The 121,896-nt window shown below is 51.8% G+C and overlaps 1 protein-coding gene and 1 long non-coding RNA gene across 2 annotated transcripts; one reads left to right on the top strand and one right to left on the bottom strand.

The window, feature by feature from the left end:
* Positions 1 to 7,705: 7,705 nt before the first annotated feature.
* On the top strand, positions 7,706 to 118,749 carry ARHGAP35 (Rho GTPase activating protein 35). The gene is made up of 7 exons (XM_070499406.1): positions 7,706 to 8,505; positions 46,722 to 50,598; positions 62,270 to 62,414; positions 104,194 to 104,271; positions 105,869 to 106,000; positions 112,956 to 113,061; positions 113,876 to 118,749. Exons 2-7 carry the CDS (start codon positions 46,915 to 46,917, stop codon positions 114,231 to 114,233), a joined length of 4,503 nt encoding a protein of 1,500 aa, XP_070355507.1. The 5' UTR covers positions 7,706 to 8,505; positions 46,722 to 46,914; the 3' UTR covers positions 114,234 to 118,749.
* On the bottom strand, positions 84,362 to 102,913 carry LOC139042217 (uncharacterized). The gene is made up of 2 exons (XR_011498695.1): positions 93,216 to 102,913; positions 84,362 to 85,428 (listed from the first exon to the last, which is right to left on the bottom strand). It is a non-coding gene; the product is annotated as an uncharacterized lncRNA (long non-coding RNA).
* Positions 118,750 to 121,896: the final 3,147 nt, after the last annotated feature.

A 121,896-nucleotide genomic window follows, 5' to 3' on the forward strand; every position in this document is an offset into this window, starting at 1 on the left:
AACTATGTACTGGGGGGATTTAGGAAGAAAAAGCAGAAAAAAATAAAAAAAGATTGGCAACAGTTGTTAGCTCAGGTGCCAATCTTTAAAAAAAAAAAAAAGAACAAGGACATCTCTGGGTCGGCAGGTGGCGTAGTGGTTAAGTTTGCACGCTCTGCTTTGGTGGCCTGGCGTTCACATGTTTGGATGGACCTACACACCGTGCATCAAGCCATGCTGTGGTGGCATCCCACATACAAAGTAGAGGAAGGTCGACACAGATGTTAGCTCAGGGCCAATCTTCCTCACCAAAAAAAAAGAAAAAGAACAAGGACATCTTCCCCATAACCACAATCTAATGATCACATTCAGGAGATTTAACATTAAAACTACACTGTTATCTAATATAGGTCTATATTAAAAATAACTCTGATCTTCCCAAGAATATTCGTCATAGATTTTTTTTCTGTTCCAGAATCCAATCCAGGATCATAGGTTGCATTTAGTTGTCATGTTCCTTTCATTTCCTTTCTTCTGGAATGGTCCCCTGGCCTGGTCAGTATTTCAAGACATTGGCATTTTTGAACAATCTACATCAAATATTTTGCAAAATGTCCCTTAATTTGGGTTTGTGTGATGTTTTCTCATGAGCGGATCCAGGTTGAAGTTTTAGGGGCAGGAATATCTCAGAAGGGATTCTGTGTCCTTCTCGGAGCATCCCACCTGGGGCATGTGATGTGGTTTGTCTCCGCCTTGCTGATGTTAAGTCTGACCAGTTGGCTAAGGTAATCTCTGCCACAGGTTTCTTTTTAAAAGTTATATGACTTGTATGTTACCAAAAGTGTAGGCAACAAAAGAAAAAATAAATTGAACTTCATCACAATTTAAAATTTGTGCATGGGGCCAGCCCGGTGGCACAGTGGTTAAGTGCACACGTTCCGCTTTGGCGGCCCAGGGTTCGCCGGTTCGGATCCTGGGTGTGGACATGGCACTGCTTGGCAAGCCATGCTGTGGCAGCTGTCCCACATATAAAGTAGAGGAATATGGGCACGGATGTTAGCTCAGAGCCAGTCTTCCTCAGCAGAAAGAAGAAGATTGGCAGCAGATATTAGCTCAGGGCTCATCTTCCTCAAAAAAAAAAAAAAAATGTGCATCAAAGGACGCTATCAAGAAACCACCCTTGGCCGAGTGGTTGAGTTCACGTGCTCCACTTCGGCGGCCCAGGGTTTCGCCAGTTCAGATCCTGGGTGAGGACATGGCACCACTCATCAGGCCATGCTGAGGCAGCGTCCCACATCCCACAGCTAGAAGGATCCACAACTAAAAATACACAGCTGTGTACCGGGGAGCTTTGGGGAGAAAAAGGAAAAATAAAATCTTTAAAAAAAAAAACCCCAACCAAACCAAAAAAACAAACAGGAAATAACAAGTGTTGACAAGGATATGGAGAAATGTGAACCCTCGTACATCGTGGGTAGGAATATAAAATGGTGTAGCCATTTGTGGAAAATAATTTGGTGGTTCCTCAAAAAAGTTAAACATAGAATTACCATATGATCTAGCAATTTTTTTTTTTTTCCTGAGGAAGAGTCACCCTAAGCTAACATCTGATGTGGGCTCAGAGACTCAAAGAGTCAAAAGAAAGATTTCTTTTTTTTGCTTTTTTAAAGATTTTATTTTTTTTCCTTTTTCTCCCCAAAGCCCCCCAGTACATAGTTGTATATTCTTCATTGTGGGTCCTTCTAGTTGTGGCATGTGGGATGCCGCCTCAGCGTGGCCTGATGAGCAGTGCCACGTCCGTGCCCAGGATTCGAACCAACAAAACCCTGGGCCACCTGCAGTGGAGCGCATGAACTTAACCACTCAGCCACGGGGCCAACCCCAAAAGAAAGATTTCTTGGACCCTCAAGGTCTGGCAGTAGTGCTCCTTTATTCAGAGAATAGCACAGGGACCCGTGGGCAGTGAAGGGCTGCAATGTGTTGAGGGTTAGGGCTAAATTTATAAGGCACGGGTATGTGACTTATTTTTACCAAACAAAGGAAAGAGGATGTAAAAGTCATTAAAATGGTATCAGTGCAGGTGGGGTCTGGTTATTGGGTGGTCGTATAATGTTAGCTATGAATTGGGTCATATAGATCAGCGTGTAGGCCAGGACGCCTTGGGCTTCCCTCCCTGGGACAGCCCTGATCCATGTCACATCACTGCCAATCTTCTTTTTCTTTGTATGTGAGCCACCACCACAGCATGGCCACTGACAGAGGAATGGCGTAGGTCCGAGCCTGGGAACCAAACCCAGGCTGCTGAAGCAGAGGATGCCAAATTTAACTACTAGGCCACCAGGGCTGGCCCTAATCTGGCTATTTTATTTCTAGGTATATATCCCCAAAGAATTAAAAACAGGGACTCAAACAGATACTTGTACGCCAACGTTCACGGCAGCATTATTCACAATAGGCAAAAATCCAGATGTCCATCAACAAATGAATGGATAAACAGAAGGTAGCATATACACACAATAGAATATTATTCAGCCTGAAAGAGGAAGGCAGTTCTGACCCATGCTACAACGTGGATGAACCTTGAAAACGTTAGACTAAGTGAAAGAAGCCAGACACGAAAGGATAAATATTGTATGATTCCATTTATATGAGGTGCCTAGAATAGGCAATTTTTTTGGGGGGAAGATTAGCCCTGAGCTAACCTCTGCTGCCAATCCTCCCCTTTTTGTTGAGGAAGACTGGCCCTGAGCTAACATCCGTGCCCATCTTCCTCTACTTTATATGTGGGACGCCTGCCACAGCACGGCACCAAGTGGTGCCATGTCCACACCGGGATCCGAACCAGGGAACCCCGGGCCGCTGAAGCAGAATGTGCGCACTTAACCTCTGCGCAGGCAATTTATAAAGACAGGAAGTAGAAGAGAGGTTACCAGGGGCTGGGGTGTGGGAGGGAGGCAGAATGAGGAGGTATCGTATAATGAATGCAGACTTTCTGTTTGGAATAATGAAAAAGTTCTAAAAATGGATAGAGCTGATGGCTGCACAACACTATGAATGTACTTAATGCCACTGAATTGTACACCTAAAAGTGCTTAAAATGGTAAATTTTGTGTTACTTATATTTTACCACAATAAAAAATGTTACACGATTTATGTTAAAAAAAAACTTCACAACTCAGTAGTAAATATCACCAACATAACGCTTGCCATGTTCTAGGCATTTTTCTAAGCAATTCATGTATTGAAACCTTAAAACAACTCTGTGAGGTAGGTACTAATATTATCAGTCCCATTTTGTAGATGAGGAAATGGAGGTACAGAGAAGTTGAGTAACTTGCCCAAGGTCACACAGCTTGTAAATGGTGGAGCTGAGATGCTAGTCCAGGCATTCTGTCTCCAGAGTCAATGCCTCTAGACACTATATGCTACATTCACGTACATGTATAGAGAGGTCTGGCGGAAAACATGTTTCTGGAGAGGCAAGTGGGATGGCTTTGTGTTGTCCAAGGAGACTGCCTCTTCTCTGGAGTATTTTAAATTTTTGCAAGGACAAGAAATTCATGTATTACTGTGTAATCAAAAATAAAAGTAGGGGCCGGCCTGGTGGCACAGTGGTTAAGTGTGCACGTTCCACTTCGGTGGCCCAGGGTTCCCCGGTTCAGATCCCGGGTGCGGATATGGCACCGCTTGGCACGCTATGCTGTGGCAGGCGTCCCACATATAAAGTAGAGGAAGATGGGCACAGATTTTAGCTCAGGGCCAGTCTTCCTCAGCAAAAAGAGGAGGATTGGCAGCAGATGTTAGCTCAGGGCTAATCTTCCTCAAAAAAGAAAAAATAAAAAACCCAACAATGGGATACCACTACCCAGCCATTAGAATAGGCAAAATTAAAAGGACAGACAATATCAAGTGTTTGGGAAAAGGTGGAGCAGCTGAAATCCTTAAGAAGGTGATTGAAAACTGGTACATCCATTGTGGGAAACTGGTTGGGGAAGGTGAACACGACCACACCCAGGAATTTTACTCTTAGGTACACACCTACCAGAAGGAAGTACATGTTTCCCAAAAGACATGTCCTAACTTGTTCATAGCAGCACTATTCGTAATATCTAAAAAGTGGCAACTACCTTGATGCTCACTACCAGCAGAATGGATAAATACATCGTGGTTCATTCACACAGTGGAATACTAGACAGCCCTGAGAATGAAGGATCTACTTCTACACACAGTAATGTGGATGAATCTACCAATGTTGATCAAAAGAAGCCAGTTACCCTCTGGCCTGGTGGTGCAGTGGTGTAAGTTAGAATGTTCCACTTCAGTGGCATGGGGTTCATCACTTTGGATCCTGGGTGCGGACGTGGCACTGCTTGGCAAGCCATGCTGTGGCAGGTATCCCACATATACAGTAGAGGAAGATGGGCATGGATGTTAGCTCAGGGCCAATCTTCCTCAGCAAAAAAAAAAAAAAAAAAAAAAGAGGAGGATTGGCAGCAGATCTTAGCTCAGGGCTAATTTTCCTCAAAAAAAGAAAAGAAAAGAAAAGAGAAGAAGTCACTTACCGTATTCCATTTATATAAAGCATAAAAACAGGGAAAAGCAATCCATGGTCATAGAAGTCAAGATAGAGGTTCTCCTTGTGGGGGGAGGGGAGTGACTGGAAGGGGACACGGCGGGGTGTGCTTCTGAAACATAGGTCATATTCTGTTTCTTAATCTGGATGCTGGTTACAAGGATGTGTTCTCTTTGTGAATATTCATCCAGCTGTATGTTTGTGATTTGTGAACTTCTTGGTATGCATGTTATATTTCCTTTTTTTTTTTTTTTTTTTTTGCTGAGGAAGATTCGCCTTGAGCCAACATCCACGCCAATCGTCCTCTATTTTTTAGTATATGGGCCGCCAGAGCAGCATGGCCGCTAACAGAGAGATGTAGGTCTGCGCCCGGAACCGATCCCTGGCCCCCGGAAGGGAAGCGAGCTGAACTTAACCACTAGGCCACTGGGGCTGGCCCTCTATTTCCATTTTTCAAGTTTATAGAAGTTGAGAGGGTCCTCACCCATCCTTCTATCAGATGTTTAGTGCGTGCCCACTGCGTGTCAAGCCCTGGCCCGGCGCCGGGATCGTGCAGTGAATCCGAGCATCTCCGCCTCCCGTTCCTTTCTTGTGATTGGCTGCCCTTCCAGCCAATGGCGGAAGAGTTCACTGCTCTCTGACATCCCCGGCTGCACCAGCGAGCCGCAGCTTCCTCTGTTCAGTTTGTAGGGGGCGCTGTGAGCTCGCCGACTCTTTGGTCAACCGCAGCCCTGGTCCCCACCCTCTGATTCTTTCTGACACTGAGGAATGGAGAGAGAATATGCCGCAGCACCTCCACCCTCTTTGCAAAAACTCTTCTGTGGATTTTTCTGCTTGTGTATCTCTCCAATGCGGGTCCGTATTCCCAGGCCCCGCCTTGTACCTATCCCGGCCCTCCGGTTGATGTGACCTCCAGTGCCGGCCATCTGGGCCCCTAGGGCGACGCTTGAGAAATCTTGACAGCGGCCCAGGCCGGCAGTCGGCACTTCTCTAAGTCAGCTAATTGTTTACTCGGTTGTTTATTTATCCTGGAGTGGAGGCTGGCCGGGTGCGCGGGGGCGGCTGCCCCCAGGGAAGCCTGCTTCCTGTGGTTGGCTTGCTCAGCGATCATCCGCCCTCTTGCGCACTGGAAAGAATTGCAGAGCTGGGGAGGCGCTCCTTGGTAGTTCCGTTCCTGCATCTAGGGAAACTCTACCTGAGCCCCTGCTTTGTGTCTGGACCTATGCTGGGGACATCAATGATGACTAAGACAGCTCCAGCCCTGCTCTCACAGGTCTCACAGTCCGGTGGGAGAGAAAGACCTATGTCACTAGATAGGGACCACCCAGAGGGGGCTTGGATGGAGACCCAGAGGGGCTGTGGGAGCCTAAAGGGGATGCCTGATGCAGCCTGGCAGGGGCCTTCTGGAAGAGAGGATATTTGAGCTAGCATCTGAAAAGGGGGTAGGAGTTAGCCATTGGACAAGGACTGTGTCTTTTTGGCTACCATGCCCCAGTGCCAGCCATCGCTCCCGTGCTTAACATTGGATTTATTCATTTATCCATTAGCAAGTATTTATCGTGGGCCACTTGCCAAACCAAGGAACTAGTCGGAGAGAGTCTCTGCCTTCAAAGGGCTCACCCATAAAATGATGATACCGATACAGAACTTCAACCCCAATGGAATGCTGTGAAAAAGTGCTAGGTGTGCGGTTATCTGACCCCAGCTGTCTGGGTTTGAATGCCAAAGCTGCCACTTACTAGCTGTGTAACCTCTCTGTGCCTTAGTTTAGTAGAATAATAACTATAACCTTCTTATAAGGTGTTGTGAGAGTTGAGTTAATATGTTTAAAGTGCTTTAGAATGTTGTCTGGCATAAGGTGCCCACTTTTATCAAAGAATGAGGGGTCAGGCCAAATGTGGGAGGCCACGTTGAGGAAGTGACTTCGAGCTAGACTTGAAGGATAAGGCGGAGTTGACAGGCTCCAAAAGAGGGGAAGGGGGCATCTCGGTCCAGAGTAATCCCAGTCTTATCTCTTCTCCAGGTGCTGCCAGTTCAGAAACTTTCCAAGATTGGAAGGACCTAGAACACTGCATTGGAGTTATTAACGTATATTAATTTGAGGTAGGGGAATCGAGTGTCCCCTCCCCCTAGTCTTTCCAGTGTTCCCTCAAATGACCTCAAAATAGCTTACAAACCAGGGGTTGCAGTGGCAGCGTAGAGAAAATCTAGCCCACAGTGCTTAAAACAACTTAAAAAAAAAAGTCACGAACAACTGAAAATAAAATTTCATGTATTGAAAGTGATAAATTTTTTAAAAAGTCAGTGGAAACGACCCTAATCAGTAATCAGAAAAGCTTTATTTACTGGGCTGTTTTAAAACTTGAGCGCATGTAATTTTATTTCTCAACGCATAACGCAAGGCACGATTTTCAGCACTTTACAAATATAATTCATTTAATTCTCACAGCAATCCTATGAGGGAGGTAAGATTATCATTCCATTTTATAGATGAAAAGACTGAGGAAAGAAACACAGAACGCAATAGGAAGCACAGCCTTTCTTCATGCATTCCATAAATATTGACACGGCGCCCAGAATGTTCATCTTCCACGATCCGTACTTCCGGAGGGGTCCCAGAGGAACCCCTCCTCAGATCAGAGGAACTCAAGGGTTACAGCATTGCCCCCCCCATCACTACTATTTCCGCTCCAGGCATCACAACTGACATTTGATTTGCAGTCATTTGTACACTGCTGACTCGGAGGCCAGGGCTGCGCGCAGGGCCGGGCCCTGGCCCCTCTCCCGGGGATAAGAAGGTCGCCGACTGCAGAGCAAGTTGCATTACCGCGCGCGTTGCCCGCAGATTTCCTTCACGGTCAGGGAAAGAGCACGCGCTCCCCGGCCCCGCCCCTTCTTCCGGGACGACGAAATGAGCCGCTGGGATTGGGCTGCGGCGGGCCACGCCTCCTCACGTCCCCCAATCAGCTCCTCCGCTGGGTGCGCTACCTCCTCCTCAGCCCCACCCCACCGCCCCACGTTACGTCGCCCCCTCTGTCCTCCTCCGTTATCCCGGGGGCTGCGGCTCGCGCGGCAAACCCACCTCCCCTCGCCTCCCATTGGCTGGTGAGGTCCCGCGCGAGCGGGATCGCGTCCTTCGCCCCCGCCCCCAAAGCCGGGCCATGCCTCTCCCTCCCGCTTTCTGCAAGAGCTAGCGCGACGGGGGGGCGGGGGGCATTGGCTGCTTCTGGGGCGCGCAAGGGTGCGCGCGCCTCCCGCGGGCCACTCCCTCCGCCTCCCGCCAGGGGCTGCGGCGGCTGGCAGCCCTTCCAGCGCACGCGCACTCGCCCCCCGCACTCCCTCTGCCGGGTCGCGGGTCTCCTCGCGCCGCAGCCACCGCATTAGCGGCATTTTCTTGGGGCGCACGCGCACTGCGTCCTCGGCGCCCATTCTCAGCCCTAGGCCGCGGCGGCGGCGGCGGCAAGGAGCCCCTGGGGCGCGCACGCGCTCTCGCTTCTCCCCTGCCCCGCGCCGGTCATCCCCTTGCGGCGCGCGCCCAGGGGCCGTTATCCCCCTGCAACGGTCCTCGCGCCACGCACGCGCAGTAGCGAGGGGCGCGCTCGCGGGAGCGGCGGCCGCAGGAAGGAGGCGCCGCCGCCGCCGCCGCCATTGCGAAGGAGGGAGGGAGGGAGGGAGCAAGCGAGGCTGGTCCGCCCTCCCCCTGGTTCCCGCCCCTCCCCCCTTCCCCTCCCCGCCCCCCGCCCCGAGGGAGAGCCGCGGCGCGGCGGGAGGAGGAGGTGGAGGAGGCGGAGGAGGGAGCCCGCGAGGGAGGGTCCGCCCGGCCCCCCGCCGCCGCCGCCGCCGCCGCCGCCGCCTCAGCCACCGCTGGACGAGGAGCAGCAGAACATGGCGCCGGGGCCGCCGGGGCCGCTGCCGGGATCCCGGAGGCCGGCGCCGCGCTGAGCGCCCGGCTGGTGAGTGCGCGAGCCCGCGGGCCCCGGCGGCGAGGCCGGGCGCCGCCCCGCTGCGGGGTCCAGGGGGAGGCGGGGACGGCGGGGCCCGGAGCCCGCGAACAATGGAGGAGCCGGAGGGGGAGGGGCGCGAGCGGCCCCCAGCCCCCCGGGCCCCGGCCGCCCCGCCGCCTCGCGCTGCGGCCCGGCCCGCCCTCGGGCCCTGCCCCGGCCCGCTGGCCCCGCCGCTGCCCCGCGCCGACCCGTGCGGATCTCGGGGTCTGCCTTCGCCCCCCCCAGATCGGCCTCTCTCCTCCCAGTTCTGCGCCCCCCCACCCCACCCCAGGCAGCTCCGTGATGCCCCTCGCCCCTCCTGGACTCTGCAGTGATCCCGGACCCACCTCCTCGGGGACCCTTCTGCATCCCTGCGTTCTGGACCCCCACTTTGGGATTCGTGACTCTTTGCCGCGTCTCCGATTCCGCTCTCCCCACCCTTCGGGGCTGTCCCCTTCTTTGACCCATCTGCTGTGACCCCTCCTCTCGCACCCCCAGGAGCTGTCCCCTTAGGAACTGCGGTTGGTTCCCCCTCTTTGGAGATCCATCTGAGACCCTGTTGGCCTTGGCGCTGCTGCCCACAGGTCTTCTCTTTGGACCTAATTTCATCTCCCTCTTGGACCCTCGGGCCCGCTCACGGAACCTGCTGCCCCTCCCGGGATGCCCCCCGGCGCTCTGCCCCTTCCGTGCCTCACTTCTGTCCCCTTCCCCACTCTGGGACTCGGATGCATCGCGCCTGCCTCCTGCCCTTCTCAGCCCTGGCTCCCGTTTGCCATTCACACCCTTTCCTCTCTTCCAGACCTTTCTGCCCCTTGCCCACACTCGGATCTTGCTGTGCCCCCTACCCTGCTTGCTTTCCTTCTCTGCCTTCCACGAAGCAGCCTCCTCCCCCTTCTGCGACCCTGCAGCTCTCCTCCGGCCCTTCGCTTGCCTGCCTCCTCTCCCTCACCCCCCCTCTCCGCAGCCCCAGTGCTGCTGTGCAGGCCCCCGCTCTGCCCCTGGGTTCTTTCGCTTTCCTCTCTCCCCTTCTCCTCATTGGCACTCTCGAGCTCGTCCATTCATTTACTCCCCCTTTCTTTGACTCCCCTTCCCTTCTCTGCTGAAGACTTGCTTCCCGCCTCCTCTTTGCTCCCAAGTCCTCTCCTCTCCATTTTGGCCCTCCTCAGACTTGCCCTTTACTTAACTCAACCTTTGGTAAGTTTCCTCTGACCCGGCCCCCCTCCCTCCCCATTCTGCATCTCACAGGCCTCCCCAGATCCTTTTTGCACCTGCTCTCTCATTTGTTCACTTCTGCCCCTTCCTCTTTATTTCGTGTTTTCCTCCCAGCTCTGCCCCTTTTGGAGCTGTCCACTTGCCCACCTATTTTTGTGACCCACTTTCGCTTGCCTACCGCCGGCCTCTGCTGGACTGGGCCTCTTGAACTCTGGTCCTCTTGTACTTGCCTCCCACCTCTGTTGCCTTTCAGTTTTTGCTGTTCCACCTGGCCTTCTCTCCCCCCACCATTTTGATTCAGCTCTCAACCTCCACCCTCTCCTTGCTCGTATTCGTCCTTCCTTCTTTGCCATCCCTGTTCCCTCCTTTTTGAGTTCTCCTTCTTTCGATTCTGCCCAGTATTAGAAACGTCTTCTCAAACATTCCTTCCTATCACTACCCTCCCGCCCCCCCCCCCCCCCCCCCCAGTTCTTGGGTAGATTCTCCCTCCCTTTTGATTCCCCTCTCGAAGTTCTCTCTTTGATGGACTTGTTTCCTCCTGCACCTTTTCTTCCCCCTTGTGCCCTGCCAGGCTCCTTCTCTTCCCCTTGAGTTCCTGTCAGGCTTGCTTCTCCCAGCTCCGCAGCCTGGACCCTCCATTCCCCCGGAGGGCTTCCCCCCTCCAGGCAGGCCCCTCTCTGGGCTCCATCCCTCGGCTTTGGAGGGGAAGGGGCTGGCTTGGGCCCGGGGTTCTCTGGGCTCTGATGTAGACTGCAGATTGCTCCAGTGCCCTGACCCTCAGGGTTTTATCCCCAGGGATCCTGGGAGATCCGGAGAAATTGTGGGGGGGGATGGGTTGCTGCTCTCTGGAGCCTGGGAGTGTCTCCCCCTTTCCCCCCACTTCTACCAAGGTTAGTGGGGCGCGGGGGCTAGATCTCTTTCCGTTGCCCCATATTCTTCCTCGCTCCATTTTGCGCCCCAGCCCCTTCAGCTCCCTGGGCTCTGCAGCTTTGTGTCCTTCGGAAAAGGAGAGTGCAGCTGCTCACAGGTCTTTCTTCTCCTTCTCACTTTCCCTCCCGCCTCTGAGCCATTGTCAAGAGGCAGTTGTACCCTCTCCCCCCTCCACCTCCAGGCCAGCACCCCTTGGGAGCACTTAGGAGTGTGCTTTTCTGGATTTTTCGAGCTGACAAGTCGTATTTTTGTTTTACCCCTGGCTGAGGAAATGCCAGCTCTCAAGTTCCCCTCAGTCCCATCGGGAGCTTGTGGCCACGCTTGGTATTTACTGCTCTGGGGCCGCAGGAGCTGCCGTCTTGCCCTCCCTAAGGGCCTCTGGTGTGCAGGGTGACCTCTGGGGAGGGTGGGGCGGGTGGGCTTCTTTCTCGTTCACCTCTGCCCCAGGGAGGCTCCGCGTTCCTGGTCTTCAGCACAGTGAGGGCCTGGGTTTGCAAAGCTCTGCGGTTGTTTGTTGAAAGAGAGAGTGCCAAGTGTCACTCGGGTTTCTGCCCTCTGGTGTTGCAGGCGCTCCCAGCCGGGAGCTGAATGGCTCCCTCCGGGCAGATCCGTGCTGGATGGGGGGACTCACTGGTGTTCAGGAAGTCTCCGAGGGAGCCCTGCCGCACCCCAAGTCTTCCGAGCCACCTGATTTGGCAGAGTGAGAAAGGGCGCCAGGAACTGGCGGACAGGATTGGGGCTTGGGGCTTATTGCTGGGAACTGTGCCTCAGCCCCTTTCCTTGGGTTGTTTTCTTCCACGCCCTTAGGTCGGGCTCCAGGTTTGGAGGTTTATGCCGGGGAAGAGGTGCTTTTTACAGAAACGCCGGCCATCCGTCTTCCTTCCTTAACTTGGGAGAGAACCTTTTGCATGTTCTCGGTTTATTTATTTTATTTCTTAAGTAAATCAAAAGCCTGATTTCTTTTCCCCTGCGGCACTTGCGTATTAAAACGGCCGTCCAGCTGTGAAGGAGCGTTTACTGGAAGGACTTTATTTCCTAACTGAGCTCTGATCAGACTTTGTTTACTTCAGCACTTATTTAGAAATACTTCTCTGTGAACATATTTGAGAAAAAACATTCCTTGTCATCTACAGAGTTGGCCCGTTGACTCATCCAATATTAGGGCGTTTGTATAGGAGACCGGGGCGGGAGGCGGGGTTCGGTAGTGGGTCTATATGGTGCCTTTATCTTCTAACTTCTCAGGACTCTAAGTTTTCCGACAGGCAGAGTCTGGTCATTCTAATTATCTGTGGCATGTGTCTTTGCCATTATTGACTTAAAGAATTTTAGTTCATTTCTGTTGGTGTCTCTTCATTTCTGAATTTTGGCTTTGTGAATCATGATTAATTCTCTGAATTTATTTTAGAGTTTATGCTCCCCATGTCGGTATAAATAGCGTTTTGTTTTTTATTCTTAATGTGGAAGTGACAGCTAATTAAGAATAAAAACAACTGTGTGTGCAGGACAGCTTCAGTTTGTGTTCCAGAGCTGTAACGTCGCTGGCAGCCCAGAAAGTTTCTGCATGCCCACAGCCCGAGTTTACATAATAGGAAGAGAGGAGACGAAGAACAAAGAGCTGATTTTTCTTCCTAAACTGGTAACTGATGTTCCAGAGACTGTCAGATTTCTCCGCTGGTCGCGGAGGCTGCCTCCCCACTGTCGCGTTTGCTTCCATCGCGGCATTGGGTGCTACAGAGATCTGAGGTGGTAGCCTTGGCCTTCTGGAACAGTTGGTGTGCCAGTTGGGGGTGGGGTGTGGAGCGGGAGATGGCGGTGGACGAGTGTTTGCCCCTAGTAACACGTCTTGAAGGGCTCTCCCTGCCTGTGGAATCTTTGTAATACTGGCCTGCTCAAAGCTCCTCTCCCTTTTTTTTTTAACCTTTCGTTTTGGCTCTGCCCCTCCTCCCTTACCCATCTCCCCTTTTTTGTTGGAGGCCAGAGCATGTGTGTAGGACAATACAGAATCAGAAAATAGTCATTCCTTTTGATAGAGGACACATGGAAGAAGTTGTCCCCTGTGCAGACCCGTGGGCCTGGTGGTGGCTTCTGGCAGAGGACAGTCTGGGAGGAGTGAGGGTTGCACAGAGGCTGCTGTAGACTGCAGCCTCATAGGCGTTTCATCCGTCCGTATGTGGTGGGGAGACACGTCAGATCGTCACAGTTGGAGACTGAAAAGGGAGAGTGGTTGTCTGTCTCTGTGGTCTGGTCGGCCTCCCCATCTTGGGTGTGCTGTGGTGTTCTGAGAGGTGTTAGCCCTCTTGTGGGGCCTTCCTGTGATCTCCTGTGACTGTTGTCATTCACCACCTGGCAGCCTAAACGCTGTGTTCATTTACCCGGTCAGTGTGACAGTTTATTGATCATCTGGTCTAGTTGTTTAAAATTTTTCTTTCACACCTTGTGAGATAGATAAACTCAGAGGTTCTCTGCTTGAGGAGGGAAGGTGACCAGCAGAAATCCCTTGGGTTTGCAACAACCCAGTTTGAAGATCATGCCTAGTCTAGCCTCCTCATCTACAGATGGGGAAATGGAAGGCTTGCAAGGGGCATGGTGACAGGCTTCCTGTCCTAGCTGAAAGAGTACTGGAGACCTTGGCTAGGCCTTGACCTAACTAGTTGGAGCCTTGGAGAAACCTCTTCACCTCTCTGGACTTCACATTCCTAGTCTGAAGTCCAGGATGCCATCCAGCTCGGACTGCAGATTCTTGTCGCGGACCACATACCAAGGGACTGGGACTGGCTTAGCTAGCGCGCCCGCCTCAAGTCCTGTAACCCAGAGTGCTGGGCGGGGGCCCTTCCCTGGGGATGTGGTCAGATGAATTGGATTACCTTCGATGTATACTTTTTCAAATATAAGATAAACGCTGCTTTTTCAGCCACTTGCATGAAAATTAGTTTATAATTTGGGGGGAAAGGGGCATCCAGATTGTATTAACTGCATAACTAAAACCATACATTGCTTTTAAAAACAATATGGAGTTTTTCAAGCTGAGTCATTGTTGACCCAGCTCTCAAATGGCGATGGGTCTGAATAGCACTCGAATTGCTTGTATTAAGAAGTGCAAACAAATCATTCATGTTCATCTTCCCGAAAGTTTATTTCTGTTTAATTTTTGATGCAATGCTTTATCAGGCTTCATCTGTGAAGAATTCTTGAAAATAACTTTTGGCATCTGTCGGTCTGATTTTCATTTATTTGCTTCTGTGACATTAAGGAGCTCCGGTAAGTTGCTAGATTAGCAGGGACCCAGGTATTCCAGCCCTGAGGCAGCGTCACAGGGAATTTCTTTTGGTTGAAAGTAGCCAGACTTGCCTAAGTCCTTCATCTTCCTTGTACCAACCATAATGGCCATTTTTAGGTTTTAAACTCTTAGAGGGCATGCCCTCTGGTTGGCATTTACTCCTCGTACGTGTATATATACATGCATCTTAAGGGGCTTGACCAGGGCTACACAGCTGATATGTGGTAGGATGAGTCCATCCATGTCTGTCTGGTTTCAAAATCTGTGTTCATTTTATTAGGCTGCCTTGCCTCTCTGGGATATAAGATTAAGCTACTGTTCATCCCCTTGAGGAATTTATAGCCAGTTATAAACAATTAACTGTATCATACAGGGTGGGGTGAAGGAAGTAAATGTTGGATAGACTATTCTGGTTAATTTCTGGGTCCTTGGGAGACAGTCCCGTATATATATATGTGTGTGTATATTTTGTTTTTGTTTTTGTTTTGTTTTGTTTTTTGGTGAAGAAGATTGGCCTTAAGCTATCATCTGTTGACAGTCTTCTTTTTGCTTGAGGAAGGTTGTCCCTGAGCTAACATCCATGCCAGTCTTCTTCTTTGTTGTATATAGGATGCCTCCACAGCATGGCATGATGAGCCATGTGTAGGTCTGTGCCTGGGGTCCGAACCCACAAATCCCAGGCCGTCAAAGTGGAGCGTGCGAACTTAACCACTAAGCCACCAGGCCAGCCCCAGCAGTCCCATATTAAAGATTTTCATCTTCAGAGGCTGAGCACACAGTAGGTTCTGTATCACAGTATTTTGGAAAGAATCTACAGCCACAAGTACCAGCTTGTTTTTCTAGTCAGCATATTGAAAAAGTTGGGCATTTATTTCTGACCTGGCTTCAAATGCAAGTATAACAGAACTATGTGCAGATAAATTTGTCTGACAGAAAGAAGATAGAAATGTTTGGTCACGTAATGACTCCTTAAATTTATATTTTCTTTGACAAATACAAAAGTATCTGAATAGCTCCTAATTGAGAGATTTTTTTCCTAAGAAAACTCTCTAGGCAACTGGAAATGTATAAATAAAAATACACTTTGCCCCTTGACTTATTTGTGTGGAGCTCACTATAATACTTTCTTTAAAAACTGCAATTCAGAAAGTTACTAAATAACGTTGGGGTGAAAGTCTGTTGGCCAGCTACAGCTAGTAGCCTCCTGAAGTGTAGAAAAATTAAAGAATATATTGTCGCATTATATTTCTCCCATCTCCGTTTAAAAGAAAGGTCAGACCCGCGGCGTCATCTGTTGCAGCCTGCGCCACTTAGGCTAAGACAAAGGAAAATGATTACTGTTAATTGCCACTGGCAATTAAAAAGGATTCTTTGTTCAGTAACAAATTGATTGTGTACCAATGAAAGTCAGCCGTGCACTAATACGAGATGATTAGATTCTTGCCGGCTGTGTCTTCAGCTCGAGTGGCTTTCACTTCAGGGGAATGCGTTCACTGAGAATAGTGTACCTGCGTACTTGGGGACGAAAGGGTCACCGGGTCTTTACTTCTCAATATGCTTGGTGAGGTCACAGGTGGAGAGCTGGTGGATGCTGCGTCTGTGATATCTTCAGCAGCCTGAAGTCATTGAATACTTTTTTTAATGCTGCCGACCTGTAGGAAATCTCTCCTCTGATTGGTCACTCAGTTGAGGAATGCAGATAAAACCTTTGATAAATGAGGAAAAAGGGGAAAAGGCCCCTGACTGCGGTGGGCGTGGGTCTCAGCTGTTGGCATATGCCCAGTATTAGTCAGCAGCCCCACACGCTGAAAAATGGCAGCGTTAGCTGAAGTAGGCGTGATTGAATGTGTGTGGACACAAGGAATACATGTATTTTCTTGTGGAGAGATCCCCTTTGTAAATTTTATATTTTCCTTAAGAAAGTTAAGGTACAAATTGCATTTAGAAAAGTGTATAAATCTTAAGTGTACATTTCTGAATCTTCTACATGTTGTACAGATGCCTTTTTAATATGATGGGGCATAATTTCTTTTTCCACTCAGTTCCTTTTTTTTTTTTTTCCTTACTGAGGAAGATTAGCCCTGAGCTAACATCTGTTGCCAATCCTCCTCTTTTTGCTTGAGGAAGATTAGCCCTGAGTTAACATCTGTTGCCAATCCTCCTCTTTTTGCTTGAGGAAGATTAGCCCTGAGCTAACATCTGTGCCAGTCTTCCTCCACTTTCTGTGTGGGTCACCTCCACAGCATGGCTGTTGAGTGGTGTAGGTCCACACCTGGGATCCCAACCCATGAACCTGGGCCCTGAAGTGGAGCGCACCAAACTTAACCACTGTGCCACAGGGCTGGCCCCTACTCGGTTCTTTTTAATAAGTCGGAAATTATCTGAGAGTCTATGTAGGGCACCTAAGTCATGACTTTAATATACGAATGTGAATGAGTAGGACGATATTTATAACTTCACCAAGTTTGTTCAAGGTCACGTAGATGATAAAGAATGATCAGAATAAAGATACAAGAATGATAAGAATAGTGATCTCTTACAGATTACCACAAGTGTTGAAAGCATTCTTTTAATAACAGATCTTCCCTGCTGATGTTGTAATTCCAGATTTTTTGGTCTCTCTGTGCTGGGAATTAAAAGGAAATAGGTGGTGGTCACTGCTGTTGATATCATAATGGGACTGTCGGGCATGCAAACTGGTGTGAACTTTCCGGAAAGCAGTTTGGCAATGTTTTAAGAGACATACAATCCTTGGTCTACTTATAAGACTCTATAGGGACCAAGAAATAGAGATGAGCGCCACGACTGTAGTGCAAAGATGTTAACTATAGTGATGTATATAAAAAAGGAAGGAAAATATGAAAGAAAAATGCAGCTGGAAAGCGAGACATCCGTCGTAGTGGGATCCTTTGGACTCCAGTCTACCTTTGGAGGCGAGGCTGGCACCTTCCTTAGGACGATAACTGAATTAATATTAGCAGCATTAGCGGTTAATAACAGCAATGCTTACTGAGTCCCAGGAGCCTGCTCGGGGGTCCCTCATGCCCTTCTCACAGTAACCCTCTGAGGTGGGGGCTTTTCATTTCCCAGCTGGGGAACTGAGGCTTCCAGAGGGGCTCTCCCAGGGTCACAGGGCCCTAGGGCCCCGAGGCGGTCTGGTCCAGAGCCTTTACTGTGAGCCCTGCTCTCTGCCACCCTCTCTGGTGTGCTTTACGCTTTACAGAGCTGATCGTACCCCAGAGGGGGCGCACTCAGCTCTCCTTCACAGGGGTAGCTGCGGCTCGGCCCTCAGTTCGCTTCAGCCAGGCCCCAGCTGTGCGTGTTTTAAGAGAAAGGAGCAGTTAGTATATTGTCTTTTCCTTTTCTTGGTCAAAATCAGGAATGGGGGGGCCGTCCCCGCGACTGTGCGCTCCGCTTCAGCGGCCCAGGGTTTCGCCAGTTCGGATCCTGGGGGTGGACATGGCGCCGCTCATCAGGCCACGCTGAGGTGGCGTCCCACATGCCACAACTAGAAGGACCCACAACTAAAATATACAACTGTATACTGGGGGGATCTGGGGAGAAAAAAGCAGAAAAAAAAAAGATTGGCAACAGTTGTTAGCTCAGGTGCTAATCTTTAAAAAAAAAAGAAAATCAGGAATGGCCATGAAATTAGTTATATCTTCCCTTTTACAGGCCAGAAATCTTTAAGCAAGATTTAAGTAGTTTTATTTATTTAATATATTTAATTACTTTTTATTTAAATAACTTAAATAACGAAGAGCTATTAAACAGAAAAGAGAAACTAATTCTTTGTAGGTCCAGAGGGTAGAGACATAGGGAGAGAAGTTCTGTTCTTCCCTTTTCCTCCCCATTCCGCCAGCGTGTGGGTGTCCACACCGTTTCGAGCACCAGTTATACGAACCGTGCCACCTCTCGCAGAGAGCTGATACTCTGTTTAGAAAACAAAAGCAGTTTGTTCCCTTACAGGTAACAGAAGGAGCACCCTGTTTCTGTACCAGAAAGTGAAAAATTTAGAAAGCCAGTGGCCTGATTTCTTCCCTGATCTTATCTTAAAGAATTAAGTGTGACTAAACATTTCAACACAAGGATGCAGCTAGGAAGATAAACTTCGTCTTACGCTGAGAAAGAACTGGTGAAGAAAGTGGTCCAAGTTCGTTTTTTATCTTGATTGAGGAATAATTTGGAGCTCTAGAAAGTTCGTGTGTTTTTATTGTTGTCGTTTAGCAGTACCTTTGCACACACATGGTCGTGCTTGCTTTCCCAGGGAGGAGTCGGGAAGACCCGCTGCCCGCTTGCAGCGCGAGGGGCTTCAAGGCAGACGTCAGGGGGAAAGGAACTGCCGCCGGATTCTTTTCTGTTTTGTTCTGGTTCTGCCATTTACTCTTGAACCCATCACCTTTATCCCAGAACTCATCAATAGGAGTACAATACTTCTTCAGTTAAAGTTATGAATTTTTGAGAGAACCTGGAAAAAGTAAGGTCTCTGGGGCTTTTCAGTCCTTAGATTCTTAGATTCCTCAAGTGATGCAAAGAAACCTTTCTGCCGTTTCTTACCAACTTTGTCACCTTGGACAAGTCATTTTAATTTGAGTTCTCATCTGTAAAATGGCCCTAAATACCTACTCTGCCTGCCCCAAAGGCTTTCTTTCTTTCTTTTTTTTTAATTTTATTTTTATTAAATTCCTCTTTTTTAAAAAAATATTTTATTATTATTATTTTTTTCCTTTTTCTCCCCAAAGCCCCCTGGTACGTAGTTGTATATTCTAGTTGTGGGTCCTTCTGGTTGTGGCATGTGGGACCGCCTCAGCGTGGCCTGATGAGCGGTGCCGGGTCCGCGCCCAGGATTTGATCCGGCGAAACCCTGGGCCGCCGAAGCGGAGCGCACGAACTTAACCACTCGGCCACGGGCCGGCTTTCTGCGTTGTAACTGCAGATTTTTTGAGAGCTGAATGTGACGAGCGACCGTGGCGCGTCCGGGAAGGTGGCCCGCCTTTGGGTCTCCGGAGAATGGAGGAGCGGTGCGGGGCCTCAGCCCTCGAGGTGGCCCGCCTGTTAGAGCGCTGCCAGGCGCGGGCGGCCGCGGGTTTGGGTCCTCAGAGCAGCGTGGCCTGGCCGTCTGTCAGCTCGGCACTTGGCCCAGGTAGCAGTCAGCTTTAGGGTCTTTCGGGACGTGTCTCACACATGGGAACCTGCGTCACGGGCCGCATAGCAGTTGGGGTCTGTTTGGTATTGCCGAATACCGTTACTCTCTCTCATCACGACACGCGGCCTCGGTTTGGGTCCCCGTCCCGCCCCTTGCCGCCTCTGCACCCTCACAGGACATTTAGACTTTTGGTGCTGTAGGCAGCTCATCTATAACAGGGGGATAGGGTAGTGTCTACCCACAGGGTCTCTTGTGCGAATTAAAACGGAGAGTGTGTTTAAGAAGCTCAAAGTAATGCCTGGGTCACAGTGAGTGCTCCATCGGGGTCATTGCCAGTGTGACAGTGCCTGGCCTGGGCTCTTACAGACCAGTTGAAGAATATGGGGTGGGAGAGCAAATACAGACTCACCAGTTTCTAGTTTGGACGAGGACGGCATTAAAAAAAGAAAAAGCATTGTTTTATTTAAAAAATTGGATCCAATATTAGAGTAAAAGCTAGCCCTTCTCAAGGAAGTTGGCAGCCTTATGACGACGTGTACGTATGTGGGTCTAATTCTCATTTTTACATAGACTGGGGGAAACTTTGCCACAGGCCAACACTGATAATTGTGGACAGGTGTTTAGATAGACAGATTCATGTCCCAGTTCCTCTGTTTTTTCTGTCACCTTAAACAAGCTATTTGACTTCTCTGGGCTTGGTTTTCTTTGGTGTAAAACAAAGACACTACCTTACAGGGCTGTTGTGAGAAACGGAGGGGATGTATGGGAAGTGTCGGCCTATCAAGTGCTCGGTGGATGGGGATCGTTATTTTCCAGTGGGAAGGTAAGGGTTCACTGGGTGCCAGCTAAGTGGAATCCGCTGTGCTGTGTACCGCTGGGAATTCCAGGAAGGCGGGGGCCGCCCTTGGCTGCGGAAGTCTCCTTGGAGGTGTCCTTCTCTCCATCCTTTCCTCCGTCATCTACTCTCTCTCCAAGTCACTGGAGTCATTAAACAAGAGGCTGGCGGTTGCACCCCTACCTAGAAACCTCCAGTGCTTTTTGCTTGCTACAAGGCAAAGTCTAGAGGGTCGTGCCGGCCCGCGAAGTCCTTTACAGCTGGGCCCGTCCCGCCGTCCCGCCCCCTGCTTCTCCAGGACGTGCTGTGTTCTCCCCGGCCTCTGTCCTTGAGGAGGCCTGTTCCTCTGGAGAGCGCCCTCACCAGCCTTCCCTGGTTGGTGACTTCCCTACATCGTCCGCGTCCCCTCAGTGGCGCTGTTCCCAGCCCTTTCTGCCTGGGGTTGTCCTCAGCGGTGTTCCATTTGCACCTTGCTGGTGGTGTTCCGCGTATCACTCAGTTTTGTGTAGTGATATGTTTGTGTGGTTCAGCGTCCGTGATCGCGCTACGCCCCTCCTGTTTCCTTATCCCTGTCCCCCAGCCACCCCTGTCCCCTTCAGAGACATCGTCTTTTACTAGGGAGGTTTTTTTCTTCCGGGGATACTTTACGCGCATACAACAAGTAAATATGAATATGGATGACCTCCCCACCCCTCTGCATAAACAGGAGCGTGCTGTAATTACTGTTCTGCGCCTGCCTTTTCTTCACTTAGGATTTTGGGAGATTGTTCTGTGTTAGCATAAAGAAACCTTCTTCCTTCTTTTTTACAGCCTCGTGGGATTCCGTTATACAAATTGACTGTAATTAGCCGCTCTCCTGTTGATGGGCATTTAATTTGTTTCCAGTTCTTTGCTCTCGTGTTCAGTGCTGCAGGGAAAACTTGAATATATATCATTTTGCACGTGTGAGATTATACCTGTAGGAGAAATTCCTAGAAGTAGAGTAGTCTTGTACTTCTTGAAGCTAGAGTTTTGGTTTTTTGTTTTCCACTTTGCCTAGTAAAGTGCTAACTTGTCATGGGTTCCTATTGAATGCCTGAATGAAGAATAGAGTAGAAGAGCTGGGCAGACACGACAGATGTTTGAAAAAAATTGAACACTGATATCCTGGATCACAGCTAAACCCTAAGGCCTGCCCAGGTGCTGGCAGCTGTGCGCCTGTGGCTTTGGGCATTATATTAGCCCAGGGGCCATTGGTGGAAGGAGTCTATATAGCTTAGGACGGAGGGCACTTTTCAAGACCCCCCTCCTAATATGACAGTCATTGCAACATCCCTCTCCTCTGTGGGCTCACCCCTAGGGAGGCCCTTTTACTTTTGATCAACAGCCCTCAGAAATAGGTATTATCTTTGTATTCATTTTACAGACGAGGAAACTGAGGCACAGGTTAGGTAATGTAGGTGGGTTCAGAGAAGGGAAATTTGACCCCGCCCCTTGGAAAGTACGAAGTTGTTACAGAGCTCTGCCGGTCTGGCTCTGTGCATGTGCTGTCTCCTCTCTCTCTCTCTCTGGGGTTAATCGCCTGTGATTTCACATAGCGACCTTGATTATTGGGAAATGTTTCTCCTACTGACTGAAAGGTATTTGCATGAGCATAGTGCATTCTTTGGTTTGTCCCCTTGATCCCTAGTTTAGCTTACTCGTTAAAGATTTCCAGAATGATCTCGCAGTTAATTCCAGTTCCGTTTTCCCTTCCTCCTTTTTACTGAGATCCTAATTGGACTTTAGAATTTAGTTTTTTCATTTTAGGGTATTTGCATCTCAGCTTATCTTAGCAAAATACAGTCAAAGCCAGTTCATTTCTATGATGCTTCCTTGAAGTATTTTGCTTTTGGTTTTGGGGAATAGCCCTGGAAATTCTGGTATTGCGTGAGGCTGAAGGGAAGGGCCAGTGACCTGCATTGTCTGTCGTCACCCAGCCTGGAATGCTGGCTTTAATACCCATTCCAAACGCACGTCTTCCCAGAAGCCCTCCCCACATCACCTTCTCTGTTTCCAGCGTCTGAGTGAGCATCAGAGCTTTTGAGATCTGCCCCAGTGGGTGGAACTTTCTGCACCATCCTTTACAGTAGCCACCAGCCACATTTCTCTTTGAAATGTAGCTAGTGGGACTGAGAAACTGAATTTTCAATTTTATTTAATTTCAATTGAAATTTCAAGGGCCAGAGTATTAGAGAGCGCAGATGTAGACTGAGTGCTTCACGAGAGACGGGTTTCCTTTCTCCTCTTCCCCTGACTCTGGCTCAGGACCGTGCTCCTTATGTGCGTGATGGACGTTTGCTAAATAGCCTTCAGTGGCTGAAATCTGTAAGGAAAGTTAAAATATTCCTGAAATTCTACCTCCCAAGAATAACCATTGTTAACAACTGTGTTTTTAAAAATTTCTTATTTATTTTTTTATTGCAGTAACGTTGGTTTATAACATTATATAAATTTCAAGTGTACAACATTATATTTCAGTTTCGGTGTAGGTTACATCATGTTCACCACCCAACAATTGTGTTTTAATTTGTAGAAAAAATTGACAGTTTTTATTGACGTTGCAGTGATTCCTGTAAGGATTTATCCTTGATTCTAGAAATCGACGTTGATCAAGACTGTTGTAGGTTTAGGAGTTTAGGAGATGGAGGCTTAGAATGCAGCTCGTAAACATAACAGAAAGAAGTGTGGCTAGTATTGGTCAAGCGCTTTCGTAAAGATTGTTGTGACAATGGAATTCTGCCCTAGCGGTTGGAGCCCTTCCCTTAGTGCGAGTTTGGGAAAGGAGGGTGAGTCAGCCTGCGCTCCTCTTCTGTAGCCCAGATGATTTTACCACATTTCTTTTGAGGATGAGTTGAATGTTCAAGTAACTTTGGCTTGACTCCTTCTTGGGGTGGTTGGGGTATTCGAAGAGAGAGAAATTGAAGGGGATTTCTTACTTGCTGGTGAGACTCAAGAAACAGAAACGCGTCTGCTTAAATTTCTTTGCTCTTCCATAGTGGAAGCAGCACCTTAGGCCAAGTTCTTTTTGTAAATGATGTGGGGGGTGTGTGTGCACAGGCACATCTTTCCTGTGTAAAGATGTCACTGGTTTCACTTTTTGTTAAATTTCCTTGAATCCTCAGTAGTTCTGCCTCCTCTGCGTCATCTGTTTTGGTAACTTCCATTCTGCTCTGAGATGATGCGTTTCCTTCTGATCGGGCTGGTGACGTTGGGGTGGGCAGGCGTAGGTGGAGGGAGTGATGGTAAACAGTGAGACTCCGGTGCTTAGAAGTGAAGGAAGGAATTTTAAAAAGTCTCTGAATTAAGTGGAATGTGGGGTCTTGGATTGGATCCTGGAACAGAAAAGAGAATTAATGGAAAAACTGGTGAAATCCAAATAAAGCCTGTAGTTTCGTTTTTTGTACCAAAGATAATTTCTTTGCTTTGAACACGTGTACGCTGGTTCTCTTAACATTGTGGAAGTGTGTGAAGGGCACACGGGAACCCTCTAATCTCTGCAGCTCTTCTGTAAATCTAAAATTACTCCAAAATAAGTTAAAAAAGAAGAAAAAGCTGGGAAAAGCGAGAGCATTCAAGGCTGTGACTCCACCAGGGGGGGTGTGCATAAAATGGGATTTGAGGGCCCTCCAGGAGCGCCGCCTGTCTCTGTGCCCTCCCTCCCTGCACGGGTGTCCCTGCCGAGTTGGATGACTGTGCTCTCCCAGAGACCCTTGCTTCTGGGCCTTTTCACATGCTGTTCCGTGTTTATTGTCTGTTCTCCTGCCATTCCCTGCCCACAGCTGGACCAAAGCAAAAACCGCAAGAAACAAAGAACCTCTGAAAACCAAAGACAAGCTTACCTAATTCCTGTTAATTCTCCAGGGCAGGCTTCGATCTAGCTCTCAGAAGGCCTCCCCTGACCTCACTGGTCAGCCCCCTGTGGACGTTTGCCTCTTGGGTTTACCCCCGACTGGCGCTTCCTGCTCTGTTCCCATTGCCTCTTTTCTTTTCTCTTTCTCCAGCTGTACCTTAAGCTCCTTGAAGGCAAAGGCTGTGCTTTTCATCTTTTTCTCTCTAAGCACATAACCCAGGAATCTGGGACGCTCATGTTCAGGAAATGTTTCTTGGATAAATACCTCCACGGGAAGAAGCAGGATTCCTGGTCACACCTCTCGGGCCCCCTGGCCGTTTCCCGCAGGCCTTTAGGGAATGGTGGCCGCAGTTCACTGGATACCAATGTAGGTGTCATCAATGTTGCAAGTCCCCGCCAGAGAGAGAGAAATCAGGACTAGAGAGATGAGAAAGCACGTCTTTTTTTTTCCCCTTAATTTAGATTTTTTTATTTTTCCTTTTCCTCCCCAAGGCCCCCTGGAACATAGTTGTATATTCTTCGTTGTGGGTCCTTCTAGTTGTGGCATGTGCGATGCCACCTCAGTGTGGTTTGATGAGCAGTGCCATGTCCACACACAGGATTCGAACCAATGAAACACTGGGCTGCCTGCAGCGGAGCGTGTGAACTTAACCACTTGGCCACGGGGCCAGCCCCAGAAAGCACATCATTTATAGGCTTTTTCTTATATTTGAAGCTCCCAGGGGTCCAATTTAGGAAAATATTTTATTTCAGAATCTGCTAGTTATGTATCGTTATCTTTTCCTGTACTACATGAATTTATATGTCATTTCACTCTCTAAGAGATAAGGTATAACGTGTAGAGTATTTTAGATGTGTTATTTAGTAAAGCAGTCCACAGTTATGAATATGTAGATTGTGTCCAGCCCTGGTTGGAATGCAAGCTACTGTCAGATGTGGCCCCTGCCTTTGGCCTTCTTCCGTTCTCGTGGGAGCTGGAGCATCCTTCCCCCCGGTTTGTTACCCTGCCTTAAGGACCTGGAGCAGCAGGAGGAGTCGGGGCCCTGGTGGGCAGTGAGGCGCTGCCGGGGCTAAGGCCTCTGTCTTCAGTTTCCCTTCGCGTCCTCTGACGGCACCGTGGTCGCTGCTTTTGGATTGCCTCTAGTTAGAAATGCAGATTCTAAGCAAAGGTTGTGAACCCGAGGGTGTGTGGCCCCATAAGTGGTTGGGACAGGGCAGTGTCCACGATGCTGCAGTTGGGGTCGGTCTCTTTTCTGTGGAGAGAGGATCTGTAGCTTCCCTTAAATTCTCAAAGGAATCCATGACCCAAAAAAGGTTAGTCCTGCTGGGTTAGAGTCCCCTGGGACCTGTGGCCTCGGACGTCGGTCTCCCTTTCCTTCTGCACTCTAGGTCGGGCGCTGCCTTCTGTCTTGCCCCCATACTTGTGTGAGGAGTCCTAGGTGCGAGGAGCTCTGCTGTCGAACGGCTAAGGGAGGACTGTAGAAACTGCCCTTTTTGGGAAGCCTAGGATTATGGCTCTTAGCCTTCATCTGTTCTCTCATTGTTTGGTAAAAATGTCTTTATATTCGCTGAGCAGTGGTCATATAATGAGGATAATGACTAGGTCCTGGCCCTACATAGGCTTCCAGTGATGCACGACGTGACTGCTCAGAAATGGGAGCTCGTCGTCTCGTGGGAGCCGCTGTCTTGTAGCGTCATAGCTGCAGTCTTGGAGGACGCACAGGGAGAATAGGAACACGGGCGAAGGGCGACCTAGACTGTGTGTTGTACTGAAATTTCACTGTTGATTTTGCTCATTCCCTAATTGAGATGTTGCAGACCTTCGCAGGCGAGCGTCTTAACAGGTTAGGTGCTCAGGGCCCCTGCCAAGCTGGAGAGGTCTAGTCGGAATCACGACAGTGACTGAGGCCCAGACTGTGACACATGCATTCACACGGAACTCTTTTAAAAACTGTTGACACCTTTTCCCCGTCCTGTGGACGAGGTTCTCTTTGCCTTAGTCACTCAGCAGGTATTTATTGGACACCTAGAGGGTGTGTGATTCTGGACTGGACCCTTGGACTGGACTGTTTACTTACTAGGAGATGGCAGTAGCTTTTGGTCTCTCCCCGTAATCAATATGGTGACAAGGTCTCCTCTGCTGGGAGGCAGTCTGGATGGGCTTTGGAAGTCAATACGCCAGCGTTCCAGAGGCAGCTCTGCCATTTTCCAGCTGGGCAGCCTTGAGTCGGGTCCGTTGACCCCTCTGAGCTTCGGTTTCCTCGTGTGTAAACAGGGCTGTAGCTGTCACCCGCCATATAGGACTTCGGCGTTATGTGCTGCCTGTCAGCTGCTTTTCAGTGGGCCTGTCACAGCGTGGGGCCCGATAAAGGAAGCTGTATCGTTCCTAGTGGGGAAGGATTATAAAGCTTGGAGACATTCCCTCATTTTATTTATTCACTAAGGATAATTACTCTGTCACTCAGAAGAAAGAATATTCTACTTATGTGAATGAGGGAATTGGGTGCTCCTGATTAGTATTAGAAACAGTGGCTAAGTCTTTTTTTTTTTTTTGGCCTGTTTGTTCCATAATTTCTGCTGGGGCAAGTTTTAATTTGGGGTTCCTGAATTTTTGTGTAAGTTCGTTTTGCCGAGAGAGGGTCCAGATCTTCATCAGATCGTCAGAGGGATCCTGCACTGCCAAGAGATTAAGAATGGGGGGCTGATCGGAGGGGTGTGGAGCGCACGCGGCACCCTTGATCCTGAAGTTCCCATCTTAATAAGATGTTAGTAAGAGAACTTTTAAGATAATGCAGTTACAGAGTGAATACTCAAAAGCTTTTCTGTGCTTTTTTTTGGCAGAGAGGAAGTGGGGCAAGTAGGAAAGAAGGAGAGGTATCAGGAGGGAGTCAGAAACTGCCTGAAGAGTTCGGTGCCGGCTGCTTGCCCTCCTAGTCGGTTCTTTCCGCGGGTGGCCTCCGGGGTGCCCCTCAGCGCCTCCCCGTGCGCCGGAGCTGCCAGTCTGCTAGTCCTCCCGGACCACTTGCTGTCCCCTGGACACGTGTTCAGGTTTTATCTGCTCACGTTGGTCCCTCCGCCGTCCCCCATAATTTGCAGGTCCAGTTCTCTGTGCTGCAGAGCTCCTTCCTGGTGCTGCCTTTCTTGTCGTCGGCTTGGAAGTCCCTTGAGAGCACTGACTCTCATTTGTCTCTTATCCTCCATAGGCTGGTCCTTTGTATAGACTTAGGCGCTAAATAAAGGACCGTGGAGCTAGAGTGAAGAGTGATGCGTAGGAAGAAACCAGGTACCTGCGTGAGGGAGGAAAAGGGTGTAGGTTACAATTAGTGAAAACGTGAAAAATGACCGGATGCCAGTGCGAGTTTTGAGTTCTGGGCGAGAGTTTGGGGAACCCTTTCTAGCCTCAGGGACAGCCTGAGTAGGGGGAGGAACCCACCGCGAACTGGGAAGCGGGAGAGTGGGGAACACGCAGCCAGCATCATGGCCGTGGGCAGGTCGTGGCACTTCTGGACTGGGGTTCTCTTCCGCGGAACGTGGACTGGACTTGCTGAAAGTCTGGTAAAGTTGATGTTGATGCGCAGTACTGTGTACCAGGTACTCTTCTAGGTGCTGAGAATACAGTAGGGAGCCACCAGACAAGACCCTCTGCCTCTGTTCCAGTGGAATGTATTGGGTGGATGTTAGTCCCTTCACCAGCCTTAAAATTCTGTGATCCAGGGCCGGCCTGGTGGCGTAGTGGTTAAGTTGGCGTGCTCCGCTTCGGCGGCCTGGGGTTGCAGGTTCAGATCCCAGGCATGGACCTAGGACTACTCATCAAGCCACGCTGTGGCAGCATCCCACATAAAGTAGAGGAAGATCAGCATAGATGTTAGCTCAGGGCCAGTCTTCCTCACACACACACACACACACACACATTCTGTGATCTGGAGAATGCACACCAGCCTCTGCTTGGTGGTGGTGTGAGAATTAAGTGAGAAAGCATTTTGAAGATTATAAAGCGCGCTTCTCTTGTTTATTGTGAGTACCGCCCTCTCTCCACCTTTGACCTAGAACTTAAACAGATTAAAAATGTTTGAAATGTGTGCCAAGGTCACTGCCAGCATTTTTACACTAGCCAGTCCCCAGTGAGGTTTCGCACCATGCTGTAAGCAAATTAGCACAGGAAGATTGGATAGAAGCTTTTTGCACAGCAGGAGTGTGAAGTCGTGATCCCAGGGTTTAGGTAGATTCGGGGACTTAATTCTTTCCATTATAAGGGAATCCCTTAACAGGATTGGGATGTAGATTTGTAATACCATCTTCACCAACTAAAAATGTATTTGAGGAGAAAGTACATTGACTTACAAATATTTTTAAAGTGTGTCTACATTAGGTTTGTTTCTGCCTTTCTTTTGAATTCTCCCCATCTTTTTTTTTTTTTAAAGATGTCAGACTGACAGCTCTTAACTTCTTAAATACAGTTTCACATTGGTGAAGGCTGCATGTTGGGGAAAACCAAACTCCTCTACTGATTTGGGGCTTTTTTTTTTTTTTCTTTTTTGCTGAGGAAGATTTGCCCTGAGCTAATATCCACTGCCAGTCCTCCTCTTTTTTTGTTTGAGGAAGGTTAGTCCTGAGCTAACATCTGTGCCAGTCCTCCTCTATTTTCTTGTCTGTGGGACACCTCCACAGCATGGCTGGTGAGTGGTGTAGTCTGTGCCTGGGATCCGAGTATGTGAACCCAGGCCGCCGAAGCAGAGCATGCAGAACTTGAACCACTCAGCCATGGGGCTGGGCCCGATTTGGGGCTTTCTTGACCTTAAATTCAGGATGCCTTGTTCTCCACTTGCTTCCGTTTTGTGATTAGCCTGAGGATTTTCAAGCACAACTCCCTTGCCCTTCAAATTGTCCCCAGTAGCCTCAAAACAAAGAGCAAATGATGCAATTAGGATGCAATCCATTGCCTGTGGACTTCAAGGAAGATTATTTTCCACACAACTTGGAAACTCACGGGCAAAGTCAAAGCTTCCTTTTGGATCTGGAGGATTTGTCGAAAATGACCTGCTAAGGCGAGACTCCTCCCTTGAAGTTAGAGTTTTTGAGTGTGAGGTAGTGATGTGAAATTTCTAAGGTAGCTTTGACTTCTGAATAAAATGTTGCTTCGGATTCATTCTTTGCACTGGTTTTGTTTTTTTCTTTGAAACTGTAAGTGGAATTGACTGTTTACACTGTATCCTGGTGTTTTTCACTTTTGCTGAGAGGAACCACGTGGGTCTTTCCCTGCTGTCTCCTGTGTCCTCTTAGTCTGCTGTTTTGTGAGTTCTTGAGATTGAGAGCAGAGGGATGGATTTCCACCTCCCCACTGGGTTTTAGCATTGCTGCTTTAATTCCTTTAAATTTGAGACTGATTTTCTTCCCATGGTATTTAATTTTATGATCGTCCTTATGAGGGGGCCGAGCCCCTCAAGATTCATATGAACACTGTTGTCCAGTTGATAAGAAAGATGCTTTTTCTGGAAGCTTGAAAGAGTATTTCCAGAACAGTGAAGTCACATAATTACTTTTTTTGGTGATTTTTCAGGTGTACTTTCTGTGTGAGTAGAAATGAAATTTTTCAATGGGATGAAAAAAAAAAATGAGGTTAAGTCCTATAGCATTTTCTCCCTTCCATGGTTTGAGAAATGAAGAAAGTTGCAAGTTAATGTTTTCTCGCAATTAAATGCTCAGGCAACTAAAGTTATATTAATCCTTAATTGCAAATTACTGAAGTTTACAGACAACTGTTTTCCATCAAGTCTCATTTTGGAAATGGTCTTTGTGATTAAAACTATGGTAGACTTTCTGTTTCTTCCGTGAGTCTTGGGTGACATCAGTGTTCCCATTGAGGAGACAGCATAGTGAATCCTTCTGACCTGGGGGAGCCGGTGAATTTCCACGTCTCAGTTTTCTTGTTTATGGAATGAAGAGAACACCTACCCTTCCTGGGTGGAGGTAAGAAGCTGGAGGGCAAGGTTCAGAATAGTACTGTGAGCGGCCTAGGCACACAGACGTCGTTGGGGCAGTGTGTTACTAAGGTTTGCCTGTGGGTAGGTGAGAGACTGTCCCCTCTCGGTGGAGAGCGCTGCTAGAGAGAAAGTGGATTACAGCACTAGCCACTTCTGTTTTCTCGGGAAAACTCCAGCTGCACAGCTGTTTTTGCCCATTCTGTCTTTGCAGCAGTGCAGTGTGGGGTTCAGCCAGGCGCATAGGCTTCAGAGGCAGGCAGCTAGGGCCACAGGAGGCTGGATCATCTAGAACGAGTCACCTGGCCTCTCTGAGACTGTTTTCTCATCTATAAAATGGGGATTATAGTAGTACCTGCCTGTTGAGTTATTGTGAAAAATGAAATGAAATCACATATGCGTATTGTTCACTTGCTACTGTGCCTGGCTTGTGAATATTTGCTGTTATTACTTACATAAATGAGAGGTAACTAGGGGCTGGCCCCGTGGCCGAGTGGTTGAGTTCACGCGCTCCGCTTCGGTGGCCCTGGGTTTCACCGGTTTGGATCCTGGGCGCGGACCTCGCGCTGCTCATCAGGCCACGCTGAGGCGGCGTCCCACATGCCACAACCAGAGGACCTACAACTAGAATATACTGCTATGCACTTGGGGGGCTTTGCGGAGAAGAAGAGGAAAAAAAAGATTGGCAACAGACGTTAGCTCAGGTGCCAATCTTTGAAAGAGAAAAAAAGAGAGAGAGAGATAATTAAGTGGGAAAACAAGTGGTGTGCGCATGTGTCTGTAGAGCCGGCTCTAGGCCAGCGGCTGTTCCTTCCCTTACCCCACTCACTGTGCAGTGAGGAGACGGCACATGGCTGTGGCACTCCTGCTCTCATGGTCCTCCCGGTTCTCACCAGGCCCCAGGAAGGCTCAGTAGGTGTTAAATGAGGGCCGAGCCTGGAGCCATCCCTGTGAAGCACTGACCCCGTTATCAGAGAAAGATAGGGTTGTGTAATTGCTGGATGGGTTTTGTGTGTTCCATCTTGTTGAGAGTTGATTACCTATGAGGCATTCACTGAATCCCATTTTACCAGAACTCTTCATTTGCCAGTCTCTGAAAGGAGTTTATTGTGCCGAATACTTGGAAAATGCTTAAATGGGGTTGCAGGACATAGTTTCCTGGGGTAAGGAGGTTAGAGAAATGATGGACCAGCTAAAAATGTTCAAGTGTTTATCTGTTAGGCGTGTTGGCAAATGCAGTATGAAAATGACGACAGCCGATGGCCCAGTTTCCCCAGTCAGCCTGGCAGTCGGCGAGAGTCCGGCTTCTTTGGGCTCTCGCTGGGGTTTACGTCTTCCCCAAGGTTTCCATTTCATGAAAGATTTTTTGTTAATGGAAAACTGGGTCAGCAGATGATGTGATGACGGGCCATAGGTGTGGTTTGAATCGTTGTTAACCTCCGAAGTTAGCCGCTTTTATTTAGCCTTTAAAAAAAATTATGCCGTCCAACACTTCATTCCCTTATCTTGGTTGAATATAATAGCTGAAGATGAATTTAAGATAAGACTTGGCGACATCTGAGTGATCGCTGAGCAGGTGGGAAGCCACAGACTTTCAGGAGCCAGAGCTTTGATTCTGCTCGAGATGAACTCAGTTCTTCGGCCTAAGAAAGGTGATTGAACCACGTTCTGGGCAGTTTTTTGTAATGGGATTTTCAGGTGTGATCTTAACCAGAAAATAGAGGCCCTCATCAGAAGTGTAGACAGTGGCCTTTCCAGGGTCAGTGGTGGCTTCAGCGAGGACGAGGCAGAAACGCCTGCCCCGTGTGCCAGTGGCACTCCGCCGCCTGCCCTCAGGGGCTGCGTTTCAGGGCTGCAGGAGCTCCGGAACCCTTTGCCGAGTGCTGTGGTTGAGATTGGTTTTCAAGTTGCTTTTTAGAACGAGAGTGACTGTTTACTTGGCCTCCACCCCCAGTTTCTGTGAATTCTGAAGCTTTATATGAGTTATCAGTCAGACACCAGAAACCTAAGAAGGACCTCCCATGTCTGAGGTTCTGGGGAAAAAGAAGGACTCTTTCGATTCTCCCTAGTCCATAGAAACTCGGCTGTGGAGAGGTGTGATTCTTCCTTCCTTTTAGAAAAGTGTGCAGCTAAGGATATAGCTAAACTGGCATCTTAATCTTTAGAACTGCAAACTTACATTGTAATATACCTAGGGAGATGTTTTCCAGGATTTCATCGTATGGTATTTTAAAAAGAAATTGGCAGTCTTCATTCTTTTGCCATTTTATATCTCATTTTCCATCTCAGTTGATATTGCTGTTTTCATTTCCACATCATCTACTTTTGTGTGTTATTGTCCAATCAGGAAAGTGGGCACCACTCTAGATACTTCAGGCAGAGAAGTATTTAAATGCAAGGGGTTTGTTAGGGAGATGTTAGGAGGGCTGGAGGAGCAAAAGAAGGAGAGGAGGGTGTGTGTGGAGGTGTGAGAGGGAGAAGGGAGTTGTTACCCCAAGATCAGGAAGCCACCTTTGGGCTGGAGCCCGCGAGTCGGCTGACGTGAGCTGCTGACTGGCTGCTGCTGTTGGAGCCACACTGCCGCGATTCAGCAGGAGCGCAGATGCTGCGAGAGTGTGTGCGCGCGCAGCGCCCGCAGTCCTTCACGGTTGCTTGCTGCTGCTGCTGCGCACAGACCAGTAGCAGAAAAAAGTGTCGTATCGCTCTTCCTGCCAGAGTCTCCAGCCTTTGGCAGAACCAGCTGGCAAAGGAGGCTGGGAAATGTGGTTTGCAGATTTCCAGCTCTGGTGACACAGAGAAGAGTATAGGAAGTACAGGTGTGGCCAGATGAATGCGGTCATTGCTTGGGGGTGATCCGTTTGTCACACTGGGCTGGGCCGAGAAGGCATTATTTTGAGCTGGTGACGTTCAGAAGGGTGGAGAAGAACTATAATGGCATTCCAGGTGAGGGATCACCTGTGTGGGGGTGTGGAGGCGCGCGTGCACCAGGCATGTTCGGGGCACAGGTTAGCTGGGGCCGGGAGCTCTTGTTGAAGGGTGGTTGGAGGCAAACTCCGGTGGAAGTGTTGTGACAAAAACTTTTAAAATTAACACAGAGCCTTGGTACACGATGATTTGGCCTGGGAGAGACCAGTGAGGAAACGCTCACGATGATCCAAGCTTTGGAATCAAGAAAGGGCACAACCCAGGCCGTGACGGTGGCGTTGGAGAGGAACAGCCCGTCCACGGGGAGCTGGCGTAGCTGTCAGTGGGCTGGGGCAGCCATGGGGACAATGACTGTATTCGGACTTGGTTAGTTTCCCATGTAAATTGATGTATTGATTACTGTATGGGCTTTGAGGCTCTTTGTTCTCTACTCTGCTCTTACCTCTCTCCGGGATGATGCCTTGGTGAGGAAACGCATCACCATACTGCTAGGATTTCTCTCGAAGTGGCACTGAATTCACTTCGATCATAAACCGTGTAAGTAAATGTGGAACCCGCGTGACCTCTGCAGGCGCCTTGATAAGTTGAGGGGACACTTTTGTTACTTGGGGTGCTTTTTTGGCTTTTCCTGTAGACACTAATTCACTTATCACGTTTAGCAGGTAATTTGGAGCCAGGTACTATGTTTAGTGCTGAGGTTGGATGGGGAGCAGAATAGATAAGACACTAGGTCCCCATCTTCTTGGAGTTAACAATTTAACAAGAAACACATTAAAGGAGAAATATTACTGGGCCTTAGAGCCTTTGCATTGCCGCTTACTCTGTGTGGAACACTCTCCTCCCAGCTTCCCACATTATTATTATTATTTTTTAAAGATTTTATTTTTCCTTTTTCTCCCCAAAGCCCGCCCCGTACATAGTTGTATATTTTAGTTGTGGGTCCTTCTAGTTGTGGCATGTGGAACGCCGCCTCAGCGTGGCCTGATGAGCAGCGCCATGTCCGCGCCCAGGATCCGAACCAGCAAGACCCCGGGCCGCCGAAGCGGAGTGTGTGAGCTTAACCGCTCGGCCCGGGCTGGCCCAGTTTCCCCCGTGATTCACTCCCTCGCGCTTTTCGTTTTGCAGTCGCCTGTCCCTCCCTGCTGGCGTGGGAGCCCCTGGGGCGGGGCTTGTCTTTTTGCTCACTGCTGTGTCTGCAGCGCCCGGTGCCATGCCTCATGCAGCAGTGGGTGATTTACATGGTCCCAGTCATTTTCTGGTGAATGAGTGAGTGAGAATGAATGAGTGGGGTCAGCCAGGAGCTGCAGGAGGGAAGGCCACGGTGGCCAGAGTCCAGTGAGGAAACAGCAGAATGGTGGAGGTGAGCTCACAGGGGGCATGTACGGGTGCCGTTGGGAGGGCAGAGGGAAGCTCTGAGGGCTTGTACTCAGGGCTTGACAGGATCGGGTCTGTCCTTCAAGGACATAATTTGCTGCTCCACACAGTGTGGATCGTAGAGAGCGAGAGTAAGTGTGGGAAGGGACACGTGAGGCTGTGGGCGTCTGGGTAAGCTAGCTTCCCTCCAGCACACAGGGCCTCTTCCTTGGCGGTTGGATCTGTGTCTGCTCCAAGGGTAGGGATCGATCCTTATCAGTCTGATTATAATTGCGTGCACTTGGGTTATCATTAGCCCGGAGTGCCCTCCCTGTCTCGGTGAAGAACATCCTTGTCCGGTATCCTGCTGACGGCTGGCAGCTGTCAAGATAGGCTGGCTGTGAGCTGCCGGTTCCTAGTTTGTGCGTGCGCCTCCCCTCCCCGCTGCAGGGTTTAATGGCCTGCTGAGGGAGAAAGTCCAGGCTGCCCGGCTCCTCTCCAAGTGTTCCGCCACTAAAATGTCTGTATTACCTCTCAGAATCCTTCTGAATCGTTTGCTGGCATGTAAGTCGCTTTTTAAACTTTGGTTTTGCCACTTTTGCGACTGTTTGTACTAGCTCTTTCCCCTGTAGGAATTTGGGTTGCTTTGGTCCCTGGAAGAAGGCCTTTTCACTTGCCTTTGCTTTTTAAGATTGGGTGGACAGGTCGGAATGTTTCCGCCTCCTGACATGTTAGTTGGCAAAGTAGTAGAGGTGGCCCTTACTAGAGGTCACTTTGGAAGAATGTTAGTTGGCTACTTAGCATTCTTGGCGTTCTTGTGGAATGATACAGGTTTATGGCCTTTTTATTAAGTTCTTAAAATCGAATGGTCTTTAATTAGAAGCAAGCACATATAAAACTTTGTGACTCCAGACAACACTGGCCTTACTGTATGAGGTTATGGAGTGAGGTTTGCGCCTGCAGGAAGGCGGGTTTTGGAGGGGAATGGAGCAGAGGTGTGAGAAGCTGTATGGAACATTCTGGCCCCGTCCTGCCATCTGCTCACTGCTGCCTGAGCAGTGTGGAATGTGGACATACGGCTTTCACGCTCCTGGTTGCTCTTGATTGCTTTGGATTTGCTCCTGACTGGGCTTTGAGCTCTCGTGACTCAGCTGGTTGAGCTGAGCTTCCTGTTACATAGTCAGTATGGAGAACGGAGTTCGGTAGCCTGAGCTTTTTGAACTCACGTAATTACAAAATTTGACAAGCCATGATACATAGATTTTAATCGTCATCTTTGAAATGGCCCACTCTAATGTTTTAAATAAGGCAGTTGAAGGATATATGAATTCACGGACTGACAAGTTATTACAATATAACTACCCCCCCCCCAAGAAAAACCCAGAGAAACCCCACATTATTCTACTGTGTACGATTCTTCATTGGGCTGGAAGGGCTCAGGAACGTATCATCTCTTGGCCCAGGTGTGACCCAGGCCATACTTAATCAAGAAAAGGGTCGGTGCTTTTGATGGGTGTTTGTGTACAAGCAAGTTACCGTGCTGACCCCTGTGCTCTTAAGGCGCGCTGGTAGCCAGAAGGATCGTCTTGTTGTGGACAGCAAAATTGAGACCCTGACAGGCTGTCTTACACGTGGGGTTTCTGAGCAGAAAGTCGCAAGAACAGACAGATGCAGGAGTGGGTGAGTGGTCTGAGGAGGTGGGCGGGTCTGTGCAGAGGTGAAGGGGCTGGGTGGAGTCACCTCTGTTCATCACCAGATCCTCTGTTCCTTTTGCAGACTGGTCGTCACGTTAGCCACCTGATAAAAGTGTTCATTTAAGGTTCATTTAAGGTTTTAACGTAGTCGATGCTGTGGGTGGCCACAGTCAGTCTGCTGATAAAGTTTTATAATGGTGGTATATTTTTCTGTTTCATTCTCTAAAGTGAGTTAGAAATCAGCAGGAGCTATTTGTTGTACATTGATTTTAAGACTTTTCAAAAGAAAGTAGCTGCGATGTGTTCCCAGGGCCATGTGTCACCTGGGGAGTGAGGAGTGAGGTCACCAGAAGGGAACACTCAGTGGGTTTATGTTGGGATGAAACAGTGTGGGCATTCTGTGCATATGTAACTGAGAAAGGTATGTTATCACCTAGTGTGAGTATATTTTTGATCATTTGAACTCAGAGACATGGTTTTGTGAATAGCAGCCAAATACATGAGGTCAAGGTGGTTTCCTCTGGTAGATAGGACGGCTGGACCTGTTTTCCTTCTTAAGTCTGAGGGCTGAAGTAGTGATAAAAGGTGACTCAGTGATCTTCGTGAAAATTACTGGCCAAGGACTTCCAAGGAATTGTGGTTGATAAGGAGGAACTGGTTACTATTCTGGTCTGTTATCTAAGGGAAAATCATGAAGCTAGCATTTTATAGAAAATCTCACTTTTTAAATTCCTTATATGATCACAAGTGTTTTCTTAGTTATTTTTGGACTTCCCAACAGGACATGTTTGTTTTTGTTTTTTATTGAGGTCATATTGGTTTATAACATTGTGTAATTTCCAGTGTACATTATTACATATCAGCTTCGGTATAGACTGCATCATGCTCACCACTGATAGTCTCGTTTTTATCCGTCACCATGTATATTATGTGCCCTTTACCCCATTCGCCCACCCCCTCCCCCTTCCCTCTGGTTCTTCCCCACTAACCTGTTCCCTTTCCAGGGTGTGTTATTGTGCTAGTTTGAAATTTGTCTTGAAGTAGTAGGTGATCGACAGGTGCTATATAGAACATACAGCGGAAGTTCGTGAAAGTACACGTGTGAGGAGACGTGGAGGTTGCATTGGTGATAGATGGTACTGGCCGACTGTCCCTGTCCCTCTTTCTCGTCCCTTCCTGGTCATTTTGATTCTAAGGTCTCGGTCAGTCTTCTTGTCTCCACACACGCATGCGCGGCAGAGAGTGGTGCGCAGACCCAGCCCGGGTGGGAGTGGGCTGGCAGAGAGGTGTGCCCCGGCGCGGGTGTGACAGCTGCTGCTGTGGCTGGCTTCCCTGCTCCTCCGGGCTCCACGGCTCTCCCCGCTCCTGCCTTCAAGGGACTTTGATTTAGAGACACAGAGCAGTTCATCGGAAGTCCTTTTAGTTGTTAATCCCAAGAAGAATTTTAGGAATTTTCTCAGATCAGCCAGTTTTCTTCAGATTTTGCTGCTTATTTGTCTGCCCTTTCCCCTTGGCAGGCTCCCTTGACAGTGAGATGCAGGGTCCTGGGTTTCAGTCTGGGGAGGAAATGACGGCCCTGAGCACAGTCGGAAGGTGCTTCCTGTGCGCCCGCTCAGTGACAAAGGCGGCCCTGGCAGGGCCCTCCCTGGGCGGCTCCCCCAACCTCTGTGGCGGCCTTTCCCCGGGAGCACGTGCTTTCCCCGTGCTTCTTACGCGCAGGCTGCGGTGGCCTTCCAGGGAAGCGGCTCCCGAGGGCCAGCGTGCAGGTGCTTTCGGAGTCCTTGCCAGTCCTGCCCGGCCGCCTGGGGCCCTCGGAGGATGCGGGCGGCTCCCAGCGTGGCTGGGCCGAGGGCCCGCTGGGTTCCCGCCCCGGCTCTTCGTGAGCGGAGCTCTTTCCCTCTGTCTCAGTAGTCCCTCATCCGGGCTGTTTCCCGAATGAAAGGGGGGAAGATGGGGGTGGGGACAGATTGGGGGCTCTTTTTTTTTTTTTTTAATGATTTTACGTTTTCCTTTTTCTCCCCAAAGCCCCCCAGTACATAGTTGCATATTCTTCGTTGTGGGTTCTTCTAGTTGTGGCATGTGGGATGCTGCCTCAGCGTGGTCTGATGAGCAGTGCCATGTCCGCGCCCAGGATTCGAACCAACGAAACACTGGGCCGCCTGCTGCGGAGTGCACGAACTTAACCACGCGGCCACGGGGCCAGCCCCGATTGGGGGCTCTTTTTAACTCTTAGCTCTGGGCAAAATCTTGGAATTGAGACCGCCAAATGTCTGATTGTTAAATGGCTTTTCGAACTGTGAAGTTTTTTGAGCTTTTTAAAAAAACGATAGAACTTAAGAAAATTTCTTTTTCTGTGGGCTCCCACCATATAAAACAGGTCAAATTGAGTTGCTCTGTTTTAAGGCTGGAAGGTCTCATGTGCCACCTGTTCAGCCTTCCCCGTGGCCCTGAGGAACCGTCATTGCCACCTGGGCCCTCCAGGTTCCTGCCCCTCAGCATTTCCTCTTGCTCGCTGCCTCGGGGATAAGGGTCACCTGTTCGCCAGGACCCCAGCAGAGGCCTAGAGTAGAAGGGGACACGGACCGCAGTGCTTGAGAGAGGCCAGGCTCACGGCCCAGCTCGACTTGCTAGCTCTGTGAACTTGCATTTCCTCATTTCTCTGAATTGTCCCCTTTTAAACAACTATAGAGAAAAGAGTATAAAACATGTACGTATGAACAGTTGAGAAGCAAATACCTGTGTAACCAACCCATCAAGGAATAGAGGACTGTGTCCTTTTCTATCATGTCTCCTCTCCTGGCCTCAGAGTAGGAACCTGAAATGTGCCTTTCAAACACTGAGGTGATAAATATTTGAATAAGAAATAGTATTTTTCATATCAACTTTTAATAGTGCATGCATATATCATTTTTTCATTCAGAAAAATCCAGTTTTAAACATATTAACTCATATATTCATCTCTTGAAGAAGACAGAGATAAACTCCTCGATTTAAAAGATTTTCAAATATGGTTAATTGAGCCTAGAGCACAATTTTGGGGATTTCGGGCCCCTGCCCGGGTTCTGTCTTCTGTCACTGTTTCATCGCTCTCAGACCTCAGTTTGTAACTTCATTTGAAACAAGACAAGTATGTGAGTAATTGTGGAGGCCAGAAAAGGGAAGAGAGGAGTATGAGTATTGATTTTGCTCGTGTGAGTCCTAAATTAGTTCTTTAATCTATGGATACAGATTGTTCCCTACTAAAATTTGCTGGATTTAGAAGTTGGCTCTGTTTATTCTGTTTCCGTGTGACCACTGGTCTTATCTTCAGTACAGGTGCTTTAAATAAGATAAAGCCAGCCGTTCTTTTTTTAAAAGTTTGTGCATGTGGGATAGCTTTTATTACTTGCGGTAGCCTGTTTTAGAACTGGCAATTTATAGAAGAATGCAAACGAGTAGTGAGGAACAATTAGAAGTGACGGGCTGAAATCCTCCTGTCGCCTCAGATGCCATCAGGGGAATAGAATGGCAAGGCTTACTGTTGGACTTGGAAATAAGCTCACCCGTTTTTCCCAATTGACAGATATGCCTGTTTCTTCAGCACTGGTGTCTGTTTGCGAGGCACTTTTGCTTGGATGGTACCTCCACTCTTCCTCCATATTCAGAGAAATTTGATGGAGAACCCTCTTTCAAAAATAACCTCTTTTCTACTGAGAAGTTAAAAAAAATCTGAATAGATCCTAAGTGCTCAGAAGCAACTGCTTAAATCATTGTGTGGGTTTTCTTTACCCTTTCAGAAATCACTGTAAAACTGGTCTGAACCAGGAGATTGACAGGTGAGACTCGGGTGTGTTTGTGTCTCTCCTTTGGCACTGAGTATTTTTACAGCTTATCAGAAATCCTGTTTTGTCGTCGCTTTCTTTGGATAGGTAACCCAGGGAATGGGGCTGCGTCAGTGAGAAGAGTGCTCAGCCGTTGGTCTGCTTGGTCTCGAGTTGCTGTGATCCGCTGGCTTGGTCAGAAGTCCAGAGCTGCCTGGCGGAAAGCGGCTGAGGAGGAGTTTAAGGCAGTGCCTCTGCTGGAAGCGGCCCCTTCATCCATCACGGGGAATTCGATCTCATCCTGTGGATAACTCGGCTTAGAAATTTGGTTTCTGTGGGACTGGCTTGTGGAGTTCTGCCCTCCTCAATGTGCGAGAACTTGTCAGGGTGACAGATGGGCCACCTAGGATGGTGGAACAGCAGCATAGTTCTGTCTTTCCTACCCGGGAATTCAGAGGTCCCTTCACCAGGGCTTGGGGAAAAAAGGAGTCGAGAGGAACAGGAAGGGACATTTGCGAAAATTATAGATGGGACGGCACAGAATCTTTCATAACTGCTCTTTTAAAAATTAACTTGAGGCCAGGTTATTTTCAAATCAGACATCTGAGGTATCAGCCCTCACACACTGTCTTTGATGCCCCTGTTGTCCTCGCTGGGCTCTGGAGAGCGCCGCCCATGGAGTTTGCAGAGGGCATGGTGAAAGCTGAGTGCAGACGCAGAGCCGGGGTCCAAGAATAGCCTGCCTGTTGCAGGAGAGAACATGTTTCAAGACCAGATGGTTAAACACTTACCTCAGTCTTTCCAAAGATCCAGATGACCCATTTCAGAGATTTCCTGTCCCCCGAGCCTGGGGACATAGTGAGATTCCGTGATCTGAGGAACTCCTCCCTCCTACACTGAACAGGAGGAGGTGTGTGGAGCCTGTACTAGTGGGAGCAACCAGCAGGAACGTCCTGGACAAATGTTTGCTCTTTGCTTCCTTTGTAAATGCACGGTTTTCTGCCCCCTTCCCCATTTATTATTTGAATTTGCATTGGACTGATAGATAGAAATATAATTGCCACAATCAAATAGAGCTTTCTTTTGTGTAAAATGATCAACTCCTTAGTCAGTTTGGTGGCTAAGGAGTTGAAGCGGCAGTGTTATAACCAGTGAATAACGATGGTGGGATAAGAGATTCCGTTCCTCTGAGATCCTCACAGGTAAGAATGCCCTGTATTCATAGTCTGGGCCCAGCTGCCCTTCTTGTATTCCACCTCGCATGCGTGGGAATTCTGGTCCAGTCAGTCCGTCCCCACACGCAGCTGGTGCTTTTCCGTTTTGGTCTCCATTGTTCATACCCTTTCACGTCTTTGGAATGCCTGGGCCATCTCTCCAAACCCTGCCGGTCTTTTATGAACCAATTTGAATTTAATTCCGCTCTGACCCCTTCCCCAGCCTCCCCAGATCTAAATGGTCTCCTCTTCCTTTCTCTCGATCCCAGGTAATGGTCTATGCCATTTATTGTCCTGTGGCTTAGTTATTTTTTAAGTAAAAATATTGTCTCAAATAAATTAAGATTGTCATCAGCAAGGACAGAGCCCTATTTTTTCCTGTTTCATTACGTTGTCTTAGCTCTATAAATACATATTTGATTTGGTTGATGGACAGGTCAGTTCTCAGTTGTAAAGATTAGAGACTAGAGTAGTGCCAAAATGGCTAGCTCCTCTGAGAGGCTATGAAGGAAGGAGAGAGGTCCGCTGCTCTGTGGCTGGGCCATCAGGTCCCTGCCTGTCTCTCTCTCTGGCACGAGAAGCGCTGTGTTGTGCTTGCTGAGTTTGACACGCTTGTTTCCTCAGACTCTTCTCGTGCGGTAGAGATGAGCAGAATCAGGGCCGTATTGCTGCACATTCCACCAGAATCGCGCAGAGGAAGTGAGGACTCATCCTGCATCAGTCAGCTTCGTAAAGATTGCAGTTCCTCCCACAGCCAAGTGCCCCGGCGTGTCCTGTGTGCACCTGACTAAGGTTCTGTAAAGTCATCGGGATTTCACAGGTGAATGAATTGGACGGATAAGGACCTTGGACTTCACTTCCAACTTTTCTTCTCTGATTTGTGTAAAGTTTTTAAAGGAAAAACAAACACCTTGAGAACATATACTTTAACATTTATTAATATGAAAATGGAAACGTTGGATTTTTAAAGAATATTTCGTTTAAATTCAGTGGTTCAGTAGACCACAGAGAAGCGTCCTCTTCTTACTGGGGCTGTTTTATCCCATCTTTCCTGGCTCATTTAGAAAGTGAATTCCTCTAGGGAATTCTCCTGTGGGAGTCTCTCTTACAGGGAGAATGTTCCCAGTTCCCTCCCGGCCTGTGCCCGTCCTTTCCCCCTGCAGCTGTGAGTCTGATCGTGTGCCTCATGAGAGCGCGGCATTCCCACCAGCTGCTCGTGTGTGTCATAGCTTTGAAAACCCATTCAGAAACGCAAGGTGGGGAGAAGTACGCGGTATCAAGGAGGCTTAGAAAATGCTCTGTGCGTTCCGTCAGTTACCGTGCTTATTGCCATTCCTTTCCCCTACTGAGGTTAAGACAAATTATGTTAGCAAGTATTTTACTTCCTTTGCTAGCAGCTCCCTATGAAATTATTTTCTTGTTCTATGATTATATGATATAATATTATTGGTTGGGTGGTGTTCTGTATATGGTTGTTTGAAACTAAATGCATTTTCAGAATTGCTTGGCTATTCTCATAGGTAGAGATGGTAGTTTTGGTTATGATAATGGTGACATTTGTGTCTACAGGGCATTCCAGATCCCACAGTCCAGAGCCATTTCCTGCTGGGGGCGTGGCTCGAGGCTGCAGGATGGGAGGGTGAAGCTGTTGACCCTTAACTCGAGCAGTCATAGTAATGCTGGGTCACAGGGGCGTTTCTGTGTCCTGTGAAATGTGCACCATCTTGGGCACGTCACCACTTCTTGCCCTGGGTGTCCCGTGGAGCTGTTAAACAGAAAACGCCCTCCTCCTGCCTTCCAGTTGTGGCGCTCCTGTGGGGAGCTGGTGTCTTGGTAAACAGGTCACGCGAACAACTCCGGAAGCCTGGTGACAGGTTCCAAACAAGCGCTCAGGTGTTTGCGTTGTGTTTTGGTACACCATATGTTTCAGGCAGAGCATTGAAAATACTCCTGAAGGGTTTGCCTTTCTGAAGTAGTTGACTTACTCTGCACAACTAACTAAATGTTAGGTTCTGTGTTTTTCTTTTTTAATACAGGTAGCTCTGTAAAGCTCAAGGATAAAAGGAGTTGACTATTTTAAGGAATACTTTTTCCCCTCTTTTCTCTAACTTTTCTGTTTTCAAAGGAGTAGTATTGGCCAATTCTTAGAATGGAAATTCAGATTTTGCTGTGTGATTAGCTGAGTTGCCCACTCAGAGTGCTGGTTCCATCACATTTGAACTAAAGATATTGCAAAGTCTTGGACATGCCCTGTCTTCTACTTTCTGGTTCTTTGTGGCCTTCAGATCATTCAATTTAGTGACTCAGCTAGTTTTTTTTACCCACCTCTTAGAAAAGTCCAATGTGTTTGTGATCAAGCACTTAAGCTTATTTCCCTTAAAGCAAGTGTTGGAGACATTTTTAGATTTCGAACAGTCTTTGTTTACCGTGTAATTCAGTCCAATTGAGGAACTAGCAGAACTGTATTATCCAGACATCAGAGACAGACGTGTAAGCGAGCGTGCTTATTCCAGGGAGCCTGTTAGGTTTCTAGCAATGGCGGTCTCCAGGTGTCCGAGAATCAGCCCCTCCCGTGCCTGCCAGTGCTCGTCTTCCTAGCTGTTTAATTTAGTCGGTTCGAGGCATTGGCTTTGAATGTCTGTTGTTGTGTTCTTTTTTTTTTTTAAAGATTTTATTTTTTCCTTTTTCTCCCCAAAGCCCCCCGGTACCTAGTTGTATATTCTTCGTTGTGGGTCCTTCTAGTTGTGGCATGTGGGACGCCGCCTCAGCGTGGTTTGATGAGCAGTGCCATGTCCGCGCCCAGGATTCGAACCAACGAAACACTGGGCCGCCTGCAGCGGAGTGGGCAAACTTAACCACTCGGCCACCGGGCTAGTCCCCGTTGCTGTGTTCTTGAGAGTTGAGTGTTGCTTTCTCTCCTTAGCGTCCTTCAGGTGACCGAGACTCTGACGTGAGTGGACTGAATAGGATGCCACGCCGTTTACAAACCGCACTGCAGCGAGCTGTCGAATGGGGAGTACATTTGAGTTTAGTTCAGAATGGAGTGGCTGTCTTTAGTTCTTGAGGGTTAAGAGCAGGTTAGTGTTTTGGCTTCCTGCGATCTCTGTGGAGAGAGATCGTTGGACCCACTGTACAGAGAAGTGGGGTGATGGCCGGCGCAGGCAGCGGTCACTTGAAGTAGGCGTCACATTGCCAAATTGCATTTCACGATTGGTTGAGTGGTGGCCTTGAGTCCTGCCAGGCTCCGGGATGAGGATGGCTAGGGAGGGCTCTGTCCTGGGAGCACCTCGACTTCCTCACCCCTCCTCCCTGCGGCTCTGTTCAACTCTGGCCTCCTCAGGGACGGAGACACCATCGTAGACGTGTGCTACAGAGCAGCATGCAAGAGCACTTGGGTTTGGTACAGAGCTTCCCTTTGCAGGTATCTCACCTCTTACGTGTGTAAACACGCTTTAGATATTCAGAAGCATCTTATGGTTTTGCTTGGGGAGCAGTCCCCCTGTGTCCCCTGGGTAAGCTGGAGGCCGAGCTCCCTCCCTGGCCTTGAGCCCTTAGGTTGTCTGGAGTCGTTGCTGACAATCATCCCGATTTCTCTTTTGAAAATGGTCAGACAATTTTTGCATACCAGTCTTTGTTTCCGTAGAGGGTTTGGCTTTCTGGGTTATCAAAGGAAGATATGGATGTTTGGGAAAGGCCTGTGACCTTCTGAGGTTATCATAGGGGACAGCTGTGCTTCCCTCTGCGTTCTGCCCTCATCTCAGTCAGCGTAACGGGTGGTGGGCTGACTTCCTGTGGCGTTTCTTGTGAGACGGGCCACGATGACATATTAAGGTTGTGGAAATGCCGGTTCCTACCAGGCATAAGTGAAATCAGAGCAAAATTGCTCCGTTCACGTATTTTAGATTCTCCTCTTCGGGAGTATTTCAGGAGACTGTTCCTTTGGCCCCAGGCTCAGCAGTTGCGCAGTCGTGTGTACGCGCGCGCAGACGGCAGTGCCGTGTAAACAACGGTAGCCAGAAGACCATTTATGTAGAGGCAAAGACTCCATACTGTCCTTATTTCAGCTGGAAAGTTGCCGCAGACTTTGTAAGACGTCGTAACGTTTCATTGCTTCAGCGATTCAAACTTTAGGTCCTTTAAAGTGCCACTCGGCAGCCACCTTCTGTGGTTTCCCACAGCCTTCAGGAGGGAAGGAGTCCCAGCGCTGAACGTGGTTAAGCAGGGCCCTGCCTGCGTGCTGACGCCTCTTGCCCCTCTCCTCCCCGCGCGCACTTTCCTCCAGCTCGTTCCCCGGGGGCCGTGCTTTCCCTGGGGAGAGAGGGGTCTGCACGTTTCACTGTCTCCACTGCAGGTCTCACCTGAGACGGCAGTTCCTTCAGAAAGGCTTTCCTAAATCTAAAAGGCTGGGTTTGGGGACTCTTTAACGTGCTCTAAGAGTCATCCATTTATTCACCCCGTCAGGAAAGATTTGTGTGAAGCCCTGTGTCCTAGGCTTGAGGACACAGAAGAGAACCAGACAGGGTGGGCCTTACCCTCACAGACAGAGCCTGTGTTCCTGTCAGGGAAACCACTCCATATTCGCACCCTTTAAAAAAACTTTTTATTGGGAAATAATTACAAACTTACAGAAAGTCACAAAAATTAAAATAGGACAAAGGAATAGTCTGTGCACTTGACCTAGATTCACCTATTGTTAACATTGTGCCTCATTTGCATTCTTATTATTTCCCAATATGTATAATTTTTTTTCTGGACTAGTCACGTACGTTATGATCTTCCTCAAAATACTTCAGTGCGTATTTCCTAAGACTAGGGCTATTCTCTCACGTGATAGGTATCAACTTCATAAATTCACATTAACAAAATACTTTGATCTGGTATTCTGTTCATAGTCCAGTGGTGTTAATTGATGTGATAATGTCCCGTTTAGGCCCCCTCCTGCCCCCCAGCTCTGGCACAGAATTCAGTCTAGGCTCAGATAATTGCATTTAGTTATGACGTCTCTTTAGCCTCCTTTAGTCTGGAATATTTACATAGCCATTCTTTGTCTATTATGACAGTGATTTTTTTTTTAAAGTACGGAGTCCCCCAAGCCCCCTTCTTAATAGACTCGTGCTCGTTTTGTGTCTGTCTGCTGTTTCCTTGTGCTAGGTTGAGGCCCTGCGTTCTAGGCTGTCACGCTGCATAGTGCTGTTGCGTGCTCCCGGGGGCTCCCATCTGGAGGCCCGGGAGGTCTTTCTGGCCCTCCGGTGGTGATGAGTTTCATCGCCCAGGCAGAGTGTTGCCCGATTTCTCCACTGTAGAATTAGTTGGGGGGAGGGCATTCCTTCCCTTTGCAACTAATAAGCTCTATCAGGAGACACCTTGATTCCAGGCACATATCCTGCTCCTGATCAAAATTTCCCCTGCATTTAGCATCAAGTGATGCTTCTTGTCTGATCCAGTAGCATGAACTCCGGTTCTTTGGCAGTGACTTAGAATTCATGACTGTCCTTAATCATTGTGGTGCTTCAGGTGTCCCAGATCTGACCAGTGGGAGCCCCTGCAGGCTGGCTCCTGTGTCCTTGGGAGATGAGATGTCCTGTCATTTTTCCGAACACTTCCTTCCTTTCTTGCAAAACAAGATGTTCCAGGCTCATCTCGTACCATCCCTGCGCTAGTCCTGGAATCAGCCATTTTCCCAGGGAGCCCTCAAACCCTTGTTTTCGCACTTAGCACACTGCAGTGTGCTTCCTCATGTGTCTTCCTCCGTTAGATCTTGTGCCTCTGGGGGTACAGAGCTGTCGGTCTTATGCGCTCTTAGAACTTCACTCAGCATAAGGCCTTTCACATTCGATGTTGACTCTCAGTTTTTATTGAATAAGAAAATTGATTTTTGCTATAGTTCAGTGATTAAAATTGGGTTCCAAAATTATGATGCTGATGGGTTTTCTTTTTTCCCTCCCATCTAGGAAGAAATGTTGGCTATTTGGCGATGAGAAGTGGCAAAAACTGACCTCGTCCTGGTATACAGGCACTACGGGACCTCACAATTTTGCTGCATGGGCAGCCGGCCCCCACTGATAATGTCGGGAAGCCATTGGGTCCACTGGAAAACACTAATCTGATCTTGGAAGTGGCTGATAGTGGCAGGATGTGTCGACGATGATGATGGCAAGAAAGCAAGATGTCCGCATTCCCACCTACAACATCAGTGTGGTGGGATTGTCCGGGACCGAGAAGGAGAAGGGCCAGTGTGGCATTGGGAAGTCTTGTCTGTGCAACCGCTTCGTGCGCCCGAGCGCCGATGAGTTTCACTTGGACCACACCTCGGTGCTCAGCACCAGTGACTTTGGCGGGCGAGTGGTCAATAATGACCACTTTCTCTACTGGGGAGAAGTTAGCCGTTCCCTGGAGGATTGTGTGGAATGTAAGATGCACATTGTGGAGCAGACGGAGTTCATCGATGATCAGACTTTTCAACCTCATCGAAGCACGGCCCTGCAGCCCTATATCAAGAGAGCTGCTGCGACCAAGCTCGCCTCAGCGGAGAAGCTCATGTACTTCTGCACTGATCAGCTGGGGCTGGAGCAGGACTTCGAGCAGAAGCAAATGCCGGATGGAAAGCTGCTGATTGATGGTTTTCTTCTGGGTATTGACGTTAGCAGGGGCATGAATAGGAACTTTGATGATCAGCTCAAGTTTGTCTCCAATCTCTACAATCAGCTTGCAAAAACGAAAAAGCCCATAGTGGTGGTCCTGACCAAGTGTGATGAGGGTGTTGAGCGGTACATTAGAGATGCGCATACTTTTGCCTTAAGCAAGAAGAACCTCCAGGTTGTGGAGACCTCAGCAAGATCCAACGTGAACGTGGACTTGGCTTTTAGCACCTTAGTGCAACTCATTGATAAAAGTCGGGGAAAGACAAAAATCATCCCTTACTTTGAAGCTCTCAAGCAGCAGAGCCAGCAGATAGCCACTGCAAAAGACAAGTATGAGTGGCTGGTGAGTCGCATCGTGAAGAACCACAATGAGAACTGGCTCAGTGTCAGCCGAAAGATGCAGGCCTCGCCCGAGTACCAGGACTATGTCTACCTGGAAGGGACTCAGAAAGCCAAGAAGCTCTTTCTCCAGCACATCCACCGCCTCAAGCACGAGCATATCGAGCGCCGGAGAAAGCTGTACCTGGCAGCCCTGCCGCTTGCTTTTGAAGCTCTCATACCCAATCTAGAGGAGATAGACCACCTGAGCTGCATAAAAGCCAAAAAGCTCTTGGAGACCAAGCCGGAGTTCTTGAAGTGGTTCGTCGTGCTTGAAGAGACGCCGTGGGATGCCACCAGCCACATTGACAACATGGAGAACGAGCGGATCCCCTTTGACTTAATGGATACCGTCCCTGCTGAGCAGCTGTACGAAGCCCACTTAGAGAAGCTGCGGAACGAGAGGAAGAGGGCTGAGATGAGGAGGGCGTTTAAAGAAAACCTGGAGACCTCTCCTTTCATAACTCCTGGGAAGCCTTGGGAAGAGGCCCGGAGCTTTATAATGAATGAAGATTTCTACCAGTGGCTGGAAGAACCTGTGTACATGGAGATTTACAGCAAACACCAAAAGCAAATTATAGAGAAAGCGAAGGAAGAGTTTCAGGAGCTGCTTTTGGAGTATTCGGAATTGTTTTATGAGCTGGAGCTGGATGCGAAGCCCAGCAAGGAGAAGATGGGTGTCATTCAGGATGTTCTGGGGGAGGAACAGCGATTTAAAGCGCTGCAGAAGCTCCAGGCGGAGCGCGACGCACTTATTCTGAAGCACATCCATTTCGTGTACCACCCCACGAAGGAGACGTGCCCCAGCTGCCCCGCGTGTGTGGACGCGAAGATTGAGCACTTGGTCACTTCTCGCTTTATCCGACCGTCTGACCGGAATCAGAAGAACTCGCTCTCTGACCCCAACATTGATAGGATCAACTTGGTTATCTTGGGCAAAGACGGCCTCGCGCGCGAGTTGGCCAATGAGATTCGAGCTCTTTGTACAAATGATGACAAGTATGTGATAGACGGTAAAATGTATGAGCTTTCCCTGAGGCCCATAGAGGGGAATGTCAGGCTGCCTGTGAACTCTTTCCAGACGCCAACGTTTCAGCCCCATGGCTGTCTCTGCCTTTACAATTCAAAGGAGTCCCTCTCCTACGTGGTGGAGAGTATAGAGAAGAGTAGAGAGTCCACTCTTGGCAGGCGAGATAATCATTTAGTCCATCTCCCCCTGACGTTAATTTTGGTTAACAAGAGAGGAGACACCAGCGGAGAGACCCTGCACAGCTTAATACAGCAAGGCCAGCAGATTGCCAGCAAACTGCAGTGTGTCTTTGTCGACCCTGCTGCTGCCGGCATCGGTTATGGGCGCAACATTAACGAAAAGCAAATCAGTCAAGTTCTCAAAGGACTCCTGGACTCCAAGCGCAACTTAAACCTGGTCACTTCTACCGCCAGCATCAAAGACCTGGCTGATGCCGACCTGCGGATTGTTATGTGTCTGATGTGTGGAGATCCTTTTAGTGCAGATGACATGCTCCTTCCTGTCCTTCAGTCCCAAACCTGCAAGTCTTCCCATTGTGGAAGCAGCAATTCTGTTTTACTTGAACTGCCAATCGGACCACACAAGAAGCGCATCGAACTGTCTCTTCTTTCGTACCATTCCTCGTTTAGCATCAGAAAGAGCCGGTTGGTCCATGGGTACATTGTTTTTTATTCAGCCAAACGTAAGGCCTCCCTGGCTATGTTACGTGCCTTTCTCTGTGAAGTGCAGGATATTATCCCCATTCAGCTGGTCGCACTCACTGACGGCGCTATCGATGTCCTGGATAATGACTTAAGTCGGGAACAGCTGACCGAGGGGGAGGAGATTGCTCAAGAAATTGACGGAAGGTTCACAAGCATCCCCTGCAGCCAACCCCAGCATAAGCTCGACATCTTCCACCCGTTCTTTAAAGATGTGGTGGACAAAAAGAACATCATCGAAGCCACTCACATGTACGATAACGCTGCCGAGGCCTGCAGCACCACGGAAGAGGTGTTCAACTCCCCGCGTGCGGGCTCGCCGCTCTGCAACTCCAACCTGCAGGATTCCGAAGAAGACATCGAGCCCCCTTCTTACAGCCTGTTTCGGGAAGACGCATCGCTGCCCTCTCTGTCCAAAGACCACTCTAAGCTCTCCATGGAACTGGAGGGCAACGACGGGCTGTCTTTCATCATGAGCAACTTCGAGAGCAAACTGAACAACAAAGTACCTCCACCCGTCAAACCAAAGCCTCCCGTCCACTTTGAAATTACAAAGGGGGATCTGGCCTACTTAGACCAGGGCCACCGAGATGGACAGAGGAAGTCTGTGTCTTCTAGCACCTGGCTACCTCCGGATGGGTTTGATCCTTCTGATTACGCCGAACCCATGGATGCTGTGGTCAAGCCAAGGAACGAAGAAGAGAACATATACTCAGTGCCCCATGACAGCACCCAAGGCAAAATCATCACCATTCGGAATATCAACAAAGCTCAGTCCAATGGCAGTGGGAATGGTTCCGACAGTGAAATGGACACCAGCTCCCTGGAGCGAGGCCGCAAGGTGTCCATCGTGAGCAAGCCCGTGCTGTACAGGACGAGATGCAGCCGGCTGGGGAGGTTCGCCAGTTACCGAACCAGCTTCAGCGTCGGGAGCAATGATGAGCTGGGGCCCATCCGGAAGAAGGAGGAGGATCAGGCATCCCAAGGTTATAAAGGGGACAATGCCGTCATTCCCTATGAAACAGACGAGGACCCGAGGAGGAGGAATATTCTCCGCAGTTTGAGAAGGAACACTAAGGTAAGAGGCCGGGTTAGGAGTGAGTCATAGGAGTGGCGTGCACAGTGTCTCGGCGAGAGCTGACTGATGAGGACGGTGGTGTTCAAGGATAACTTATTCTGGTAGAAAAACTGCCGTGTGTGTGTGTATGTTTACTCCTTGTCTGACTTAGCTTAGAAAGATAAACAGGGTCTCAGACAGCTACTACTGGCGGCTCTGAAGTAGTAAGGACCTTGGACAGATGGCCTGAGTTGTCTTTGTCCAAAGCAATAGTTAGGTAATTACCAAAATGAGGGTAGAAGCTGTCAGGGACCTGACAGGTAGCCAAGCCGGTGACGTTATGCTGCCTCTTCCTTCACTGAAACACCAGAATCCAAAATTGCCTGCGCCCGTCGCTGCCTGCTGGACACACATCTCATCCATACACATCCTCACTGCTCCCTCTGCCCGTTGCTGAGCCAGACGGGCTGCTGCATCTTGGGTTAGGAAAGATCGGGTGATGATTTCATTTGTACACACGAATCAGTGAAGGGTCTTCAGGTACATAAATGAGAAAGAAGCTTGCCACTGTGAGTTAGGAATCTGTGTCATGTTTGTAAAGTTGGAGCGCCCTCCAGCTCCATGCTGGAAGTGAGTCGCTGCCGTATCCGTGAGAGCCTCAGATTAGCTTAGGGACCGCGGTTGGGGCAGGGAGCGGGAGAGGAGGAAAAAAGCTGACCGGATGGATCATGAGTGTCAGGCCTGCTGTCAGCTGTCGAGGCCGCAGTCCCGCGTGCAGCAGCAGAGGAAGTCTCTCTGTCTTGTGAGGATTGCAGCGTGCAGGGCAGAGCACCCTGTCCCCTTGGGCCAAGGCTTTGAGAGAGAGAAGAGATTTCCCGACTTTTTCTTTTTCCCCCATTTAGAGTGGGGGGAAATGCTATTTGTTTTTCAGAGAAAGACACGGCGGTGAGATGCCACCATGGAGCTGTGTCACATGCCAGCCCTTGGTCAGCATTGTGATACACAGGGTGATTTCTCTGTGCTGAGTTCTTTCGCTCCTCTGCCTACCATGAAACGGCAGAAAGTCAAGTTGCTTGTCTGAAAGTATTTCAGGGGACTTTGGAAGAGAGGTTGCCAAAAGCTTGTGTTATTGTGAGACGGACCCAATCAAAAGGATCTGGAGCCCAGGCTGTTTGGGGAGCTGACATCTGTTGTCAGATAGCACCTGGATGCCAGTGCTGCGGCTCTTAGTAGCTAAGAGGGCCCTTGGAGATGGAGGAACATGGTGCCGTGGCCCTCACAAAGAAAATGTATTCACGTTGGTGCCCTGATAGCATAGCGTGCTCCCCGGTCACCATCCACTGGAGCTTCCAGAATGTTCTTAGCCATGCAGTTTTGGAAAGGGCAGGACGGTATCGTTTTCCCCTCCCCTCTGAGCTGAATGTTAATAAATATCATGGGCATCTTCTCTGGCTTGGTTTCCCCTCAGTTTGCTTTTCCACTTGGATTTCTTCATCTGCCTTTGGTGTCTCGTTCTCTGAAGGTTGGAGTGGGCAGGCCCAGTTCTGTTCAGGAAGCCAGACAGGAGCCTCGCCCCCCTCCCAGTGTTCCCCGAGGCTCTCCTGTGGCGCGATCCTGACATCCAACGCTTTGAACGCTGTGACTTTCTTTCTCCGTCCTCCGCTCCCCAAGCAGACGGCTGCCTCGGAGCTTCCCTGAATGCTGGCAGTCTTCTGATTTGGGGTGTTTGCACACCTGGGAATTGAGAGGGCGGCACAGTAAGCACACTGTGAATTATTATAACAATTTTTCTGACTTCCAACTGCATTTTAATACTTGTTGAAAATAGTGCTTTCAAAACACATTCTCAAACAAGCCATGCTTGACAGAACACACGTTGTGGGCTCGGCAGAAAAGAGCTGGTTGCCGTGAGCCTGGGAGAGCGCTGGCCCTGCTGGTCATGGCACTCACTAACCCGGAGCCTCCTTACCCAGGAGCCTCCTTACCCAGGGCCGCCAGGTCAGCACGCAGGGAGGGCTCGGCTTCCGTCTGTCCCAGTTACGGGGCCACACCCTGCAAGTCAAACAAAGGTGATACCTCTGGCCCAAGAGCAGTAGCGTGCCAGAAGTCAGCTCGGGAGTGCCCTTTGAGAGGAGTGCGTAAAGGTGGGGTTGTCTTTTCCTGCCCTGCAAGATGGGGCTTTGAGTTGAGGTAGCTGCTTTGTCATCCTCATGCTGCAAAGATGAGCACAGCCTTCGTTCGCCTCCCGGCTGGGGCAGACCTCTGTTAAACTGCTGCCCTGAGAACACGGACTGACACTTGTTTTACTGGAAGAGCGAGATGCCATGCGGCAGGGAATGCCAAGCCAGCCCCTACGTGGGGAATTTGGCTTTTGATTTTTATTGGCATGACAAAGCAATACAGTGTTTATTTGAAGTGAGGGGGGAGCCAGTTGGTAATGGAAAGCGCACTTAGTGCCTGCTGCATGCCACACACCGCTGGGGAGGCGACACAGACGCTTCTGGCCAGCCCTGCACAGCTCCTGACAATAAGTGTCTGCCCAAGGGGCTGTGTGGGGCAAAGCAGAAATCCCACGTTGGGGGCAGTTAAGGAGGGGGTCAGGCTCTGGGAATTAGGGACCCAAAGTCAAGTCCCAGCCCTGCCACCTCCTGCCTGGGACTTTGGGCCTGCAGTTCACCTCTCCGTGTCCCTTTGGCCAGAGGGAGACCGTAGTAGCCCTGTCCTCATGCCTTTCTCATTCGGTTGTGAGAAATGGAGTTAAGATTTTGCATGTAAAACACTGAGCTTACTACATGCTGGATAAGTGTTAGCTATCATTATTATTATTTAACTAGACCTTGAGGGCTCAGTAGAACTGGAGAAGTGGTCTGAGGTGAGGAAAGGCTCGAAAGTGAGAAAATATGCACGTCGTATCGAGGAAAGCAGAAAACTGGTCTGGTCTAGCAAGAGCTTGAGGGACCAACATTGTCCCTCCCTTTTGTGTGAGTTTTAACCCGGTGTGCTACTGAGCTGCTTTCTCAGCACTTACCCTAGCAACAGCCCTAACGACGACAAAGCTGTGCTCTAGATGCCGGTGTGATGTGGAAAAAGAGGGATTGCTGGGCACCCTCGGCTCACTTGCTGGATTAGCTCCTTACTGTAAATGGGAGTGGGCGTGGGGGGCTTGCTCTCGTTCTGCGGGTGGAAGTGTGGGCTGTACAGCGCTCTGTCCTCCGGGTCGTTTCCCCGCTGAGCCGTTAGCAGCCCACCCTCATGGTGGGAGCCTGCCGCGCTCCGCTGAATGAGGCTGGAAATCTACGATTGCACTTCAGCGGGCCCGTGAATAGGCGCTTTGTCTGTAAGGAGTTGTTGCGCATGGTCTCTGTCTCCCAGTGCCATGCGTTTGCAAAGATGAGATCAGGACCGACAGGGTCTTATTTTAAAGCCAAAAAACAGGCTGGGTGCCTTGCTCTACAAAATGCGCCTCTCGGGCAAGCTCGAATTGCCGAGTGTAGTGCGTCTGACCACAGATTTAAAGAGAGGACATTATTGGCTGTTTACTCTTCTATCTGATATGCTCTTATTTTTGTGTAAAAAAAAAAGACACAACACAGAATGATAAAGAAAATCTTTCACACACTGTAGCTACCACATGACAAGACAACCTATTGAAACGCAAACCAATTCAATCACGCATTGTTTGGTCTATAAGGCACCAAGTAACCAGTTTGACAGTTTGTGTCCCCCCCAGTGAATTGGCTTATTTCACTGGATTCAGTGAATTGGCTGGTTGTTGTGGCTTTGTGTGGACACAGCTCTCACTTTGTGAGGCCGAGAACGGAGTTAAAGTTTCCAGTGTGAATAAAAACCAGCTGGGGAACTGGACCACTCGCTCCCCAGGGAGGGCTGTTGCGTTTTGACAGACAGGCTGAATGGTATGAAATATGAGCTCTTTGTAACCTGCTCAGGAAGGACTCTCAGTGTGTGCTTCCGAAAAGGCTCGTCCTCCTCGGTGAGCCTGAGGCCACCTGAACACCTGGGTCTTCAGAATGGGGTGGGGGTGCCAACTTGACCTTGGGTTTTCTGATTCCGGAAAGAATTTTATTTTTTAAAAGTACTTCTGCTCCGAAGCACATGCTCGTTCATTCTTTTAGGCGGGAAGCATTCAAGGCATGGGCATTTAGTGAGCACTTGCTGTGTACCTGGCGTTGTGCTAAGTGCTGTACGTGTGGCAGCTGTGTTGGGCTCAGTTTACAGACACGGGGGTGACGGACTTTAGATGTGCACTTAGACCAATTTTGAAGGTTACTAGAGGGGAGGACGGGGTACTGAGAAGTTAGAAGTTTTAACCTCAACTAGGGCGTCCAGGAAAGCTCCGCAGGGAAATAGTGTCTAAAGCTGCGGCTTAAAGGGGGCAGGCAAAGTCAGCGAAGCTGGGGGCTCGTGGAGAGAGCTGCTGAGAAAGCAGTATGGAACTTGGAGCTGCAAAACTTGGCGGGTCCAAAGAGTTGAGAGAAACCTGGAGCAGCTACTGCAGAGAGTAAGGGGGAACCAGGCCGAACAGCAGAGGGCCTCAGGGGGCGTGTGAAAGAGTCTGTGCTTTCCCACTTCGCTGAACACCTGCTGTGTGCCAGGCGCAGTAGCAGGCATTCCACATCAGTTCGTCACCCATTTCTCTTATCAGTCTTAAGGAAATAGCTTTCAAAATCCTTGTTTTAGAGACGGGCAAACAGAGGCTGAGAGAGAGAAAACACCTTGCCTGAGTTAGCGTGTTCCTAGGTGGGGGAGCCGAGATTCCTGACCCCCAGTCTTCTGACTTCCGCTTCCAGGGGGTTTTTAGAACGCAGTCTCCGAGAGAGTAGTCTTCGATAGCCAGGCGCACATTTGGGCCACTCAATCAGTCCAGTCAATTTGTTCATTTCAGACAAAGGACTTGGATTATTATCTAAGAAAATCCGCTTCCCCCACTGCCCTCTAAGAACAGCGTGGTGCTGTTCCCAGCTTCAGAGTTGAGTTGAACAGAGGACAAAAAATGCATGGAGACGCTGAAATAGCAACTGGAACTTTGAGAAATTGTTGTGAACTGCTGTCACTCATTTCTCAGTTTATTTTAAGCCCGAAGAACTGCTGTAGTGTGTTTTTGGTGACAAAAATAGACTATCTTTAACTATCTGCCTTAGCTTACAGCACACCTGTTCTTTAAAAAAAAAATTGCAATAGGCAGCCCATATCTACTTTTCAAAGGATAGAGAATTGCTCTGATCTTCGCTGAGCCAACGTATTCTCTTCCTTCACCGAGTGATACTGAAATGTCTTTGTAGGGACCCAATTATTTCAGCTTAAGTAAAGAATTACCTCTCCTTCCACAGAGAGAGGGCTTCTGAATGTCCTTTATCCAGTACTGGAGAGGAGGCAAGCAGGTAGAAACTGAGCCACAGCTCTGCGAAGTCCACATTCAGTGAGTGTTGGCTCAGGCAGGAATGTTTGTAAAAGCTTTCCTGGAATGGGCGGACCCTTCTCCCCACTTAGCCCCCTCTCGCACTGGCCATTCCGTCTGAGAGAGCAACAGGGCTTGACCCAGATCTGCCAGACTTCATGCCTTTATGGAGCAAAAGGCTATGATCTCAGTTCGTTTGGGGCCTGTGAGGGGATGACATGCCTTTCCTTCTTTTCCCATCATGTGAGAGGATTAAGGACGCTAGGAAGGCCGAGACTTCATGCTACTTCCTGTTCCATCCCCAGCCGAAGATGCTCCGGGATGGTGAGTGACCAGGTCATGGTACTCACTGTGCCGTGTAACATGATACCAGCTTGAAGGAGACCAGGTCTGAGCACTCGCGCTTTCATGATAGACTTCGCCAGTAAGAGCAAGTCCGCCCTCGGGTGTTCTCTGAAATTTGGGCTTCGATTCTTTTCAGAGCTGGAAGCGGGAGCACCAGCTAACCGAGAATACATTTGGGCATGAGCGACTGACTTAATTGAAAAGGTCCTTTGGAAGCTGTGTTGGAAACACGAGAGTGTCGTGGCCCATCGGAAAGCTGTGATCTTGAAGACAGAATGCAGGGGAGTGCTCTGGGGACCTGTACTGACGGGCTTTATGGATCCTTCGGTCCTGAGCTCCCACGGGCTCCACTCAGTCCAGGGCGTGCTACGACACAACATCGCAAACCATGCGTGTGACCTTCCAGGGCTTCGCTTATGTCTATTGCTCTCTTGAGAGGGAGAACTGTCCCCATTCAGAGGACGCTGTCCCTATTCCAGACTACATTCCGTCTATGGGATTCCTCCTTTAAAAAAAAAAAAAACAGAACGGAGAATCCAACCACCTGGGTTCTGTTTTTTATTTCCCTTATCAGATACATTACCAGGCATTTAAAAGGCTGTGCTAGGTGGTACAACTCTAGCAACCATACTTTCTGACCCTAAAATCTAGATAAGTAATTAGCCGTGTGTAAGGGTGTTTATGGAGACCAGGGGAGAATGTGTGACGTTGACAGTTTAGGATCACTGAATAGCTGTACCTGCTGTTCCCACGGGAGGTGGAATGTTCTTCATCCAGAAAGGGTGGCTGACCGCGCCATCCTCGCCGTGGGAGACTTTCCCTCTGTGGCTCAGTTGGTGTGCATGTGTCTGGTATCTCGATCAGCTTTGCTTCCTGTGCATCTGTGTCTCTCTTACCAACCAGATTGTAAGTGCGTTGAGGGCAAAAGATGCTTTTGGTCCTAGTATTAGCTCTGCTGCTAGTTCACTGTGTGACCTCAGGGATAATTCGTTAAAAAAAGGTGCCAAGACTCTTGCCTTCTAGGAATGTAACCCAGTAGGAGGACGGTTGTCTGTATACATAAATGACCGTCCCTTGATCAGTGCCCACACAATGATACAGGGGGTTGATTCCCTCATCTGTTTTTAAAAGGGCATCTGTGATCTAGTACTCAGTGTGAACAAGACCTTCTGAGCCTCATTCCTCACATCTAGTGAGAGCAGCACGAGGTCAGGAGCAGGAAAAGCCTCTGGACCCGCAGAGGCAGTCCGCATCTCAGCGACACTTGAAGCAGGGTAGGGGGACAGTGGCCCTGTGTGTTACTGGAGACCGTGTTTGTTCAGCAAATGGACTGAGCGCCTCCTGCACCTCAGGCTCTGGAGCCCCGTCATCTTCCAGCTGACAGAGGGGGCCCTTCCTCCTCTGCCGAGGCTGGGAATTTCCTTGATGCTCTTTTCTTGTTTCGGAAAAGCCAAGAGGCCAGAGGCACGTTGTGCTCACTGTTTCTCCCCCGTGCCGCACTGGCATAAACTTGTGGTTCATTTCTTTGTCTCCTTTGCCACCCGGTTAGGATGAGGGCTAAGAATCAGGCATGTTTTTTAGAAAACTGTAAAGTAAAGAACAATGGAGTATGTTATTTATTAAAAAATTATCTGTCCGGGAGCCACCCCTGTGGCCTAGTGGTTAAGTTTGGAGTGCTTCACTTCAGTGGCCCAGGCTCGGTTCCCAGGTGCAGACCTACACCACTTGTGAGTGGCCACGCTGAGGCAGTGACCCACATACAGAATAGAGGAAGACTGGCACAGATGTGAGCTCAGGGCAGATCTTCCTCAGGGGGAAAAAACTATCCAAAAGTTGAAGCTGACTCAGTCCTTTGTATGTGTCAATGGTGTTTCATCACAGAGGTAGTTCCTGAAGTTTGAGAAAGAACGTGGGGCCTTGGCCTTCATAGATCATGGGCCTCTGAATCCTCACTCTCAGTGCTGCGTGTGAATCTCTCCGAGCCTCTGTTTTCTCATCTGTGAAACGGGACTGATAATCCTTACTGTGCAGGGTGGCTGTGAGGTTTTAGATGGTTGTGCAGAGCACCTGGCACAGTTTCTTGCAGTTAATGACTATTAGTTTCCATTTTTGACCCAGTCCGTCTCTAAACTTAGAGGCGCAGATGTGTGGACTGTCCTCCGGGCTCGGCTTCCTCTGGCCGGGTGCTTTTTGCAGTTCGGCTTGCTAAGTGAGTGCCCCCGAAAGAAGGTGGGTGTTGGGATGGGTGTGACTCTCTCACCTCCGAGGACCTGCTGCTGACACTGCTCCAGGGGCTCCTCGTGAGTGACGTGTGTCTGGCCAGGGACGAGACACCTGGCAGACCACTCAGCAGAATGGCCTTTCCGTGTGACGTGCGCCCGGGAGCCCTTCAGGTGCCTGACGTGTTGCTGGCCGTCTCAGCGGTCTGGCCTAGCTCTTGGATTTCCTTACGAGGGAGGGTTAGAATCAGTCATGCGGGAATTCTCTGCCTAATTTTGTAACACCCTAGAGAGCCTTCAGTTAGTTATTGGAAGAAGTATTTTGACATCGTGTAAACCAGAGTTTGTGTAAATCTTAGAGAGTGAGGATGAATCCATGTCGTTCAGCAAGGCGAGTTGATGCTTGTGCCAAAGCTGACTCCATTCTCGCCTTTGTAACCTCGAGCGAGGAGCTAGATCGGGGTCTCTTTGAGGTGGGGGGAAGGGCAGCTGTCCATTTGCACCTTCCAGCTGATGGCAGAGTCTCCAGGACAGTGAGGACGGCAGGGTGGTTGCAACCTCTGCTTTGAATACATGCAGAGCAGTCCCTTCCTTTTTAAACAGCTCCGGGGCGGGGGGTGGGGGGGCAGGAGGAGTGGTGTTTTTAAAATTTCTCTTTATATTGGCCAAAATTGCCTCTGTGTCTTCCTCCTCTCTCTCCCAATATGATGCTCTGCAGCCTCACAGAACAGCCCGCCCTCTTTCCATGAGCGAGTCCTACAGCTCTTTGAGAGTTGCTGTCACAGTGCCCCATTCCTCCCTTTTCCTGCTTGAAGCTCCTTGGTCTGTTATGTGAGTGGGTCTTTGTCACCTTTAGAAGTTCTCCAGATCATCAGCTTCCCCTTAATGGTATATTGTATCATCCGTGTCTTCTGCTGCCCCACGATAGGAGAAGGCCGAGCACCGAAATGGCTAAGAGCATGGGCTTTGCAGTCACACAAAACCGACTTGGGCAAGGAACTAAATTTTTCTAGGACTCAGCTGCTGCTTCTGTAAAATGGCGTTCTTAATGCCCACGGATCTGTTGTGAATCTAGAATGAGATAACGCGTGTAAAGAACTTAAGCAAGGGTGTGGTACGTGGTGGGTGTTCAGTTGATGCAGGCTGAACTCTCTGGCTGGCTTAGATCGTTAGAACACAGCGCATCGTCTTGTTCCAGCATTGAGAGGGTGGAGGAAGTGTGGGATTAAAAGTTACTATCTGTTTACTAGAAGTCTGGTTAGAGGCTATATGGTGATTACAAATTGCTTCCTGCAGCTTCTCTTAAAGTTCCGTTTTTTATTCCTCAGCAACAGTTTATTTGGAAGCCTCACCTGTGTTAGTTCTGACAGGCAAATTCTGCAGGATTGAGATTGATAAGAATGTCTCCTAAATCCGGGTCCTCTTTGGATCTTCAGTTTAAATGGTGTGGCCTTGTTAAGGGAGGGCGGTCCCTGACTCATTGTCTGCTTGGCGACAGTGTGTGCAGGAGGCGCACCCAGGCCCTCTCTGTCCACGTGGAAGAGCTCGCATTAGTAAGGGCGACTGCTGTATGCTGGGCACTGAGCTCCTTCCCGTACGCCGTATCATTGCACCCTCACAGCCACCTTAGGAGGAGGGTGCTGTCCCCAGGCCGTGAAGTCACTTGGCCAGAGCCACAGAGCTTGTCCGTCAGGATTCAAACCCGCGTCTTAGATTTCAAAGCTTAAATTCTTTGTTGTACTTCATGTAAGTAGAAGGCGGTAGGGAGAGAGCCTAGATTGGTTACATTATTTCGTGTAAAGATGCATCATAAGTCGCCCATTTGCTTTTCCTTACTCCTTTGGTAAGAAGTCTGAAGTCAGATCTGTCTGCCTCACTCGGGCAGCCCGTAAGGGGAGATAGCGGCAGCTGCCCCTGCAGCCTCAGAGGCTGTGAGGCTGTGTCACCGGCTTACTGAGGAGGAGAGGCATGTCGCCGAGGGGCGGGGCGGGTTCGGGGGCGTGCCTGGGGCTGCTCTGGGTCCAATCACCTTGCGTTACAGGCCTCCACGCTGAATCACGTGGCGGGCTGCACGGAGACCTCATTGTCTTTGCCTTTGGGTTGTCATTTCAGGTAACGTGAACCAGCAGCCCCGAAGTGGGCTTCGTCCTTCTTTCGTGTGCGCTTGATTCTCAACTGTCCTTTTTTTTGCCACTTGTTTGCACAGGAAGTCCTCAGAATCTCAGACTAAACAGGAAGTGATTTGTTCCCACATAAACAGGGTACCGAAAGGAATGAGCATGGACAGGATCAGGAGAGGGGATGGTTGACCCTGACTTAGAAGCTAGTTAGTTGTCCCCTTCAGTGGATTTTGTGCAAGGATCTCTAAGCGCTTTTAAGTGTATAGGTTGTGTACGTTTGTAAGTAAACCTGCTGTTCTGACTTTGTCTGTTAACTTGGAAATGAAACCAGATTGCTGGAGGTACACCTGGCTCCATTTACCTTGATCCTATTTGGTTACCCTCCTCTTTAGAAGTTTTTTTTTTTTAAGATTTTATTTTTTTCCTTTTTCTCCCTAAAGCGCCCCGGTACATAGTTGTATATTCTTCGTTGTGGGTCCTTCTAGTTGTGGCATGTGGGACGCCGCCTCAGCGTGGCCTGATGAGCAGTGCCATGTCCGCGCCCAGGATTCGAACCAACGAAACGCTGGGCCGCCTGCAGTGGAGTGCGCGAACTTAACCATTCAGCCACGGGGTCAGCCCCTTTAGAAGATTTTTTAACAAAAGGGCAAAATTTCAGTGCATTTCTGTGGCTTTAGGAAATTTAACATTTGTTTAGAGCATTTTTTCCTCATGTGAGCTTCAAAATAAGAGGATTGAATAGCTTTGGATATCTCAATAATATTTATGAGCATGGGCTTTGCAGACCTCAGGCCCTCCTGGGCTTCACTCCTGCCACTGTCGCCTACTAGTTGTGTCATTTCGGCATGTGAGCCATTTTGCCTTGGTAAAATGGAATGTCGTGAGGTTTAAAGGAAAGAATATTTGGGACTTGCGTGGTGCATAGTACGCTCTCAAGCAGTTGCTGCCGCTGCTCCTACCACATGAGGAAGGGGACTGCTGGGAAAGAGGAGATAGAAGAGTCATCGTAGTTGTCGTTGTCGGCGGGTGAGGACCTGGTTTTACTCTTTCCTAATGCGGAAGCCATTGGGAATTAACCCCAGGCTAATGTGTCAAAGGGACTCCTCACTTGGGGCTTTTACCCCGGGCAGAACGCATGCCCTATCTCTTTTCTGCAAAGTGGAAATTATTAGTTGTCAATTCCATCTTTTATCTTGTTTAAGATTGAGCCATCTTTGAGTGTATGACATCTATTGTTCGTATGGGATGCTTGGAAAACTTCCTGTTGCCTCCAGTGCCCTGATAAAGGATGTGGGTCGCCACCTCATTGTTAGGAAGTAAACATGGCCCGCTTCGGATAAGCACCTTTGTTCTGATAATGCAGCCTCACACTCAAGGTGTGACTGTATGGCGGCTGGCCAGCATCTTGTGTGATATTTGGAGGCTAGAAAATACAAAATTAGTGAGATGAGCAAGTGAGTCCCCTTATCCTGCTTGGAATCTTTCCAGTAGTTTCCACACCATTGTGAGTTCTCCTCTGGAAGCCTTACTGATGTTTAAGTGCGTGTTGAGACTCACTTTGTTTTTGTGCTTTCTTTTCTCTTCCTGGACAGAAACCAAAGCCCAAACCCCAGCCATCCATCACAAAGGCAACCTGGGAGAGTAACTATTTTGGGGTGCCCTTAACAACCGTCGTGACTCCGGAGAAGCCGATCCCTGTCTTTATTGAGAGATGCATTGAGTACATTGAAGCCACAGGTAAGAGTGCTCCCTGAGAGCCCATCACAGCTTTCGCTGTCTCCAGGCTGCTTTCTAGAGGAATAAGCCGTCTGGAGATTCTGGAATCAGCTCTCATTTGGTGTGAGACGCGCTCTGAGAAGGAGCTGAGCAGTCCCAACAGCTGCCAGGCTCCTGGATCCTCCATCTTCACGTGGTCTGAGGCTGTCGTGTGGGATTATCAGAGCTTTCAGAGTGCGGGAGCAATCCTGTTCTCAGGACTGCCCTTGGGGCTGGTCTAGTACCTTCTCTGTGCCCCTCAGCTCTCTGTCACAGCATGCAGCCTGTTTGTCTGTGTCCTCTACAGATCTGTCAGCTCCTGGAGGCCAGGGAACAGGTTTCATTTATCATCGGGTCCTTAGCACTGTACTGGACACAAATGCTGATACGTTTTGGTTTAGTGAAATGAATGAGTAATTGTGACTGTTAGAGCCCCTGGCCAGTGATCAGGTGCCTGAGATTCATGTGTTGATAGAATTTTTCCTGAGGTAAAAAACCAGCTAGGATGCTTGGATGTCTTCTGGTCAAGCAGCTGCATTTCGGCTCCTCTGACAACATGGTGGGATCACAAAAGCCAGCTGTCTCAAAATTTTCCACAGTTTTCTGGAAGTGACAAAATTTTTACTTATGTTAAAAACATTTATTTCATTCATTTAGAGTTCCCATGACGTGTCTCTTGGGCCTCTCTGTGGAAACTCCTGGAGCTTCCAGTTTCATGCCGTCGTTTCCCTTGATTTTCTCCTGGATGCTGTGAAGGCTGACGGGTTTTGAGGAGAAGATGGTGCAGCGGGCGCATGGTTCTGTGGAGTCTTGAGCATTAGTGGCTGAGCTCAAGAATATGGAAGAATATAGGCTTAAGCTAATTTGAAACTGAGGTAGCCGAGGTCGGGACTATAGCTTTCCTGCATGTTCTTCCTGAATCCAGAGTCGTCTGTGATGATGAGAAGTGTCGTGTGGTGTGGACAGGCCCTGCTGATGAGTTCCGCAGCATCGCGCTGTGCTGAGGGAAGGCGTTAATGTTTACTGAGGAGGCGCCAGAGCACGGGAGCTAGGGTTCCGGGGAAGCCCACCGAGGCTGCCGTTATTGCCGGGGTTTCTCTGCAGCACACCGGGCTGAAGCACAGCGAGCGCTTTGCGTCGTCATAGCGCTTCTGCAGCCTTGTTTGGTCCAGTGGCCCCAGAGCCCATCTTTTGGACCCTGGCTTTCTGTCCATGTCTTCCTGGCACCTCTCCTTTGGGCGAGGAGAGCGTCCGCTCAGAGACTCACCGTGAGTGATGGCAGCCTGTCCTCCTTGTCTGCCCAGCACTTCAGAGAGGCTGTGTCATTTGTGGGGAGAGGGGAACACTTTTTTCCTGAACTTTTTATTTAGAAATTATTTCAGATTTATAGGAAAGTTACAGAAATTATAAGTTGTAACCAATTGAAAGTTACAAAAATTCCCAGGTTTCCTAAATGTTAACATTTTACCCGCATTCCCTGTATGGTTCTTTCTGTCCATTTGTGTCTTTTTTCTGAAAGGTTTGAAAGTTGCAGATGTGCTGCACCTTTGCTTGTAAATACCCAGTGGGTGTTTCCTAGAGATGCGCTCTTACGGAGCCACCACGCGCTCATCGAAGCTAGGGCCTTCACGTGGGCCCCGTGCTGACCTGTCGCATCCGTAGACGACGTCATTTCATCACTTGTCGTTAACATGCTTTATAGCAAAAGACAAACGTTTTTTGGGCAGAAGCTAAGCTTGGACCACTTGCTGCATTAGTTGTCGAGTCTCTTTATCTCCTTTAATCTCGAACATTTCAGTCTGGTTTTCATGGCCTTGATAGTTTGAAAGGATAGAGATCGGTTATTTTGTAGGATATTCCTCAATGTGAGGTTTTTTGATGTTTCCTCATGATTCGATTCCTATTTGCACTTTTGGCAGAAACAAGGTGGAAGTGATGCTGTGTCCCGCTCGGTGCCTCACACCAGGTGGCACGTGATGTCGGTTGGTCCATCGCTGGAGATGTCAGCTTCGATCCCTTGGCTAAGGTCTCGGTGCTGCCCTGCTTCTCCCCCAGAAGCTGCTCTTTCCCCTTCGGGGAAGCACCTGTTCTGTGGGGAGATGCTTTGAGGCTGTAAGTAGCTGGTTTCTCCTTGTGCTTCACCCCTAGTCTCAGCGTCCATTCATGATTCTTGCCTGAGACAGTGGCAAGGAGTTTTTCTAACTCTCCTTCCTTCAGCGTTTCTTAGTTGGGGTTCCCCTGTCAGGGCGAGCTTTCTCTTCCCAGGGGGAGCCTTTGTGAACGGCCGCCTCGAGAGGCTCGCCTGTGTAGCACCAGGCGCTTGAATGTCAGCCACCCGCCCTCTAGCTGAGCATGGCAGTGGCCTTGACCTACCCCACCCACCTTGCTTCTTACACTGTGGACATGATTAACTTTTTTTACAGCCAGTGACACAATTGTACCTCTCTTTGCCTTTTACTCATGCATCCTTCCAGATGAAGACCTCTTCAGCCCCGCCCCTAATCCACCACTAGCCACTCCCAAGCCCTCTTTGTCTTAAAGCCCTGTTAGACCGCCACTGTCCACGCTGCCACCAAAATGGTCGGAGTGTCAGCGTCCTCTCCACTCTTCTCATCAGTTCCCGTATCTGGCTCTTTGACATCGTCTCTTGGCTCTGTGCCCTCCACCGCCTCTCCGCTGCCCCACCGTCGCCTGCCTCAGGCCATCCTGACTGGTGGCAGTTCCTCTACTAAAAACCTCTGCTTGCTTCCTCAGTGCCTGCCAGATGCGGCCACACGCTTGACGACTCCTCCCGCACGCAGCGCTGTGACGCTGTGCCTGTCTGCCTGCCTCCCTCCGCGCCCGCGCCTTTCCCTCCCTCCTTCATCCTTCCTTTTCTCCCCGCTTCTGCAGGCATTAATTTTACAACTGTTTGACAAGAATACAAACAGTGTGTTAGAAGGACGTGGACCCAGCAGCATTTCTTTATATTCCTCTGCTTTGTGTGTGCCCTTCGTGTGATTTGAAATGTGTCCCACATTCCTCCTTGCCTCCGGAACTTGTCCTCATTCCTCAGGACCTCCCCGCCCCCGGGAGCACTTTTCATGTGGTCTCCGTGGCAGTTCTTCTCAGCACATTTCAACTTCCTGAGACATGAGTCTCTGTTTTCCTGGTGCCCGGGAACCTGGCCACAGTGGACGGTAACTGTCGAGTGGACGAGTGGTTTTCAGCCTGGAATACCTCACTGCCATTGTTTGCTGCTGCTTCTTTGTGCTTTTAAATTTTGGTCATCTACTTCCCTTAGTTGGCATTAGTTTGTACTTGTATAGAATTTCAGGAAAACAATTAACTCTGGTATCCGTGAGCTTAGTGTGTGTGCTGGGGATGTCTTTGTGTGATCTGTTTCCTAAGAGGACTTTTTTTCCTCTTTATAAAATGAAAGCATGTCCACTGTAAAAATTCAGCAAAAGGCAAAAACTGAAAAAGAATTTAAAAACTCATTGATCTTCCACTTAGTGAAAACCACTGTTATTGGTTTGAGACTATTTCTCTGCATATGTGTATAGGTTTTTACTTTTACGTAATTCAGACTGTGTGGTATGATAGTTCTCAAAACTTTTTGAGCATAACTCACTTAGATGACGCAAAAGAGCCCTGAGTTCACCAGCTTACCTACTCTCATTTTCCTTCAAAAAAAGAATTCAGTAACCAAAAGTTATGTTGGAGGGCTAGTTTTTGAGAAACACTACTTTTTTTGGTTTTTTTTGATGAAGATTAGCCCTGAGCTAACTGCTGCCAATCCTCCTCTTTTTGCTGAGGAAGACTGGCCCTGAGCTAACATCCGTGCCCATCTTCCTCTACTTTCTATGTGGGATGCCTACCACAGCATGGCTTGCCAATCGGTGCCATGTCCGCACCCGAGATCCAAACTGGCGAACCCCAGGCCGCCGAACTGCAACATGCAAACTTAACCACTGCGCCACCGGGCCAGCCCTGAGAACCACTACTTTTTAAAGCAGAGATTGTTTTGTGAGCCTGTTCCCCTGTCATCAAACGCTCTGTGAAAAGGTGACGTTCAGTTGCTGCATGCTGTTCCATTGGATGGCTGTATCAGAGTATTGAGCTGTTCTTTCCTCCTATGCTTAGGGAGCAGATGAGCTCGGAGAGGTGCTTGAGTGTGGTGATAACAGCTTCAGGTCTGCGCATGGACCCGGGGTGGAGTCTTCCTTCTGTCGTTGGCTCATCTGTAGACCGAGGGTGATGACGGGATGTCCTGCTAGGGCTGCCCGGGGGGTCTGGGAGCCTCGCGAGGAAGGCCCTGAGCGTGGCGCCATGCACTCTGAGCTCAGGGCCGCTGAGGCCTCGCTCCTCCCACGTTCCGTCTCCTCCCTCTGGCTGGTTGGGCTTGACCGTTCAGTAAATACCTGGGACTTTTTCTTTTCTCCCCATGTTTTAAATTTGTAAATGGTAAAACCCATTGAAAAGTTGAAAGCGTGGTGCAGTGATCACCCCGTATGCACCAGTGATTGACATTTTGCCACATTTGCCCTTTCTTCCCCTAATTTTTATAATTGTTAAAGCCTTTGAATGCAGACACCGTGTCACTTCGCGCCTGAAAAATCTCAGCATATATCCCTAAGGACTTTCTCTGCCATAACTGCAGTAACATTATCACTTTTCGGAACATTAGCATTAATCCAGTAGTATTTCACATACCGCCTATGTTTAAATTTACTCAGTTGACTTAAAACTGAGCCTCTCGCAGCTGAGTTTTTCTTCCCGGACCCCATCAGTATTCACAGTGCGTTTGGCTATTGCCTCCGTCAGCCCCTTCAGTCCAGAACAGAGCGCTCTGCCTTTTTTAAAAAATTATTTTAATGATGACCTTTGTTGAAGTCTAGACGGTTGTCTTGTAGAATGTCCCCTGTGTGGTCTGCTTCTGTCCTGGTCCGTCATCCTCAGCCCACTCCTGACACCGCCCGTGGCTGCCTCATCCTATGGCTCCTGTCTGAGCAGAGGCTGGGACTGTGACACGGTGGACAGGGTGGCGGGATTGCTGCCTCCGTCCCTGGACAGAGCGCAGCTGTGCATCGGGCGTAGGGGCTAAGACTTGATTCAGTGATTGGAGGAATTATGGATTAGGGTTTTTTCCAGGTCTGACTAACTCTTACTGAACTTGCACTGTTCTTAAGGAAAGCCCCACCTGACCCCCATCCCATCTCCTGTCTCTTGCTCGTGGCAGAAATTGCCACATGGCCCCAGTTTCCACGTGGTGGTCCAGGCAGTCACATCTAGCCAGTTGGAGGTGATACTCCAAATGAAATGTGTGCCAGCCCTGCCCCAAGCAGTTCAGAGTCAAAGGTCATTGTGGCCCTGTGTTGGTGTCTGTCTCATACACCTCAGCACTTGCTTGTCCTGGCAGGTACGTAAAATAGTGCGTCATCACTTTCAAGGGCAGAGTTGGGAGTTCACTCTCCTGCCGGCTGTGATGGGAAAGAAACCCAGCACCCCTCTCCTTTCACGCCTCACCTGCCACTTGGCAGCCAGTGTCACAGCCAGCGGCAGTGTAGAAAACTAACCAACCAACCCAAAACTGCGCAGTGGAGAGGGACTGGCGTGACCGTTAGGAACTGGGACAACTTGAACCATCTCGTGACCTTGCAAATATTTTTTCTAATTACAAGAGTAATATACTTGCTCACTGTAGAAAAATGTAGTCATTATAAGTACAGATAGGTGTTATGAAGATACAGCACAGAATGTGACAGTCCCTCGTGACCCCATCCCCCATCGTCTGCTTAGTAGGTGGGCTGTGACTGTGGTGTCTGCTGATACTACCCCTGGGATGTTAGACAGCGTGGGAGCATGTGCACGCTGTTCGGCAGCTTGGTTTCTGTTTGTTTTAATCTAATGCTCCATATACCTTGGGCATCGTGTTTTGAATTCCATCTGCAGGCCAACTGCATTGTACCCGTTGACCTGAGAGGGTGGCAAGAGCGCGTCCGAGGAGAGGCTCTGGGGGCACAGGGAGAGGGGCTTTGTCTGCAGCCCGCTCCACCTTCCAGAGGGGCCTGCTGCATCCCTCCCCGTAGTTCGAGAGTCGACTCGCCAGCTCCTCCTAAACACGGGTCACGAGGAGAGGACCGTGCCTTCTCGCCTCAAACTTCCCTGCTTCTGCTCTGGGTTGCCAGGACTGCCGGCGCTGCCCGCCCCCGGTCTTGGGTCCGCTCCCGGCGTCGTGGGTGAGATTGGTTCGGTCCCACCTGTCTCTCCCTGCACCTTCGCATGGCCGTGCAGGCGCCCTCAGCCCAGGCCGGCCGGGGCGACCTCTGCTCGCTGGCTCGAGGGGGTCAGCTTCCCGCTCTTCCAGCCCCGGTCCCTCCCACAGCTGCTCTGGGGTCGCCAAGGAGGGGGCGCTGGGCTTTGGACTGACTGGCATTTCTGGCCAGGACGTCTTTTGCTTCCAGTTTTCCTTCGTGTGGAAAAGGGGTCGTGGCGGTGGAGTCACTGCCTCCCTTGGACAGCAGTGGAGTCCTGCGTGACCGAGACGGCGGCCGAGTAATCTGTGCTGTCCAACGCGTGGCAGGGCTCGGAATAGTCCGCTTTGTCCAGAGTGTCTGGCTGGAGTCAGGGTGAGGGCTCCCTGGCGGAGTCTGCTCAGTCCTCCTGATAATTTCCTGGGATGAGTGCGCGGCCCTTACACCGCAGTGTGCTCACAAAACTAAGGATTTCAGTGCGGCTTCTCCGCCCGTTTTGAGTGAAGGCTTCGCTCCCACAGCTGGGGGAGGTATCCATATGGCACAGAAACGCCCGAGGGAGCTTCCACGGGCCAGCCTGCCGCCTCCCGGAAGCCCAGCGTCCCGGGGCTGGATGCCAAGGGCCCTGCTCGGCTGGGCTCTGCTGCATTGCGTGTTCCCCAGGCCTGCAGCCTCCCTTGTCCGCCCCCTAACTCAAAAGAGCATTCTCTGGGGATGACTTCTGTGAATAATGAGTGAGACCAAACCTCCTGCTTCCCTCTCTCTGTTATTTTTAACCTTTTGCTCTCGGCAGTGGGAGGGGGCAGGGTGACAGTAGCAGAAACCATCTCCCATCCAGCAGTCCTTTTCTTAATTGCTTTGCTTACTGAGAGGTGCTCGGCCCCCAGCACCTGTAGCAGGTGCCGCATAGGGTGGAGAAAACGAGCTGTTCCCAGGGAGAAGCAGTTTCCTTTGGGCCTCGTGAATGATAATGTATTCAGACCATCCCCTGTAAATGACTGGTGGGCCACGGTTTTGTGAGTGCGTCTTAGTTTCCGTGAGTGCCCGTAGAGTGAAAAACGCCCTGTAGTCAAGGAAGCCTGGCAGCTGTTGAAAATAATAATGCCAAAGATGGTTTGCCACGCGTTACCTCTCGCCGCTTTCTATTCCTGACCCGTGTACTGAGTGCTTGCTATGATGCAGGCATTGCTGGGCCCTGGGCTGTGTGATCGCATTGCTCAGAGTCCAGCTGTTCGGGGAGCCGGTCGCACGAGGGGCCCGCGCGCGTCGCAGTCGATCACTGTGCGGTGGGTCTCGGTGTTGGTCAAGCCCACGGTTGGCCTGGCTGGAGAGAAGGCAGCAGCGCTCACGTTCTCTTGCCCTCTCCCTCGGCAGGAATCCAGCACAAAACCTGGCAGCAGCCCCAGGCTCTGCCTCCCTGGGCACAGGACTGCCCTGGAAGTCACGGGGATTTCAGAGCCCTTTGCTAGAGGGCCTGGAGCAGCCACACAGCCTGCCTTGGGCTTTCAGTGCCCGCACTTCGCAGGCTGTCGTGCAGGAGGGGCCGTTTTTATTTGCCTTCCAGGGACACGGTTCCTTGATGGGCAGCAGAGTCAGGCCAAGCGGGACCTCTCGTCTCTGGGTGTGGGGAAATGCAGAGACAGCACCAGCTGGCTGTCGAAGGACAGAAACTTCCAGATAAGTTGTTAACAGGTCTAAAAATAGTTAGCTTACTCTCTTTTTGGGGGGTGTTTGTGTGGCAGATTTCATTCGTTCACCAGATATTTAGTGAATATTTATGTTAACTAAGCACCATCAGAACTGTGTTGAACTGAAGTCTCCCCGTGATGTCCAGGGCTGGGTGAGACAGACAGTCACACAAAAGCGTAATGAACTCAGGTGAAGAATGTGACTGGATGTAAAGTCCCTGGGGAGTAAAACGGCGGACAAGACCCAGTGAAGACCTGGAGCGGTTGAACCTCACACGCTGCTGCCGGGACATACAGGGGAGACTGTCTTTGGGAAGCTCTTTGGCAGTTTATTAAAGAGTTAGGGGCCAGCCCAGTGACGTGGGGGTCAGGTTCGTGCCCTCCGCTGTAGCTGCCCAGGGTTCACAGGTTCGGGTCGCAGGCGCAGACCTACCACCTCTCGACAAGCCGTGCTGTGGAGGCATCCCACACGAAATAGAGGAAGATGGGCACAGATGTTAGCTCAGCAACAGTCTTCCTCAAAAAAAAAAAAAAAAAGGATAGACTCACTTTGGAAAAACTCTTTGGCAGTTAATTAAAAAGTTAAATATACTTACCATTCCACTCGTAGGTATTTGCCCTAGGGAAATGAAAACATGTTCACACAAAGGTTTGTACTCAGCTGTTTCTAGCAGCTTTGTTCATGAGAGCCCCAGACTGGAGACCACCCGATGTCCATGAACAGGTGGATGAGCAAACTGGCCCATCCGCCCGCTGGAATGCCACTTGGGCCCCGGGGCCGACTCCCCACTCCACGCGGCAGCGCGGTGGAAGCCCACAGTCACTGTCTGCTGAGCGTGAGAAGCGGACCCGGAGACCAACATCCTGATCCATTTATCTCCAGCTCTGGAAGACGCACGCCCGTCTGTTGTGACAGCAGGTGGATCCGCGGTTGCCTACAGCTGGGAGCGGCGAGAGGAATTGGTTGCGACGGGCCTGGGAAGACTTTTGGGGTGGTGGGAATGTTCCATGTCTTGCCTGCAGAGATGATTTCACTCATGTATACGTGTTTCAAAATTATCAAATTGTACTCTTCAAATGGATACAGTTTATTGTATATGAATTATGCTCAGTAAGTTGCTTTTTAAGAATGAAAAAAAGTCATTGCGGAAAGGGTTTGAGGGAACTTGGTATTTACATGGTCTCAAAATATCACCCAGCACATTAATTACTAATTACAAAGGGGAAGTGTACCTAATGGTGAGAATTCTGGGGGGTACCACCTTAAAGTGATCAGACCTGGCGCCCCCACTAGTGGTTGAACCTAACATGTGCCTCCTTGCCAGAAATATTTAATCGGAATCGTATCATGAGGAAACAATCAGACAACTCTAGAATGTGTTACATTTTACAAGATAACTAGCCTGGACTTTTATAAAAAAGTACCATGAAACAGAAAAGCTTTTAGGGGCCTACTACAGCTTCCACACTTACGGCACGACCCCTTTCCGTCCAGATGGCCGGGGGTGTCGGTGAGCTTTGGAGTCCTGACTGTCCTGTGCAGTAGCTGGCCCACTCGAGGCAGGCACGGGCGCTCTCAACCACGTGTTCCTGTTCCTTCAGATCCAGCACAACAGTAATAGCTCCCGAGAAGGGAATTGGTGAGAATTGGATGAAATCCCTAGCTCTTAGTAATCGCCCAGTTGACGTTAGCCATTATTTTGCTGGCTCTTGTCACTGATTTGCTATGGTTGTGGAAATCCAGGCAGGACATTTCCCCAGAACAGGAAGGGTGAGATTGCACAATGTCTGTAGGCAGTTTTTTAAGACTTCTCCGTGAAGTATAGCATCCGTTAAGAAAGCGCACCCATCCTAAGCACAGCTCAGTGAATAGCCACAAACGGAAGACGTCTGTGTGACCGGTACCCAGACCGAGAAACAGAAGGTGACCAGCCCCCTCTCCCCGACCCCGTACCTCTTAGTGGGGAAAACCACTATCCTGGTTTCTAGCAATCAGAGAATAGTTTTGTCTGCTTTTGTACTTTAAAAATGGACTCCTATCAAACGCACAGTTTTGGTCTAGCTTCTTGCGCTTGCTGTTATGTCTCTGAGATTCATGTGCAGTGAATCCATAAGTTCAGCTATGGCTGTGTTTGACTGTAGATCATTCGCTCGCATTGCTGTAGACTGTTCGGTCATGTGAATAACCCCCAATTTGCTCATTCATTCTACCCTTCGTGGACATTTGGGCACCCTCCAGTTTGGGGCTATTGTGAATAGGGCTGCCATGAACATTCGTGTACAAGGATTTTGTTGCATATGTGTGTACTCACGTGCTTCGAGTATATACCCAGGAGGGAGGCAGTTTTTAATAATTAATTGGAGCGTGTTGAACATGTGGTTTAAAAGATGTCCTGAAGCCCATCCCAGCCCTGAAGGGGCATAATCCATGAGGCTGGGGGCTGAAGTGGTGGGGGCTCTCTGCTGCCTGTTTACGACTTTGTGTTCCGTATCTGCTGAGGGACATGGGGGTCGTGGCAGGGGTGTACATGGGTGCACAGAGCTGTCTCACACAGTCTTTTAGCAGCTGCATCCTTCCCGTCTGCAGAGTGTGCCTAGCTGGAACAGTCTTGCATTCTTCCAATACCTTGTGGTGTAGCTCTTTGCTTTGCTGGGTCTCTCCCTGTGGTTTCCAGTTGAGACTGTGGTTAGCACAGATCCTGATAACCCTGTGGTTTTCCTCGCCAGGCCGTCTTTTGCTTGTAGGGCACTGCTCTGATGAAATTTTGGCTGTTTGTAACATAGATAAGTAGATGTTCTTATTGACCCCTACCAGCGAGGCTCCAGAAGGAAAGATTCGGCACTGCGGGCAGTTTGTGAGGCGAGGAAGGGCGGGGAAGAGTCCAGAAGCAAGCAAGCCTCCTGCCCCGTGTCGCAGAGGGCGCGCGCCAGCCCTGCGGCCCTGGCTTGCGGCCGAGGCTGTAGATCAGCCTGTCTGCTCGTTTGCAGGTCAGAGTGGAAGTCGTCTGTAAGAACGGCCTTTGACAGAACACTTAGCCGTGACCTCCCTCCCGGTTTAGCTCAGCTGCCTGGGTGAATGAGCAGAGTGCCTCTGTGTGGCAGATTTAAATTTCACCGCTAATTGAGGGGAGCATCTTTAGGGAGAATCGCTTGCCATTAGATCAGAGGCCTTTGGGAGACAGCCTGGCAACAAACGCATCAGGGCAGCGGCAGGCCGGGGGTGGAGATGGGGTGGGGACATAGTGCAGCTGTCATTAGTACCTGGGGGATGGCCCCCCGAGAAGCCGAGGGAGGACTTTGCCCTGTCCCCGTGGGGACCGTGCGCATGTGCACATACATGCTAGGTGTGTTGCGGCTGCCTTTTTCCCCTTGTTCTCTTGCTACTGAGTAATCTGTACAGGATGAACCTGGAGCCAGACTAACTGCCTGGATTCAAATCTCTGCTCTGCTGCTTATGAACAAATATTTAACCTCTCTGTGACAGTTTCCTTGACTGTAAAATGGGGATAAAGATAGTACTTGCCTCTGAGATGATTCAGTATGTTAAAGACCTCATGACAGTACCTGGCAGGCTGTAAGCGCTCAGGTAGCGTTTGCTGCTGCTATCACCGACACTGTCCAAGTTGCATCTTCCACTCGCGCCGGGCCCCTCGGCTTGCTGGAGCCCACATTCGCCAAGCCCTGCTTCCCCTGGGTCTGTTCCCCTCCCCCTGTGCAGAGGCCCCTCGCCTTCAAGGTCCAGCTCAGGCTTCTCCTCAGGGGAGCGCAGCCCAGTGCCTCGCTGCCCTGTCTGAGTTCCTGAGGCCCTGTAGCCGGGTGGGTCAAGCATGGACTTTGGAACCAGTGGCTCTTAGTTGAAAATCCCAGCTCTGCTGCTTTTCTTAGCTCAGCTGCTCCACGGCTCCGAGCCGTGTGCTTCCTCTGTCAAATGCGGCTGTGACAACACCCACCTTATTAGGGCTGTGAGGATTGAAGAGCTCATGCACACAAGCTCCTTGGCCTGGTGCGCGTGGTGGACACTCAGAAGGGGGAGCTGTTGTGATTTGTGGTGCAATTTTCAGGGCCAGCTGCTTGCTCATCTGATTATTCCGTGGGTTAGTTTGGAGTCCCTGCTCAGAGCTTCAGTCCTCACGGGCGGAGATCTTGTTTCCTGTCCGTCTAGGTCCTCTCCATGGTTACAGGGGAGGCGTTTGTCCACATGAGCCCTCTTCACCCCGTTTGCGCGCACTCTTTAGATCAGTAGCCCTCTGTGTGTTTGGTTCTCCGCCTGGTTTCAGAGTGCCAGGGGCCTGGAGGGCCTCGAGCCAGGAGGATTCTGCCCTTTCTTCCTTCATTCAGCGTGTGGGTGCTGAGCACCTGATGGACCGTGTGCCAGCACGCTTCGGGATGCTGCTGATGCAGTGTTGGACAGCACAGCTAAACTCCTTGCCCTCAGGTGGCGTACAGTGCACTCTAGAGGGAGACAGACGATAAGTAAAATAGAAAGAATCTTAGTGACTAGTGCTCGAGAGGATAAAAGTGAAGCAGGACAGTGGGCTGTGCAGTGTCTGGGGTGAGCGTTAACATTTTAAATATGGAGGGCTGGGGGAGAGTGGCGTTTGATGAGAACCCGAAGGAAATGAGGGAGGGGGCTGTGCTGTTACCTGGGGAAGAACCTTTGAGACGGAGAGAAGAGCGAGTATAAAGTTCCTGAGACTGGAACATTGGTGGTGGGGACCTTGGCTTTGACTCTGAGGAGGTGAGAAGCCACTGGAGGGTTCGGTTGGGGGTTCGCTATTTGGCATTTGTTTAATAAAATAACTACCCGCTGTGTGGAGAGCAGCTCTGACGTGCAAGGGCTTGAATGCTCGCGACCCAGCTGCCTGTCTGCCCCGTTCTGCCCTTCCTTCTCTGAGTGCGTGCCCAGGCCTCCACAGAGCTGGCACGGGTTCCCCTGGGCCCTTAGTTTAGACCTGAAGCTGTGGAGGGTATATAACAGCCTGGGGGCCACCTGGGTTAGAGCCCGAACTGGGGGAGTGCAAGAAAGAGGGAGCGGCTGGGCCTGCTCCCCCCCGGCTGGCCTCTCCAGCCTCCCCTTCTCACTCCTCGGTTTCGTGCCTCCACGTGTTTGCTCATCGCTGTTCTTACTGCCTCACATGTTGCTTCTCCTCCCGCCTGACAAGTCGCCGCTCTTTCTAAAGCCTCCCTCTCTACACATGCCTCTATTGTAGCACATCTCCCCTGTATTTGGGTTAAATGAGGTCGTAAGGGAGGGGCCCTGATCCCGGAGGATTAGTGTCCTTATGCGGAGAGACACGACGGAGTGCTCACCAGACACCAGATCGGCCAGCTCCTTGATCGTGGACTTCCTGGACGTCAGAAGATAACTCTGTTGTTTAAGCCCCCCGGTCTGTGGTATTTTGTCACCGTCCTCCGAGCAGGTGAAACAGGTGGCAAGGTGACTGCAGGCATCAGAACTCCTGAGGTCCTTAAGCTACGGCTGGTCCTTTCTTCATTGCTGCATCCCCATGGGGCCTGGCGCCCCAGAGACCTCTGGCAGAGATCTTTGTGTTCACATGACCAGAACAGAGCAACTGGGTCAGCAGGAGTGGGAACTGAGGCAACAGAAAGTCAGGAGGACTGAGACTGATGGCAGAAGACGTGGAAGAATGCCGCTCGAGACTCCTGGTCTAGAAAGATAAGCTCGCCCTTTGTGTAGCACCTGGCTCCCGAGTGGTTTATTTGTTTGAAATGTAAGATGACTTGGGTATCAGACAATTGAATCCCACTTTTTCAAACAGAGATGGTGCAAGGCCTTGTGATTTCACCCCAGTTTGCATTCTTTTACTCTTGGCTGGAATCCTTTGGCTTTTTAAATTTGCTGGCCTCCCAACAGTTTAAAAAAACAAACTCATACCATTTATCTTTTCACGTAAGCTGCAATTTGGTTGAAACAAGACCTTTCTAGTATGTAGTCCAGAGCTCCTGATAACCGGAACGACAATCAGTGTTTCTGTTTTGTGATCTTTTTGGTGTGTTTCAAAAGCCACAACAGAAAACTCTTTCTTCTGTCGTGGTGGTCAGGAGCCAGCATTTGAGCTGTGGCAGCGCGAGAGTCTTTGTAGAAACTTAATCTCTGAGCTGTTTGCCTTCCTGGGCTGGGCGCTCTCCTCTCTGAAGGGAGAGGAGGACCTCAAGGCTGGGTAAATTCAGAATTCTTCCAAGCCTTGAAAAATGTAGATTATGTATTTGTTGTTGTTGCTGTTTAATGTCACTGAGACTAGAGGAGGAAAAGTAAGGTGAAAACACTTAGCCTGAACTGAGCTAAATGAAGCGATTCTTAATTCTAAGAAGCCTCTAGATTCTAAGCTGCCCCCATCCGTGCGATACCAGCTATTGGGGGAAAGGTTGTGGGCGGTACAGGAAGGATGGGTATTAACGTATGTTAGCCTGGTTTGGAAAACATTAAAGTGGGCTGAGACGCACATCCTCAGATGGAAGGGGTGTGGTGGTGGCAGTTTCAACAACAGTGATGAGGAGGATAGTTAAGGTTTAGGGCCCGGTTCTCAGCTGTTCATGAGCATTATTTCGTTCCCTCCTCACCGCGAGGGGTAGAGTCCCAGAGGAGTCGCCCTTGCCCACACACAGCTAACCGTTCAGCAGCCTTCTCAGCAGCAATTTATGTAAAGCCGACGGGATCTTCCTAATCTGAACAGCACTGCTTCATATTTCCTGTGTTTGGGGTAAGGAAGTTTTATCTTTAGAGTGATCTTTAAAGGGAAGGGCTTACCCAGCATTTAAATAATAGAAGCAAGATGACAGGGGACCCCTTACACCATTTGAAAGAAATGGTCGTGTTTTACAAAATGGAAACTGCTGGATTGTCCTCATGCTTTTCTTCTTGAAAAATATGAAGAAGCAAGTAGAAATGAGCCTTAATGCTGCCACCCAGTTATAACCATCATTTAACAAGAGCGAGATTACAGCAGAGTGGTTAAGAGCCGCCCACTGCAGGCCGTCCGCTCGCATGCCAGGCCTGGTCGCCACCTCCTCGGCTCTGTGATTTGGGACAAGTTACTTACCTGTCTCAGCCTCAGTTTGCTCATCTGTTGAATGGGGATGATGATAAAAAGAGTATTTTTATATATTCATATATCTTCCTGGATTTACCTACTGTTTCTAAGCATTTGAGAAACACTCGTTCATGGCTCTCAACATACTAATTACAAACGGTTCTTAGCTGTTCTTAAAGCGGACCTTCTAACACTGCCATTTAGGTGGGACCATCCTTCATCCTTTTTTCTCAGTCTGATTTAATCTATTAAGTGTGTAGTTTAGATGATTTATTCCTTCAAATAGGCTTTCTCAGTTGCTTCAGATTTGTGAGGTTGGGCACAGTACCCATTTTGGTCTGGCGGCAGGGCGACGGATGCGGCGTCAGAACGTGGCACTTTTAGTTGTGCATCTGTCGTTCAGTCAGGCAGTGAGGATGTTGAGTGAGTGTCTTTAGTAGACAATGGGCAGGACACGGTCCCTGCCCTTAGGACTAGGAGATGAGAGTGAGGCGCTTGGTGTAGGAGGAAGGCTGTGCCTGTGTTCAAAAGGCTGAGCACCCAGAGCGGAAGCTGGAGTCATTTCATCTCTCTCGTCCTGAATTTCTCCAACGGAGAGTGGAGATAGGATCTGCCTTACCTGTGCTGCGTGATGGGTGCTATTGAAGATCGAGACCCACAGCAGTGTTGGTAAATTGTAACCCTTTGCGGCTCTTCTTGTCCTGAGGCGTGTGGGTCTCATCGTTGGAAAGCAGAAGCCGGGCCTCCGGCTGCTCTTGGCTGGGTCGGTGCCTGGTGCGCTGTCCCGGCTCCTCTCCCAGCAGCCCCGTGAGGCCGGCCTTCGGCTGATGCCCAAACCCTTAGGGGTGATGGCAGCCTTCTGCTGGTGCCTTCCCAGGCGGGGAGCTGGGTCATCACAGCTTTGGTCTGATTTCATGTGTTTCTTGCCTGGTAAGAGGTTGTCAATTTAATCATGGCCTGCACTGCAGCGGCTCCTAGACTTTTTGGTTTAGTGGACCAGTACGGGTCCTCTCGGCATTTTAGGGGTAACAGAGGGTGGCCAGCTTTTTGTTCTGCCAAGCAAGGACAGAGTTGGAACTTTTGGACCCAGCCCCCAATGTCCAGAGAGGTGAGGAGGCTGGAGATGGCGTTCAGTCTCCCGGGACCAGCCAGTCCTGCCTGTGTCTGTGTAGTGAGCCCTTCATGAACCCTCGGTGGGGAGGCTCTCAGAGCCTCCCGGTTGGGGTGCTGGGGGGGCGGCATGCTCAGGGAGGGCATGGGAGCTCCACACTCATCCCCCACACCTTGCCCTCTGTGTCTCTTCCGTCTAACTGTTCCTCAGTGGTGTCCTTTCTTATGAACCGGTGACAGTAAGTGAAACGTGTCCCTGGGCTCTGTGGGCTCTTCCGGCGAATTGTCAGAGCTGAGGAGGAGGTGTGGGAACCTCGGACTTATGGCCTGTCTGTCGGAAGGACGTAAGGCCTAGGGCTTGCAGTTGACATCTGAAGTGGGGACGGTCTGGTGGGCCTGCCCTTAGCTCAGGCTCTGCGCTCCCTCCAGGCAGTTATGTCAGAGTTGAATTGACTTGTTGGGCGCCCAGCTGGTGTCCAGAGAGCTGGAGAATTGGTTGGTGTGAGGAAAAATCCCACTCAACAGTTGGCGTCAGAAGTGCTGTGAGTGAAAACAGGTCGCTTGCTCATGGAATATTTTCTTCACATGTGCTGCTGAATGCTGTTTGCTGATAGTTGCGCATTAGTATTCATAAACACGGTCACGCTGTAGAAATATTTTTCCTCTTGAATGCCCAGAAATGTGTATTGTCTTTATATTCAAATGGCAGTTTTGCTGGATATAAAATTACCGGGTTAGCCCATCTCCCCTTGAGGACGTCAGGTGCCTGTCTCTGCTGTCTTCTGGCGCGGCTGTGCGTTGGAGAGGTGAGGCCAGCTGTGGTTTGCTTGAAGATCCTTTTCTCTCTTGTTTTAAGTCAGTAAGTTTACTAGGACATGTCTTGTTAATTGACAAAGTCAATTTTTCTTGGAAAAATAGTGAGCCCTTTTCATCTGTAGATTTGAGTCCTGGTAACTTCAGTCTGCGTGTCGTTTATCGGGTGCTCTGCGTGTCCCAGTGTCTTGTCTTTTCCCTGTGTTTTATTTCTGTAATGGAAGAACATTAATTTCCTCCTCTGCTTCTCGGAGCTCTGCGCCTGAGTGTTTTATCTACTTCTGTTGTCTCCTGTCTTTTTCAAGTGCTGTGTCTGTGCTTGAAACGCTGTCCACAGAGGGATTGCATTGTTCTTTTTTTTTAATTCATGGGAATATATTTTTATTTTGTACGTGGCAACTTTATTTTTCCTTTTTCTCCCCAAAACCCCCCGGCACACGGCTGTATATTTTTAGTTGTGGCTCCTTCTAGTTGTGGCCTAAGGGATGCCGCCTCAGCGTGGCCTGATGAGTGGTGCTGTGTCTCTGCCCAGGATCCAAACCAGCGAAACCCTGGGCCACCGAAGCAGAGCGCACGAACTTAACCAGTCGGCCACGGGTCTGGCCTGATGGCAACATTTTTGATGAAGGTTCTTTGCAGTTAGTTTTCTTGTATCTTCCCCCTCCCCTTTTTTTTTCTGGTGAGGACTATTGCCCCCGATCTAACATCTGTTGCCAATCTTCGTCTTTTTGCTTGAGGAAGATTGTCACTGAGCTAACATCTGTGCCAGTCTTCTTCCATTTTGTATGTGGGACAGCTCCACAGCGTGGCTTGATGAGCGGTGTGTAGGTCTGTGTCCAGGATCCAAACCTGCAAACCCTGGGCTGCCGAATTGGAGTGCACAAATCTAACCATCTTCCCTTTTTGCTGGTGGTCTTTCTGGAGATCTTGTGCTGGTTCCTTTTTTCCTTTTCTTTTTCCTGGGGAAGATTTGTCCTGAGCTAACATCTATGCTGGTCTTCTTCCTCTATTTTGTGTGGGTTGCTGCCACAGCGTAGCTGCTGATGAGTAGTGTAGATCTGCGCCTGGGACCTGAAACTGGGCTGCAGAAGCAGAGTGCACCAAACTTAACCACTGGGCCATGGAGCCGCCCCCCCCACCACCTTTTTTTAAATTGTGGTAAAATATAACAAAATTTACCATATTCACCATTTTTAAGTGTGCAGTTCAGTATGTGCTGAATCCCTGTAAAACTGTCATTCATGTCTGAACAAGGTGATTCCTTCCTAGTCGAGCAATCTCTAGAAAATTCTTTCCAGGAGGGGCTAGCCCAGCAGGAGTTTTCCTTACATATTCTCTCTGTGAAGGGGACTGGTAGCCTTTCTTGCCCTGGGACATCTGGAATTGGCGCTTGTCAGGCCCCAGGCGGTCTCTCTGTGCCTTCCCTCCTGATAGGCTGCTTCCTGCAGGTTTCCTCGTGGGTCTGACTCCTCGTGCCAGCTGGTCGGAGGCAGGCTCGGGCACCAGGCCCGGGGCCAGTTCCCACTGTCAGAAACAATGGGCTGCTGGTGTTGCCGCCGCGGAGTGAGGCGTTCACTTTGCAGAGATGGAATGCGCGCTTTGTCCGACATCTGGAACAGCAGGCGTCCTCTTTCATCGCGTTCCCACACCCTCAGCTGACCTCTGCAGCATTCGGCGGTTCTTACTCTCATACTGGGCTTTGGGGTCGCACATGCCTCTAGTTTTGTCAAAGACGTGGTGTTTCTGTTTCTCATCCCGCTGGTTGCTTCTGTGTGCTGCTCTAGAGGAGACGGCGTAGTCTTCTGTATTCTGCCCCTTGGAAACTGAGTGCAGTCTTCTCCCTTAAATAGATTGAGCGTTCTCAGAAACTCATTTTTAGGGTCCTTATTTTTTGCCTACTGCTGAGAACTTCCTCGCTACCATTGGTTGGGAAATTGCTGCTTTTGTGTCATTTCAAGGTCACCTGCTCTTGTTGAGGGAGTGGCTGCAGGGTGTACCGAGACCGCGTGTTTAGACCCTGCCCTACCTTCTCTCCGTTAGCCTGGCTGTTTCCGTCTGCCTCTGATTTTACTACCTTTCAGTTAGACCTTTGTCCGCGGGCCCCCGTCTTCTTGTGCGTGTGTGTGTGGATTTATATTCCTCTGCTCCAGACCCTGGAGGAAACGTGTGTCGCCTGTGCCCAGGCAGAGTGTGCTGGGAGCAGAAAGCAGGCCAGCATAATGCCCAGCCCAGGAAGCTCTTGGTGAGCTTGTGGGGGCCAGACCCGCGGCCCCCATGCGGTGTGGAGGGTTGTACAGGTTTGCACTCTGTAGTCTACATACAGAGAACAGATTTCCTTCTTCATCCCAGTCTTAATTATCACTGTTATTTCTTTAGCTAAATTTTTCTCCTCCGCTGACCATAGTATTTCAGTCAGGTTAGGCCAGGTTAAAATTTCACTGGCTTAAAAGAGCAAAGGTGTCTTTCTCACCCACGATGTTTGTCCAGGGGCCTCCGCTGGGTGTTGTCATCACTCAGGGACCCGGCAGTGGAGCAGCCACCCTCCTGAATGCTGCTCTTGGCAGAGGGAGAGACTTCAGGAGGGTCCCATGCCAGCGGTTCATGCCTCGGCCTCCCTTCGCTTCTGCTCACAAGTCGTTGGTCAGAACTGGTCATGTGACCTCGCCTGACCACAGTGGGCAAGGGAGTTCGCTCCCTTGGTCCTGGGAGAGGAGAGTGGGACGGTGGGAGAAGCCGTGACGATGACACAGCCGCCTGTCATTGTTTGAGCTCCGTTTAGAGTTTCTGGTGTCTGCGTTTGTACATTTTCCTCTTAGCACACCAGCAGAGTGGAACGCCTGTGCCCTTAGTTGTGCAGAGAACTTCCTGGGTGATCTTTTGGAGGAAGAATGTTCTGCGCTAATCTCTTTCCCCTTTTCTGCATGATCTTACTTAATCCCCGTACAGTCCTGTGAGGTAGAGACTACTGTTTTCCTAGTTTAATGATGAGCTGGTATTGAGGAAAATTAAATCATTTGCCCAAAAGCGGCTTAACTAATAAGTAGCAGACTCAGCTCAAATGTTGATCTAATTCCAAAGCTCAAACTCTTAATCGTATTTATTTATATCGTGAGGCCTGAGTGTCCGCAACTTTGAAATGAGCGGCTTGTTGGACTAGCTTGTCTCCCAGGGCCTCACTGAGGTGGAGGTCTGTCCTCCTTGCCAGACCCAGCACAGCAGCCCTGGGTGACCATGCTTTGAAACGCTGCCCTGCGGATTTGGCCTGCGAACGGAAACAGCCTGCAGCGGAATGATTTTAAAGAGGAACTCTCGACAGGGCAGAGAAACGTGATTCTTGGTGGCACTGGCTATTCCTTTCTTGCCCGATTGTAGTGTGAACCTTGGCAGCCAGCAGTCGTGGTGGCTTGCTGCGTTTGATGGAAATGTCCAGAGCCGGCGTTCTTTGTAGGTGGGGGATATATGTACAACAATACGTCACGTGCTTTCTCTGGCCTTCTACGTAAATCTGGCAGTTGGGAGACCAGCTTTTAAAATAGGTTAAACTTAAGACTGGATTCTTTGCCAGGTCTTCAGGTTTCAATCTCCTTTTTAAAGCTTTTGTTATTTTTGTTGTAAAATAGATACTCCTTGTTAAAAATAATCAAAGGCAGGGTGTTTAGAAATTGGTGCACTCGTGTACTGTTGTGGGAATACAAATAGATATGGCTATTTAAAAAGACAATTTGGAAAAGAAAAAAAAGACAATTTGGGGGGCTGGCCCCATGGCCGAGTGTTTAAGTTCGCGTGCTCCACTTCGGTGGGCCAGGGTTTGCAGGTTCGGATCCTGGGTGCAGACGTGGCACCGCTCATCATGCTGAGGCGGCGTCCCACATGCCACAACTAGAATGACCTACAACTAGAGTATACAACTACGTACTGGGGGGCCTTGGGGAGAAGAAGAAAAAAAAGATTGGCAACAGATGTTAGCTCAGGTGCCAATCTTTAAAAAGAAAAAAGAAAAACAATTTGGCGGTGTCTTTTAAAAAGTTTGAACTCATATGTCCTTGGTCCTAGCCACTGGCCCTTCTGGGCATTTGTCCTGTAGAAATGTTTGCATGTGTCCACAAAGGTCTGTGTAGGGGTGTGTATTAACAGGAGAACCGTGCATCCGTACTCTGGAGTACTGGGCGGGTGTTAAAAGGTTAGGTTTATGTACCAATATGAGACCATATCCACGATTTATTGTAAAATAAGAAAAGCAAAGTAATGTGTGTAGCATGATCCCATTTATAAGGTAGAAAAACCTGTGTGTTTATGCTCATGACTTGATGGGGAAAGGTCTAGAAGTAGAAAAGATTTCAGGAGTGTCTCCCCAGCGGCTCTGGGAGGGGAGGGAGATTTTCAATAGGGGTAGTGGTAAAAAATAGGGCTTTTACTATTTATATATAGTCGCTATATTATATGAAAATAAATTTAACAATGTATGTAATTTTGTAAAAAAATTGAACGGTGTAGAATTGTTTGAAGTAAAAAAGTCAGGCCACTTCCCTGCCTCAGAGTGATGCGCTATGAGGAGTTTGGATTGGCCCCTTGCGGAGACTTGCTTTCTCTGCACATACATACACATAATGTGTAACAAGGGCGACTTGTCACGCAAATGCGGCAGCACCAAACACGCTGTTCTCTGACTTTCTCTTTTTCCACCTAAAAATGTACTGTGGGCGTTTCCCCGCATCAGTAGATACAGATAAACTGTTGCTGCGCTCCCACCTCCTCCTCTTCCTCCCCCCTTCCTCCTCCTCTTCCTCCCCCTCTTCCTCCCCCCCTTCCTCCCCCCTTCCTCCCCCTTCCTCCTCCTCTTCCTCCCCCTCTTCCTCCCCCCTTCCTCCCCCCCTTCCTCCCCCCTTCCTCCCCCCTTCCTCCTCCTCTTCCTCTCCCTCTTTGTCTTCCTACTTTCTAAATGTTCCTCTTCCTCCTCCCCTTCCTCCTCTTTGTTCGCTGCATAATGTTTCTTCGTCTGGATATATCATAATGTATCCTGTTGGGGGACATTGTTTCCAGTCTTTTATTATAAACAGTACTGCAATGGACATCTGTCTGTAGGAGTGTAAATACACATATGCACAAATGTGTGTGTGCAAATATATCTGTAGGATAAATACCTCAGAATGGGCAAAGGGTATATACATTTTATATTTTGATGAATATTGCCAAAATACTGTCTATATACCACTCCCATCAACAGTGTCTTATGGTAGCGTGGAGTTTTCTAAACAGTGATATGTTAGAATTGGAAGGTGCCTTAAAAATCATCTGGTTCCACTCTCTACAATATGAGTAAATGTCACGAACATGTTGAACAAAAGAAGTCAGAAACAAAAGAATATATACTGTATGATTCTGTTTCTATAAAGTGGACGTATTTTCCTGTGCTATTAGAAGTCAAGATAGTGGTTATCCTTGGTGGGGAGTAGAGACTGGAAGGGGGCTTCTGGAATGCTGAGTATGTCCTGACTCTTGATCTGTTTACATGGGTGTGTTCACTGTGTTAAAATGCATCATGGTACGCTTCTCCATAAACTCATAAATGTGTGTCACACTTCAATAAAAGTTCTTTTAAGCATCTAGCCCAGCGCTTTCACATTACAGATGAAACCCCAAGAGTTGAAGGGTTTCCTCCCTTCCCGCCGTCTGCAGCTGAGATGTCCCGAGGGCCTTGTGCTGGAGCCCTCGCCTGTCTGCGCGGTGGGGCTAGCAACGCTGTTGGCACTCGGGAGGGCTGTGAGTGTGTGGCGGTGTCTCTCGCCTTGAGGCCCTGGGAGAAGCATGGTGTGTCTGAGAGCCCGCTGCTGTGTCAAATGGATTTCTGGTTTGATAGCTCACCCTGCTGTGTGTGGGGGAACCCCACACAAGGCCTCGCACCAAGTCCGTAGGCGAGCTCCAGAAGGTTGCTGCTGAGGACCAGTCCGGCGCCCCGCCATGCCAGCCGGCCTCTCACTCGGGATGTCTCGTGCTCGAGCCTTTTCCCTGCGTCCTAGTCTCTACGCTCCCCTGCTGCTTAGTCCTCTTCAGGCCAGTGCCTGTTTCCGAGAATGTATCTTTTCAGTACAATTATTTGCTGAAAATAAAAAGAAACAGGTTTCTTTCTGTTGTACCCTCCCTGGCCTGCTTTGGGAGGGGGTGGAGTGGATTCCGAGGAACCGTCCACGTGCTGTGTGACTCGGAGACGGGAGCTGCCAGCCTCCAGGACCCTTCATTTTGCTCTGCAGATTCTCTCTGGAAGTTTCTGTGCATCAAAGCATAGCTGGGTCTTCGAGCATTACCCGTGGTCAAAAATTGTTGCCGCTGAGTAGAGATGAAGAGGTATTCTGCTGTGTTCTTGCTGGCATGCACACGCTGTCGCCTTTGCTAGTGCCGGTAGCCCATCTGTGTGAACTGCCCTGTTTGGTCCTGAGTTAGAGTAATGGCTGATTTCCAGGAGCCAGCCCTCTTAATATGACACCCTCGCTAGATGGTCTGTTCCCTGTCCTTACAAGACCAAGAGATTTGCATAAGCTTCAGGTAAGTGTGTAAAGTCCAGGCTGGCCTCCTCTTAGATCGTAAACGTCCCTGACACGTGGAGGAAATGTTAGAGAAGGCTGTTGATCTGTTCTAAAGCGGCGCTGGTAGGTGGGTACAGCACTGGGGGGAAACAGGCCAGGTGTGATATTGAAGAAACACCAAATTGGTTGAGTCCTTATTTTGAATAGCTGGGTTGGACACTCTCTCACTAGAGGGTTCCCACGTGGGACCTCACTCCGAGCCCCTAGCCCACCCCGCCGCTTTCTTCTTTGACTTGCCTTCGCCCCTCCACTCTGGCCTCAGCAAATCCCTCTGTTATCAGAGACCCTGCTCGACTCATGCCTTCCGCTGACGACCATTCTCAGTGGAATTCACCTCGCCGCCCCTCCTCTGGGCTTCTGTGCCAGTCCTTGTCTCTGTGCTCTGCTTAGCAGTCACCATGCCCTGTCTGTGGCTTATCTTTTACTATCTTTGTGTGATTTCACTTTTCACATCTTTATCTTGTCTCCCTGAAAGGAGACGGCAGTGCTGTTCATTTCTGCATCCACAGATGTATGGGATTTAGTGTAGCGTGACCCAGGTAGTGCGCTTTCAGCACTGGTTTGTTGTGGTGATACCCGGGTGCCCAAATGCCACTGTAGGTCATACCGTATCCTCAGAGAGGAGATTATCATAAATTGAAAATCCAATTCCTAATTTATTTTGTGAACTTGAGCAGGTGGCGTCTTTCTTTAAGTTTTCCTTTATAGCATAGGCCAAATTCCATTAAAAAACTGTGACAAATAGTTTTTAAGTTCCAGCTGACTCAGCGGACCCTCTGAATTTGGGGTAGTGTTTGCCTGACCAGCCGTGTCAGCTCAGCGCAGGGCTGCCCTGGCTCGTGGGGCTTAGTGGAAGAGGATTTCACCTGGGTCCTAAGGCCAGTATGTGAATTCTTTGAGAAGAAAGAACGGGCACAAAGCCACATGGACCTAACGTGAGGCCACAAGTCTCAGAAATTTACAGAATGAGCAGTCCTAGCCCGTCTTTGATAGCCTGTCCACATATAAAGCATGGGTCTAAAGGATTCTTTCCCCTCCGTATTTTCATTCAGTTATCAGAAGACCACCTTTTGATAGCCTTCCCTTATATTTTGTGACAGTTACTTTATCAGCTATTAAATCCTAAAAATTGGGTCTTTTGTAAGATTTTTATTGTGTTACAGATTTCACTTTCTTGTTTTTATACCAAAATTATGTTTCCTAAATTGTTTTATGATATGTTCTAATAGATAGTAGAATTCATCTTTTTCAGTTCTACTTCCCACCCCTCAATGGTTTTCTTGACCAGAATATTCTGTAGCCTCACAATGTTTACTTTTTACCATCCTCAAAGAATAATTAAGGACCTGTTACGTGCCAGTTCCTTCAGGCACTGGAGATGGAGAGAGGCACAGGACACTCAGCTTGCCCCGGAAGGGCTCCCCGGCCAGAAGACCAAGTCAGGGAAGGGAGTCGTTGGTTGCAAACCTGCCCTTCCCTCTTCCTCCAGCCGGCGTGGCCAGCTTCATTTCCCTGGGGGCCCTGGGCAGCCCTCCAACCTGCCCCGGTGTGATGTTTTCTTTTGGATCTTTTAAAATAGTTTTACTATTTTGTTTCTTTTTTTGAAAAATATCTGTGCAATTTTTGGAATTATTTCATTTGATGCATTTTAACCATTCTATTGGGATTTTTATTTGGTGTATGTTTAAAATGAAGTTGACCATCTTTGTAATGTATGGTTTTGCAATCCAAGATCGCGGTATCTCTCTACCTTTTTTTCCCTCGTTTTTCTCACATTTAATCAGCGCAGTTGTGTGTTTGTGCTTTTCTAGGGTGAGTGGGGTTGGGGAGTGCAATAAAGATGTTTGGCAGTCTATAAATATTTCTGGCCCTGTCGAGCACGAGGCGCTTGCAGTGCTGAGGAGATCCTGAGGGAGCCTGAGGCCAGGTCCCGCTGGAGAGACGGCTGCACGGAAGAGAAAATTGCTAGTTAGTAGTTCGCGGTAGTGAGTTTGCCTGGGGTCCACGAGGCCGAGGTGTTAGGTGGACGTCAGAGGAGGAGGACATCCCGTGAGCTGGCTCGGTAAAGACCTAGAGTGGGGGGTTGGCCTGAAAATAAGTTGGATTCTGTAACAGAGGATGGGGAAGAGTCTTCTCGGCAGGGACCGTGGGCCGAACGAGTGAGGTGGGGAGGTGAGAGGTGCTGTTGGCCACAGAGCTGTGTTGTCCCAGCGTCCTTTGACTGTCAGGCTCCAGCACTGGGGCCTGGCTAGGGCTTCTCAGGCTCCAAACCGCCGGCTCTTGGATCCCTAGGTTGTAAGGAAGTGCTTCTGCTGAGGGAGAGGGAAGGAGGCCACCAGGACTGTGGGTCCCTCACCCTTAAGGGTCAGCTTAATATTTCATTTGGAAAAAGGCTTTTGTCACCCCGAAGAAAGCTCGTCAGCGTTGCTGTCGTCACTGGGAAGGTGGGGTTTGAAGGTTTCCTCCGAGAGAGTTGCTGAGCTGTTCAGCGTGGAGCGCTCGGAGCCCTGTCCCTCGGTGCCTCCCCGCGGCGGTCAACCGAGTCCGCAGCCTGCTCTGAGCACCGCTGGCTCTCGAGCTGCCCCTGCGTGAAGTCTCCTCTTCCCGGTTTCTGGTGAGAGCCTCTTGGTGATTGGTCTTTCTGCTTGTGGTCTCACGTCCATTGAGTCCCTTTTCCGCACTGCCGCCAGTATCTTTCTAGAATAGATGAGATCACGTCACTTGCCCTGTTTAAAACCCTTCAGTGGCTCTCCGTCGCCGCCGGGTAAATTTCAGTGCTGTTGCCGGGAGGACCCTGCCCTGCCCATCGTCTGGCCTCACTTCTGGCCCTTTCCTTCATCCAAGATGATCACCTGCAGCCGCACACATGAGAACGACAGACAGTGCTTAAGCTTTCGTGATAGTTCTGACCACAGCATTTTTGCTTGCGGTTCCATTTCACGGGTTCCCTCCTGGAGTCCTCCTCTGACCGACCCTGAGCCAGGGCCCCCACCCTGTGCTCGGTGGCGCTCTGTGCAGTCCTCAGTGAACACTGACACTGGACTCCGATTATCTTCCTTCCTCAATGGGCCCTAAGTTGCTTGAGGGAAGGGACTGGGTCTTCCTCATTGTGTCCTCCAAACCAGGGACACAGGGCTCCTCTAACTGATTGTGAATGGCCGAATGGTGTAGAGACATTCAGAAGACCTCTTCCCTCAAAAGTTCCATTCAGCGGGAATGTGGACTTGTGCACCGAGAAGAGGAGACGTAAAGAGATGCACGCGATAGTAAGGGCTTGAGCAAGGCTGTAGCCTTAGCGGGAACAAATTTCCCTGTGTTCTTGCTGCACGGGGTGGAGGGCGTGTCGCTACCGGTCCAGGGGATGTGTGTGAAACTTTTGAGCTGAGACGTTTAAATAGACGGGCTTGGAAGGAAAGGAGCTGCGAGTCAGCGGAGCAGAGGAACAGGGAGCGACAGGCTGCTGGGACCGAGGGGGCTGTCCTGAGGGGGCTGGCTGTGGAGATCCAAACGCATCCTTCCCCAGTTTGGGGGAAGTGTCTGTAGAGAACTTTAGAATTTAGGGTTCCAAATAGTATGGAGAGGCGGCATTGTTCACAGTAGGCAAAAAGTCGTGAGAACCCAAATGCCCAGCTGAGATAAGCGTAATGCGGCCCAGCCATACAATGGAATACTATTCAACCACAAAAAGTAACGAAGTACCGATACGCGCTACACGTGGATAGATCTCAAAAACAGTGAGCCGAGTGAAAGAAGCCAGTCACGAAAGACCACGTCTTGTAGGATTCCGTGTATATGAGATGTCCAGAATAACCAAATATGTACAGACAGAAAGTAGATTAGTGGTTGCCAGGAGCTTTAGGGAGGGAGGCATTCAGAGTGGCTGCTCAGGGGCTCAGAGTTTCTTTTTGGGTTGATGAAAATGTTCTAAAATTGATCGTGGTGATGGTTACACAACTCTGTAGATTTACTAAGAAAAACCACTGAAATGTGCGCTCGCAGTGGGCGAGCTGTATGTGAATTATATGTTAATGAAGCTGTCGTGAAAGAGCAGTCAGAGCAGTAAGTGGTGGATGGACGGGCAGATGTTTACTCCAGGTCTGGTACTTCGGAGTTTCCAGGGTCCACAGCAGCCTGTGTTAATTCCGAGTGGAGCCTTAGGAGCCCTGCTCTCACCAGGGTTCCTCACTGCCTGCTGATTCCTCTCGTCTCCCTCACGCCCCCTGGGACTGCTAGCAGGGGCTGGGCAGAGATGGTGTCAGAGCCGCAGGCACTCACAAAAGTGAACATTGGCATCCGGGCCAGTCTGAGCAGCCGTCGGCAGGGCAGACTGTTAGAGGACACTCTCTTCTTAGCGTCGAGGGTTTGAAGACCGAGAGCTTGACCGTCCCGTCCTAAATGACCGCGGAGTGAATGGTCTGTGGGTGTCCTTGGCCTCAGAGGAGCGGCCGGTTTCCTCTGCTAGCCCCCCTGGAGGGGAGCTCCACACACCAGTGTTAGAGCTCTCTGCTCCAGGGGCTCCTGGGCGGGAGTCAGCCTCTGAGTTCTCTCCGTCTCTGTTTTTCTGTCTGTCTGCTCCATTTTCAGGAATCCTTCCTTGAATATCCCCCTCCCGCCTGCCCACGGCAAGGTCTGGGGTCGCTGCTGGAAGAACCAGTAGGCTCTCGATCGATCGCGGGTGCGCAGCCCTGGGGGAGTGCCATCTCTCTGCGCTGTCTCTGCCACTGTGCTTATTTCCTGCCGCTCTGTGACACTGTAAGGGACTCGAGGGCAGGGACCATCACCTGGCACAGCAGCTGACGCATAATAGGCACTCAGGCATTTATGGGCGGAACGAGTGAGTGGTTCTTCCTCCGTACTTTAGATTAGGGTGGGTAAGGAAATAACATCCCTAGAGGCAGAGGAATTCTGGAGGGTGGTCACTCAGATCTCTTGCTGGCGGGAGTCTGTCTCCACTTTGGCCTTTCTGTTTCCTTTCCCGGGCTCAGACTGCTTCCATCAGCGGCGTGTAGCATACAAGTCAGCTTTACCTTTGAAGGCTGCAGGTGCCGCTGCCACAAGGGCCGTCTGTGGAGCTGGCTTAAATATTTGTTGTGTGAGGGACCTAGTGCAGTCAGAGCAGGTAACTTGGGGGAAAGCAGATTCTCAGACCCCTAGAATCCATGACTTGAAGCATTGTGCAAAAGGGGTGCTTTTTACTTAGAGGTACTTAACCCAGGGTGTGTGGTAGGCCTTTGGAGGTCTGTGAAGGCCTAAAAATCAACGCAGAGATTGTGTGCGCCGTGGGTGGAGCAGAGCCTGCAGCCCCTGTTAGGCTGTCAGGGTGAGAGGGCCGCCTGCTCCCGAAGGTTGGAGAGCAGAGCAGCGCAGCCCCCACATGCCATGACCCCGCCCTCCAGGGGCTCATGGCCCAGGAGAGGGCAGAGGTTTGGCCCTCAGGCACTTGAAGCTTGCGAAAGAGATCCTTGAGGGCAGGGAGGTGGGGTTGTTGGGACTTCGAGGACGAGGAGGGCTGACATGATTGATTCTGGATCAAAGAGTCCTGTCCTCACAGCTCCCCAGGCAGGAGCCCTTCTGACTCCCACAGACGCCGTGGCCCTGCAGCCGACAGTGCTCACCGTCCATGCCGGCCCCACGGTGTGCCCCACGCCGCCCCTCGGCTCCTCTCCAGAGTGGAGAGTCACTCGTCACCTGCACTCAGGACACACGGCAGTAACAGCAATAGTAAAGCCGTTTGAATGTGGCAATGTTAGCTCCTGGCTTTCTTCCACTATCTCATCTCCACAGTAGAGATTGAAAATAGACAGCCGTCTGGGGTGCCCCGAGTCCAGTGACTCTCGCTTTGTCCTCCCCACAGAGAGACGTGTTTTCACAGTGATCACAGGAAGCAGACGCCCGGCGTCAGGGAGCGCTTGGACGGGTGGTACGCGGTTCTTCAGCAGGCACCAGCCCCGTGCTTCCTGGAACTGCCCTCCCCAACCCCGCCACACTGTAAATGGAGATGGCTGCTGAGGGTTTGGAAGAAGTCACATGCCTAGATTTCAGCCTCACAGCTAACTGAGAGCGAATTAGAACGTTGCCCTGCTGGGAGACAGCGGGACAAAAGGCCAAGCTATTACTTGAGCTGATTTCCTACAGCTGGTGGTGAACTCCCAGATTGCGTAATCGACTGGGAAGCGCTCTTTATTTAGCCCTAGCATGCGGCACAGAGCCGTCCAGGGTGCCCGAGCGGCGGCTGAGCAGTGTGGCAGGTGTGACCCTGAGCAAGTTCCTCAGCATCTCTGAGTCTCGGTTTCCTTGGCTGTAAAATGAGGATAAAAATAGCTTCCTTGCAGGGTAGTCGTGCGTGTTAAGGGAGGGGATATGCACCAGTAGCCCGTTTGGAGCTCACATTGCCAGGTCCTGTGCTCCGTGTTTCCGTGCGTCTGACTTCGTTCTCATGGCAGTCCTCTGAGGTAGGTGTAACTTCCAGTGTTGCAATGAGGAAAATGAGATCAGAACGATGCAGATCGGAGCTGGGCTTCTAACCCAGAGCCGCTGCCTCCTGGGCCGTGTTGCCTCCCTTCACTGGGGAAATTTGAAGCCCAAAGAGGACAGATCAGGTGGGCCCTGACAACTCCTGGAGCAGGGGACTCGGGCCAGCGCATCCTGGGCTCTGCTTACTACGTGCTGACCCTGCATCAGACCAGCCTTCTTTCTCTCTCATGCCTCACAGCTTCTTTTTTTTTTTTTCCTTCTGACACTAAATACATGGGGTCTTCTCCAACACCGCTTCTCCATCTCTCTGACGCCAGCCTGGTGTCCTAGGATTCAGTTCTGACACCAGCTCCTCAGAGTTGGCATCAGACTCTACAGGTGTAAGAGCTCAGTCCCACACGAGTGCCTTCACTCAGGCACCAGTTGGAAGTATCGGGGCCTTTGCCCACGTTTATGTCTGTATGGCCACAGAGGCAGGGGTTCCCGCACCCTCCCCATAGCTTCAGGAATTTGCTAGAACCACTCACAGAACTCAGGAAAATGCTAGTTACTGTTACTGTTAGAGTTTATTATAAAAGGCACACCTCCAGAACAAAGGACTGCAAGAGACGTGGAGGACGAGGTCTGTGCTAAAGAGCACAGAGCTCCCTGCTGCCCACCCCCACACCCCCGCCCCCTGAGACGCCACCCTCTCGGCACTTCTGCGTGTCTGCCAGCCGGGAGCACTCCTGTCCCTGCGTTCAGGGCTCTAGGGAGCTTCCATTGCGGCGGCAGGATTGATCCAGCTCCGTCTCCAGCCTTCCGCGGGGCAGGGGCTGGAACTACTCACCCTTTCATCGAGGCTGGGTCTTTCTGGTGAGCAGTCCCCGTCCAGAAGCTGTCTGGAGGCTCCCAAGAGCCCCCTCATTATCGGAAACTCAGATATGGTTGGAAGGCGCTTGTTGTGAATAACAAAGGTTGCTTCTATCCCTCAGGAAATTCCAAGGGTTTTAGGAGCTCTGTGCCAGGAACTAGGGACAAAGACCAAATACATATTACCTATTATGCTCCTGCCCTCCCCACAAAGTTCCCAAATTTGAGACCTTGCCAGTGGGCTTCCTCTGCCCCTCTGAGCGCCCCGAGGGCTGAGCAGGCCCTGTGCCCTGGACGGGAAGAGCCGCGCGCTGGGCCAGCCTGCCTGTGGCAGCAGCAGCCCCAGAGAAGCTGGGCTCATGCAGGACGTCTGCTTCCCGAGGCTCCTACATGCTGCGTTAGCTCATTTCCCGTGACTTGGAGATGGTCTTAATCTCAAAGTGGCACTGATCTCTCTTTCTAAGAGAGGAAACCGACACCCCTCCTGCCCGTCAGAACGGAAAGGGCCCGCATTCCAGCCCTTTCTTCGGTGCTTCAGGCTGGTGAAACTGTGAGCTTCATCGCGTGAGTGAACGGATTCGGAATTTTACCAAGTTCCTTCTCACTTGAGAAGCAGCTACCATAAAAAGGCTCCGGAGTTCCACCCACATTCATCACCGCCCCCTTCTAGGGCTGTCGTGGAGGAGATTGGCGGGACTGAGCTTTAGATCCAGTCAGCGATTTCCCGCAGTCAGCCTGGACCTCTGTAATTCTGTTTTTCAGAGAAGGCCGCTCGTTTCGGTGTGGGTCCTCCCACCCCTCACGGTAACTGTTTAATAGGCGCAGTTGCAGCCTGAGTGTACCAGCAGGCTTTACGTGAGTAATTGCCGGATTTCTGCTGCCGTGAGTTGATGGTAAAGTGCTGAGACGGGTGTGCGGTTTCGTAGCCGTGGCGTTGGTGGGTGTTCTCTTACTCAATCTCGCCCTCGCCCCGTAATTCTAGGTTCGTTAGCGAGTCACTTTCCCAGGATCCAAATAGTTTTAAAACAAAGCTTTCTCCACTTTTTTTGACTACCTCCCCTGTGCACGTTTCTCACCACCCTCCCATTTTCTGCTTGCTTGTGAGTTAAACACGAGTCACTTGCATTCCAGAAGCCCCCGAACCACAAAAGCAGCAGCCAGCTCCGCTCTGCCTCTTCCAGATAGGAGGAGTTCGTGTGGCTTGTGGCTCAGCGTTGCTAGCGGATTTCCTCAGGACCCAATGCCCTGATCGCAGAGCAGCATGCCCTGGCAGGCTGCCTGGAGAGCCCAGCAGCCAAAGAGAAGTAGGACTCGTTTCACAGAGTCATGCTGCCCTTCCATCCAAGACACAAATAGTCTGGGTGGAAGCCCACATCCCAGAGACAGCTCCGACAGGCCTGCCGGGCCTGGCTGTTCTGTTGCACTTTCCCTCGGCAGCCGGGGGCCTGGACGGACAGGCTGCCCTGCCCTTAGCAGGCTGAGAGGAGAGGAGACTGTGTCTGCCCCGACGGGCCGGACAGCAGGCGGAGCGGCCCAGGGAACAGCCCCCGCTCTTGGCTTCAGGGCCTCCTCTGGGCCTCGTGGAGCTGGCCTGGTGCTGCCGTCCGCTTGTTACCTGGGGAGCCCCTTTGTCCCTCACTGTCTCTCCCCTTGTGTGTGTGTGTGTGTGTGTTTCTGTCCAGCTTATGGAAAGGGGTGTCACAGCCCTCTTGTAAGAGATCCCAACCAGAGCCACACTGTGGTTCTGCCCTCTAAGAGTGAGCAGCCCAAATCGGGAGAACACACAGAACAGCAGATGAGCGACTCTGGTGAGATCCTGGGCGTCCTGAGTCCTGTGACCTCACTAGAGGGGGAGGAGAGGAGGAGGCCCTCAGCCAGTCCATGGCGGCAGGTGGGGGGGTGTGCGCTTGTTTATGAGACACCTGCTGGATGCTGGCCAGCCTGAGGCTTTCTCTTTCCCTCATTACGTGGGCTGGGAAGGCCCGCCGGTGTGCCTTGACGCACCAGGCTGGTGGAGAACAAGCTGCTTGAGTCCACTTCCTCCCTCTCTTTGACTACAGAAGCCCCGCACGTTCATTTTCCAGCGTTCATCCCTCCTTCCCTCCTTTCCATGAATGCATACTGAATGCCGTTTCTGGATAGGGTCCAGGTTCACAGAAGGGTAATCAGAAAACCCTGCCTGCTCTCGTGGGCTCCTGGGGGGACCAGCACTCAGCAAATAATCACAAGTGTACGGTGACTTTCAGATTTTGCCCAGTGCTATGGAGGAGAAGTTTGGAGGCCGTGGAGTGTGAGGGTTAAACTAAGGAGGCTCCGGGTGCCTGGGTTCGAATCGCAGCCCTGCTGTGGGTTTGCCATGTGGCTCAGTTTCTTCCGTGGTGAAATGGGAATAATAATGGTCGTACCCAACTCATAGACTTGTCATGAGGGGTTGCTGAGATAATGCGTGGAAAATGCTTCTCCTTGTGCGTGGCCCTCAGGATAAGCACTGAGTAAATGTCAGCGATTATTGTTATCATAAAACTTAATTTCGGTCTGGGAGTCCTCTCTGAGGGAGCAGTGGTTAGCCGGCCAAAAATGGAGGCATAAGTAGAAGAATCAACATGTGGAAAGGCCCTGGGGCAGGAAGGGGCCCGTGCTCTGAGGCCCTGGAAGGCCAGCGGGATTGGAGTGAATGGGGTGGGGGGTGGCAGCAGGCCACCTAGTGACGCAGGCCACCCAGGCCATGTGTGGAGAAGTTGGTATTTTATTCTAGACGCAGAATGGAAGGATTGTAGGCCAGTGGGGACCACAGTCAGCTTCTCTGCCAGAGGATTCTGGGCTTCTCACCTGTGGAAAGTGCTCTTCCTTAGTGAAGAAGAGAGACTAGGAGCGGGAGGACACTAGGCTGTGATTGGTGACATCTGTGTTGCTGTCGTGGTTCGTTGGGAATCAGGAACCTGAAGGAAGTCAACCTCTGCCTTCATTATCTCTGGGGAGGAATCTGCCTGTGACCTCAGGGCCTTTTCCCCTGGCGCAGCCGTGCGTGTGAACTGGGCATCGTGCGCGGGGAGCTGCGGTAGTGGGTGACTGTACCTGTGTGTGCTGGCTGGGGCGCTTGCTTTGTTGGGAGCTCTTTGTTTAGCTAGGGAGACCCCTCGCTATGGTGGCAGCAGCTCTCTTCAGAGCCAACCTGCCATCACCCTTGTGCCATGGGGCTTGCGTGGGTGTGCTGGCGAAGTCACACTCGGAGCCCAAAGGACGCGCGTGTTGTTGGCAGGAGGGTCTCCCAGCTGCTCCTCGCTTTGAACACGCACTGCCGCTCTGCAGAGTGCAGTCTGCTCCCCTCGATCAGGGGTCACACTCCTCTGCCCTCCCGTCCCGGCTGCCGGTACCGGGCTGCATCAACTCTAGGCTGGCCTGGAGGTCACTTTGCCAGTGTGCTTTCTTAAGCACCTCTATTGGGGTTTGCATTTCCTTGAAAGTCAGGAAAAAACCAGCCCCTTGTTTGGCTCCAAGCAGGGCCCAGAAGCCCTCTTTCACAGTTAATGACAGTAAATACATGGGTAGCTGAGCAAGGATCAGCCAGATGCTGGAGCCATATGATGCCCCAGAGCTGGTGTGATATTTTCCTCTCTTCCCCCCAGATCTCTCCTGTCCCTCCCCCTCAGCCTGGAGATTTATGGCGTGGCTGTGTGTACGGATGGTAATGCTAGAAATTTGTAAAGCCACCACGCCTAGTTGTGGGGCTGGCACTGGTCAAGCAGTCATAATAGAGTGTTAGTGGCACTCTGTCGTGGGGAGAAAGGGCGTCTGGCATTGCCAGCAACAGATCTTGAGTGACGGGGGAATTACCAGGGAAGACAGCTCACAAAGGGGCTCTGGAGGGGCGAGAGCGACACTAGCGTTCAAGTAGCAGAAGAGCCAGAAAACCCTTCCAGCACAGGGAGCCACAGGGATGGGGACTCTGATGTGCTCAGGAGCGGGCCTTCATCGCAGGGGGAGAGCAGGGCACTCCCGTTGGCTGCCTTCTGCCGAGGGGGTTAGGGGGGGCTGATGACCCCTCGTCTGCAGCTCTTTTTTTTGAGGAAGATCAGCCCTGAGCTAACATCTGTGCCCATCTTCCCTCTATTTTATACGTGGGACGGCTGCCACGGCATGCCTTTTACCAAGTGGTGCCATGTCTGTACCCGGGATCCGAACCGGGGAACCCCGGGCCGCTGAAGCGGAACGTGCGCACTTAACCTCTGCGCCACCAGCCCGGCCCTCGTCTCCAGCTCTACCCACTCCCTCTCCAGTGGACAGACGAACACTGAGTGGGTGTGAGTGAGGAGATGAGTGCAGGTGACTGAACGCAGGGCGATCGGAATCCGTGTAGCCCAGAAGGGATCTGGCGTCTGTAGGATGTGTCTTCCGTAGAATGTTCAAGGGAGAAGGGAGCAGGGGTGAACGTCGGACTTAGGAGCATAACATTTAGAAGCACAATCATCTAAGACAGAGACCTGAGTGAGCCCGTTCAGATCCTGTCCCCTTTGTTTACTCAGCTCTGTAGCCTTGGGCAGCTGACTTAGCCTCCCTGAGCCTTCATTTGCTGTCTGTAGAGTGGGAATAAAAATAATATTTACCTCAAGGAATTATTGGGCAGATTCACTGACAATTCTAGTGAAGAGCTTAGAAAAGTGCCTGGTATATAGTAAGCCCTCAGCAAAATTATTATTTTATTGCCTTTATTATTTCAGTGTGCCAGCCATTTGTATTATTTACTTTCATAGAAGTAATCTCAGTATTCACCACGTCTCAACAGCGTCATTAATCAACACCCCCATTTTTGATGAGGGACCCAAGACTCTGGAGTGACGACTTGTCCTGTCCCCCAGCAGGCTCTAAGACAGAGCCTGAGGTCACTCTAGTGTCAGAGCCCATTCGTGTTTGTAAGTATTTTTCTGCGGACCGGCGTGTTTTGGCTAAGCCCTGAGAAACGGCCCTGCCTAAGGCGGGCGCTGCTGTCGAGGCTTGTTGAGAGGGCAGGGGGGAGGCACAGGAGGCAGGTGCTCTGCTGGGGCTTTGCCTGGGGGCTCCCCATCGTTCCCGCAGCAGCCTAAGAAGGCAGGGCTCGAACCCCGGGCTCCCTGACAGCACAGTTCGGTGCTCCTCCACCCGCCAGCTTGCTTTCCACTGCCCTCGTTAGGGTACCGGCTGCCCCCTTAGCCTGTGCTAAGATCTTAAATGCGCCCCCCGGGGCGGGGCAGGCTTCTCTGTTGTACTGGGAGGACGTGGAGCCCCGGCCCAGCCTTCCAGCCAGCGAGTTGCTCCTGTCTCTGCCCTCGGCGCTCTGCTGCCCCCTAGCCCTTTGGTCTTCCGTCGAGGCGGGTGCTGCCCTGCCATCCCCGAAAGAAGGCCCTGGATGTACCGTTGGCATTGGACCCGCCGGGACAGCTTCGTGCAGTTCCCCAGAGGCCAGCCCTCTTCAAGACAATTTGGATTTCTTGCCTACGCGGATCTCCTTCTCTCCCTGAGTGCCCGGCATCGCGCTGGCCTGAAACTTAGCCTGCCTGCGACGCAGCTCGGGGACGGATGAACGAGAAGGGGACTGGCCCACTAGATGTATTTGCAGCCTCCAGGAAAGTCGGCAAAAACTGTTCAGTAGCTGAGACCTGTCTGGTGTGAGGATATTTGGAGCACTTGGCAGCACCAATTAAAATTTTTTTAAAGGACTAAAGTGCTGAGTTTTCGTATCTAAATATAGAAAGTAAAAAATAAACAAGTCAGAATTTGTCTTGGAGGAAGTATTGATTTGTTGCTAGAAAGGACACTTAGAAGGAACTGGGTCCTGGTGCGATGAGCTGAGGCGAAGCCTGACCCGGCAGGCTGCGGACAGACGGCCGCCAGGGCCGCTGGCGCTGGGGAGCGGGGCTCGGGATCCAGGAGTGGAAACTTGTTCGGGCGTTTCAGAAGTCAGACACACCACGGCAGGGGGGGATTCTCCCCGTGCTGTCCGGGCTCCCGCGGGGCACCCGTCCATTTTCCTAGTGCCCTCCTGCCAAGTGCCGCAGGCATCTCTCGGGAGTCGGGGCCAGCGGCAGCCGCTCCGACTGGAAGTCGGGGTGAAATATGCCAGTTCTCAGCCATGGGGACCGCCTCGTGGCTGGCACTGTGGGCCATCCAGCCTTCTTATCCCACCAGAATAGTGCTGAGGAAGACGACGCCTGAGAGCTCTGTAAAGGAGCCTGTCTGCCATGCGGGCGCTCAGTACATGTTTACCGAAAGAAAGAGTAAGTCTCTACTTTTCTCTTGACTGTTTCTAATGTTTTTGTGAAAGTCATACATGGCCATGGTCAAAATGTAAATAATGCGGAAGTTCTTGCTTACATAGAAAAAGCAACAATTTTAATACTTTTGGGGAAGGCTTTGTTTAAAGTATCTGCCACCTATTTTTCCTTGTGTATTGCCCCCGATTTTACTGAGTCATAGAATTCAGGAGTCAGAGACACCTCAGGCCTGGGCTGTCTTCTCGAGTGGCAGTTCTCCAAGCATGCTGCCTTGACCAGCAGCATCAGGATCACCCCGGGGCATGTGGGAATGCAGGTTCTTGGGCCCCACCCCAAACCAGCAGCCTCAGACTCAACGGGCAGGGCCCTGGAACCTGTATTCTTTTCTTTTTGTTAAGATTTTATTTTTCCTTGTTCTCCCCAAAGCCCCCTAAGTACATAGTTGTACATATATATTTTTAGTTGTGGGTCCTTCTAGTTGTGGCATGTGGGACACCGCCTCAGTGTGGCCTGATGAGTGGTGCCATGTCCGCGCCCAGGATCCAAACCAGCGAAACCCCAGGCTGCCGCAGCAGAGCGCGCGAACTTAACCGCTCGGCCCCGGAGCCAGCCCTGGAACGTGTATTATAACAAGCCCTCCAGGGCATTCTGATGCCTGCCCAATTTTGAGAGCTGGCGATTGAGGACATAGTAGGAAAAATGCAGGTTCTAGAGTCAGGTGAGGTTCAGATGGCAACTCACTAGCTCTCTGACCTTGTTCCTTAACCTCTTAGCCTCTGCGTTGCCGCGTGTAAAATGGGGTTAGTGACAACCTCTCTGAAGGGGCTGTGAGAACTCACGTCAGAATGCTTTGTGAGCGCTTCTCGTGTGCCGCACACACAGTAAGCATACAATAAAGGGTTTGTTGTTGTTGTTAGCTATCTTCCTGCACCAGGTATTAATCTTGCCAGACAGCTCCCAGAGGGCTATCAGGGGAGGAGCAAGGTCACCAGCTTTGGCCGTTCTGCCGAATGACGCCGCCGCTCTTCATAGTCATCTTACACATTGAGAGAATGTTGCCCTCCTGAATTCCCATTCTTAGTCGTGCCTCTGTCCTCGAGCTGTTGGAACAAGATTGTCCTCCGTGGCGCTTGACCAGATCTTTGAAGATAGTGACCTTGGCCATTCTGAACTTTCTCTTGTTCCATTCCCAAAGTAACTGAAACAGAGAAGATTTTGAAACCAGCAGGGCTTTTTTAAAAAAAGGAAGAGAAAAGAGCTGTAGCCAGGCCCCTGCTTTGGCGGTGGATCTTGGGAGAGTTCTGATGGCTAGAGAGGCCTCAGAGTTTACGGTCAGAACTTTCTCAGCTGGGCTCGTGGGCCTGGGGTAGAGAGTGTGGTTTGCGGTTACTGTCGGTAAGGACTTGGCTTTCTGTTGGCAGGCGTGAGCCAGGGTCGCCCCCGACTGCTTCTGTGTAGGGCCGTGGGTCTCAGGACGCACACCCCTGAGAGTCCAGCGTCTCTGCCCGGCGGCCTGCTGCAGGCCCCCAGCCCTCCCCCTGCGCTGTGCTCGGCTCCTTGGCAAGCTGCGCGTGCGCCGTCAGGCGGCCTGGTTCTCACCTGCGGTGCTCGCCCTGTTTCACTAGCAGCCGTCGTAGGGTTTGCAGTCTGCTCTAAGGTTTTGTTTTCATTTAATTGATGTCTAATTAGTAGTTGTGAAAAAATTGTACTGGCCAAGCAAATGACACCTTCCTAAATTATGCTGTGGTGTTGTGCAGGGCAGCGGCAGAATTGCTATTTTGAAGCGGGATTTCGTAAAATAAACATGCATCCAGATTACAGGAAATACTAAGTTGATGATGAATTGGCGCTCTGGAGCTGGCCTTGCGCTTTCACATGCTTGCATTTTTGTGATCGTCATCTGGTGAGGTGTCAGCAGGCCCACACCTCTGATCAGTCCCAGGGAGCTCATCTGCCCTTTGTCTTCCACCCGGGGATGCCGGGGCAGGCGGTCATCAGGAGACAGTGCAGAGGACCCCGCCGTCCACGCCGAGGGTCAGGGTTGCCAGAAGGTGACGGACGGTGTGAGGCTGGGGGACCTGCAGTCAGAGCGCGCCTCCCGCGCCGGCGCTCAGGAACTGGGCCCTGCTGCTTTATCAAGGGCTTTCTAAGCTCCTGCCACTTCACTTGTAGCATTGTTTTCTTTTTGTCTCAGAGAAGGCTGATATCAGGTAAAGGGAAGAGCATACAGGAAATAGTCATTTTTTCAACCTGGGTGAAGGCTCGAGCCTGCTGACACATGCTCAGGGCTTGCCAAATGTGGATGAGTTCATGTGGAAGTGTGCGACATGTGTTACCCGAAATGCGAACTAGATAGAAAATTTAAACATGTCTGAGAACCGTTTAGAAAAGTCACTGAGCAAAGAGACCGTTGTAGAATTACTGAGTAGGGGTACTGAGCGGGCTCCAGTCCTGACCTCTGACTGTGGGCGTAGGCCACTCTGCCTCTTATCAGCTGTGCAATTTGGGGCAAGGACTTCACCTCTCTGAACCTTGCTTTTCATCTGTATTTTCTCTCTATCCGGTAGCTCCTGCCATAAGGGGCTGAGGATTCGATGGCATCATCATTCATTTAAAAAATGAGTGAGTGGTGAATGGATGCAAGAAAGCACCTAGCCCAGTGCACAGCATAGTGACCGCTCAGGAAATGGCCACCCCCAAAGGGAGGGCAGCAGGAAGGGCACCGCTGAGCCAGGGTGCACCTGGGGCCCCGGCTTGGGAAGGGTCTACACTTCTTGGGCAGTGCAATGATGGCGGCTCCTCTGTGGCTGGGCATCACACGGTAGGGTGTCCAGGTGATCCGTTAACCCCTTTGCTGTGGGGTGAAAGGCGTGTGCAGTTAACGGTGTTTAAGAGGGAATTGATGATTTGCTGGGATGGTTTTCAAAGTTCACCTGCCACCAATCCGAGGCCCCGGAAACAGGCTGACTGTTCTCATCTCGCCTGATGAGTGCCTCTCCAGAGGCAGCAGTGACAGTGATAACTGACTTTGAGACGCTTGGCGCTCAGGAGCCTGCTAACGGACGTCAGGGCCTGGTCCTCTCTGCGCTGCCCACACCGCCTTCTGGTGCTCAGTGGTAGCTCCGGGCACCGCCTCAGTGCCCCTTTGGCTAACCTGAGCTGCCCAGAGCCACAGTCTTCAGAAGGGACCCAGCGTTGGTTTGGCCATGAGATCCTGTCTTGTTTTCGCGATGACTTCACTGTCCTTTAGACTGTGACCCAGGGGGTGCAACAGTGGGCTTTTCTTCCCCAAGACAAGAGACGGGGTCGGTCAGCAGCGCTTGGAATCCACTCCAGGCTGAACAGCACTCTCTGCCGAGGGCGGGAGTGGAGGGTGCAGGGTGTCAGTCTCTCACTTGATACTTTATATTCTTATACATATATATATATATATATATATATATATATATATATATTTTTTTTTTTTTTTTTAGGTCCACCTGCTTTTTCTCCCCAAATCTCCCCAGTACGTAGTTGTATATTCTTTAGTTGTGGGTCCTTCTAGTTGTGCCATATGGGACACCACCTCAGTGTGGCCTGACGAGTGGTGCCATGTCCATGCCCAGGATCCGAACCAGCGAAACCCTGGGCTGCCGAAGCGGAGCTTGTGAACTTAACTACTCAGCCACAGGCCAGCCCTTGTGTATATATATATATTTTAAGTATGCTTTTTCGTAAGGAAGATTGGCCCTGGGCTAACATTTGTTGCCAATCTTGCTTTTTTTTTCTTCCGCAAGCCCCAGTACATAGTTTTATATCCTAGTTATAGGTCACTTTAGCTCTTCTGTGTGGGACACTGCCACAGCATGGCTTGGTGAGCGGTGCCATGCCCATGCCCAGGATCTGAACTGGTGAACTTCTGGGCCACTGAAGAGGAGCACGCAAACTTAACCACTCGGCTATGGAGCCAGCCCCATTCTTCTGTATTATTTGATTGAATTTTAGTATTTTTTTCCCTACCTAACACTTGTCCTCCAAGCAAGTTCCAGAAGAATCACGAAGTTAAATCTAAAAAAAAAAAAAATATTAAAAAATAAGGAAGAAATAGAGGATATCTGATGTAGGAATAGGAAGAGTATAAAATGAGAAAAACCGCTCCTATAGGAACATGAACAAGAGCGTGAATAGAAAATTCACAAAGAAATGCACACTGCCCAAATCTGGTAAACTTACTACAATCCAAAATACATAATATAGGTTATTTCTAACAGTGAAAACTTGGAAAAACCTAAATGATTAACAATGGGACTATTTTTAAAGTTATTATATACTTTGATGTCTTTAAAATCATGTTGTAAAGAGTAAGACTATTTAATGATGAAAGTGAATTTACAACATACTTTGTAAGTAAAAAGAGTGGGTTAAAAGTATTATCTCCATTTTGTTTAAAAAATTAAAATTTAAGAGTATACATCAAAATATAGACAAAAGTTATCTTTGGCTGATGTTCTTCTATATTATTGTAACTTTTACAAAAAAACAAGTATTTTAAAATTTTTAACTGAAGAAGAAAATGGGGGAAAGTGGCTTGAAGCATCGAGGAAAAGCAGGGCGCGCAGCCCCATCGCACGGTGGGTGCCTCTGGAAGCGGTCACCTTCCTCGGGGCCGGGCCTCCCGCCCTCTGCTCTCCGCTTCCTGCGCCCAAGAGCCTGCTTGTGTCTCCCCAGGACTGAGCACCGAAGGCATCTACCGGGTGAGCGGGAACAAGTCCGAGATGGAGAGTCTGCAGAGGCAGTTCGACCAAGGTAAGGCCACAGCCCTGCCAGCGTCAGAGGCTGGAGCCGGTCAGGGCGGGAGCTGCACTTGCGCTCTGGGGGCCTCGGGGCTGCTCCTGCCCCACGCCCCCCAGGCCAAGAGGTGCTGGCTTGGGGACTGAGGAAGAGCAAGCGTCTGGCCGGGTTAGCCTTGCCTCCATGGTCACACCCCCACAGAGGAGGGGGCGGGCCTGTCAGCACGCGGAGCATCATCCCCGCCAAGCAGCCCACAGCACTGTCCCAGGTCACACTGATGTGTGCCGCATTCTCCACGCAAGAGCTTTGCTTCCCGGGGCCTGGGCCATGCAGGTATGACTGCAGACGCGTGGTATCAAAGTCAGGTGACAGTTCTCTTTTGCTGGGGCCCCCGGAGTACCCGCAACCATGACTACCTTCCTCACAAAGTCCCTGCACAAGAGAAACACAGCGAGGGGACGTTTGTGATTAGCTGAGCCTTGGGACCCAGACTCCCACAGCTGAGCTCCGGTGAGTTAGCCCAGCTCTCGGCGGGGACTCCCGTCTCCTAGCCAGCTCGGCTTTGAGAGGCCTGGAGTCAGCAGCCAGATCTGCTTCACCCTAACCCAGCGGCCAGGCCCCTGCCTCTTAGAACTGAGCATGGTGTGGAGGAGAAGTCACCCCCGCCCATGCCAGAAGCAGATGACCAAAGCAGTAACAGTTCCCGGATGTCAGTGGCCAGAGAGGAAGGTCGCCTGAGGTAGGGTCCGCCACACCTGTAGCTGGGCCTGAGGGGACCAAGCCTGGCCCAGAAGCCAGGCAGCCTGTGCAGGCCCGCGGGACAGGGCGGCTTCCAGTGCGCAGCTGCAGGAAGCAGACTCCCGCCCAGGCCCCAGGGCCAGAGCGCTCTGCGACACCACGGTCAGTCTCTGCTAGCCGTGGGAGGGGGTGACGCACGAGAGGAGGGAAACACCTGTTAATCTCACGGGAGAGGATTCAGGAGGTCACAACGAGGTTATCGCCATGCACTTGACCACGCGCTTGCATATACGCGAGAGTCTGTAACCCAGTTTATACCCCCCACCGGTGACAGCTCCTCCCTGTCAGTGGATGGTTTCTTACAAATCAGGAACACAATAAAGTATGAAGGAAAAGTTGGAGACCGAAGTCAGTGGTGTCATAGCTGGGAGGGGCCCGAGGGAGAACAGCGAGTCTGCTTGCCCTCCTTCCATGATGGTACCATTTTTATAACCCGCTGTGGACAGTGAGCCGGTCTTTTAGGAACACGCCCTCCTTTTTTCCGTGGTGGAGAGGGTGTGAGGAAAAGCACATCCACGCCAGACCCGGGGACTGGGAGGGAAGGAGTGCAGCTCCTCTGCACGGAGGGTGGCCTTGGACGGGGACGGCGCGTGGCAGCCTCTGTCTGGATCTCAGAACTTTTCTCAGCAGCGCCGGGGGGTGCCCCCTCCCGTGCAGTCTGTCATAACCCGAGTCTCTGCCCAGGCGCCAGGCCAGCCCTGGGCGGCCACCCAGGCACCTCGAGGTTTCTCTGCCTTCCCCCGGGCGCTGAGTTTTCCCTTTGCTTCTGCCCAGCTCTGATTGGTCTGGCCTCACTCTCCCAACTTCCTTTCAGACCACAACCTGGACTTGGCGGAGAAGGACTTCACAGTGAACACGGTGGCAGGTGCCATGAAGAGCTTTTTCTCAGAGCTGCCAGACCCCCTGGTCCCGTACAACATGCAGATTGATCTGGTGGAGGCGCACAGTGAGTACTGGCTGCCGCCTGGCTCTCAGGCTGCGGCAGCGTGCACGGACTCTGTTGGGCGCACTGAGGGAGAGGGGTGCAGCCCCAGGGGAATGGGTCCTGCCCCCAGCCGGCAGGCTCCATGGCTCTTGGAGCTGAGGCTCAAAGGATGTAAGGAAAGAGAACCAACAGGTAAACACCAAAGGACTTTGCATACTAGGCCCCTGCTTCGCGGCCACAGTGCTTCCCTGAGGGCTCCATCAAGAGAGTGGCGGGTTCCTCCCGAACTCCAGGAGTGAAGAGCCTGATTTGGGGGTCAGACTTGGGTCAAGTCCCTGCTTCTTGGCTGTTCATGGTGTAAGCATGGCCAGTGGAGCCTTCCCCAACCCCTCGTTTCCTCCAGGTACTACCCGTCCTGCTGTGTGCGGGATGTGGATAGGAGCGGCCTGGAGGCAAGGCTGGAACCCCTCTTGAGCGTTTCGGGTCACTTTCCTCTCCCCTCTTGCCCCTCTTTTCTCCTCTCTCTTGTAAGGAAGTTGGCACGGGGTCTGGGGCCAGGCAGCCTCTGGAGGCAGAGGGACAGCTCCAGGGGCCCTGGACATAGGATCACTTGGGCTGCAGCAAGTTAGCACCTCTGCTTGCCATGGCCACCTTTGCGTGCCATCTTGCCTTCCATGACAGCTGTTTCCACCCTGGCCCACCTCTCTCAAGAGGCATTTGTCCACCCAGTTGGGAGCCTTCCCACTGGGCAGTCTTTCCTGCACTTTGTGTACTGCTGCAGCGGGCCTGACTTGGGCGCTTCCCACCGTCTAGCACTTTCTCCCTTGTCAGCCAAAGGCAGCCTTCCCGATTTGCACCGCTGGTGGGCCAAGACCCCCGGAAGCAGCCGCTGCTATGCAGCTGCAAGAGGGTGTGTCTGCCAGCGGCCAGGGCGGTGGGGGAGAGGAAAGGGAGCTGTGTGCCGTGGGCCACAGGACTTTGGTCTCATGTTGTCACTGTCCAACTCAAAAGAGGGAGATTGAAGCAACACGGTTCACTCACAAAGCTGACAGGGTGGGCAGAGACAGGGGAGGTCACGAGTCCACGGGGCTGTGAGTCCTGGGTCACGGGCTCTTAGTGGGTTCGCGAGATGGAGGTGCTGCCAGCAGGCCGTCCCTGAACTGTGGAGGTGCTCGTCAGAGCCTGGCTGCTGCGGGCTGCGGGGCCTCCGGGCCACCTCTGCATGGGGTGTGTTTCCACCACCGGGAGGACCCCTTTGCCTCGTGTTACCCACGCACTCGGTGGGTTGAAATTGTGCACGGCTCCTAACCTTACCTAAGACCTCCAGGGATGGGGGAAGCACGGAGTTCTAGGACTGTCACTGGGTTGCCTGGCCTTCTTTCCCATCTGCCTTCTGGAGACAGGAGTCAGAGTTCCCCAGATGAGTCAGGGTGGGGACAGGTGCCGGCTTCTGCTCTGATCCTCCGTCCAGAAAGAGAGGCCCTCCCTTCGGTCCCTTCTCCAGCAGGCTCCAGGCCTGCCCAGATGTGAAACACAGAGCAGACCTCCGTCTGGAGCGGGCTTGCTTTCCTCCTAGCATGCCTCGGACACAAGGTAGAAGAGAAGGTGTGGGCTGGCCCACCTGCTGGAGGCCCGAGCCTTCCTGTCAGCATTTGTCTTGACTTGGCGCCATCTAGAGGCTGGTGGCGGCCCGGCACCCCATGGCGTCCCATTGTTTCTGCGGGAACTGCTGACATAGCATCTCCTTGTTTCCTGGAGGGGTGGGGAGAGGGAGGTGTCATTGATGGGGATCAGCTCCCCACCTTCCACAGCAGCTCCCCAGCCTCCGCTGCTGAGGAAGGGAGCTGCCGGCTGCTCCTGCAGCCTGGAAGAGGGCGGGCAGTTTCCACTTCCTCTTCCCATTGTGTGCTTCCTGTGCCCCAGGCTGCTCAGCTGGGGCTCCGCGGCTTGAACCTGGCGGCAGGGGGAGTGTACCTCGCTGGCAGAGCACCCCTCACGGCCAAGGCGTTTGAGTGACGAGTGGGGCCATGTGTATCACGGGGTGCGTTTCACTGAGCAGGCCCCAGCCTAGCAGTGCGAAAGTTAGTGTTGAGGGTCGTTATGCAAGGAAGGTCCTCCAGCCCCCAGTAGCTGTTCCCAGCCTGGCAGGGTTTCCATGGCAACGTCAACTTGCCCAGCTCTTTCCACTTAATACCTAAGAGCTGTTGTGTGTGCGTGTGTTCAGGCCTTGGAAATGGTTTCGGGTCCATCACAGCAAATATCAAGGTCGCTATCAAATTGTTTTGTTAGCTCCAGATTTCACAACATTGAACATTACTGAAAATGCGCCCACAAAGGAAAATTTTTGTGATTTTTCACCCGTTATCTTCCTGCCACGTTCACGGTGACGTGAGGGAGACTCGGAAGTGGACAGAGCAGCAGCCGTAGCCTCGCTGCTGGGGCGCGGCCAGCTGGGGCGCGGCCTCCTGTGCTGAGCCCTTGTCCCTGGCCTCCCTGGTGCCGGTACCTGCAGGCGGAGCGGGCAGCACGGAACGCGCAGGGAGCAGGGACTGAGGGGGAGGGCTTTGTGGAAGGGGTGGCACCCGACCCTCAGGTCCTGCCTGCAGGGGTGGCCTCAGGTAGGACCGGCATCTCAGGAAGCAGAGGGGAAGGCTGTGAACCTTCCATCTCGTCCTCGTGCCTCGCCCCGGCCTTCCAGAAGTACCGTCAGTTATTCCCCGCATCTTTTCCCCTCACAACACCCCCCGACCCCACCGCCTCCTCTCTCAATTCCCTCCGCTGCAACCAGGCCCTGTCCCCTGTCTTTGTGCTGGAACGCCTCCTAGAGCTGGCTCTGTCACATCCGGAGCTTCTGAGCCTAAGGACCTTTGGTTCCAGGGCCCCGTCAGCCCCCGTTACTGCATATAAGGTTGTATGTGTGCGTTTTAGCCTGTGGAGAGGGCCAGAGCTCTTCTCAGATTGTCAAGGGGATGTGTGGCCCGGAGTGGTTCCGGAGGCCAGCTCGCCATCTCACCCTTGCCCTCACACATGAGCCACCTCGGGGCTGGAGAGCATCAGTGCCGGCCCTGCAAGGTCGCCGGCTTTGCTGCTCAGGGATCCTGCTGCCTCTTTTCTGCCAGATAGCTGCTTAAGGGCCCAGGGCTATTCCTCACCTCCCAGCACATGCCGGGCCCTGTGTGGGACAGGGACAGACACGGGGGCAGTCCCTGCCTCGGTCTGGTGGGATAGGAGACATTGAGCAGGTTACTGCAATGTCACGCCTCCAGGAGGACACCTGAGGTCCTCCGTTCTGGGTCCAGCAGAGTGACAGCCTGGGAGGCATCCCCCCCACTGAGGGAGAGGTGGGGCCTGCACACACCACTGAGGGCTGTGACCCCGAGCCGGGTGTTTCCCTTCCTGGCGGTGCAGGTGTGCGAGGTGGTCGAAGGCCATGGGGGTTTTCCCCTGGGCCCTGAGTTGGGCGGCAGCAGGTCCCAGCCTGGAGCCTGGCTCACAGCCTGGGTGCTAAAGATGGTCGCAGAGTGGCACAGCCAGGGCAAGAATAGGGTTTGGGTCAGGCTCCCTGACACCAATTTTTGTGACCTTGGACCGGTATTCTGACTTCTTTGAGCCTTGGTTTATCTGTAGACCATAACGGGTGTGGCGAGCCAGCCTTTATGTCCCCGGTGGCCTCTAGCTCTCTCCTCTTCCAAGTTCTTGAGGCCTCAGGTCTAAACTGCCTGGTCTGTGTCCAGACTGCATCTTGGTTCGGCTGGCCGCAGAATGCCTCTCCTGAACCTGTTTTGCTGTCTCAGCTGAGTGACATCTAATTTGAAAAGTATGGTGTGTTTGGGCCGGCCTGGTGGCACAGTGGTTAAGTACGCACGTTCCGCTTCAGCGGCCCAGGGTTCGCCGTTTCGGATCCCTGGTGCGGACATGGCACCGCTTGGCAAGCCATGCTGTGGTAGGCATCCCACATATAAAGTAGAGGAAGATGGGCATGGATGTTAGCTCAGGGCCAGTCTTCCTCAGCAAAAAGAGGAGGATTGGCAGTAGTTAGCTCAGGGCTAATCTTCCTCAAAAAAAAAAAAAGGGATGGTGTATCCATGGGGGAGGCCCGAGGCCTGGTGCCCTCTGCCTTTCAGACAGGGTCGGTGAGGTTGGAGCCGGCTCTGCAGCGTGGTGGAAGGCCAGCGATCCTGGGCGGCGTGTGGAGCTGGGGGACAGCCTGGTGCCCAGCCTCTGTCCCCTCCCCAGCTTGTGTCCTTGGGGTTGCCCTGAGCAGGTTTTCTCAGCCGGCATGTGGGGTGAGCCTGGCCCTACCTGCTCTCGGCTGTGTAGCAAGGGCTGCACAGAGAGCGACTGTGAGGGTGTGTTGCCAGTGTTGAAGCCCCGGCCAGAGGGGAGAAATCAGTGTCACGGCCACTGCGCAGAGGCTGCCAGCCTGAGCCCGGGGAAGGTCCCTCCAGGCAGGTGGGGCTCTGCTTGCACAAAGGAGGAGGTGAACGAGTCTCAGAAGGACACTCACAAGATGGGGACAGACGCTGGGCCCGCTCTGCACGGGGAGGCTTTCTGCTGCTCTCCGTGGCATACCTCCTCCTCTCGCCAAACTCCGGATGCTCCTCGGGGCGCAGGAGCCCCTGCACCACACAGCTGGCGGGAGAAAGGGGGAGAGCACCAGGCGGTGGACGTCTCCGTCCTTGTTAGGCACTGCGTCCACGTGCTCCATGGGCGGGAGGCTGGCGTCCCGAGGAGGGTCCCTGGGTGACTGTCACACCGGGCCGATCTCCCTCCGCGCCCCCCCCCCCGCCGTGGAAGAGGCAGAGGAAGCAGCCCTCCTTGCTGCTCAGCGGACAGGAAGGAGAGGGCATCCCGGGCGGCTGCGGCCTCGCCAGCCCTCTTCCTGCCTCCACCGGGCGGCCAGCCAGGCGGCTGCGGTTGAGAGCCCGAGGAGGGCACAGGCCGCTGCGGATGCGCCATGTGGGTGCCGGGAGGCCTGAGCTGGAGTGAGCCTCTGGGCACATACTCCGCTGTCTCGGGACCAGCGCCTCCGCCCGGGCGCGCGCTGCTGTTTTTAGGTGAACTTTTCATTGAAACTTAACAGTAAAGGGTTCTCAAATTCAAGGCTAGAGAGAAAGTGTGCCCTTGAGGTTGAGCCCTTAAAATAAATCTTGGGTTCAGAGAAATGAAGCTGATAATGGCCCCATGTAATTAGTTCCTGTGGGCTTTTTAGTCATTTTCTAACAGACACATGTTACCAAACACTGTTTTTTTTCAAGTCAAAAAAGTCAACCAGTGTCAGCTCATTAACCTTCCAGCACAAGCTCTCGATAGCTCTGTCCCCACCCGTCTTCGCAGCCTCCCTTCCACCAGTTCCCTGCGAGTCAGACTGCCTCCCGGGCTCTTGTTGTGTGTCTGGGTGAGCGCTTCATCTCACAGTGTGGAGTCACCAAGGGAGGGAGGGGGAGGCACTGTCATCAGCCCCTTTCGCAGGCAAGGAGACTGACGCTCAGGTGTGTCACTTGGCTGACTGGTGTCACAGACAGGATTCGTACCCAGGACTGTGTGGGTCGGCTTTGGGTTCTGGACCACCACACAACGCTTCCTCCCAGCCAAGCCCTTGCCGGACCTCCCCACCCCTCCCCAGCCATCTGCACTCGTCTGTCCTTCCAAGTCCAGCTCAAGCCGGGCTCCTCACGCACTTCCCGGCCTGACTTTCTAGACACATGGTCACCTACCGCAGAGGCTCTTAACTCGGAGGGCACAGGCTTCCTAGAATACATGGGCTTGGGGAGTCTGAGCCTCCAGGAGCCGTCAGCAGATGTGTGCACAGTCTGTCTGTGGGCAGAGGGCCCAGCGCTCTCATCCATCCCCAAGGAGCCCACACCACCAAACCAGTTAGGGACCTGTCCACCCACCCCCACAGCCATCAGTGGCATAGCTGCCGTCTCGTCATGGGGCCCTCCTGTGGGTTTCTGAGCCCTGGAGTCCTAGAGATGGCCTTCCGTTCCGACAAGTAGCCGTGAGGAAAACCCCATGCTCAGAGAAAGCTGTCTTGGCCAGCTGGTTCCAGGTGGGCTCTCGACCATTTTTGCCTCCCTAGCCCGGGCCCCCTCTCCCGGCCAAGGGGAGCCAGGACCCCAGGGAGCACAGCTGGCCTTGCTCAGAGCCCATGGCCAGTCGGACGGAGTGTGATTCCCAGCTCTGCAGCCTCACTGGGCCTCAGAGTCCTGTCCTTGAAATGGGGCAGTAACGGCCCCTGCCTCGTGGGATGCTGAGGACCAGCTGAACCAGGCCTGGCCTGGATGGAGCGTGTCTTTTGGGTTCGCTTGTTTTCGCTCTCCCGGGACGTTAGGATTCCCTGATGGGCAAAGTGTGGGCAGTAGTGGGGGAAGGGGTGCGTAGTCCCTTTGGTGGACTGCATAAGAATTCCCCCACTGTTTCCGTCAGCCCCTCCAAGAGGGAGATGTGGGGAGGGTCTCTGGGACTCTAGCAAAAGGACAGAGCCCTGGTCTTGTGACAAACTCCTCCCTAGACAGTCTGTTGGCGTGGGTGGGTGGCGGCGCTCTCGCGTCTGGTCAGGAAGCAGGCAGGCTTTCTGCATTGGGGCGCCTGTCTCCAGGGACAACCCGATGAGCAAAGAATGGTGTTCTTTATGGTGGAGTCCCTCTGCAGCGTGGAGTCTTGAGGGTGGGGGCCAGGAAGCCCAGGCGCACAGTGCTCCCCTTCAGCAGGGGCCTGGGACCCAGAGGTACGCCTGGCCCCTGGGCCTGTGCCACTGCCAGGTGCTGGCCTTGGGCACAGACTTGGGGGAAGGAAGGAGGATGGCCCTGTCCAAGAGCCCAGGGCTGCCCTCAGAGAAGGTCCAACACAGAGCGTACCCTCCAGGGGCCGTCAGACCCCTGCTGTGACCCTCTGCCCCGGACCAGGATCTGCTCTGAGGCCCAGAACACCCGCCGGCAGTGGCCGTGAAAGTCTTTGGTTTCCCTCTCCTCAGAAATCAACGACCGGGAGCAGAAGCTGCATGCCCTCAAGGAGGTGCTCAAGAAGTTTCCGAAGGAGAACCACGAAGTCTTCAAGTACGTCATCTCGCACCTCAACAGGTACGCTGCAGGCCTTGGCCGTGGTCTTCTCTCCTGCGGAAGGCGCCAGCCAGGGCCAGGTAGCAGTAGGACGAGGCCGCTGGCTCAGCCCAGCCACGGGATGGGCCCTGGCCTGCCAGGGTGCTGGTCCACCCCATCGCTGCGGGTGCGTCTGGCTCGCCGAGGGGCGTCCTCAGGTTTCCGTCCTCGTTCTGTCTGAGGGGCCTCCATGGCCCCAGGTGTGCCCTGAGTCCTCTCTCCAGTGTTCACGTCTCCTGACTGGGGTGTGACAGCACACGGGGCCCAGGCAGGGCCTGTGGAGCAGAGCAGCGACCAGGCAAGTGTGTGCAGGGCGGTGGGCAGGAGGCCTGTGAACTGACATCTCCCAGACTTAGTCACACACAGAAGAGGTGTGTTTTCAGGTAAACCGATTCCTCTCTTGGCAAAGTGGTGTCTGAAGGAGCTGTGGCTGGGGACATGCACGCTGCCTCTCTCTGCACAGCCAGAGCATAGCCACTCCTCTGTGGTCTGGGTGAGAGGCCCTGAGGCGGTCCATCCTCCCCCGGGGCCGGGGGCCTCCCATGAGCCCGGGTCTCAGAGCCGCTCCTCGGGCTCTGCTGGGTGGAGAGGCTGCAGCAGAGGGCGGGGCCGGGGCCACAGCGAGCTGCGCCTGCGCCTTTTCTGTTTGCAGGCTGTGGGGCAGCAGGCAGGAAGAGCAGCTGGGGTGACAGTGGCTGCGTGCGCGTGTGGGGCGGTGCAGGGGCCCGGCTGGCATGGGGCCTCGGCCGGGCCCGCCGCATCAGGGCTCTGAGCACGCGTTTGCTGTCGCCTGCAGGGTCAGCCACAACAACAAGGTGAATCTCATGACCAGTGAGAACCTGTCCATCTGCTTCTGGCCCACCCTGATGCGGCCTGACTTCAGCACCATGGACGCGCTCACGGCCACGCGCACCTACCAGACCATCATCGAGCTCTTCATCCAGCAGTGCCCCTTCTTCTTCCACAACCGGCCCATCGCCGAGCCGCCCGGCGCCGCGCCCAGCTCCCCCTCCGCCGGGGCTCCCACCGGGCCGCTCCTCACTTCCACACCTGTCGCCGGCCAGCCGTCGCCGCCCCAGTCCCCTCCACCCACCCCCCAGTCCCCGATGCAGCCGCTGCTCCCCTCCCAGCTTCAAGCCGAACACACGCTGTGAGCCGCCGAGGCCTGGGGCTGCAGGGGGCTCCGTCTTCTCTCTTTGATGGGGTGGCATTTGGCCTTGAACAAAACGAGGTTCCGTGGGGCAGGGGCAGGGGCAGGGAGGGGTCCCCTCTCCCCTGTCGCCTCCTGAAGACCTCAGCGGTAGCACCAGCCAGCAGTCCACCATCGGCTGGCCTGTCAGGGCCCTGAGCCCGGGGCTGGCCACAGGCAGTGGCCAGGGGGCCCTGCCCTTTGACTAGGACCCCTCTGGGGACTGAACTGGCCAGGCAGCGGCCCCAGTGGCCGTCCACATGCTCACTGCTCTCTGGACCGCCTCCCCACCTGCCCGCCTGTCTGCACACACCAGCCTCAGGGTGGCTGCCCGCTGCTGAAATGGCGCAGCCTCCGCAGAGGGAGGCGGAGGGGCTGAGGTTCGGGCCACCCCAGGGCAGGGCTGTAGCCCCTGAGGAGAACACTGCCCGCCTGGCTCGTCTGTCTCCCCGCCTTCCGTGTCTGCACCCTCCTCCCAGCTGCGGGCTGCAGCCTGTGTAGCACCCTCCTTGGGAACACGTCAGCCGAGGCTCTGCCACCCCAGGGTACAATGCTGAGGGCGTTTGCCTGGCAGATCAGAACAGAGGGAGGGTCGCCTTGTGCCTGGACCAAGAGAGCGGGTGCAGCTTCCCCTCGACACCCCCCCACACACACATAGTCTTCGGGGAGGCCTTCCCTTTAAACAAAGGAACACTGGAAGAAAAAGGAGAGAACCCTCCGCTGAGCTAAAGAAGAAAAAGGAAGACACTACAGACCTCAAGACTCGGTTCTCCTCCCTCTCTGAGAGGCAAACAGGTGGAAGGTGGTCTTTGTCTTTGTGGCAGCAGAACAGGGATGTGGGGGCGGGTGCCTGAGAGCTGGGGGGTCCCACTTATGTCCCATCACCAGACACCCCTTTCCCCAATGAGCTGCTTTGAGCCTTCGGTGGGAAAGGCTGGGAGACCGCCAGACCAGCCCGGACCCTGGTCTGCCCTGGAACACACTACAGTGCTGTGGAAACACTACTGCGTGCATGCGTGTGCGTGGAGGGGCTCGCCCGGGAGGGAGGGGCAGCTGGAGGGCGCTGGCCTACACTCGGGGTCGGTGTTGACATGGAATCGTTTGCCTCCTGCGCTGTCAAATGCCGCTAGCAGGGCTGTTGGGAAGTGGGCAGTGTGGGGGAAACTGAAGTCTGCTGTCTGCTGGTGCCCATCGGGAGCTAATGACTGTCAGAGTCACGAGGAGGGCACTGCGCCCTTTGCCCCTCCGTGGCCTCCCTGCCACCCTTCCCTGGGCAGTGGCCTTCCCCGGAGCTTCTTGGCCTTTGCACTGGCCCCTGGGAGAACCCTTCTCGTGCCCCACCCCTGCCCCCTAAACACAGCAACCCTGCTGAGGCTGCTGCAGATGGTGGTCGCCCCCACGCTGGTTGCCAGCCCGGCCTCTGCACCGAGCAGCCTAACACTAAGGTACCTGGCGTCGGGGCACGGGCTGGAGGCCCCGCACGCCGCTCAGCCCCGCAGGTCTCTTTGCACTTTAAGAAGCAGCCCCCATGCTATGTCTGAGGAGGCCCGGGGCACTTCAGCCAGGGGCCTGACAATGTGGGAGGCGCCTCGGAACCATCCCTGCCCCCCAAACCCTTCCTGCCGGCCAGCCCTGCCCTCCCCTGGGTGGGCGGCTGCCTTCCTGTCCTATTGCAGAATCAGGTGCTTGGGAAACGAAATCCTCCGTCCCCTCCCGTCTTACCCCTTTTGTAAGAATGCACGTCAGAGATGGAGCCAAGGTACAGGAGGGCGTGTCACTGTCTCATGAGGCGCTGTTTTCTCTCCTGCTGGCTCGGGCCTGCTGCCCGTGGCAGCCCGGGCTGGAAGATGATGCTTGGGCCATCTTGCCTGCGGTCACAGCCCTGGTTCTCTGGCGCTCCCTCTCCCCAGCTCTGAGTCCGAGCCTCAGAGGAAAGTCCTCCATTGACGTAATCTCAGCCTTTCTCAAGGACACAGTCACTCGCTCCCAGTCAGCTCTTCAAGATGGTGGGGGTGGCCTGGGACCACTGTCCTTCATTTGAGGTGGCCCGGTTCCCTCCCACTGGCTCCCCAGGCCACGCCCCCCACGCTGCCGCTTGCAACCTCAGCTCTGCACCAGGATCCTCCCGCGCCCCCAGCCCTGAGACGACACAGATGAGAGTGGAGGGTGGGTGGCTTTGCTGGCTGTGTTGGAAGGGAGAGGGGACCCCTGTGCTTGGCACTCTTGCCTGTGCGGAAGTATCGGAAACCAGGCTTCCCCAGGTGGCCTCTGGCCCAGCAGTGCCTGCGCCAGCCCTCGTGGGCAGCTGCAGTCCTGCCAGGGCGTAAAGGGGTGCAGGCGGGGTCGCTGGCTCATGCCCCGAAGGAGCTGCAGTGGCCAGAGCCCGGGGCCCTCTTGTTTCTCCTTTCTCTGCCAGCTCTGCAGCTTCTTCTCTTCTCCAGGCTGACTCAGGCTGGAGGGCAGCTCTCCGCTCTTCTGAGTTGGCTGTGCCACTGGTGGCGGCCCTGGGCTTCAGCTTCCAGGTGGGGGGTCAGCATTCGGACCAAATGGGAGAGCCTGGGTGAGTGTCAGGACAGGCTGCCTGCCCGCACGTTCGTCCTGCGGTTACGCTCTGGCAAGCGCTTTCACAGCTAGGTCTCCGGGAGCCGCACCGCAGTTCTCAGAGCAGGCTACGGGCGTGGGGCTGCTCCAGGCCACGGCGAAGTGTGGTGTGCCCGGCCCCGCCCTCCCTGCGCGGTCTCTACGTCCGGTCCGCCACTGCAGACACGGTTGTTGGTGGGGGCTGGCTCTGGGTTTGTGACACCAGTGCCTTCCACGGAGGGAGGCTGCCAGGTCAGGAGGCGTGGCTAGTGAGTGGCCCTGGTTCTGGGCTGTCCCCTCTTGAGTGTCCCACGGGGCTCTCTTCTCCCTGCGTTCCTTGATGTGTTCCTCCCTGCCCTTGGCGGCGTGAGGTGGACTGCCGTTCCGCACCTCGGCCACCTCGATGTGTCCTGCCTAAGGCAGGAAGCCTGCCACCGGGTGAGATTCCTCTGGCATACTCTTTGCCTTTGCCAGGGTGGACGTTGGGTGACATCACAGGAGCAGCTGGAAGGGGTCCCTCACCCCCGTTTCTGGGCACTGGTTGGAGGTCTGCGGGCCTTGCGGCCGTGGGGCATCTAGCTCAGCCCTGAAACTTGGAAACAAGCTGCAACATTCATAAAAACAAGTCACCTCCACCTGTGCGCCCCCCCCCCCCCCCCCCCCCGCCTCCTGGGAGGGGAGCCACGCTGCTTCGGCAGGGTCTGCAGAGAGTCCTGGACAGTGGCCAGGAGCTGGCGCCCCTGCTGCAGAGGGCTCTGCTCAGTCAGCGCTGCTTTTCCAAGAGGAGGCGGCTCTGGGGACTTGGGTGGGTGCTGGGGGAGCAGGTGCCCTCGCTCCACAGTCCCCCTGCTGGGGGCGTGGCAGGCCGTGGAGCGCGGGAATGGGCCCAGAGGCCAGAGCCTCTGACATCTGCTGGGGACAGTCCCAGCGCCTGCTCCCAAACACGGCTGAGTCCGCAGACAGTGCACGGAGGAGTTGCCGTCACTCCTATCGCTTGGCAGGTTCAAGCCGCTCGTGTGTGCTTAGGTGAAGGGACAGACTGAGTCGCGTATGCCGGAAACCTAAATCACACCCAGGACTGCCGGGGATCACAGCCGAGGGGGAGGTGTGAGGGGAAAGGCTGCTTGGCTCCCGAGGCCCCGGGGCTCAAGGCCGGGCTCACAGGGTCGGGCCTGCCGTCGCTGTCCCGGGGGGACCCCTCCCCTGGGAACCCTCAGCTGGCTGCCTGCCCTGGCTCCCGGAGGGGCAGCTCCCCGGCAGTGGCGTCACACTTCTGTGCCGTCTAGACAGGGCCTAAGTTATTGTTGGCAGAAGGAGTCCTGTGCCCTGTGTACATTGAAGAAGATGTCTCTGAATTGTATGGGAATAAAACCTGTTTGAAAATTTGGAATAGTGCTGCTGCCAGCTTATTTTTCTGGTACTTGTATTTTCACATGTTAAATGATCTTTATATATGTTGAATTAACAAATATTTTGAGTTTCCTGAGAAAAACAAAAGCATATTAATGGTATTGAGATGTGTTAGTCCGGCCGTGTGCCCCAGTTCTGTTTCGCAGCAAAAGTGGAGAACTGTCTGTAAAGAAAGTCTAACAGCTATTCCTTTGTATCTTAGGGGCTTTAACCAGGACATCCTCTAGTTGGTGTTAGGAATGTTTGCTTAATTTCCAGACTTTTCTTTGAACACGTCGTGGGTTTTCGAGCCTCGAACCTGATTAGTGCATGGTCAGCCGCCATCGAAGGCTGAGGCATCTCCGACAGAGGTGTTTTTGTTTGGTTTTGTTTTTTAAAATCATGTATTTGCTACAGAGTATTGTACTTGTCTCAATGGGAATGGTGTAAAAAACTGAAAAGGCCTTATGTGATATGTATCATAGTTAATAAATCAATCTTGTAAAAAACCACACCTGAGAGAAATGAAGGCGGCCCCTCCACCTGGGCCCCAGCACCTGTGGGTGTGGCCACCAGGCTGGGCTCCTGCCCCTCGGCCGGGGGGGCCGCCGGCTCATCCTCAGAGGCAGTGGCCAGTGACCATCAAGCAGGAGGAGTTGGTTCTCTGGCCACGGGGCGGGGCCCAGAGAGCCCAGGAGGCGGCCCCGGCTGAGCTGGTCTGGGGAGCTGCTGGCACCTTCCACCGCTGGCCCAGGCTGGCCAGTCGCCCCCTCACCCTCCACACGCCGTCTCTCCCCTCCTCCAGCAGAGTGGCCTCTTTCCCAAGAAGGAGGTGTCCCTGCGTTCAAGGCTACTTGAGCTCGTTCCCAAAGCATCCTGCACACCCACGGCTGGAGGCACCCAGCGGGCCCGGGGGACGCTGAAAGTGGCAGCCCCTGTCCTTCCCTTTCTCTCTTACACACACACCCCCGTTGTCTGAGGCCACACCAGTGGTGCTGGGAGTCCGCCCTGGAGACCCAGCCTCGCTGTGCCTTCACTGAGGCCATGGCCTGGCGGGGAGGTTGGCGGCCCCCCAGAGAAGCCTGGATCTGCCCCATCCCTGCCCCTCCTCCCGGCTCCTCCCAGGGCCCCAGGTCCACTGGCAGCCGGGCCGTTCCTCTTCCCACCGCCTCCCTTCAGGCACAGGCCCTAACTCCAGCTCACTGGCCTCTGGGGGACACCCGCACCCTCAGTGTCCTCCCTGCCCTCGGTCTTGCCCCTTCCGGTCCATCTTCATACCCCAAAGTTACTCCAGAAGGAAGACCTGCCTTCTTGTTACCTAGGGCGGGGATGGGAACCAGACAACATTTAAGGTGCCTCTCCCCTCTTTCCCGTGGCAGACGTGACTCATCGATGAGGACATTCCCGCAGTGCTCGGGCCTGCACACACCTCCAGGCCACCACTGCTGACCGACGAGCTGGCTTCTCGCTGGGCAGTCACTCGAATGGGCGCCCACTGTGGCCCAGGCTCTGATCCATGCAGAAACCGCTCCCTCTAGGTCCAACCTGCCCCCTCGTGCTGCTCCAGATGTTCAGCGTCGGTCACAGTTGGATTCTCATTCTGTGAATGCTCTCGATTGCTTCGTGCTGCTTGAACGTTCCCTCTGCCTGGGATTCCTGTGATCCACACGCCCCCGAGCTCAGCTCTGCCCCTCAGATCCTTGCCTGTCCTTCAAGGCTGGTCTTCCCTGGAGGTTCTCCCCTGACCCTTCCACACGTTGATTCGCCCAGAGTCCGCTATTCGCCTGCGCTGGGGGTTTATGTGATGCCCCATGAATGTTTCAGCTTTGGTCACTTTTAAAAACATCTCTACGGTATACAGTTGGCACTGTGTGTGTGCTGACATAAATCAGTCTTTGTCTCTAGTTCTTGCTGTTCAAGTTGTGTGTACTTGTATACTTGTACCTTTCAGGCACCATTCACCCAAGTCCGGGGCTTTTTGGGGGCAGGGCCTGTGGCTCCCCGATCTGTCCTCCCAGGATGCCTTGGACGAGGCATCCCTCGGTTTGCAGAACGTGATGCTCTCGACCTTGCCCTGGTTGAGTCTCCGTCTGTAACTCACCTCTCCCATGTGACTCTCCAGGCCAGGCCGCCAGTCCAAGTGCCACACTCATGTCCACCTGCCTGTGACACTCCACCTGGTGGCACCAGTGTGACACACCCACGGCCAAACTCCTGACCCCTTTCTCCACACCTGTTCACGCCCCACGGTCCCCCACAAACAGAGACCTTGGAGGCCTCGGGGGGGCCCCCTCCCTTTGCCATCAACCCGACCCACCTCCAATTTCCGATTCATCTTCCACATAGCCATCCAACGCCACCACTCTCTTCCCCGTGCCCTGCCACCATCCTGGTGAACTTCACCCAGACATGTGCCCCAGCCTCCCAGGGTCCAGTCTCACCCCTCCCTTCCATCTCCCTGTGGCAGCCAGAGGGAGCTTTTCAAAATGGACCTGGCGTGTCACCCCTCCCTTAACACCTTCCAGAGCTCCCCAGAGCCCTTAGAGAAAAGCCCAGGCTCTTCAGCAGGCCCTGTGAGGACCTCCCGGGGAGGCTCCCATCGCACCCTGCGTGCCGGCCTTCCGACTCCCCGAGGGCCTGCCTGCCTGCCTCAGGCCGTCCGCACTGTTACACCTGCCTTGCCCCCCTGGGCACTGTCCTCTCCCCCACCCACCCCTCCTCGCTCGCTCCCTCCTTAACCTTCAGATTTCAGTTCCTCCTCTCAAAACCCTCCCACCCTACCCCAGACCCAGAGGGACTCCTTTGCTATGGAAGGAGTGTGCCCGGGACACAGCTGGGACAGACAGAGTAGCAGGCAAAGAAATGGACAGAGGCCCTCTCGTCAGGCACGGATGAGGAGATGAGGAGGAGGTGGGTCTGGGGGTTAGCCTGGTCAGGGAGCTGATGACATTGCAGCAGAACGGGGGCCCACTCACCCTGGGTACAAATTTTAAGGGGACACAAAAAAACCTCAGTGATCCGGATAAAAATGTTTCATCGCAATCCGTGTTTTAAAAATCAAAATGAGTGCCAAAAAAAAGATCAAAATTTTAGGTAAAAACAGACTCAGTAACAGTGCTGAGCCATATTGAAGCCTGAGGCAAAGGAGAAATGGGTCAGAGGAAGCCAGGAATTGGGGGAGGGCTGCGATGGGGGGTGAGACCGGAGCGGGCCAGTGAAAGGGGAGAGGGGAGGTGGGAGTGGGGACGTCTGGAGGGTCGAGGCCACAGAATTTGCTCAAGATGGCACGAGCCTGTGAGAGGAGGTGGGATGACTCCAGGGTGACACAGTCGTGTATCTGATTGCCGTCCGGCTCCCCCACCACCCTGTGGGACCCACGGGGCAGGAGCTGTGTTCCCCAAGCTGCAGCCGCCACCTGGCAGGGACCCCATGCGCTCCCAAGCTCCAGGCCCACTGCCAGGGAGTGGAGAATGTGGTGTGTCACTCCACGTGGCCACCAGGGGTCAGCAGAGCGCCACCCTGCCTGGCCCTGGTGGCGCCTGGGGAGCGTTGGAGGCGCGATTCGATCCTTCGTGGTGTTTTAAGGGAGGGGGCCAGGAAAGCAAGATTAGAGGGAGCGGTGGGGACTAGGAAGGAGGGGTGGGAAGTGTCCCAGAAGC

The sequence above is a fragment of the Equus asinus genome, chromosome 26, assembly GCF_041296235.1.
Source record: "Equus asinus isolate D_3611 breed Donkey chromosome 26, EquAss-T2T_v2, whole genome shotgun sequence".
Lineage (NCBI taxonomy): Eukaryota > Metazoa > Chordata > Mammalia > Perissodactyla > Equidae > Equus > Equus asinus.

Coding starts and splice junctions, on each gene's coding strand:
- ARHGAP35 (XM_070499406.1), top strand. CDS start 46,915: ATGATGATGGCAAGAAAGCAAGATGTCCGCATTCCCACCTACAACATC. Junction 104,272..105,868: donor GCAGAGGCAGTTCGACCAAG/GTAAGGCCACAG, acceptor ACTTCCTTTCAG/ACCACAACCTGGACTTGGCG. Junction 106,001..112,955: donor TGATCTGGTGGAGGCGCACA/GTGAGTACTGGC, acceptor CCCTCTCCTCAG/AAATCAACGACCGGGAGCAG.